The following is a 144179-nucleotide window of genomic DNA, read 5'->3' as shown; positions in this document are numbered from 1 at the left end:
ACCTGTCACGCTTATGTGCTTGAGAGGCAGTTTCAGGGCTCTGGTGATGGTAATTATTCACCAAACCAGGGTTTGGCGCTATGTTTTATTGCTTTCTGTCTTCCTCCCTCTGCAGACTGGAAGACTGACGGCTGCTCCACCGCTAAAGTCACTTCCGTTGTCTGCCCTCCTGGACCTGCGCCTTCCTGCCTGGAATCCATATGACAGAAACCTGTCTGAAAAGATGTCATTTTCACCTTTGCCAAAAAAGATCATTTTACTTTCAATTATTTCCATTATACGGGGTCACAGAAGTGCACCAAATCTTTTTCCTGTGCTTGCTTCTTTTCTTACACACCATTTCTCCTTAAGTGGATAAACAGGTTAGAAAACAGAAGTGATAGACTGCAGCTTTGGTCACTTCAGCAAGAAGTAGAATTCCCAAAAGAACGTACCTCAAGTGGAGTTTCCAGACATTTGTGATTTACTTTGAAGTCCCATTTACCACTGTTCATTTTACTGTAATGCTTAAAATAATTCTTCATAGTTAGAAATATTGGTATAAATATTTCTAAGTTCAGGATACTAGAAGTATTTAGTTATTACTACAATTCTAGTGAACAGTATATGCTTGTTTTGAGGTACAAATTATTGAAGTAAATTATTTTCTACTGCCTCATCTGAGGAATTCCAGTTTATTTCTGTTAAGCCATGGAAGTAGCAAAAGTGGTTGAGATTTTGGTGAAGTTTGCAGTTACAGAAATCACTAGTGAAACTGTAATCATTGATAAATGAAGTTTTTGTGCATTAATGCAATACACTTTTGAACTATCGATTCAATTTCTGAACTAAGTTTCAATTTACTGGATTGTGGATGGCTGGAGATGCCAAATAGTACTCAACCCTGTTTACTGTTCCATCATTCTGATGACCAATTCACACTGGACTTGTTTAGTGAATTAACCTAACATACAGTATGCATCTGTAGGATGCTGGAGGAAACAATTGTATAGAGAAAGGCAAAGAACATACAAACTCCCAGCAGAAATCAAGCCCTGGTTCCTAGAGCTTTAGGGCAGCAGAGCTGTCCATCGTGCCAGCCTCACTAAGGTAGTGTGATCTGGTGGTAATGACACCAGCACATCCTCACAAATCTACTGGTTCAGACCCTTCCTCAGATTCACCGTGTTGTTCTGCTGCAACTGTAAAAAGTCAGAGTGATGATTTAGCTACATGGACTAGAAGATGAGAGAATACACAAAGCCAAATAACAAGCCAAGGGTCTGAAGCCAGAAATCAATAGTAAATCATCAAAAAAACATCGCCAAAGTTACACAGTTTTTCTGTAAATGTTTTAATTTAGAGCAAACCCAATTCATCTCAGGGCTTGTCATTTTCTTTCAGTTCAATTTTATATTCTACCACAATTGGAAAAAGGCAGAGTGAAGATTTTGCCACCAAGAGCAGGAGTTAAGAAAGTACATAATGTTAGATAAACAAGCAAAGGGTAACCAAAATTGTAAAAATATATTCTGTTTACCAAAAGCAGTTTAGGTAAATGCTGTTTGTTGTTGCCTGTGATATTCTAGAGGATATCCCTCATCTTTTTTTTTTCATTGACCGTTTTGATATGAAGTGGTCTATATTATTGCTGCTACAGTAGATGTTGAAATGTAAGCTTTCAGCTGTTATTTAAACACTGGTTTTACCACTGCATCATTTTCATAAGTGTATAGACTGCCTGGGGTATTATTTAAGTATATTTTATCAATTAACATTTATGGAACAATAGTGTTTATTTTTAACTACCATTTGTTCAGCAATCATCATGTCAATTTAATAATTCATGGTATAACGTATGCAGCTTTTAACTACTGTTCAGGATACCAGACACACTCAAGCTATCTCCGCACCCAAGAATAATGCCAAGGACCCCATAGTGTATAAAAGGATGTTTTTATTACAAAATAATGCACACAAAAGGACACAAAATAAGAACAATATCAAAATAAACAAAAACAGCAAACACTTGAGTGTTTTTAAGAGTCGTTGACCGATCTTTACACCATGCATTCCTGTCTTGCCTTTCCTCTCTAGTGAGAAGTCAAGCAAAGTGACACCTTTTATTGGCTAACTAAAAAGATTACAATGTGCAAGCTTTCGAGGCAAATTGGGACCCTTTTTCAGGCAAGAGTTGCCTTGAAAGCTTGCATATTGTAATCTTTTTAGTTAGCCAATAAAAGGTGTCACTTTGCTTGACTTCTCACCACATTCATAATGGCTAACACGGTACACCCTAGTACTTTCCTGTCTAAATAATACTTTGTCCATGGCTTCCACTGACCAGTTAAGCCTTTGCCATTACTCATATTCCACCTCCAGGCTCACTGGAGGTCTGGTTTAAAAGGAATTTAGAGGCCCAGCTGGGGGGTCAGAAATGCCCACTGGATATCCTGGGTTTACCATCATATAACCGAACCACTAGTGCTGGGCGGTATACCGGTTCATACCGAAAACCGTTTTTTATTTTTTTTATGATATGGATTTTTCTTATACCGCAACACCGGTTTAAATTGCCTAAATGACGTTCGGAACGTGGCGCAGCGGGAAACTGTTCAAGTGGGGACCTTTTTCACTGCTACACCGCTAAACATAGATTTGTTGCACTAGGGCTCTTTTTCACTGCTACACCACCAAATAGGTAGGGTAGCATAGGTATTGCGTGGTGAAAATGGACAGAGAACATTCCGAAACTGAAGCCGACGATAAAGTTGAACATGATGAACAGAAGAACTTTTGCCGAAAAAAAGGAGTCACGTCCGTCGCCTGGAGATACTTTAGTTTTAAAAGATCAGATGTGTAAATACTGTTTCTATACTACTGGATAATACTGCAAGCCAAGTTGTACTTGTTTTATTTGTTTTCAATACACTGTAATGTACCTGGGTACTGTGTAATAGGGTGACGACATGTTGACTTTATTCTCGACATTTCCACTTTAATCTTGACGCTTATGACGAGAATAAAATCGACATGTTGACTTTATTCTCGGAATTTGTCATTAAAGTAGAACATCGTAAACTAAACTTCATCGTAAAATGAATATTTAATTTACTAGATTTTCTCAAACCCCGTCATAAGTTATATAGCACATTAAATGCTTTGTGTTAAGTGATTCTTAAACTGACTTCTTCTTGCACTATGAGGAGGCGCCGGCAGCGATCGCTGCACAGAATACATTCACTTCATGATCTTCCTGCTCTCTGAACATTTAGAATGCTAAGATAAATATAAATACTTAATATAATTTTCATGGTGAAATGCATTAAAGCATGCATTAATCATATGGGGGCACGGCGGCGTGCCTGCCTTGCATTTGCATGTTTTTCTGGTGGGTTTACTCGGCGTGCTTCAGTTTCCTTTCAAAGTCATGTAGGATGTGGGGTTTTGTTGTGCTATATTGACCCTACTAGTGTATGTTTTGCTTGTATTCATCCTGCGATGTGCTGGCGACTCGTTCAGAGATGGGCGCAACTCTGAATGGATGGCATAATTAAACATGTATAACGAAGATATTTTTAAAGTTCTGAACACTCCGTGGGCTAAGTTTATAACTAGTTTTAATTTCACAAAGACGTTTATCGTGTGGTGATTGGTTATGTGGTGAAAGAAAAAGGACGGATAGGAACTGGGGTTTTGGTACGTCAGATAGAGACAGCATGCATGCAATAAAGATAGCCCGCTCAGAAGAACATGCATTGAATTCTGTGTTCGTGCCTCCAACCAGCAAATCACAAACCCAACATTTACACAATATTTAAGTTAAACCTGTGCGATAGCTATTCATACATCCAGTTTTTTGGAGCCTTGTCACACCTGCCATAAAGTTCTCTACACTGAACATACACCTGGGGACCCCTTACTGCTAGGAAGCAGCACTACCGCCTCACTACCGTGCATGTGTAATACCTGCTTTAATGCATTTCATCATGAAAATGATATCATATTTATCTTAGCATTCTAAATTTTCAGAAAGCAGGAATATCATGAAGTGAATGGATTCTGTATGGTGATCGCTGTCTTCTCTTAGTGAGGAGGAAGTCAGTTTAAGAAGCGTAGTGATTAACCACTGGGTTGGGGAACGTAACACAAAGCATTTAATGTGCTGCATTAAATTTATGACGGGGTAAATTAAGTAATTGATTAAACATTAATTTTAGGAAGAAGTTTAGTTTACGACATTCTACTTTAATTATGAAGTAAACTTTGAGAATAAAGTGGAAATGTCAACTTTAATCTTGACATAAACGGCGAGAATAAAGTGGAAATGTTGACTTTGTTCTCGACATATAGTTTGCTTTTTTCTTCCCAGTATAGCTTAGCTTGAAGCAAGGTCCAGATTAATGCAGTTTGCCTAAATGATGGTTCAGTTGGTAAAGATGTCATCACCAAGTTTCACTTGTTTTATTTTATTTTAATTTGGTGAATACTGTGTAATGCCCCTGGGCTTGAAGTCTTGAAGTAATAGTGCAACTGTCAGTAATAATACTATTATTTATTTTATTGTTATTATTTATTAGTTTAAATATTATGCAGTTTAATGATGATAAAGTTGTTTAAAAAGTCACTTTAACGTGTCAGTGGACAGAGATTGTTAACATTTACAGAAAGTGTAGTTGGTTTACAAAAAATATTTACTATTCCTTTTCTAAGACATATTCGGCGCAATACAATTTTTGACAAGCACTTCTGGATATTTTACTAAGTCTAAATGCCTCTTTGTATGGTTGAAAATATGTTGTCAAAATTATAGTTTGTTTTTGCAAAATTTGTTCAATAAAAAGGTTCTATATTTTGACTGCATCTGTCATGCAATGTGATACCTTCTCCATTAGAGCCACCCCCTTGAAAACTATCACTTTATGGGGCAATGCAAAATTGTATTAATAATTGTGTGCACATCAAAATGTTTTTTTTGTACAGTGTACAATACTCTTGACAGTGGAATAGGTTATTCTTAGCCAGTAATTGCAGTGGGAAATGTGGTTAAGATCCACTCATGCATGGGGAAAAAATACCGTCAAATACCGTGAAACCGGGATAATTTAGAAAAATACCGTGATATAGAATTTTGGTCATACTGCCCACCCTGCGAACCACATTAAAATATTCTTGCACTTGTATTCATTGTTGGGTCTGCCATGTGAAAACCACTGCACTCTTTACGTGTGCCTTAATCACACCATCTACTATATGCCACTTTGCATGTTTTCCCTTCACCATGTCAAATTCATGCTGGCTGTAAACTTTGTATGCCATAGTGTGTAAAAAACATTGTGATGCTATTCCAAGTGAATTTACAGCTGTTTTTTTAATTACCTAATGGAAATGGCTGGAGTGGTGACATTTTTCAAGTTTGTTTCAATAAGAAAGAGGGAGAAAAAACAGTGTGAGTGATTATAAGTGTGATATTTTTTCATTGATTACGTTATAGTTGTCTGATGAAGACAGAAGTTCACATCTTGGAAACAATACTTGGTAATGTAACAGCAGAATGAGAGATAAAATGTGAAAGAAGTGCAGCATTTTAGGAAGAGTCAAGGTAGAACAGCAGCCAGAAATAGACACTGATGAAATAAGATGTTAAAAATACAAAGTCAGTTGCTGTGACACTTGTAGTGTTAAATTGTTTTACAGTCTACTTCTTACGGTGACCTGTTGAGGAGTTCCCATACCGTTTGCTATAGAGGGGTGGGCTGCACAATGCCAATCAAGAGGGAAACATCTTAGATGGGTTAAGCTGATTGCATCATGTAGTCAGTCTCTAATACAGACTTTTATTACCATGAGATATGAGATAGTGCATGACCATAGTTGATCCATCAATCCCCAGAATTATGTTTTTGTGAAAGTGTGTTTTCCTTGTAACCGGGTCGGCTATAGAAAGAAACAACACAGCCTAATAAATGACATTTTTATCTCAGGGATGCGTGGCAGTGCAGTTTTTAGCACCGATTATACCTCGGGTCACATTTTTCACTTTTGATGGTATTTGATTGAATCCCTGTATATTTCCAAGTTTTCACCAAATGGTGTTCTCTTATTACTATTGGTTTGCATACACAGAAACTGTTTATCATTGCCATTTTAAATTTACAGTTGATTCAGAGAATTAACAGTTAACAAAGTGCAGAGACAGAGCCAAGTAATACCGCGCACTTACGAGGAGCTGATACTTTAGTGTTACTTCCATCTCTGTGTTCGTTCATCAGCTATCACCGACTTAAATGGCTGAGCCATCTCGCAATAAATCCGAAAGTAAAACCACTAAAAACCAAATCAGGAAAAGTGAGCAATACTACTTATATACCAGAATAAAGTGAGTAAACTGTATTAAGGATTTCTGGGTGTGTGAAATAAAAGTATGGCATACTGGCAATAGCAGCATGTTTAATTAAAATAGAAGTCCAGTTGAGGGCAGGAGTGGGTGGGAATGAAAACTTTTAGGCTCCCGTTTTATTTCTGCTTGCATGACACGCGTCTGAGCCTCTTTATGGCCTATTTGTCTGATTACTAGGCTCACTGCACCTGCTTCCTGGCTGTCAGCCATCTCAGCAAAGTTTCTTATTTTTGGATTGAAATCCCTTCCTCAGATCACTTGTGTATTTCAAAAATAGCAGGAAGGATGGAGCAACACTGCCCCCTGGGGAACACAGCTGTAGCTGTCACTCCAGCTAGTAGGCACTCCTTGTTCTCTATTTTACAGCTACTACTAATCCACCGCAGTATATTATCCATAATCCTCAGAGTTCATACTGATATTGGCATATCCTCTTGAAGAGTTATTCCTGCTAATTAAAGTTTGTCACTTTGTGCAGTTAATGGAGTACTAAGGGGCAGAGGCACATGTCCTACTTGAATGTTAATTCTAAGTGAACAGCAAAATAAGTAAGCATCATTTTCATTACTGGCCCTGATCACACATTACAGTCCTCGCCATGGCCTGTCGTGTGATTATCCGCCAACTTCAACATGGCAGTCCAGTGAGATGACACTCCAGTCCGAACCATTGCTGTGTGCAAACTCAAAGTAATCACAGGTCAATCTTCATCATCATCAGTAATGCACATCACTGAGAATCTTGGTTTCATTTCCCTATTTGACAACACTTTCCTCCAGGTTGTTGCAGTGTAAGAGTGAATAATCCTAAAATATCCCCATGATTAAGTGTCTATCCTTAGGAGATGTTCATTTCAGTGAGTGTCCATCACAGTGCCGTTCTTCACTCTACTGACTCTCCAGGCTGGCTCCTTCAGGAACCTCCACAAGTGAGTCGGTCTTCTCAGAGGACTCTGGGCTGATCTCCATTTTTTGGACAGCATGCCCTCTAAACCTGCCTCTTGTGTGTGTGTAATACTATGGTTGGTTGGTTATAGTTGAATTCATAAGTCATTAAAGGAATACTTCACCCAAAAATTATTATTTTTAATTTACTTGTCCTATGAATTTTATAATGGTGGTAGAGAAAACATTTAATGTAATGTTTTCATGAAGAAAGTACATAAAAAGATTCTAATTGAATAGGAGGAAAAACATCTATGGATAAAAAAAAAAGCCTCACGTAACTTCTGTTGCATAATCCACACGTCTGATATCCATTCATATGCTCAAATTGTGCAAACTGCATGCATTTCTTTGCTAAAATATTAAGTTACTTCCGGAAAACTCTGCATACAATATAAACAGGAAAGGTACATTCACATAATACTGTGGTCCAGAGTCCTGTCTTCAATTCAATCAGGAATCAGTGGGCCCAACGAGACCCTTCGATTTAGTCAAAATGCCTGTAGACATCTTGTGGTGAATGTCTCACACACACGTCCATGTCCTTGCAGAGAACAAGATGAAGGATGGCTCTTTTGATCAGGTAAGCTTTTTTCTTCTGCTCAATAGACAAGTGTTTGTTCTTTTCACAGAAGTGCAGTTTTAGGTGTAATAAGAAATATGTGCATTGCAGCCCATTTGTGGCACCCTCAGACTGACATCTGCAGTCACATAATTGGTGCTTTTGCTTTTTTTTTCCCTTAAATTTAAAATCAATGCTTTGATGTCACAATCAATCAAACTGTCTTCCCTTTCGGTTTCCACTGGTGAGGACATCTTCCTGTCCAACACAACCTAAGGCAGCGCTAATTAAATATCAGAAACTTTTGCAGTCTGTAGAACACTCTAGACGAGAACAGGCCATTCAGCCCAACAAAGCTCGCCAGTACTATCCACTTATTTCTTCCAAGAAAACATCAAGTCGAGTTTTGAAAGACCCTAACGTCTTACTGTCTACCACACTACTTGGTAGCTTATTCCAAGTGTCTATCGTTCTTTGTGTAAAGAAAAACTTCCTAATGTTTGTGTGAAATTTACCCATAACAAGTTTCCAACTGTGTCCCCGTGTTCTTGATGAACTCATTTTAAAAGAACAGTCTCGATCCACTGCACTAATTCCCTTCATAATTTTAAACACTTCAATCATGTCACCTCTTAATCTTCTTTTGCTTAAACTGTAAAGGCTCAGCTCTTTTAATCTTTCCTCATAATTCAACCCCTATAGCCCTGGAATCAGCCTAGTCGCTCTTCTCTGGACCTTTTCTAGCGCTGCTATGTCCTTTTTGTAGCCTGGAGACCAAAACTGCACACAGTACTCCAGACGAGGCCTCACCAGTGTGTTATAAAGGTTGAGCAGAACCTCCTTGGACTTGTACTCCACACATCATGCTATATACCCTAACATTCTTTTAGCCTTTTTAATGGCTTCTGAACACTGTCTGGAAGTCGATAGCTTAGAGTCCACTACGACTCCTAAATCCTTCTCGTAAGGTGTACTCTCGATTTTCCGACCGCCCATTTGTATTCAAACCTAACATTTTTACTTCCAATGTGCAATACTTTACATTTACTGACATTAAATTTCATCTGCCACAAATCTGCCCAAGCCTGTATGCTATCCAAGTCCTTCTGTAATGATATAACGGATTCCAAATTATCTGCTAATCCACCTATCTTGGTATCATCTGCAAACTTAACAAGCTTGTTACTTATATTACTATCTAAATCATTTATATATATTAAAAATAGCAGCGGCCCTAGCACTGACCCCTGTGGAACACCACTCTTAACATCAGCCAGTTCTGATGAGGTTCCTCACACCATCACCCTCTGCTTCCTGTGTCTGAGCCAATTCTGCACCCATCTACAAACATCACCCTGAACTCCCACCTCTTTTAATTTGATGCCCAACCTCTCATGTGGCTCCTTATCAAATGCTTTCTGAAAGTCCAGATAAATAATATCATAAGCTCCACTTTGATCGTATCCTTTTGTTGCCTCCTCATAGAATTCCAGCATGTTAGTAAAACATGACCTCCCTTTTCTGAACCCATGCTGACTGCTTAGAATAACTCCTGTCCTTGCCAGGTGTTGCTCGATCTTATCCTTAATAATTCCTTCCATTAATTTTCCTGCGATGCATGTTAAGCTTACTGGCCTATAGTTGCTTGGATCTGCCCTGTCACCCATTTTATATAATGTGATGATATTTGCCATTTTCCAGTCCTTTGAAATCTCTCCAGTGCGCAGTGACTTCCTAAAAATATGCGTCAAGGGTTTATATCTGTACTCACTAGCCTCCTTAAGAACATGAGGATAAATATTATCTGGTCCTGGTGATTTGTTCGATTTCAGTTTATTTAATCTGAGCAGTACTTCTCCCTCTACAATTTCCAAATCCCTCCTTAGTAGTCCCTGTTACCTCTTGGAGGTTATCCACTTGCTCACTTGTAAATCATCTTCATTGCTAAAATTCCTGCTACTTGTGTCTGAACATTTAAGTTATGATAGAGTGCTTTATTTGTCCTCTGTCTTAAGAGATCAGTCCAGCCTATCACAGATGTGGACCACCTCTGCATTCTCTGCCAGGATAGTGACTGGACGTAGAGGCTCTTTGGTAGAGTGAGAGTCCATAACCAGTTCCTTGGTTTTACTGATGTTCAGCTGCAGACAACAGAAACAAAGTTCTCCACCTGACTCCTCGACTCTGTCTCATCTCCTGGTTGTAACATAACCTGGTGTTACATTTGTAGTCAGAGGTGTACGTAGTAAAGGGAAAAAGGAGACAGGACTGTTCCTGGTTGTGCTCCAGTGTTGCTCACATTCACATCAGAGACACCGTCCTTGTGGCTCACAAACTACAGACTACCTGACAGAAAGTTAATTATCCAGGACACCATTGACTCATCCACTGACATATCCTTGAATTTACCCCTTAACAGCGATGGCTGGATGGCATTGAAGGCAAAAAATATAATTCTTAACTGTGTTGCCAATTTATGTAGATGGCCATAAGCCATGGTAAGCTATGGTAGCCACCATAATAAGCACATGGGTCTACCATGCATTTTTTTCCCTTAATCATGGTGAGATAATAACTTCTGACTCATCTTAAAAGATCAGACCTGCGCAGAAGCACCTGGTCGCTTCCTTAATGTCATCGATTACCCAAACTTAAAGAGACATAAGGAGAGTTTATCGGTCTCATTAGATGGACTGACGTGTATTGCGTCAAGAGTTTGACTGCAGAGCTTCCAATCCAACTTGTCAAACCATTTTCACCATTACAGCACAAGGTCTAGTCTCTTAATAGAGTCACAGAGCACTTAAAGAAAAGCCCCCAGGCTGATAATCAAACTTGGGTACCATAAAGCTGTGAGGACAGTCTGGAGGCAACTCATCCATGCATTTAACTGGGTGGACATCTAACAGCTGATGAAGGCTCACCAAGTTTATTCCATCAAATGGAAGCACTTGTTTGCTTTGTGTTCCACCAGAGGGCAGTGTGAACCAACACTTTGAAGTTCCCGTCTTGATGTACTACAGAGAGAGACGCTGGACTCTATACAGACATTTTCTATCCCAGCAGGGTTGGACACAAGACAGGATCTGACCCTGTGACGATGCGGGTCGTCTTGCTTCTGGGAACTCTGAACCTGAAAACTGTCAGTAATGTCACCGATGAGCTAGGCAGTGAGGAACAACAATGAAGCAAGGGGGTGGTGCAAAAAGTACTTTTATTAAAATCAACAAACAAAACCAAACGGGGCCCAAAGTGCAATGTTTAAATAAATAATCCAATAAAACGAGTGAACTGGTGGAGGTTAAAATCCAATAGAAAAAATCCTGTTAAAACAACGGCTGGAAGCAGTCTTTTAAAACAAAGCCCGGTGCCTTCTTTTACTGGTGACTCCCCTGCTTCTCCCATCCAGGCTATGGGCCAGGGGAGTCACCTTACATGCAGCTGACCTTCTTCTCTGTACTGGTCTGGTGGCCTTTCCGATCCCTGGCTTCAGTTCTGTTCACCCAGACCGAGACTTGGGCTCCCCAGCGACAAGAACTGGGGCTTCCACTTCCCAAATCCCCAACTCTTGCTGCCTTCGCTGCGGTGAGCCAACCTTCTCCCGGTCACTCCTGCTCCAAACAAGCGCTCAGCAGGAGCGACCACTACCGTCGGGTGCCGGCCAAACACCCCACTCGGGCTCACCTCTTCCAGCTGCCTACAATCAGCGCGAGTCTGCGCTCTCTCTCACCGGCTTTCTCCGTCCTACTTCCTTCTTCCCCATTAACCTCCTGTTCTTTTTTTTTTCTTTCTTTTTCTCCTCCTAGCCGCCTTGCGCTTCTATTATTTATCATGGGGATGAGGATCAGGTGTGGCGATTAGCAGCTCCCGGCATCAATTACAGATGTGGAGACTCCTCACCTGTGCACTTAAGCGAGGACCGCCCGCATCACGGATTCGGCAAGGAACCGCTCCAGCTACACATACCATGCCTCCTCTCAAAGCTGCGAGTGTGGTGACTATTTATTTAAAAAGTGGACCCGCTACACCACAGACCCCCACTGGACACCAGTATTAAACATCAGTGCAGCTAATGCTCATTTCTGTAATGTTTCATATTTCCAGGTGTATTGAAGTGCATCATAAATCTGACAACACCCCTCTACAGGTCTTTGAATTTTGTTAAAGGCTTTGTAGGGGAGGTGACACTTACTGTAAAAGTTTACTCACTAAAATAATTAATTTTTTTGAACTCGGTAAATCCAAATTTCAGGTTGTAAGTGGCTGGTGTCTCTCTGTTAGGACTGGGAATGAGGCCCAGGACCACCAGTCACATTTAGAGATGTAGTCAAGCTAGCATCTTGTAGCCGAGTTTAGGCGATGTTGCTTCTATTTAACAACTTCGTAAGTAGTTAGTGTCTACCCAACACTGGGAATGTCACAAAGACGTGGGTGTTAATAAGCTCATCTGAGACAGAAAGGGCCTGTCACATTACAGGACTTTTTTTCAGGGATTTTCTCTCCTAACCTTCGTTTACATGATCTTAGCGAGGTGATGGCATAATGTGCCATGTGCAGCGACTCACCCCCAACACAAATCAAACAGGTTTGATTTTGTCTTTACTCTTAGATGTACTCCTGTGTCCATGGGATCTGACAGCCAAGGAATGCTCAACCGGAAGTACAATGCACAGCATGAAAGGAGGAGTGTAGCCGCTGAAGTATAAGGCGAGATCGAGCACGGGTAAAACACGGGCTGAAAGAAATCTCTCAGTCCAAAAGTTCATTTTTAAAATATTTAATGAAATTTAAAAGCAAATAATCCACACAAGAATAACGGAAAAAATAGTTGCACACGTAGAATAAAAGGCAAAAAAAGGGAAAAAATGTATCTTCTCTAAACTTAGCTTTTCTTGAGAAACTTTAGTTATTTCTGTACTTATAAGTTCTTTACTTCTTCTTTACTTCTTCTTTACTTAAAGGTTCTTAACTTTTTATATACTTAAAAGATTCTTATCTTCTTCTTCTGTACACTATAAATGTACGGTTCTGCACTTAAATAAGTGTTGTTTTACGAGTTACTTTGCACACTCAGTAGGCCCGTTGGCACGAGCACAGGCCTGGTTTAAAACCATATGCCCTCTACACCTTACACATGGCAAGGTTGGTCACTAACTGAGAATAAGGTTTAGACAGAGCAGATAGAAATGGCTAGAATATAACAATTCTACTCAACTTATGGGGGTTATAGGAACCTCCCATAGATTAGGCATTATCATCTTAATATAATATTTATGAATCTTACCTAACTATGAAAATGGCTCTTACAAGGAGGAATAAGGAGCAGAGGGGTTTTGGACCTTAGACAAGCTTCACTTCTGTTCTGTCTGGTGTTGTGTTTTACATGCCACAACAGAATGGAAAAGGGATAAGCGAGAGCAGAGACTGTGGCTGAACTTGTCGAACCGTTAACCTTTCATACAGCACTGGCTCAGTCAGGCAGCACGTTACTGGTGGTCAGAGAAAGCACACAGTCACTAAATGGGATATGCTCAGAGATTTTTCAGTCACGTAAACCAACGATGAGATCAGCAAGTCTGACACGTTACAAACTGTGTAATGTGACGTCGGCTTTAATCATTTTTCGCCCACAAGGTGTCCTGAAGCAGTGACGTGCAGCGAGGTTCATGACTGGTGAGGCACCGACTCCTTCAGAGTCAGATTTACAAATATGTGAACCCAAAAGAGCAGCTTCTTCAGTGTTCAATTGGCTACTGGTTAGGTTTCATATCTCATCAGCATTATTTTACACACAGATCGGTAAGGTGCATACTTGGCTAAGAAAGAACGTTACATTTATAGCGGCGCGAGAGAGCGCCTTTGCTCTGCACCCTCCATGTGTTCTATATTTGCTGTTGCAATTCCACAATTCATATCATTCAATACAAATGAAAATAGTGAGCGGTGAACAAAAAAAAAGGACTGCAATTTTGGGCTTCATTGAAACACTTGTTTTTAAAATCAATACAATTATAAAAAGAAATATTTAGTTGTTTTGAAAAGCTTTTAATTCTGACGCTGTAATCAATGTGTAGAATGTGCCTCGATGAGGCAACGGCAGCCCTTCTCATGCCAGTATGCTTACCACGCATAGCTGGTGAAAGGGCGACACAGACAGCCAGTCAGAGACAGGGAATGTTCAGGGGACCAGAATGGGTAAGGCCGTAAGCGGCAATTTTGCCAGGACATCAAGAAACCCCCTACTCTTTTTGAAGGATGCCCAGGAATCTTTTATGACCACTGAGATTCAGGTCATCGGTTTTACATCTCCGCTGAAGGTCAGCTCTTGTCTTTACAGCACAATGTCCCCGTCACTGCACTGGCGCTTTTCATTAAACCGGCTAACGGCGATAGTGATTCGGTGTGAGGCTGGACTTTCATGTCACAGTGCTGTGTCCCTCTATTGTGGTTGGTGGGCTCTGGTGGGTTTCTCTTTAGCACTGCAGGTTGTTCGTGTTACTTTTCATGTTACTTTTGCTCCTCTGCCCTATCAAGTCATTTCACAGGGTTTGGAGGTGATGCCCATGCAGTTCAGCCACTGACGAGGTGTCATCTTTTTGTCACCCTCTTACTTGTTTTGTGTCATTTTGAGAGCTCACAGTGTTAACTGTTGGACCTCCTTTATAGCCGACATATTCTACCAATTGGCTTATAGCAGGGGTCCTCAGTCACGGTCCTGGCGGGCCGCAGTGGCTGCAGGTTTTTGCTCCAACCCAGTTGCTTAATAAGAAGCCCTCATTGCTCAAGTAACACTTCTGCTTCACTTTAGTTGTCTCGCTCCTTAAGATTTTGAACCCTTATTGCTTATTTTAGTCTTAAACAGCCATATTCTTGGTTTTTAATTGCTCCTAATTAGCAATAAGATGCAAATGACAAAGAGAGCAGCATTTCTCCATTTAGCTTGTCACCATTGACACCTGTGTGTATTCATCATGCACTATTGGCTTTAATTAAATACTTGGAAGGAAAGTGAAGAGAAAAAAGTGAAGGGCTGAGAATCACTCGTCCATTTTAGTCTTCAAATCATTTGGATGACATCCTTAGAAAATCGAGGATATGAGAAGGACCTGACATAGCAGAGTTAAAGCAACTAACAAGCCATGAAATTAAATTATTGGCAAAAACGGCTTTCTAATTAAGGAACAAAAACCTTCAGCCACTGCAGCCCTCCAGGACCCCTGGCTTATAAGAACCTCGTGTGGCTGCTTTAAGTTTCTTCCTTTTTTTCAGGTGGTGTTTGTTATCTTTTTCCACATCACTGGGAACAAAAATCACTTGAGGGTACACACTGTAGCCAGGCGCTATATAACAAAAGGCTTGCTGGTTTGCTGTTCAGCTTATATGTAATTTGCCAGTCTCCTCACTCACTCACTCACTCACTCACATCCGTCCGAAGCCGAATGCACAATCACCTTCTGCACAGCTGCCCAAAAAACCTTACAAGACCGACATCGCGGCAGGCGGCGGATTTACGGCCGCAAAAATTCAAAGAGAAAGGCGACTTCGACCAACATCGCGGCAGGGTCCGTCCGAAGCTGAATGCACAATCACCTTCTGCACAGCTGCCCGAAAAACCTTACAAGATCGACATCGCGGCAGGTTTACGTCCGCGAAAATTCAAAGAGAAAGGCGACTTCGATTAAAACTCTAGCGGCCTGAAAGGCGGTTTCGACTACAGCTCCAGGCCTAATTACGCATTCATTCAATACACCTATATCAGGTTTGTGGTGCTCATACTTATTACTTACTATTCCACTCGTGCCCGTTCTTCATCTTCTGTCTAGTTTTCTTATATTTCAAACTCCCACAGCCGAGTTCTCAGCATTCCAAAACTTTCATTTGACCTTTGCTGCTTCTGTTGTTGTGTCAGCCTATTTCAGGACCCCCAAACCCCGATGCTGGCTCCTCAGTTCACATAATAATAATAATAATAATAATAATTCTTTACATTTATATAGCGCTTTTCTCACTACTCAAAGCTCTCAGCAATTGCAGGTTAAGGGCCTTGCTCAAGGGCCCAACAGAGCAGAGTCCCTATTGGCATTTACAGGATTCGAACCGGCAACCTTCCGATTGCCAGTGCAGATCCCTAGCCTCAGAGCCAACACTCCGCCACATCTCCCCCAACCCCCCAGTTTTAAAATACGGCGCGTTGTCCCACACTGACACTGCCACAAAGATGAGGGGCACCTTGTCTCAATAAGCTCCGGTGATTCCATTACATAACGGCAGCTCCAGGCCACTCTGCCCTGCTATGGCGACAGGAATACTTGTGTGAGATTCCCAAATGGCGTAGACATGCAGGTGGTGGGTTTGGGATCGGAAGATGAAGAAGACAACAATCACGGTGGGATTCCTCCCCTTTGACTTGATGCTGTGCCAAATGTTTAGACGCAAGGCAGTAGCCCCTCAGCAGGCGTTCACGGTGAACCGGGACCACCCTGAGCCCACACACCCTGCCGGCACATCATTTGATGTCAATTCCCCACAGACCCTCAACAGATTTTTCTCTTCCCCCTTATTCTGGACAAGTAATGCAGATAAACGTCTCACTTGCAGTGGCGTTGCTCGAGTTTGTGCCACTCGGGGCTTCAATGTGCCGCCCTCCAACATATCTGAATACGTTAACCTATTTAAATAGCAAAATTAAAATGACGTATAGAGAAAAATTAAGATCAATTCTGCATTGATTTATTCATATATAGAGAAACAGCAATAATTTTTCACATATAATTATTTATAAGCATCAACTAGACAAGAGTATAGTAGAGACGCACTGATAAGCCGTGTTCTGATTATTAGTTTAATATAATTATGCTGTGAAAACCAGAACCGGTGTAGTGTACAAGAGAGAGGTGGGGATGTTTTCTGCGCAGAGCAAGAATGCTTTTGGATTGATAATGAAACGAAATTATAAATTAGTTGTTTATCTTCCTAGAAATTATTATCGGTGTAATGTTTCTGTTTATTTTTGTGATTGCCTCATAAATTTCAACTGCCATGTCTGATGTCGTCACAGAAGGACAGTCTGAGAATTATTTTTGAAGCCTTTGTGGATAATAATCATAGAATTTGACTTTTTTCATTCATGAGTCATATTTTTTCTGAACCCTGCTGCTTACACGTGAAGTATTCTGAGCCTTTTGGCCAATAATGCCGCCCCGGGCGGATCGCCCCCTCGTAGCTACGCCACTGCTCACTTTTGCTTTGTCGCATCTGCTTTTTATTAAGAAGGGAAGGGCCGAGTGCCAACCTTCAGCATAGTCCTGCTCACCCATCACCCCCCTAAGGAGCAGGTGCAGTATGAAGAGTTAACAAGTACGGCGAGTTCAGCCACAGCCTCTCACCTTTTCTTCCATTCTGTCGTGGTACGTGAAACATGAGACATCAGACAGCAGAGCTCCTCTCCCGTTTGTGAGGTCCAGCACACCCGCGTTTCTCATTCCGCTGGAGTGGTTCTTGGCTCTCATCCACACAGAGCTGCTCCCTGCTACCAAAGACAAAACCAAAGAGGGTGCGTCAGACTAGACGACTGCAAATCGCTTTAAAGCCACGTAATGCGACACGGCCTTTAGGCTGCTTAGCTCAAGAGGCGATATTAAAGCTAAGCATGTTAGCCTTGCATGTTCTTGATAATTATCTTATGAATGCTTTATTTGATCACATTTACTTTTATTTGCTTGGCAGACGCCTTTGTCCAAAATGACTTACAAAAGAATAAGTACAATCGAGTAAACACTAGGCCTGGGCCTGTTTGTTCAGCAAGTGTTGTAGGACGGGTCACACAAGCTGATTGCCACAAGTGAAAAAATGTAAAAACTAATAATTTACAATCATAGATTAACAACCAATAAAGTGATTAAACTTAATGTAATGTAACAAGTGGTAGTGCTGCTGCTTTGCAGTAAAGAGACTGTGGAAGATTGTGGGTTCGCTTCGCGGTTCCTCCCTGTGTGGGTAGCGCTTTGAGTACTGAGAAAAGCGCTATATAAATGTAATGAATTATTAATATATAAATGTAATGAATGAATTATTAACAAATCAAATCAACAATATGAAAGATCCATCCATTATCCAACCCGCTATATCACAGGGGTCTGCTGGAGCCAATCCCAGCCAACACAGGGCGCAAGGCAGGAAACAAACCCTGGGCAGGGCACCAGCCCACCGTAAGGGCACACACACCCCCACTAAGGACAATTTAGGATGGCCAATCCACCCAACCTGCATGTCTTTGGACTGTGGGGGGAAACCCAGGCAGACACGGGGAGAACATGCAAACTCCACGCAGGGAGGACCCGGGAAGTGAACCCTAACTGCGAGGCAGCAGCGCTTCCCACTGCGCCACCATGCCGCCCCCAATATGAAAGATGACAGAGTGATTTGTTTTTTATTATTAGAATTGTGGCTTATAATTTGACATTCATTTTCTTTGATGCCTTGTGTATTTGATATTGGTTTTATTAGTTTAAAAAGTGATGTATTTAGAGGGAATTTTCTTTCTTTTTCTGTACTGTACATACAATAAGCCTTCAGAATTTAATCGATAAAATATGAGCACGTGATGCCAGTGGCCTGCAGTGTAATTGTAATGGTAGCCACACCAAGGTTAACGCTTTAACAGAACAAGAAGGCCTTTACGCGTCTGGCTATGCAAGAGTTTAGTGAAAGCCGTTTTTTAAAAGGATAAAGAAAACAAACATCAAACTGGTTGGTTCTAATAACACAAAATCACTGATGGGTATCACCCGACCCGAGGGTCCCTCGTGGCTATGTTGCCAACACTTACTGTGTACAGGCGGCCGTCCCCACCTCTGCCATTTCTTTCCAACTTTGTATTCACTGGCCTTGCAGTAAAGCCCATACATGAGAGAGGGAGGAAGAAGAGGAGGAGTAGGTTGGGAGCGTACACTGATACCCACCACACGACGAACCACCGGGACTGGCACCGGGGGACACCTCAGCACCACACTGGAACAGTCCGAGGATTTTCATGATGGTAGGAGCGCCAATCATGTCACCAACTCCCAAGTGTTTCCTGCAGGTTGGAGGGCCTACTGCAGATTAACGTCATACCTGGGGACGAAGCAACTGCAGGTTAGGGGTCTTACTCAGGGGTCACTCCTGGCGGTTACGGGATTCGAACAGGAGCGGCAGATGAGAAAAGCACAGGCTGTTGGGTTTCTTTTGTTTTTTTACCATTTCAATGCACCACAACTAAGGGAGATTCACTCGAAAGAGGCCCCGAATATTCTGTTAAAACTCTCACAAGGACGAAGTAATCAGAATGAAACCACGTGCAGTGTGTCCTCCTCAGTATGTGGAGCTTCAAACAATCCGGGATGGATGCCCCTGCATCGGAGCGATGAGGTAGGCGCTAGACAGCCGTTAACCTCCGTTTGCAACTTCTGGGTGCCTACCGCCCGTACCCCTTCACTCAGTCACTCGACTTCATATTGGGATGGTGGTCTACAGTATTGAGCAGCACATCTTCACGGTGCAGAGCTATTGGGTCACCAGTTCATTTAAGCAATGTCAGAATCAACTGGACGGTCACAGGTTAAGGGAAGGTTACTTCCAGCAAGATGGAGCAACGTGTCACCCATTGGTAAGGAGCATGGCAGAAATGGAGTCCTTCTTCGGCAATGGGGTAATTTCAAAGGGGCTTTGGCCACCACGGACACCGGATCTGACACCACCAGACTTCTTCCTTTGGGGTCTATCAGAATAAGCCTCGCACTGTGGAAGATTTAAAAGAAAACATCCAACGTGAAATTGCTGCAATTCCCCCTGAGATGCTTGGCGATACGTTCAGGAACATGGAGCGCCACGTCGAAATGTGTCTGCCAGAAAACAGAAACCACTTCCAGCATCGCATGTAACGCAGTCGATTACACAGACAGTACGTCAAGGTACGGAGCGTCCTTTTTTGGTTCAGATTGCTTCATCCTAACAGGAGTTACAACAGGAAATTCGGGGCGTCTTTTGCGTGAATCCCCCTGTATAAGGCACATATGAAGTCCTCAATAAATGCCTGCTCATCACCCCATTCATTTTTTTATTTGGAAATATCACCGTTATTTTGGTGACATTATTCCACCCCAGTTTTACTAAGAAATTTGACAAATGAGAGACCATTCAGTCCATCAAGCCCATTTGTTTAGATAGCGGTCACCAAATGAAGGTCACACCGCCACGATCAGTCACCGAGTGTCTACAAGTGACGAGCTTAGCCCTAAACGACACACCTCTGCACGGCTTCTAGTGCTGCTTTGAATGACACACACAACTCCAGCTGACATCGTCCTACGCAGACAGACCGAGATGTATCCTCACTGCCTTTGACATTACTACATCACACAGCCCCTCCATCGGTCTCAGAGGTTGCTTTCTATAGCACAGCATCGCCCATCTTCAGTTTACATTGAACACACTCCTGCTGATCTGACACTGTCCGAGTCCAACCTGACCGAGCCACGTTGACCCCAAAACCAAACAGCAAGTAGATTTTTTAAGAAGAAACCAACTCACACACATCAGTCAGGTGGCTTTACCAGCATGTAGGAGCTCTGCTCACCAATCATGGTGCCATGTGGCACGGAATTAAAACTTCACACACTAATGACCCTACAAGCCAGCGGTGTCCCAACTCCAATCCTGGAGGACAACCAAGGCCCCATTTTCTTAATTAGTGCCCACGGCTCTAAGAGAAAGGTGGATGCTTGTGAAAAGGAAATTGGAGATTAGGATGTTTTACTTGTTTGAACGCGAGTCCAGTTCAAGGTGGAACTCCTGGCTTAATGAGCCTTGACATGAGCTCTGGTCCTCCAGTAGTTTCCCATGAAGCCCTACATCAGGTAAACAAGCGATGCTACCCCCTCCTCGTCTTCATTCCCAACTCTGGGCTCCCTGTGACCAGAACAATGAATTTCGTAGAAATCTATGCTCTAAATATACCAATATTTTCAGAATAATTAAAAGTCTCCATGTTCTTTATTGATGACCTGTTATATGAACCGTTGGAGTGAGGAGCTCACCACTTGTCACTCATCTGGCAGGGCCCAGTGGAACCTCTCACTCTCTCGATACCACACTCAGGCCTCATCTGTGTATCGCCAAACTGACCAATAGAAAACTAAACACATCCATCCTAGTTTTGATTTCTCTTTACATTACAGTGAGAAGTCAAGCAAAACGACATTTTAATGGCTAACTCAAAAGATTACAATATGCATCGTGCCTGAAGAAAGGCCCCGAGTTGCCACTAAAAGGTCTCGCTACGTCCATAATGGCTAACACGGTTCAACACCCTAGTACTCTTTACATTACAGATCACTAACTAGGTTGGATCTCATCACACTTTTATATGTACTAAGTGTTGTGATGTGAGATTTTATATATAACTTGAATATTTTGTATGTCTTTATTTGTAATTTAGGCAAAGCATTGTAATTCAGTGTTTACACCCCCTTAGGAATGGGTCTGTTTGAATTTTACAACAGGATTTGGGGGATGTGTCTTAAACCAGTTTGTCGAGTGTTGCTTTGCTAAAGTCATTTCTAGCCCCCCGCAAGTAGGCTAAGGTGTACTTTAACATATGGTTTGGTGGCAGGTGTGAAGATGTTGTATTCCCCCATTGGTCCGAGGTATGGCTGTTTGGAATTGGCTTGTGTCAGACGCTTTTAAGTATCATGATGTCCTATTGGCTGTAGGGGTTGGACAGAGAATTTATAAATTTGATTGTTCAACCACATTCTCTCTCTCTCTTGCTAACCTGGGATGATGAAGACAACACAATGAAGAGCACAGCTCAGCAGCCATATTGAACAGACATCTGGCTGAAAGCTGAGCACCAATGATGCCTTAACTAGAGACATTTAAGTAACTACAAGTCTGTGTGCCGCCTGAAACTACATATCACCATTTAATCAGGTTGCATGGTTGCCAATATTCAAATGTACTTTGATTTTTCTTATTATTTATGAATATTATCAATAATACATTGTTTAAACTGTAACTTAACTTCTGCTTGTCTTTTTACTACACCTAATTGCCTGAGGTTATAGATATAGAAGGGAAGGTGGGGAGAAGTTATATACTATAATACCTTATAAACAGTGGTAGGTCTGGGAGATTAGGCATTCTAAGGCTACATATTAATAATACAATAGGGGAAAGTAGAGCAATATATATTATTCTACCAAGACAAAACACTAAGATTTGTTGTCAACTCTTTGCAATTACAGCCCTCATTACTTTTATTCTGAATTATTTCTGAATTCTGGAACATTGGCCTTAACATGCTCTTAAAGTGATCTTGGATTTTCAACACCATCCAGGTCACTGTTACGTTTAGCTACAGCCCCTCAAATGGCTACCACTAGTCGTCTGACCACTTATGCATTTTTTGGGTAAATCCCCCTCTAATTTTAAAATATCTGGTGCTCATTTGTTGAACGTGGACTCGGGGTACAGTGAACCCTCGTTTATCACTGTTAATCTGTTCCACACTCTACCGTAATAAATGAATTTTCGCGAAGTAGGATTCTTTATTTATAAATCGAATATTTTCGCAGTTAGAGTATAGAAAACCTGTTTACGACCTTCTAAATATGTTTTTTAACATTATTAGAGTCCTCTAGACATGAAATAACACCCTTTAGTCACCATTACACTCGTATTACCCAATATATTAGACAAAATAAGAGAAAATAAGACATATTAGACGTTACAAATATTATTACTAGGCTCACCCGCCTTTTAAGGCGACTGACTTTTATCCTCAATTTGTGTGCGCTCCATGTGTACATCAGTCATGTAAGTGTAGGGAATGAGAACATCAAAGTGCCCATTCATAACGTCTCCCGAAAACCTTAAGTTTTTTTATCCCCTCGAGTGCCTGTCCAAAGTCGTACAATCTCAGCCCGAATCTGTACCACTAAAGACAGAGTTTCATGCACTAAATAAGCTATAGATGAGAATAAGCAAGCACCATCTCCCCTGATATTTACTACGCAGTGAGGCATTTGTACTCCATCAACATTATTTCCAGAGACATAATTTTGTCTATTTTTCCAGCGCATTGCACACAAAAGTAAGGGAACGATGGGAGCACCAGAACTCTGCTCACATCACGTTGCTTCGTACCCCAAGTAGTAAGTCTGTGATAAGCGGAATACCACTACGCTTTGCACTCACAGGACGGAAGGACAATCCGACCGCTTTTATATAGTAGGTTATTGTACTGTACATTTAATTACACACACACACACAGTTCTTACACACAACCACTAACCTATGAAGGCACGACCTCAGTAGGAGAGTCTTCAGGTGGTGCAGTATCTTCAGCAGGTGCGTCGTTGTCTTCTTCCGCTGAAGGAGTACTAGGAGTAGGCAGTGGGTGTCTGGGTGCGCGGCTGAAGAACATCTTGATAGGCAGTTGCTGGCGCTGTCTTTTCATATGCGTGAGGAGGCTTTTGTAGGGTATTGCCATCTTTGATCATATCCAAGAGTTTCACCTTCTCCTGGATGGTAAGCATCTTCCTCCGGCACTTAGTTTTATTGTCAGAAGGCTAAGAAAAAGCAACACATTTAGGAGCCATCGTGGGTCTTAGATAAAAATTCTCACAAAGCGCATGCGTAGTGACGTAAGCGTGTATGAGAAAAAAATCGCGATAGAGTGAAGCCGCGAAAGTCGAAGCGTGATATAGCGAGGGATCACTGTACTTTTGAATGCCCGCCACATAACCTTGGCTACAAATACGCACGTGCGGCAGAAGAGGGGCTTACTGCTGAGAGATGATACTGCTGCTGCCAACGTTTAACGCAGGAGCAGACTGAAAACTACAACATCCCAAGGGTCACCATAACTGGCCTCTCAAACATTTTAAAAAAAAAAAATTAAAATAAGGTGATTAAAAAGGGTTTTATTTACTTATCTGGAACAGCCTAGTGGAAGTGCACTTCTCATCCGTCTTGGAAACCTGCTTGGAATTCCTAATGTAGCTCCATCTTGTTAATGTAGGGAGGGATTTGGAGGAACAGGCCCACTCGTGTCAGTGCCTGGGTGTATGCAGCACGCCAGGAGTTGTGTTCTTGCAGTCGAATGTTGAAGTGCCCTGACGTGAGCAGGTGTGGATGTGCGTTTGTGTCCTGCAATGGTTTGGTGTGCAATAAAGTTTTGTATCCTTCTATGACTGAAATGTTTTAGAGGAATGACAACCCAATGACTCCAAACCTGTGGAAAGAACAGAGAAAGGAAGATCAGACATCTTGGAATTCATAGCAGCGAATACTGAAATTGCCATCCTGTTTTCCTTCCTATTTGCATTTCTTTAGGATCTCCCACAGATGGCCAACGTGGTCACACTGGAAAACTTACAGAAATGGAAATAACTTGTGTCTGATTACAAATAAATTGAGCTACTTTAGGGATAAAGTGAAAAAGTCCCCATCAAGTAGAAGAGTCTAAAACATCACAAGCAGTAGAAATCACACTCCGTACCACTTGGACAACAAAATGGGTGCCACCTTTATATCTCTATTAAAAAAAATAATCTTGCAACAATACGTGATCTTTGGAAGAGAGACACTTTCAATTCCCACGAGACGGACAAGTCATGTCATACTTACAACCTTTGGAAGCAAGTCCCGTGATACACATGCAGAGCAGGTTAGAGATCATGGAAGTAGGAAAGTTTGAAAGTCTCAAAAAAAAAAATGACAGTAAAGATCGTATTAGTGCAAACAAACGGAAACTATTATTCGTTTAAATAATTTAACAACAAAAAGAGAGTGTTTGAGGATGTCTGGCAGACAAGAGAGACAAGGCAGTGACACAAAAGGACAGCTGCTGTACAGGCTTTTAAACGTTCAAAGTGCAGATCACGCTGCACAGCAGCAGCAGCAGCTGATCGAGCAAAGAGGAGGTTAAAAAAAAAAAAAAAACAAAACCAACTGTTGTTTCCCATTGTATCACCGTTTAAGAGGGGGTGTCGGAGGAGTGACCGTGTCTCCTTGGGGTGTGTTCAGCCCCCCTCTTCACAACAGCGCATAGCACTAGCGGGGGGTTGAGGGGTTGGCGAGCGAAGCCCCCTAGTATGTGTGTTTTTTTCTTTATATATATTAGTCACACGCGTGTGCTTAGGAGTCCGTCTAAAAGCCTAAAATGAGTGAAACATCGCGAGGCAAGGGGTTGTCACGTGGCACTTACCCAAATCTCTTACTCTCCCAACAGGAGAACCAAAGAAAAGTTGATACTTCAATTCTGGGTTCCAAAATGGCCACCAAGACGTCACTTCCGGCACCCATTTATGACATCACATCGGTTCCTTTAAAAATGGTGTTGCTTCCATCTCCTGTTTTCGACATCAGCTCCTGCCAACCACTTCCTGTCTTCCATTTTAATACTGTATATAAACGCCATTTTGTTTCATGTAAACTGTCAATTGTTATGAAATTACATGTACTTTTAATCACTGCAACCATTTTCTTTGCTTTATTTTTGTCTGTTGGACAATATACATGAACGGTCCCCAAAACCTTGTTTTTGTGGAGCTTCTTGTTTTCTTCTTACAAAGTATTTTACACTATATATAATATATAAATAAAACTGTATATAATACAATAAAAGCTTTTATTTCTCATTGAATTCAATTATCTTAGCATTCAAGGCAAACTCAAATCTTATCCATTCTTTTGTGTGGAATACAATATTTTTGTAAAAGTCACAACAACCAAACATATCATCTCATCCATCTTCCTAGCCAGCTTATCCACTGCAGTTTCACAGTAAGACTGGAGCTCAGGGCATAGGACACCAGGCCATTGTAGCGATAAAACCAAACACACACACACACACACACACACACAGGCCAATTTAAGAATGTTAATCCACCCAACTCTGTACGTCTTTGGACCCATGCAGGGAGCAGACAGAACAGGACTCCTAATGGCCTTGTTGCAAGGCAGTGGCACCAAAAACATCAGTAAAACTAAATAAAAAAATGTTTTTGTTAATAGCATTTTAATAAGTAAGTCAGATATTCTTGTTGCATGCATACACACGGTTCATGTCTAGATAGAATGATGGAAAATATTTAAGATTTCAAAATAAGTGAAGGAAGGCTCAGTGATTTTACATCCTATGAATACTAAAAGCCAAAAGACAGGTGATGTTTTATTTCCAAACCTACCCAGCCATCACCTTCATACAGCTTTAGGACAGTCACAGCGCCTCCCTTCAGTCTTTGTGATGAACTCCTTCACTACTGAACTCAAGTACACACTTACTTACCATCTCTGGTCTCCAAAAGGTGCCTTGGCCACGTCCATCATCAAGCTGCACAGGGTTGGACTGAGTAAACTGGTTGGTTCAGCCCCCAGGGAATTTTGGATTTTATTTTATTTATTTAAACTTCGGGATTATAACAACCAAGCAAAGAAGGCAACTGTTTTATTTAAATTTTAATCTGAGATGCATCAATAGGGCAATAAAACCACAATTAGGAAGGCATTCAGAACTGCATAACAATACACGTAGAAGAACTGCAGAATATTGCTGCTGGATTAGCAGGGTGCAAGAGGAATGCAAAACAGGTAGCTTGAGCGAAGTCAGATGTACAAACAAAAACGACAGACATTTAGTGTTATGGACGTGAGATGCCGGGGGTTTTGCATTTAGAAATACGTGCTAGTATATTTTACATGTAAACAAAATTCAGAAATTTGCATTTGTTGCCACATCTTTAAATGCTCACTTTCTTTTATCCCATTCTTTTTAATGCACCGTTTCCTAAGGAGTTTACTACCTCAATCGTATCCAAATACTGAAATTAGTGAGGAGCAGTGCAGACGACACGGACTGCTAAAGGCAGACAGCTACTTCAGCATCAAATTCACTTGTGAGCTCATGAATAAGAAAAGGCTTAAAGACCCAGAACGTATTAAAATAAATAAATTAAAAAAGAAGCAAAATCTTAAATAAAAATCAAGAACAGTACATAATGTCATACACAAAAATGTTGGATACATTCAGTTAAACATTTAGCACACCCATTTTTTAATTTCTGATGCCAAACAAAAAGGCAGAAACTGGGAAACAGCAGGGGTCCAGGTAAAAGCAGAAGGTGGGTGGGATGAACACCTGCAGTTAACCGTCACTACTTAACACAACAATGAATGTAAAATTGAAGTAGTGACTCTGCTTTAACATTAAGTGTCATTTGCACCCATGTCTGCAAGTGTCTGTATTTGGATACAATTTAAGTGGCAAACTCCACAGAGATAAAAATGAAATACAAATGGGAAAAGAAAGTTACGTGTTTAAAACTGTAACAAAGATAACACATTTCTGAATTTCTTCTAAATGCAACTTTTCTGAATCAAGAATAAGAAAAAGAAAAAGAAAAACGGCCAGCTAAACCATTAGATTGAGGAGACAGAAGAGTGAGCCCCGGTTTGTGAACTGCACTTGCACACCCATCTGTACTCCATGGGCAGAGCACAAGTAAACAGCTCCACCACGACAGGCTCACGATTATGTAACATGTGCCTCGAGCCTCTGTTTACTGTAAGACATGCATGAAGAAAAAAGCCAAGAGAACACGTGGCTGTGTGGGGTCATGAGGTGTTAAAAATCAAAAGGAAAAACAAACTGGCTGCTCCCACAGGAAAAGGCCCACACAAAGAGGCCGAATTGAAGGCACTGGCATCAGTACAACTGCCGAATGAATGGAATACAAATTAAAAGTAGAATCGAAAATGAGCGCTGTGCAAGTCAACAGGTTTATAGATGTGAATTTCTAGGTTTTGCTGTAACACTGCTTTGACTAGAAGCCTGTGGCTGAATCTAAAAATGGCCTCAAACAACCAGTCATTACACACAGCTAGTCTCAGAGTTGAATATTAAGACGTGATCTTTACATACTTAACCCGATTACCTGAGGATGTACCTCAGCTCTTTTTGGTTTGCCCGAGATACTTTGTAAGCTGCTTTGGTAACTTATTTCCTAAATATAAAATGTTCCTATGTAACATTCAAATAATTTTTCCCCAAGTAAATAACCGGCAGCTAATACGCATTAATGGTCTCTCCTAGGAATCAAGGTTAGGATGTAGAGCTCTGACAATTTTAGTCACACACACACACACACACACACGCTGTCTGCTGCGGTGATCTCTTCCTAAAATGTTTTTTTCAGTACACTTATCATTGACAGACCACTTCCTTGCTTTTAGCATATCTTGCACTTTTACCAGCACTTTCTAGAACAACAATAAATAAGTTATCTTTTTATATATGAAGTAGAACATTTGTACGGCCAGTTGACTGCAAAAAGAACAAACACAAAATAAATGGTTCCCAAAACGTCTAGCATCCTTCAAAATGTATTTTTCCCCTTCAAGAATTAAAAGTCGGGATAACAACTTGTAAAGAGAAATAAGTTACCAAAAAGACAAAGCATTTTCAATTGAAACAATATTTAAGAAAAAAAAAATATGCAAGACAGTCATACAACAAATGAAACAAACTTAAGTTATGCAGCACAGTAATAAAAAAAAAAAATCTTAAATATTACAGAAAACGTGTGGCCCAGCTGTGTAGTATGCGTCTGGATCTATCCTTTACTTCAAACAGAACAAGCAGGGCTGGGGAATGGGGGGGTAGAATTAAAAGAATTAAACATACTCATTTATAGGTTAAAATAGAGATCTGGTTGCAACAATATTAAACTATTATGCCACATTTGTCCATATTAGATTTTTCTTCTTTAAACTTTTTTACTTTTACGGAGCAAACTTGCAAGAGCGCAGTTAAACTGTATGAAAGCTACAAGGATTTTTCCATTTTGGACAGCATTATAAAGTAAAACCTTTTAACCTGAATATAAACTTTTCAAGGAGTTTCAGCACTAAATAATAAAATCCACACCCAAGTTGGTAACACCCATAAGTCATTGTCACAGTGCATATTATTTAAGTACAAAAGATGTTGCATTTTATTTGGGTTTATCTCACTGGACTTCCTCAGTTGAACCAATTTGGATGTATTCTTTGCTTGAGGTCCACACATGCATCAATCCTTGTTATTGCACAATACATGAGGACCTGGTCTTCTCCTTTCCCTTAGGAAAAGGAAAACAAGACTTGAAAACAGGAATAACGCCACTACAACGTCTTCACTTTCTGCATTAATACCTCTCGGCAAATATGTGCAGGTTGGGTGCAGTACATCGTCGTATTCAATCAATTGTCTGCATACATCCATCTGCACCACAATAGAAATGCAGTGAAAGATAGTAGTCTTCAGCGTGTGGTGTCCATTTTCCAGTCAAAGGTTCAAGTTCAAAGACTGAATTAATCAAAGTGCTTAGGTACTCAGTAGATCTTCTCTGAACTAATATAAATCTGTATATTAACATGTGTCATCTGAAAAAAAAAAAAGAGGGAAAAAAGTGATAATCATAAGCAATAAAAATTGATATTCATGAGCAATAGTCCAAAGCCAAATAATGCGAGACAAAGAGCCACATAATGACTCATTTAAAGCAAGTGTCAAGACTTCCCCCCTATCATTCAAAAAGTGTTTTTTAAACAAATAGGACCAAATATCTGAACACTTGAACTATACTGAAGAGGGCCATCAGGGCTTGACACTATCCCAGCAACAACATGGGGTTCAAAGCCAAATCTAAATCACAGATGGCTCACCCCCAGAGTCGTAATAGGCTGTCTTAGGCAAGGTCTACAATGATACATCTTGCTTTAAATATGCAGACATTAGTCTCAATTTTTGTCTTTAGTCCACATTACTCCGGCATATTTGCACCCAAAAGCAGACTTTTGAAAACGCTCTCTAGAACCGTACACTTCTAAAATGGCTGATTCAGCACTGACTTTTGAAATTTGCACTGTTTTGTTCATACTTATTATGTAGCCCTTCCCCAATTGGATCCTGCTTGTTACAATGTCTAATTGCCTGACTAGTCACACCTCACACAAGTGAACCACCATATTCCAAAATAGCAGACAGAGGAGTTGCTTTCCATCAAGCCTGTTGTTGTGTTGCTTACCCGTTTACATCTGAATTGATTTTTTGTACAGTTTGAATCTGCTCAAAAGTCATTAAAGAGCTACAATTTGCCATGCCCCTCAATCCTAGTTGTGTAACTGGACATCCTCGGGTGAAGAGATTAGTGACTGCAATCATCAAGGTTGAAATCCCCTCCAACTACAAGTCAATTAATTTGACACCAACTTTAATAGTTCACTGATTAACAATAAAGCCCCACCACTAACACACTACATGACTAAGAGCAAGTGACTATGTCCGACATCTCTTTAGTGTTAGAAAATGTAAACAATGACAACATTTGTTAAGTTACAGTTCAAATCAGTTGTACTGATAAAGACATCTTAGTGTTCATCAGCATCTGAATGGAAAAAAAAAGGAAAGTGAAAAGGAATTGCAAGAATTAATATTAAACATTAAGGGATCACAATCTGAGGCTTACAAATGTAAATGAGTTGACAGGCCGGAATTACACACATGCAATTTTTCATCTTAACCCACGCACACAGCCTCAACAGTTGAGAGCTCAATGATCTGAACAGTGTGTTGTTTCTGACTTAAGAGTTCATTTTCACCCATTGTCCTCTTTTTCCAGATGCTTCCCAACACAACTTTGCATAAAATTAACATTTACCCTAAATAATGTGTCAACTTGCCACATTATCTACTGAGAAATTTATGCCACACAATTACATCACTTGTATTTAATGAAAGGCACTCCTGCGGGATCATTCTGATTTTAAACAAGAAAGCAAAAAATACACACTTGTACCAAACCACCGTACGTGAACGTGTAAGCCACAAGGTGACAGGAAACACGCTTATAGGGCGTATCCCCTTCTCTACTAATTCTACCACAGCAAAAAACATATAAATAAATATCACTCCGACATTGTCATCTGCATTACAATTTGCTTAAAATCATGCAAATAAAACACCAGCACATACAAGGGAAACGGTAACCATCGTTCCCAAACAGCCCCCAAACAACCAAATTACCACAACAAAGATGACTCCAAGGGTCAAGATATTAAGCTTGTGTACCTCACAGCTTATAAGGAAAGTGTTGTTATGCAGCCTGGTAACTCTCACCTTCAATGACAGAGCCATTTATTAAACAGACGAATGAAGGGAAGTTGGGTAGGTTGATGGCAGAAAAGATGAATTATTAATTCATATTAATAAGCAACTGGCTTTCTGGACTACAACTTTTATGTTACTACCGTAAGTGAAAAAAACTGAATACTTACTAATCCAATACCAAAATCTGTCCTTGTATCAACTAATGACACCAAAATCATTGCACCAAAAAACTGTCAAGACTGGGGTCCAACTTCATTACATATACTTTAGACATTATGAAGAATTCTATTCTTCTTCTGGCAAGCAACTTAATGAGCTGAGCACTAGACAATGTCCATGGCAGAGTATCCAGGCATGCCAGAAAAGGCTCTGCCCCTCACACCACAGTAAACAAGATTAAACTGGTTTTAGGAGGTTATGTAATGACTGAAAAATGATAAACGGATAAAATAGAATCATTAAAAAAAAAAAATATATAGATTAACATTTGCTAAAAAGCGGCATTACTTTAAGGGTACCCTAAATCAACTCTGAAATTAATTAAATCAATCTATGCAATACTCACCATGATACCACCATTTTGTTTTCTTTGGATTCTTATTACAAGTTCTTACATAAAATGAATTATCAGGTGGTCGTCTCTGTTGAAAGAAGAAAAAAAACAAAAGATTAATCTCTTAATGGTCATTTTACTGATAAGAACACAACCTACCCACAATGGTCAGCTGATACTCTCTACCAAGGGTATGGCTGGTGTGTCTGGCTACTGTTGTGACCTTAAAAAACATGTCCTTAAAGCATGCAGCATGGCAAAGTAAAAAGGCAGATAGGGTAATAGAAACTGTGACTCTACATTCAAAAAATTATTTAGAATTGCCCAGTAAAATGCACAATAGTTTTCAGTTGCAAATTTTGCACAACAGTGATTTATAGGTATCCGTTTATCAGATATCGATTTACCAGTCAATCTGCACCCCCTACACTCCCTTGTGGTCGTGAGCTTTAGGTGATGACCAAAAGAATGAGATTGCAGGTACAAGTAGCCACAATGAACTTTTTCTTCAGGGTGAAAGGGTGAGAAGCACCGACATCTGGGAGAGGCTCAGAATAGAGCCACTGATCTCCAAATCGAGAAGAGCCAGTTGAGGTGGTTTGGTTATGTGATACGGATGCCTCATGGACATCTCCCTGTGGTGGTTTTATGGGCACGGACAGCTAGGCGGCGGCCACTGGGAGGATTTTATCTCCCAGATGACCTGGAAACGCCTTGGGATCCCACAGTATGAGTTGGCAAGTGTGGCTGTGAAAAAGGATGTATGGGCCTCACTGCTAAGACTGCTGCCCTTGTGACCTGGTTTCACAATAAGCAGTGCCAAATGAATGAGTCCGTGTAGATGAGGAAGATGACAAATTTTTATTTTATGTTTGTTACACTGCCTTCTCTGAAACTATACATTGGCAATTCAGAAAATCCTATGCACCTTAAATATACAGAAATCAAAAATCAAAGCAACCCAAACCCACTGGACAAAAAAAGCCAGCAACAAATCATGTTTATTCCATAATTGGAAAGCACTGCATAATAAAAACAAAAGAACTGGTCAAATGATACTACATTTTCATGGAGAAATTCCTGTATAAATTACAAAGCTAGCATTGCTAACCACGAACTTTTTTTTTTTTTTTTAAAACATTAGCTGACATCTTTTTAAAAAAAAAAAAAAAAAAGATCCCAGTATCCTGTGAGACAAAACAAAATGGGGTAAATTACTTGCAATTTTATAAAATATTGGTATTTGATATATGATGCCTGCTAAACATTTATCTTTGTATTATTTTCGAAAGTTTTTTCAATTTTGTTGTATGCAAGTTATGTTTCTTAGATGAAACTCGTAAACATACAGCATTTAAACATAATGGTTCACATGGTTAGAAAATTACTGCCACTACAGTTACATTAAGTTGTATATACTGGTCAGGAGCAGGTGCCATTGCATAGTAGTGTTACATTAAGAAGGGACCTGCTATGCTATTTTTCATCAGCCAAGACTCTCACAGGTTAACTCCAAGATGAGCACTTGCCCTTTACTGCAACACCAGTTATTCCATTTAAAAAGGCACATCTTACAGAAGTGTGTAAACTTTAAATACTTATTGAATTTAAAATATCCACTACAAACATAAAGGCTGTAATGGCACATACAAATATTTGGTCTTTTATTTCTAGCAGTTGTTCAAATCAATTGTTCTTCTGAAGAAAACAAAGCTGTTGAAATTCAGATGCAAACAGGTCTCTAAAGAAAAAAAAACACACACACACAGAAAAATAAAAAGCACCAAAATTCCTAAATAAACCAAATAAATGGCACAAGGATACAAAGCATAACCTCCCTTCTCTCTCTAGTTGGTTTCAGGAAGACAGAGCTCCAAAACTACTTGGTATGAAACTTTGAACTGACATCAAGAATAAACTGAATTCAACGATGCAAGATCAACCAACTTTTAAATATAGAAAGGCTAGGATATTTCACATCTGAGGTGTGGTTCCCTTAAGAACACAAGTTAATACATTCCCTTGGTACTTCTGTATCCTCGTTGTTTAGGAATTTTTTTTGCCTAACAGAACCCATACTCATTTTTGTGCTGCTTCAGATCTGAAGGATGCTATATGGGATGACAGCAAATGTAGGAAATGCGTTTTTAACTAAAATTTCATAGATCATCATAAAGTTCTAATAAATAAAAAATAATAGTAATAAAAATGTTAATCAGGACAAACACATGTAAATGCTAGATGCCTGAAATACACATATTGCAGACCTTGCAAGGACACTGAAATCTTCCAACAGGGATTTATAAAGAAAATTTCTTGCCAGTAAGGCTGTTTTCTGATCTTCTCTTGATATATATGTATACTGTTAATGTTACAGTGCAAAACTTGCACCTACTGAGCATCATCTAGTCCAAGCCACCGGCGGCTCTTTGCCATGTGGCTGCGCCTCTTCTCAGAACGACACCCTGACATTTTCATATCTTAACATATTATTTACTTTTGTAAAGATAAATTTATGCATTAGTATTTTTCATTTAGATATTTCTTTAGCTATATGTGAATCAGACAGTCTGTTGGTCAAATGATATGCTCTCCAGAGTTTTCTTCAGTAACTGAGATTGGATGTACACTTCAATGATTATTGGGATTCCTAATTCTTTCATATACTTTTTGTGGCAAATCGCCACCATGCCTTCCCTTTTCCCCTATTATAGCCAGCTGAGTTTGGAGTGGCGAGTACATTTTGCACTGCTCGGTCAGCATAGTTACAGTAGGGGAGTGAAGGGTAGACGACTACAAAGCCGAACAAACAGTACTTAAGAAAGGAGGGATGAGAGCGAAGACCATCACTACAGAACTCAACAGTGTTGTAATATTTAGTCGCCTTTGTGCTGTTACATGTCCGAGTGATTTAAAACAAAGATGCCCCAACCGCAAGATGGCAACTAAGAAAAAAACAGCACAAAATATGAAAAACAGGAACTTAAAGCTGAACGGGAAGAAAATTATGCTTTTATGCAAAACTCTATGGGTCTTCCAACATGTCTAATTTGCAATGAAAAGTTATCCAATAACAAAAAAATCATATTTCGAAACACTTAAAGTGTGACACATTTGCAAATAAATTTTCTTTAGGAGAAAGAAAAAATACGGGGACAGAATTATTTATTTTATTTATGTATCAACAGACAAATAAATATCAACAGATTAATCATATAAAAATCTGCATCCGTATTTTCTTTGGCACATATGACAAGTCATGTGACGTGTAGGAGATCACACAAATTAGCCTTTTAGGATGGTATGTTTCTGATAAAGGTCTCCATGAAGAATTACTGGCTTTGATACCGCTTAAAAGGACCAACATGAGGTGAAGGTATCTCTGCAGAAATTTTGGAATTTTTGACCGTTAGGGAAATAATACCAATTTATTGATGTCAATCACTACAGATAGACAAAAATAAAGGCTTTGTTACCCTCTTCAAACAAAATGTGGAGCACAATGTTTTTATGTTTCATTGTATTTATTATTCATAAAGAAGGGCTATGCACACAGACATTTCCATTCAAAGTTGTAAAGGCGACAGGGTTTGGCAGTAAAAATAACCAAGCAAATAATGGCAAAAGGACTTAATCACCGACAGTTTTGTGCCCTTCTCAAAGAACAGTTAATATTCCGATGAGTTGATGAAGAATGGTTACAGAAACTTTTACTTTGCTGTTGAAATAATGACACATTTAAACCAGCTGAATCAGAAGCTACTGTATAAAGTAGAGGTAACACTGGAAATACACCTCTGGAAACCATCCTTTCCTTCGAACAACAACTATTTTTGTTTGCAGAAGACTTGAAAGGGAAATCTGTTACTTTAAAAGATCACCTGGAAACTACTGTGTCATTGATAGCAAGTTCTTTCTGGCAGCTTTTGCAAAAATGTAGGATTCATTTACTGGTCACTTTGAAGATTTCAGAGATGAAAGTCCAATCTTTCGTTCTTGACAAAACCACTTATCCATGTTATGTTAATTGAATAATTTTTTTACCATTTACAACAGTTGACAGAGCTCAGTTTGTACTACAACTAACAGATTTCAAAAAGCCACAGAACCAGATAAAGTCAGTTTAAGCTATATATGACCTCTGCAGTGCCCACTGTTACCTGTTCAATCTCTCACTAAGGCTCCAGAAAAGTGCTGCTGCTGGGGAAAAACATCCTTCATTGTCCCAGTTCTAAAGTTTAGAAGACTGACATCTCTTCACCTAATTACTATAGAACAGTCGCTTCCATCCCACATCATTTAGACTTTCAACTCTTGTGAAAGACCACTTGGACCCACTGCAGACTAGAGTGGGAGATGCAAATATGTCTGCTCCATTAGGCCCATTCCCCTCTCAACAAAGCTGGCAGCAGTGCAAAGATTATGTTTTTGTGATCTATCGTGTACCTTCAATGCCAACTTACCACAGCTAAGGTGTAAGCTCAGTGATATGCAGGTTGATGAGGCTGTGGTGTCCTGGATTATGGACTCTGAGTCAGACAGACAACAGTTTGGGAGGCTCAAGGACTATGGATGCGAGTAACCACTTCAGCAACACAAAGGAACAGTCCTCTCCCAGCAGTTTCTCTTCACCTCAGACTACAAACATAACACCAGGTTATGCCACTTGTAAAACTTTTCAGATGATTCTGCACTAATGTATTGATAAGGGAGACAAGAGGATAGGAGTAAGGCAGAGAACACTGTTTCTTGGTGCAAAGTGGCAGGCTGAGTTATGGGACTCACTCTTGACCCACTGGAGGTCGAACCAGAAGAGAAAATAAAGAAAAACTGATGGCTATTATAAAGAATGCAGCACTCCTTTCTATGACACACTAACATGGAGACCTTTCAGCCAATAAGCTATACAGAAGTAGTAGTGTGTCAAGAAACATTATTGGGGTTCTTTTATACCAAGAGCACTACCCATTTGCAATGTCTCAAAGTGACTGCTCTTTTATCTTTAGCCAAGTCAGACATTTTCTTCTTTTGTTGAACTACCCCAATTCCGAAAAAGTTGGTATGGCATGGAAAATGCAAATAAAAACAGAATGCAACCCTTAGTAATGATCTTTACCCTGAAAATGATATAACAATCCATTATTTAATGCAACAACTAATGAATTTTATTTTATTTATTTTTTTTAAATAAAAACTTACTGTATTTTGATACGGTATGCAATATTATGGGGTCTTCATTGTAACATTTTACATTCAAAACGTGCTACACGGGGAAAGGTTAGGACTGTGTGTAGGTTGGTCAAGCACCCGCACACACTTCCTATGCTTCCATGCCTTTGTATTGCACAGAGAATATGGTTTCGGATTGTTTGCTGAAATATGCATGAGTGCCCATGGAAGAGATGTCATCATGAAGGCAGTATGTGTTGCTCCAAAATCTGTTTGGACTTTTCGGCATTAATGGTGACTTCACAAGTTCAAGTTACCTGTGCTCAGGGCACTGACAACTCTGTACCATTACAGACGCTGCCTTCTGGACTTGGAACTGGTAATAGTTTAGCTAGTCCTTTACTTTTGTCTGGAGAACACAACACACTTTTTTTTTTTTATGGAAGAAAAGATTTGAAATACTGAAAGACCAACAACAATACATGCTTCAACTGATTGATGGTCCACCCCAGATGCCTCTGATCCTAGCAAAGTTAACAAAAACTGCAGCAGTTTTGGACACTTGACATACGAATTCCTTTTAACACAGTACAGTGCTAAATGTATTGCATTACTTGATAAAAAGTTTTTCCAAAGTACTCCTGAACCAATGTGGTTATACCAGTTATTGAAAAATAATGCTTCCTAATGTGGCACCAGGGCAGGGTTCTATGAACTCACTTTCTACCTTAAGCAGGAGCAGGACTTGCTGGAGGTGGTGTGAGCTCCACTGTGAAGCATGGTGTTGCCAGCATGCTATGAGGATGCTTCTCTGCAGCAGACCCTACAAAGTGTTGGAGAGTAGAGGGCAAACTGAATGCAGTAAAATATGAGAAATCCTGGAGAAAAAGCCTGATGCCATCTGCAAGACACTTGCACCTTGAGAAAAGATTTGTTTTTCAGCAAGACGATGACGCCAAAGCTACAAAGGAATGGCTTCAAAACAATGTTATTAATGACCTGAAGAGGCTGAGCAAGAGAGTCCAGATGTTAATTCAACTGAGAATTTGTGGCTAGACTTGGGGGGAAAAAGCTGTTCACTCACGATGGCAAAGACGAATGGAGAAAAAAGGCAAAGCCAATACAGAAAGACCTGTACACACAGATTTAAGGTTGTAATGACTGCCTAAGGCTCATCTATTGTCCTAAAGGGGGTGACTAATTATGATAATTTATTTTGTGTTGTACATTTGCGATTAAAATTAGACCACTTTGCATAGATCCTCTTTCAATTTGACATTAAAGATTTTTTGTTGATTAGTGTCAAAAAAGGCAAATTAAAACCACCGTGATTAAATGTTGCATAACAAAAACGTTTTATAGGTGCTGCATACTATAAGTTAAGGAATGGTGATTTGAAAGAAAATCTATATTTTTTAAAGTTTTAATTTGTAAGCACAATACATATTTACTACATCACTGTTCACAACAGTGAACGCAGCACACACCATAAAGAACAATAGCACGTACAGCATTTATGACTTAGGATGAGTTAGTATATTACATTTGGTAAAATGTTGTTCAGTTTAGGTATACGCATATACCATTTTAAGACCAGGCATGCTTTTTGCTTGCTGGAAAAGCAACTGAAGACTTCAAAGTACTCAGAGAAAGGTGCGGTTTATTTTCTCTGGTATTAATAAAGCATGATGGTGATTTGGAACAATTTGCAGTCTTCATTCTGTACACTTTGCGATGAGTCAGGCCCAGACAGACAAGTACCTATTCAGGCATGACCATGCAAAACCCAAAGACTAAGCAAAGCTGCTTAGTGTTTCACTGTGTAGTGTTAATTCATATTAGCACGTCTTCTTTCAGGGAAACTCTTAATTCAAATTTTACTCTTTTTACCCATTTTGGAAATCAAAACAACAAATGGTTACTGTACTTTTAGAGGTTCTGTAAAAACAAAAGCTGGTAACCAAGTGCTCAATAAAGGCTGCCCTGAGCTGCAGTCAGCCGTTACTAGAGAGTGTAGTCTGTGGGAATTGACAACATTAAGAGAAGCCTGTGAGAGTAATCTCCTATTTCTAGGAAGTAGACCATAGCAACAAAAGTATGACGGAGCTAAATGAACTGTAAACAAACACCAATAAAGGAACAGCAGATCCACTCTTTTACTCAGACTCTACTGTAAGTTAAACTATATAGTGGGTAATGTCTTATGGTTATTTTGTTCTAGCGAACAAGATACGACTTAAAAGACAGCAGGAATATTTAGGCATGCCTGCATCCTTCCCAATGGACTACTCGGATGTATTGTAATTTTCACTACCAGAACCCCCTTCCAATCTAATTCACTACAAATATATCCATCAATTTTCTGAAACTTAATTTATAAATTTGGCAGGGAAAGCAACACGATTTTAACAAAAGTGGGTTCAAGACGAAATCAACATCAACCCTAGACAGGATGCTTAGCCCTCAAAAGGACACACTCATGTACACATTCACCTCAGGTCAAGAGCGTGGCCAAATAACATACTTGGATTCAGTAAAGTTACGAAAGACCGAAATTCTAATCAATGCCTTACCAATTCTCTTCTTCGTCTAAGCAGTCTGTGGTTTAAAGCACTGAAATACACATCTCTTGTGTTTTGAGATTACTGAAACAAATATACTTATTTGTTAGGATACGGAGGGCTTTTACACAAAAACGTGACTGGGGCATTAAATCTGTATTCATTTAAAGGATATTACAGATCTAGATCAAACATTTGTGTAAATTCAAGTAAATTGTATTTAACTAAATGGGCTTGTGTGTCTAAATCCTTATTGAATCAACATACAACTTTCAATTATGTGGGAACTTTAGCCATTCCAATTTAGCCTTGGAGGAGTTTCTACTGTAAGTAATTATAGTATAATCCCATAGACCCTTCTACACTACTGCTTAACCCACTTTTAAACTAACTTGGCTAATGGTTCCTACCGTGGACTGCTAGAAATGGTAAATGAATTTTCTTTACTGCTTATGCCATTTAAAGATGAGGAATAAATTCTGTTAAATAACTGCACTGCCAGGCTCTGTGTCCCATGTGATTGTGGTAAATAAAGTGAGGTCCGCAGCTGATTGCCATCTTTAAAATATATATTTCCAGGAGTTGAGACTGTGCATGTGGGGGGCATGGTAGTGTGGTGAGAGGGGATCCCGTGCGCGATGCAAAAGTGGTTGGCCATAAGCTTAGTGCACAGGTGCAGGATCACCCGCAACCCGAATAATGCCGCAGCCCTGCCACGTCCCCACTTTTAAAAAGGGAAGCATGATTGCAAGGTAAAGTCAAAAACAAACAAAAGAAAAGGAAAAGGGCACAGAGGTTAAAGAATGGAAGAATAGAGGCAGGAGTGTGAAGGAGAGTGAGCGGGTGTAATGAGAGGAAGCAGGCGGAAGGGCGTGGAGCCCCAGGAAGGAGCATGTGAGCAGCGCTCAGGAGACGCTACTGTTGAACATCCAAGTAGCAGGTGCGACCACTAGGCTCAGGAGTGTTCTCGTGCCGCGAAGAACCAACAGATAGGCGGCAGTGAGAGGACATAGCGCGCGTTTGCTGGGTGCAGCCTGGAAAAGCAGAGGTGGATGCGGGAGCAAGGCTCATGGCTCCCCACAGACGCCATAGGATTGGCAGTGGGGACACGGGCCAGTAGAAGAAGGGTGTCTGAGCCTGCTGGAGGACTTCTCCACAGGCTGCAAGGTCCAGGCAGGGCAAGCCGAAGAGGAGTCAGATTTTTAAAGGGATATCAAGGCTCACTAGATAAAGATAAAAAAAAAAAAAAAAGTTTCCTGCCAGTGAATTTTAACTTTGTTTTTAATGGATTGATCTATTTATTAAAAATTTTAACCTCCACTAACATAAGCACTTTGTTTTTATGGATTATTTATTAACATTTCAAAGGAGCACTGCACTTTTTAAACATTGTTTATTTTAATAAAAGCATTTGATCGCTTTTCATCATCTTTTAGCTTCATGTGTGTTTTGACCTCATCTTCCATGCTTATCCGGTTGCGTTATCGACAGTGTTGGGTTCAAGAGGCTCCCAAAAGTGAAGAAGGAGCATGGAGTTGACCCGCATCATCAGTGATCTTCTTCCAACTAGAGGTGGTGCTTTTAAGCTGCAAGAAGTTACAACTTGCGCTGGAGTGGATATTCTGCTAAAGAGGCCTAGTTAGTATTACTTAATAGTCAATAAAAAAAGTATTCTTTAACATTACACACTGCAAAATGGTATGCAAAAAAATCATGAATTCATTCAAGCAGAAATGGCAGGGTAACTAAAAATTACAGCAAAGGACTACAAAAATCAGTCGTACAACAAAGGGTACCAACCTACTACACCACTTCCAGAACTGTAGTTTGCCATTTTTTTTTTATTATTATGCTGTATATAAGAGAGACTAGAGTTTCAATAAAAGAATGTGTTAACTCGGTGAGGTTTAGCATATATTCAGCATGTTTAAAAGTGTTAAAAATTAATTTATCTTCAAAATAAACAAATTAATCAGAAAATAACAGTAAAACTTTTATGACTGAGGTATGGAAATGTAGTGATTCTGGTTCAATATCAAAAAAAAGCTTACAGAAAAAAGCGGAGATCAGTCTTTTTTTTTTACAGAAATTGGCAAATTTGTTTTCAATTTTGTCCTACATTTTAGACTTGTACAGTACAATGTACATCTAACTGGTTTAATGCTTCTGAGCAGAAACGCAACAAGAAAATGTATAGTATGTAATGCACCAAGCACTTCATTCAGTGTTTTTATATTTAAGAAATTGGATTTATTGATATTAATTTACAGGTGAAGCTTTTACAGACAAGGTTTTGCACTATTAAATTTAATCTAATAAAACCAATTAGTTTGGATGGACATTCACATATGGATCATTTGTAAAGTTCGCAGACAAAAAAGATGAGCAGCTGAACAGATTTGACTTGGTGTTAAACTTTGCTCGTATGCAAAACTACATATGTCTACTGCACTATCATTTTATTTTATTACACACAAGACATATGCGGGCAGCTGCTGCATTATTCTCGTTTGGTTTTCCTTAACATTCATAAAAAATGAATTATAGGCAATTGAACTGCTATGAATCAGTTGTTCAAGAATTTTTCATAAAGCCAACTCGTACTGCATCAAATTTAGACTATTTAAAACTGATATGTTTACCAGAACTAGTGTTGTGAGAATACTGAAATGAACTTTAAAATCAAACTACATACCATAAATATCAGAGTGTCAAATTTCATACATCTACTAATTGTTGCCAGAGGGTAAAGTGTTATGCAAGCACCCACTTTGCCTTAATTTTAGTCCCTTATAATGAATTGAAAATGCTTTCTGAAAAGTGTATACTGTATACATTAAATCTTTAAACACCACTGTACTTCACAGATATGGTGACTGGCTGGTCTTACCTTTTCTTTGCAGCTGGAAAGCATGCTGATAATGCTAAGACAAACTGATTGCACTGAGAGAGCAGGAGACCAGTCTTCTGTTAAAATGGATAAACAGATGTGGCCGTTGCTATAAACATGAGGATGTACAGGTATATTGTCACCAGTGAACATTACCTGCAATAAAAGGGGAAGAAGAAGAAAAAAGTTAAAACAGATGATTCAAGTAGAGTGCCCTCCATAAGGTTTGGGACAAAGACATATTCTTCCTTGATTTATCCCTCTGCACCAGTTTAAAATTACAAATCAAACCATTCAGATGTGATTTAAGGGTATCTGCACACATTTTAGTCACACTATTTACTAGGGCTGCAATGATTAGTCGACGTAATCGACGATGTCGACTACAAAAAAATCGTTGACACGTCATAAACAGAACCTTCAATACAGGCTTCAGTCAAAGAACCACATTGGTTTTTGTAACTGCAATGCACTACATGAACGTCTTGGGGCAGTATCGTTTGTTATTGTTTGTCAAGACTGCACACAGTCCTACCAACGAAGAAAGAACGTCTGAGGAGAAGAAGAATGCAGAGGAAAATAAACACGGTTGCAATGGTGAGAAGGATAGAGGAGGGGGAAGGAGATGGAAAAAAATTACGACAGAAACTTTCTAAAGTGTGGGAGCACTTCCCCGAAAAAGAAAAAAAGCTGAATGCAGATTATGCAAAGCGGAGCTTTCTTTTCACGGCAGCACCACCACAATGCATGAGCATCTGAAACACAAGCATCCTGGAGCTGTGATGCCACTGTCTCTTGAGAATTTATGCTGGTGCTGTTAGTTCGTTTGTTAAGGTCAGATCAGGAAGGGAGGGGGAGCGTGAACGAGACTGAGAAAATAAAAGTGAAAAAAGCTAACTTTTACAAGTAACAAATTTACACCCGATCTGTTCGTTTTCAAATATTACATTAGTGCAATGATGTTTTCTGATTTGTACTATTCAGGTCATACAATGATTTCTTCAAAATATCACATATATTTGTCTTTTTTTTTTTGTGTCTCTCCGGTGCTGCACGCTGACACCAGAAGGCGTGAACTTATTCAGTGCTAGCAGAAGCACGCAGGTGGCCGTTTGCTTGTGCTATAACAAGCTTGACCTGGTGGCGATCAAAGCACATGTACTGTGCAAGGCATGTACCGAGTCCACTGAGAAGAAAAGAGTGTTCATGGCTCACCTTGCAGAGGAACATTCTTTCCTCTGCATGTCCTGGAGTCCTGTACAGACTGGGCAAGGTCGGGTTGGGGGGGAAACGCGGTCACTGCTTACAACCGCAAGAAGGTACGTGAATGAATATGAATAATGTTGCATCCGTGCCACAATGTTTTCCGAAACGTACTATAAGGTCATAAAATGAATAATTCCAAATATCATATACTGTATACCTATGTCTCTGTTTTTTTGTCAGTGTGGCTTTGACATCACATGCCATAAGGTGCATACTAATTCAGCGTAAGCAGGAACAATCAATAAAACTGATTAAAAAAAATCAAGTGACAATGAGATACAAATAAGGCAGATTCGCCACCGTTTGTGCGTCAGCTTTTATCCATCCAGATCAGAGAATGTCCAGTTCCATTGCCTCAAAACACCACTCACATCTACAGTTATTCCCAGTTTCAGATAAAAAATAACAGCGTCCGATCCCTGGGGGGGTGGCGGTAGTATGTATCGTGACTGAGAGAATAAAAGTGAAAAAAAAAAAAAGTAACTATTACAAGTACTATACATTTACAGTGGCTGTTACAGATGCAAATCAAATGTATGTGTTTACTTTATAATATTAACAATAAGAACAACTCACTACTCAAAACAGTAAATATACGAGGCAGTCAGGATTGAACCGGGGGACTCTTGATAATAAGTCAGCAATTCCTACCGCTGCGCCACGGAAGCTATTGTATCATCCTTGAACCTTTTGTGAAAGTGTTTATTTGATCTTTGCACTTCAGGCTTTACACATTATATAGTTTATGTCTACATTTTGTCGTTTATTATTAAAATATGAAAAACATTTCCGTTTTAACAATGTATTTTTTGGTTAAGTTAAATGCACTTTTTTTGTTTAAAGACTACATGCATTTTAGTTTGTATTGTTTAATGTATTTTTTTTTTTTTATTGTGAAGATCGCACTAATATAAAAACATCTGATTATTTTCAAATTCATAATGTTTCAATGGTTGTTATTTTAATTTGATTATTATTAATCTTAATCGTGTTAATGCAGAGCCATCAGGGAGACATTCACAGGTGGACAGACGTGAGCAGATGAGGTAAGACATGCACTGGGGCCCAGAACAGGATGTGCAACCACAGGTCACAGGCTTCAAAATAGTCAGGCATGAAATAATCGTGACTAATCGGGGAAAAAAATTGAACAATTAGTCGACTACCAAAATAATCGTTAGTTGCAGCCCTACTATTTACAAATCACAACAGTTTTTATATGTAGTAATTTCAGGGCATGATGTTTGGGACATATTGGTGTGAATAATAAAGCAATCATATTTAGCACTTCATTGCAAATTCCTTGCACACAATGACTGCTTCAATTCTGTGATTCATAGACATCACTGGGTGCTGAGGATCTTCTCTGCTGATGCTCTGCCAAATCTCCTATGCAGCCATCTTCAGCTCCTGCTTGTTTTGGTGGCTAATTCCCTTCAGAGCTTGAACGCTTAAGTTTTTTCTTCAGCATATGAAAGGCATTCTCATTTGGATTTCAAATTGGGTGACTGGATTGTCTATTCAAGAATTTTCCATTTTTTTAGCTTTGAAAAACTCCAGTGTTGCCTTTAGAGGTTTACTAATCTCGGCAGCAATATTCATGTCTCTGGTGACTCTTCTGATGAGGTCATTAGGCAGACTGGGAGAGCATGGGGAGTCAGGAGGTCACAGACAAGGGGTGTGTGGTGCTCCAGATATCTCTGCAAAAGGACCAAGGTCCAAGTCTTTAGAGTTCCAGTGCTTCCTGCTTTGCTATATGGTTGTGAGACATGGACTCTATTCAGGGACCTCAGTTGAAGACTGGGATCCTTCTGTACTGCATCTCTTTGGAGAATCCTTTGGTACTGCTGGTTTGACTTTGTGTCAAACAAGCAATTGCTCACTGAATCCCAAATGATCACATTATGTGCTTTTTGAGGAAGAATAATTTACGGCACTACGGTCATGTTGTGCGATTCCCTAAGGGTGATCCAGCTCACAGGATCCTCATTGCTGAGGACCTGAATGGCTGGACCAGGCCAAGGGAATGACCACGTGATACCTGGCTGTGGCAGACAGATGGTCATTTCCAGGGGTTGGGACTAGACTGTGTGTCTGCCTGGGGGGGGGGTTGCCAACCAGGATTCTGAGCTGTGTTGTTGTGCTTTGCATGCTCCCCAACCTGACCTGACCTTGCCTTAGCAGTATGATTGGGTCTTTATCTTGTCGTAGGATGAATCACCATCCAATGAATTTGGAGGCATTTACTGGAACTTGAGCAGACAAGATGTTTCTCCATCTCAGAATTCATTGTGCCACTGCCTTCAGCAGTTATGTTATCAATGAAGATATGTGTTCCAGTACATGTGGCAACCATAGATGCCCAAGCCATAACACCCCCCACAACCATATTTAGCAGATGATGGGGTATGCTTTGGATCTGGGGCATATCCCTTTAATCTCCACACTTTGCTCTTGCCATCATTCTGATGCAGGTTCATCTTTGTTTCATCAGTCCACTGGACCTTGTCCTGGAATTCTGCAGGGCCTTTTGAGTACTTTTCACAATATTGTGATGTGGCCTCTGTCTTTCTGTTCATGAAGTCTTCTTCGAATAGTAGGCTTGGACACATCCACATCTGCCTCCTGAAGACGGTTTCTAATCTGTCTCACAGGTATTGGGGCTTTCTCTGTACCATAGTGAGGATTCTTCTGTCATCCTCAGTGGAGGTCTTCCTTGGCCTACCATACCATTTGCAATTACTGAGCTCACCAGTTCATTCTTTTTTGTTAATTATATTCCAGACATTTGATGGCTTCTTTGGCTTCACTGGCACAGCTCTTGCTCCCATGTTATGTTGAGTAATGGCAGCTACATACTCCAAAGGGTAGAAGTAAGCCGAGGTATCTTATGCCTGTACTCATGAAGCAATGAAACACATCTGAGTCATCACAAACACCTGTGACACCAATTGTTCCAAACATTATGGTGCCCTGAAATGGGGCAGAGGAAACCATGTATAAAAAGTGTTGTCATATCTATAGTATCAGTAGATCAGCCATCAACAATTACTCACAAACTTAAAACAATGACAATTATATCACATTCATTTTAAAAAAAAAAAAAATCAGTTGACTGACATTACAAGTTAAAATTTTTAATTTGTGGTATTGTATAACATACCGCAACTTTTCTGAGAATTTTAAAATAACAGCTGAGGCTTACAGATGTTTGCAATTAATGCAGATATTAAATATTCACTTTAAAATTTGGATATACCCAAAACATTCAAAAATAAAAACTGATACACAACTTAGTTTTCACCAATACCCACTTTGCTAGAATTTTAGATGTTTTAACAATACCACTTGAAAATGTGTCCCATTTATATGATGTAAAAAAGAGAACTTTAAAAACTTGCTCAAAACGCCTTAGACCCCAAAGTATATAATGCCAAGTCACATTTACTTCACCAAAACAGCTTTCGCACAAAAGAATGAGGAATGCAGGCAAAAAGTCCACTCTGATATCAAATCAATTGGACATTTTGCAAGCAAAATTAATCTGTGGTTAATCACCACATCTGAACTAAATACTGTATAAGCACTAAATTAATAAGAACTGTCAACTAATAAACAAGTGCTTACAAAACTCATCTTGGAAAGTAAATGCTTGGTAAGGGGAAAGCAATTAGATATTTCTTATCAAAAACACATGGCCTCTGCACAATGTCACTTTAAAAGTTCTACATGGTGAAGTGTCTGTATTCTCACATGCGTATTCTGAATCCTTCATGAAAAAAAACGTTTTATCCTAGCTCTGTTTTCAAACTATTTCTTTGTATTAATGTTTATTACACTTGTGTTTCTATCTTGTTATTATGTAGGTATTTTTGAGTTTAGATAGGTAAGAGATACAAATGTAAATGCTGGGATGCTTATCAGGACCACGAGAGCCCTTCAAAGAGCCCATGTCATTGATTGCATGTGAGGAGTCAGAAAGATGCAGAAGCAGGCAGTGGGAAGACAAATGAACATCATAGAGGGTGGTAGTGAGGAGGAATGGTGTGTGGAGCAATTACCTGCAGCACCTGCTCAGATTGAGACAGCACAAGTCTAACCACCTGACAAAGCCTCTTAAAGAAGGAAAAGTAAATAAAAGAAACACAGAAGATGCCACACATGTCCAGTATCACTGGACTGCAGAAAAACTGACTGCTGCTCTATGTGCCAGCAGCCATGTTGTTGCAGTGACCTCAAAAATGTAACTTGTCTGTAATTATTGCGTGCAGTTGCACAATCCGACTGTAATTTGTTACTATCCTATGCTTTGTATGAAGTATTAAAAATAGTTTAAAAATGTATAGTGTTCATGGAAGAGGTATTCAAAATGTTTGCATACCTGTGGTTATTTTGTGGCTTGACTTATAAATTCAGTATGTTATACACATACACAGACTACTGGTCACAAGTTTTAGAACACCCCAGTTTTTATTCAAATTTGTTGAAAAGGTAAACTGCCTGTGGTATAAGTTTGTTAGCTAAACTCGTCTGACTAAGGTCGTGCATTTTACATGCAATAACAGAATAAAGAGAAGAAGAAAAAGGGGGGGGCAAAATTGCAGCTAAACCTGCCATACCTGTTCATTTTTTGTACAGCCCCCCTCAGTCAGGTGGTATGCTGTCAGAAAAACTGAGCAAAACTGAGCACAGAGTCCTTAAATTTGAGAGAATGTGGTCAAAAAAGTATAATAAAATCTACCATGAGTTAGATGCTTAAAACCACATTTCTTGTGTGGGTTAATAAAGTTTCTTGTTAAAAATTTAAAATGCACCGAAAGGTGAAATGTTTGTGCACTGCAGTGAAGCAGGTTGTTGTTATGAAGGGCAGAAAAAAAAAAAAAAAAATGATGACTCATCAGTGTATTTCAGGATGCAAAGGAAGAGGAGGGACATTTACATATGGAGTTATGGCTCTCAAAATACCCTCTAGTCCAGATTTTCAATCATACTGGAGGGTTCAATCTCTGCCAAATCAATGCAATTTTTTTCTTCCGACCCCCACTCCTCGATTCTGTGCTTCTTTATGAACATTAGAAAAATTGTGTGGGTTTCCACCAGTTGTATACAAGACAATTCAAATTTTTGAATACAGAACATGTAGAAAGAATTGTTGAGTCATAAAGAATTCACAGAACTACATAAACATTAAAGTAAGTCTTCTAAAAAGTCAAGCACATCAGGAACCTAGAAGCCCCACAAAAAAACAAAAAAAACAAACACAAACAAACAGGATTGTAGTAACAGGTTTGCAACACTGGCAAGGCGCCTGTCTTGGTATGCTGTTAATATGTAGTACAAGAGCTAGAAACTACTCAATCATTTTACTGGTCTAAAGTGAACGATACAAGATCAGTCAGTCGTTCACTCTGACTCAAGACTGGAGCAAACAGATAAATCCTGCATCTGTCAGTTTAAAAAAAAAGGTACTTTTCTATCTGTGTGTATTAATAATTGCTGTAAAATACAATTTGTGGGGGAAAAGCTTTTATCAGAGTTGATAATTACTACTTTTAATAATATAACACATAAAGTATGAAATAATAAATTATTGCACTGGTCAAAACGTACTGAGAACAGCTCAACGACAATTAATTTAAAAGCGCATTTGACTACAATAAAATCATTCACCACAAAACCTCAGATGCACCCAACCCAAAAAAAAATGGTATTTTTTCCATTCATGTTGGAAAATTATAGTACAACTTCTCAGTCTGAGACATTGTAAAATTATTTTGCATAAACTGAATACATGTCAAAGAACAACACATGAAAGCTAAGCATGCCCTGGAATACCTTCAAGCTGTGTATCGAAAGAAGAGATGCCAACATTAAAAGTGGCAGAGTGGCTTACATCACTTTCTAATTCTTTTTAAAAATAAAAATAAAAAACAAACATCCCAGCATTCATAAGGTTAGAAAAAATGGCAGGACACAATCTCTTTACAGAGGAGTTTCTAAAATGGTTCCGCAATAAAAAGATGAAGTGAAATAGTTATTGACAAAAGGCAAAAATTAGATAAAGTATCTATTGCATGAAGAAAAAACAAAAAAACTCATGTGCATTCTTCAAAGCCTAATACAAGGTGGAGTTATGATGCACAAACTTAGTATTAACATTTTAAAATACAACATATCAAATAAGGAACTTTCTTTAAAAGCTGCATCCTCTTTTCATGTTTTGTGGAGATAAGCAGTAATGTTTTAAACCAATGTGAGAATAATAATACTACATGAATAATGTATATGATTTGTAGCACTACTGAAACAAAAAGTTTTGCATCAAATATGCTACACTGTATATGCGAAGCCATCAGGATTGCTCAGAGTTAATGTAGAGCAGATAAAGAATATAACATCTTATTTGGTATAATTACATTCTGATTCAACAATGTGAAATGTGCCGATGTCAAAGTTGCATAAACTGGGTCGCAAATGACCACAAAATAAGCAATCACTGTCCTCTTAATCTGAAAATATTTCTTATTAACAAACTTGTGAAAACACGTTAAGTTCAGTACAGTCTGTTTTGTAAAATGTTACAGGCCTGCAATAAAAGAAATCAAATCTGTTGAGAACATTCATTTAAGAGATGAATAGTGAACAACTGCATCATTAATCACTTTTAGATCGCTCTTTACCTTAAGACAATGATATTAATGGCAAGACACTCGGTAAACTATTACCAAGCAGAATGTATCATAAATGTAAAAACATTACGCCTTATACACCATTGTTAAGGCATTACAATAGCTTGAATTTATAAATCTGTACAAACTGTTTTCAGTGAAAAACTACATAAACTGTAGTTGACTAACACTACTATATTATCCCAATATGGTACAGTTGCAAACACTTAATATTACGTTAAAAGAAACAGAAAAATATTGAAACAGTACAAAGACAATGAGATGCAATGAAATAATAGGAGTGCTTATTGTTGCAGTATACTAATATTAGCACACTTTAATCCTGAATCACACACCTGAGGTGAATCAAATGGATATCGACTGCTGAATTTGAAAAGAAGCTGAAATTTCTCCCCTTCATATAGTGTACCAGGTGCTCCTTCCATGTCTACTATCCACCTAGGCAGACAAAAAAAAAATTCAAAAGGTCAATATATTAAAACAGCATTATTTTTAAACAAACACAAGTATTTACTAGACATAAAAAAATTACAATAAGTATATAGCGTATTAACATTCTTATGTAAAACTAAACTGTCTTGTAATTATCTTGCTAACAAAAAAATACAGACACCCAAAAAATGTATTAATATGTAGGTGTTCACAAGATGATATCTTATGATGGGTGGTGACTCAGGTTGTGTTTTGTGTCCAATTGCTCCTCCTTTTGATTAAGCAACAGCTGGATCTCAAAACCTATTTCTTCTGTCTATGATTTTCTTCCTTCCTTCCTTGATTTTAATTTGTTTACAATTGCTTCTGATCTACAACTTAAAAAAGGTTGCCTACATACTTAAGTCACTAGCACATTCATATACTGTAAAAAGGTTATTTGATATATATGGAGCTTGATAGAGTTATCTTTAACTGCATGACACCCACAAAAAATGCCATCACAATTTCTGAAAACAAACATTTTAAAATACATTCAAACTACACAATTATTGTAGTAACTCTTTATTCCTAAACATAAATGCCAACATCCCCTATGACTAATTACATAACTCCATTAGAACATTTCACTAGTACATTTTTACACTATGATAAATTTAAAACTAGATCAAGCCTCATTTTTTAGTCACTTGTTAATCACACCAAAATACCAAAGGGTTGTTCAACTATGTTCTAAAATTACTACTTAAGCCCCCACCCCTTACACTCATACAATATATTACAGCAGTATTCCAAGATGTACTAATCTTCTGTCAGTCACGTTTCCATTATTTTATACCAGGATCAAATTTTAATTCTTCAGCAAGTTGTCCATAACAGATACGCACAAAATACAAAAAAATTTTAACACGATGGCTCAGGAAATGAGTCTGAAGACATCTGCATTTTATGCCTAGGAAGGAACCCATTTCTATAGCTGGGTTTATGGCTATGGGATATTACATTTATCCCTCTTTGCACCATTTAAAATCAAAACTGTTTAAGCAAAGCTGATAAATACTAGCCAGTAAAAAAAACAAATTATCATATATATGAACACAACTTAGTGATAAAGATCATCCTTTAAAAAAAAAACAAAAAACAAAAAAGAACATTTTTAGAGGAATACCCTGTACATATCTTGTCATTTTTATGCATGTCATGTTCTACTAACTTCTTCTCTCATTACGTCATTAATCTGTTTTCATAGAAAAACTGGATTAAACTTTCCAATAACTATTTTTCACATTATATGGCACATTATTTTGGATCATTCTGGATATCTGTGTGTATTGAGTGCACTCTGAAGAAAATTGTGGAGGGATCTTTCAAAAACTTAAGTAGACCTCCCTATGCACTCATTATATGGTCAAAATCACACTTGGAGGGTGGGATGGGGATGGTGTGTAGGACTCAAAAATAAATGTATCTGAATTCTTTATTCTGAGCCTTACACCTGTCTTCCTTTTCAAGGTCAATGTTTTTTGATTGTCACGTGTACAATGTGCTGTGAAATTCCTGTTTGTGAAAAGTCCCTTGCAGACATAATAATCAACATACTGTACTTAAAAACATCAGGCATTAAAAAAAATCTAATTACAACATTACATACATGAGAATCACAGAAGATGCAACACTTAATTCAGCTGAGCTGCCTTATTATTATTACTCTCTGGGTAGAAATAGTTCTTAAATCTCATAGTTTGGGTGTTAATAATTAATAGTTCTATAATGCCAGCCTGATAGAAGGAGGGACCCCAAGGTGACTGGGGTCCTTTACGATTCGTTTTGCCTTTGCTACAGAGCTTGGCAAATATGATCTGCAGAGAGGTCATCCACATCCCAATGATAATATGCACCATTTTCACCAGCCTCTCCAATGTCTTGTGGTCCCTAGCTGAACTGTTGCCATACCAGATCATCATACAGCCTGTCAGCATGGACTCTAGCAGTCCAAAGCAACTTTTATAAATGTTAAGTAGAGACAAAGTCACTGATGGGCCTTTTGATGACCACTGTGGTGTATTCTGTCCACCTAAGATCATTTGTGAAAGTAACCCCCCAGGAATTTAAAACTTGACTATTTCCACAGCCTCATCCTCAATATAAATGGGGATGTGATTTATCTGCTACTTCCTGAAATCAACCACAATCTCCCTAGTCTTGCAGACCTGTGATACGCAAAACCCCCAGAGATCATTTCATTCTGAAATCAGACAAAATTACGGAAATTTTCAGGAACTCCGTACCACTCAGCAAAATGCATTAAAGTCGATGAGGACAGAGGAAATTAACAAGTTTTGAGTAGATTATAATGGTAAAATAGTCTAAGTGTCCCCGTTGGATAGGGAAGCATCTGGAAACTATTCTGGACCAACTGTTATGGCCAGAGATGTGATCTGAGGAATGAGGCAGAAGTGTTAACGACAAACACAAACAAAATACAGTCGACCCTTGATATACGACCAGCCTGACATGCGAACAACTTGGTTTACGACCAAAATTTTTGTTTTGAATTACGACCAACATCTTGCGTTACGACCCAAATGCGGTCACGTGTATCCGCTTGTGCGATTGTAAACAAACAGCCGAGAACCTTTGTAAGCGTCAGTCGGAGCCCAGATCCATGTGCTTGTGGACGTAATTTCGGTCAGTGCAGTGATTTATATAATTTATTTCGATAATTGCTAAGGAAGGAAAAAAAGGTAACGAAGGTAAAGAAAGCGATCACAATCGAAACGAAGAAGGAAATTGTGTGGAAATATGAGAGTGGGGCTCGTGTGTACAACATGTCAAAATCCACCATCTCAACAATTTTACAAAGGAAAGATTTGTATAAGGAAGCTCCTTCCAAACAATAACCACCTTCCATTTCATTCTCCTCCTCCTTCCTTCCTGCAAGCCAAAGATGTCAACTTAAATGGCGAGTACAGTATGAAATTGTTGTTTCTGGTAGGCTAGGCACTTTTTATAACTTTTTGGTTAGTACATTAGAAAAATTATTGGTGTTTTTGGTAAATTATGAACATTATCCAACCCTTTTTTATTAAAAAAAGTTAAGTAAGTGTTGCTGTGGGAGGTTCGGAACACATTAAGGGCATTTCCATTATTTCTTATGGGAAAAATAGTCTTGACTTACAACCAACTTGAGTTACAACCAGCCCTCGCGAACGAATTGAGTTCATAAGTCAAGGGTCCACTGTACAACAAATGGACTCAAATTAACAGTAAGTAAATAAAATATAGATCATTGTGCCCAAAGAGTTCCAATTCTGGAGGCATACACTGGCTATGCCATGAAGCAGTAGTGTGGGACTGGCTCATTCTACTGTTTGAAGTCACAGCTCCAGGCGCAGCTTTCTTTTACTCACCCAATGTATCTGTGCAAATGCTTCACTTTTTTTTCCTAACATCATGAAGAAATGTCTTGAAAATAGTAATAAATCTTTTCATTATTTAATGGAGTCTCCTTTAAGGCTCCAGTTAAGATGTAGCTGAGAACATAGCTAATCTATATCTATCTATATATCTATATATATATACAGTAATCCCTCCTCCTTCGCGGGGGTTGCGTTCCAGAGCCACCCGCGAAATAGGAAAATCCGCGAAGTAGAAACCATATGTTTATATGGTTATTTTTAGAATGTCATGCTTGGGTCACAGATTTGCGCAGAAACACAGGAGGTTGTAGAGAGACAGGAACGTTATTCAAACACTGCAAACAAACATTTGTCTCTTTTTCAAAAGTTTAAACAGTGCTCCATGACAAGACAGAGATGACAGTTCTGTCTCACAATTAAAAGAATGCAAACATATCTTCCTTTTCAAAGGAGTGCAAAGCAAGCAGTCAAAAAAAAAATCAATAGGGCTTTTTGGCTTTTAAGTATGCGAAGCACCGCCGGTACAAAGCTGTTGAAGGCGGCAGCTCACACCCCCTCTGTCAGGAGCAGGAAGAGACAGAGAGAGAGCCACAGAAAAACAAAGTCAAAAATCAATACGTGCCCTTTGAGCTTTTAAGTATGCGAAGCACTGTGCAGCATGTCCTTCAGGAAGCAGCTGCACACAGCCCCCCTGCTCACACCCCCCTACGTCAGCGCAAGAGAGAGAGAGAGAGAAAGTAAGTTGGGTAGCTTCTCAGCCATCTGCCAATAGCGTCCCTTGTATGAAATCAACTGGGCAAACCAACTGAGGAAGCATGTGCCAGAAATTAAAAGACCCATTGTCCGCAGAAACCCGCGAAGCAGCGAAAAATCCGCGATATATATTTAAATATGCTTACATATAAAATCCGCGATGGAGTGAAGCCGCGAAAGGCGAAGCGCGATATAGCGAGGGATCACTGTATATATATATATACAGTGGTGTGAAAAACTATTTGCCCCCTTCCTGATTTCTTATTCTTTTGCATGTTTGTCACACAAAATGTTTCTGATCATCAAACACATTTAACTATTAGTCAAATATAACACAAGTAAACACAAAATTCAGTTTTTAAATGATGGTTTTTATTATTTAGGAAGAAAAAAAATCCAAACCTACATGGCCCTGTGTGAAAAAGTAATTGCCCCCTTGTTAAAAAATAACCTAACTGTGGTGTATCACACCTGAGTTCAATTTCCGTAGCCACCCCCAGGCCTGATTACTGCCACACCTGTTTCAATCAAGAAATCACTTAAATAGGAGCTGCCTGACACAGAGAAGTAGACCAAAAGCACCTCAAAAGCTAGACATCATGCCAAGATCCAAAGAAATTCAGGAACAAATGAGAACAGAAGTAATTGAGATCTATCAGTCTGGTAAAGGTTATAAAGCCATTTCTAAAGCTTTGGGACTCCAGCGAACCACAGTGAGAGCCATTATCCACAAATGGCAAAAACATGGAACAGTGGTGAACCTTCCCAGGAGTGGCCGGCCGACCAAAATTACCCCAAGAGCGCAGAGACGACTCATCCGAGAGGTCACAAAAGACCCCAGGACAACGTCTAAAGAACTGCAGGCCTCACTTGCCTCAATTTAGGTCAGTGTTCACGACTCCACCATAAGAAAGAGACTGGGCAAAAACGGCCTGCATGGCAGATTTCCAAGACGCAAACCACTGTTAAGCAAAAAGAACATTTCGGCTCATCTCAATTTTGCTAAGAAACATCTCAATGATTGCCAAGACTTTTGGGAAAATACCTTGTGGACTGATGAGTCAAAAGTTGAACTTTTTGGAAGGCAAATGTCCCGTTACATCTGGCGTAAAAGGAACACAGCATTTCAGAAAAAGAACATCATACCAACAGTAAAATATGGTGGTGGTAGTGTGATGGTCTGGGGTTGTTTTGCTGCTTCAGGACCTGAAAGGCTTGCTGTGATAGATGGAACCATGAATTCTACTGTCTACCAAAAAATCCTGAAGGAGAATGTCCGGCCATCTGTTTGTCAACTCAAGCTGAAGCGATCTTGGGTGCTGCAACAGGACAATGACCCAAAACACACCAGCAAATCCACCTCTGAATGGCTGAAGAAAAACAAAATGAAGACTTTGGAGTGGCCTAGTCAAAGTCCTGACCTGAATCCAATTGAGATGCTATGGCATGACCTTAAAAGGGCGGTTCATGCTAGAAAACCCTCAAATAAAGCTGAATTACAACAATTTTACAAAGATGAGTGGGCCAAAATTCCTCCAGAGCGCTGTAAAAGACTCATTGCAAGTTATCGCAAACGCTTGATTGCAGTTATTGCTGCTAAGGGTGGCCCAACCAGTTATTAGGTTCAGGGGGCAATTACTTTTTCACACAGGGCCATGTAGGTTTGGATTTTTTTTTCTCCCTAAATAATAAAAACCACCATTTACAAACTGCATTTTGTGTTTACTTGTGTTATATTTGACTAATGGTTAAATGTGTTTGATGATCAGAAACATTTTGTGTGACAAACATGCAAAAGAATAAGAAATCAGGAAGGGGGCAAATAGTTTTTCACACCACTGTATATCTATATCTATATATATATATATATATATATATCTATATATATATATATATATCTATATATATATATATATATATATATATATATATATCTATCTATATATCTATCTATATCTATATATATATCTATATATATGTAAATAAAATTCTTTTCGCGTTTGAAACGGAAATTACGTATGACCACGCGATATGGAAATTACGTATGACCACAGAACATATTATAATAAAGGAACTAATCACTTCGTTTGTGGGCGCCATTTTTATATCATCTTTACGAATTATTTTTTGTGTGAGAGTTATTTTACTGATATTGAAAAGAAGTAAACACAAACACACCAATCTATCCCATAGAAATACACCCCGCGTCGTCCTCTCCTAGCCCTCCATTCTGGACTACAGCGCTGACCCATCCGCTGCCAGGCGCGTTCTGACAGAGAAGTTTTATTTATTCGCCCACGTGACTGTCATGGAAACTGCCACATTGAACTTTTTTTTAGTTGGTAGTACTTGATAGTAGAAGAGAGCAGGAAAACAGCTTTGTGTCTTTTTACTTTTTAACTGTGGCGAGCTGTAAACAATGTGCACGAGAACAAAGTGGACGCTGGGAAGCGCGGAATGTCGGGCTGCTCTGCGGGGTCGACAGCTTCGCAGTTTCAAGCAGCGTCCTCTCTTCTCGCACTGTTTGTGACACTTCCAAGTGCCCTGTCGGCTCGTGGGAGAGTGGAAATCTTTGCGACTGAGTGTAATCGGCACCATTGAAGCAGGACTCTGTTTGTAAATTACCCTGCACTACTACTTACTGTTCCTTAAGGTGAGTTCAGGTCACTAAAACCCCGCAACATTCAAAGTTCCTTTTGTGATTAATTATTTTAAGAAGTAAATCACAGGCACGTAGTGCAAGGTTGTCAGGCAGAAATTTAGACGATCACATAGAAAATGTAATTTCTATACCACAGCAGTTGTGTAGCTACCTTTCACAAGGGATCTACTACCGTGAGATAATCCAAATACATTTTAGCTACTGTTAGTACTACCTGTTGTGTTATAGCACCTTTAAAATGTAGTTTACCCCAAACCACTCCAGTAGTGCTCAATATATCTTTACTTCTTAAATGTTAATATTTTACTGTTTAATAACTTACAGAATACATTTTATTTTTTTCCCTTGCACTCAGTGAGCGAAGCCACTGGGTAATCAACTAGTTATGCATAAAAATTAGCCACAGGGTGTTGCACTGCCAGTACCCAGGTATCAGTGTTGCAGTACAGTACTCATTATGGTCAGCAAATGTATCCCATCAAATGAAAATACTGCAATGACTAGAATACTGATGGGTTGTGACATCATGCACATGTGAAGCAAATCAGTAATGATCTTACAGTAGGCATGGTTGCTACAGCTCTGCTATGTCACACTGGACTTGACACACTGTGAATTTATAGGAAAATATGTGATAAACAATGATAAACAAGGTTACCAAGTAAAATGCATATTCACTGCAAAACAGGCTTTGGCAAATTTTACTGATGAACTCTATTGCTGACATTCAGAGAGACATTAATGTCCTGACACCACTCAAGAGCCTAAACTCATCTCAGTAAGCTGTCTTATCATTGTCTGTGTTCAAGCCTATAATGGTGGAATTGCCTGCAAACTTTACGATGATGCTGGAGCCATACTTAACCATACAGTCAGAATCATTCTAATCGAGTCTGCCGATATGAAAGCCTACAAGAGCTGCATGTATTAACTCCACAAAGCCATCACAGTGACAAAATGACAGTACAGTAGGCATTTAGAGTTACAGTACAGCAGAACTATTCAGGGTGGTACAGGGTGGCCAGCCAACTTGGATCCATCAGACTTAGACTGTGTACATTCTGCAAGAACCTCAGAGCAACCACATCACCACCCAAACCCATAGGTGAAATTTGTCCAAACTGATCACTCTAGGTTTTTACGTCTTCATCTTCTATAATACTAGGGGGCTTTGCCCCCTGCTCGCTTCGCTCGCCAACCACCGTGTCTGGTTTTCCGGATATACACTTTTAAGATTTTTTTTTTCTTTGAATTGTTGCTATTTCATTAGCTTCACTTTTATTTTAGAACTTCTGTAAAAACAATATTTGTAATCTTGCGAGTCCCAATATGCTGAATCTTTTTAATGAGGTCAGGACAGGTTTCTCTGTTTGGAATTTCAGCACAGACACAATGATCTATATCATTAGCAGTTAATATATATTTTTTTTTTTAACAAAGTAAAAAAGTAAGTAGAGATCTGCATTGGACTCCTGTCTGTAAAGTCGTGCTATTCTCCTCTCACAGTTCCAAAAGTACTTGGGGTTACCAAGGTGATACCCCAGCTTTTGTCTAGGTTTTTGTACAAGTGCTAGACAGAACGTTTTTGACTCCTGGGGTAAATTTAGCTTTTTAAATAAGCAGACAGATAAACATACATACATGAACAAAGTAACCAATAAATGCGTGTGCGGTAAACTCCGTTTTTGAAATTCTCAAGATTCTTTATTTGTCACTTGCATAGTTATACAGGACAACACGCAGTGAAATGCATCCTGATCTGCTTATCAAAAACTGTGCAAAGTTAGAAGAATATCAGTTAGATTAACAAAAAGTCATAGATTGAAAGATAACAGTATAGTAGAACATAATAAATAAGTAAAATTATGTGAATAAAGTAGAAGTAAGTGTTAAGGTGCAATAGTGTAGTAATTATTGTGCAAAACAAAAGTTAGACTGGTACATAGATAAATGAGGCAGTTTGTTTGTTTGCGCTACTGCGATCTTTAATTTCTTTATTTATATTTTCTAATTTTCCTACTTTTATATCCTTTAACTTTCTCCACATGTGTATAGCGCTGTTTTTGTTTGTTTGTTTTTTTGGAGCCTTTCTAATTTCACTGGTTTCATAGTCTCTAACCTGCTCTGCATGTGTTTAGTGTCAACGTTTGTAAACGTCTTTATGAAGTTCTACTTTGTCATTTTACTCATTGTCTTTTAATTCTGAGCCATACAGTACAATACATAGAACAGAATAAATCCTCAATACAGTATAAAAATAAAAATTCTAGAAGTACGGAGTAGAATTTCACATTAGATGATATTATATAATATGATTTGGATTTGTTTTAAGTCCTGGAGACCTCAGTCATCAAGCTGCCTCCCCCATTTTGCCATTCCACATCTGAAATAGCGCTAATCCGATGAAAGGACCCCTCATTCCCACGTCCCCATTCATCAGGGATGACTTTACCTTAGGCAGGCAATCTACAATTTAAAGAGATTGTTATTTTCTTGTGAATTGTTACATATGCATTATTTTCACTTTTACTTTAAAAACTTTTGTAAAAACAATACTTGTTTCTTTATTTCCTGCCCAGCGCATGTTTACATCTCTTTCTTCCCAGACGTATAATACTGCTCGTGTTGTGAAGGGTGTTGCGGCTGAACGTACGCTAAGGATATGCCTTTGAATCATTTGCTGTCTTTTTGCTGCTTGCTAGCTGCCTCTTCTGCCTATCGCATGTCGTTGTTTTAAGAGCTCAGAGCACATGATGCTTGCCTGCCAAAAGCAATCCAACAACTGCTAGCTTAGAGGTCTGTTGACTTGTTTTAAATGATGGCTCACTGCCTGGTCTCACGTGACGTTGTAAAAGCAATGCCTGTCTTTTATTTCTGGCCGTGGGCGTGGCTGAATTCTCTCTTACAGGATGTATAACGCTGTTCGCGTTTGATTGGGGTAGCTGCTGTCGCGCTTTTTAAAGCCTGTACAGCCGCTGTCCTTTTTGCTACAGCCCTGGGACAATCTCTTGGCACCAAGTCTTATGTTTACGGTCCCCGCGAGACGCACCATGGCAAGTCTCCTTGGTCTCGCGGATCTTTAAAATGTCTTTCGAGATTATCACGCATCGTAGACTTGCATTTTGCTTTCCAGGACAGGAGATTTCTTTTTATAATAGACAGACTATGCTTTAAATACAACTAGCATAAAATGCCTGATTTTGCACTGCCTTTGAGTTTTATTACTTCTGTGCTTACCTATCTCGGTAATTATTTGGTTTGAACAATCTGGCTGAAAAACACTTTACAGATTACAGAGACAGGCACTAGTGCATGTACTAAGCTTAAAGCGATCACTAATTCTAATTTCACTCTAGGCTGATCATATACGCCATGAGCGATGGCACCTGTCGGTATACCTCTGTCATTGAATGCACAGAGAGGTGTGCTCAACTTCCATCATCTTTAGTGTTAACAAGCATGACCATAAACGATCATCTGGATTCTATGTCCCTGCCTACACTCAATGTGAGCTAATTCTACATTAATAATACTTATGGGAGTAGGCAGGAGAAGCAGACATCATATGACAGGACTCCCCTTATTTTGAACGAAACCTCATGTGCTCCCCCTCCACAGTACTAGGTAAGTGACAAAGTTTCTCTCTCTTTGTATCCTTTTAAATTCCACACTTTCACAGCAAATACTCATTCTGGCAGAGGTGCATAATAATGATGCTGAAATACTAAATTTATGTATTAGAATATGATTTGAGAATTGTTTCCCCCCTGTATTTCATTATATCATTTTCTGTCTACATTTCCTTTGACTTCACTACATTGTCTATGCAATTACACACAATGTTTTTTTTTTTTTGCTCAATTAGCTAAAATACAGGCCATCTCCAGTTTAGGAAAATTCTTCAATACAAGATATCTTACTTAGCACCTGCAATGCTCATTGAGAATTGTCTAACACTCTATAGTCTGCACAGTCATTTAACATACAGTGAATCCGTAAAGTATTCAGAGCACATCACTTTTTCCACATTTTGTTATGTTACATACAGCCTTATTCCAAAATGGATTACATTCATTTTTTTCCCTCCGAATTCTACACACAACACCCCATAATGACAACATGAAAAAAGTTTACTTGAGGTTTTTGCAAATTTATTAAAATAAAAAAAACTGAGAAATCCCATGTACATAAGTATTCACAGCCTTTGCTCAATACTTTGTCGATGCACCGTTGGCAGCAATTACAGCCTCAAGTCTTTTTGAATATGATGCCACAAGCTTGGCACACCTATCCTTGGCCAGTTTCGCCCATTCCTCTTTGCAGCACCTCTCAAGCTCCATCAGGTTGGATGGGAAGTGTCGGTGCACAGCCATTTTAAGATCTCTCCAGAGATGTTCAATCGGATTCAAGTCTGGGCTCTGGCTGGGCCACTCAAGGACATTCACAGAGTTGTCCTGAAGCCACTCCTTTGATATCTTGGCTGTGTGCTTAGGGTCGTTGTCCTGCTGAATGATGAACCGTCGCCCCAGTCTGAGGTCAAGAGCGCTCTGGAGCAGGTTTTCATCCAGGATGTCTCTGTACATTGTTGCAGTCATCTTTCCCTTCATCCTGACTAGTATCCTAGTCCCTGCCGCTGAAAAACATCCCCACAGCAAGATGCTGCCACCACCATGCTTCACTGTAGGGATGGTAGTGGCCTGGTGGTGAGCGGTGCCTGGTTTCCTCCAAACGTGACGCCTGGCATTCACACCAAAGAGTTTAATCTTTGTCTCAGCAGACCAGAGAATTTTGTTTCTCATGGTCTGAGAGTCCTTCAGATGCCTTTTGGCAAACTCCAGGCGGGCTGCCATGTGCCTTTTAATAAGGAGTGGCTTCCGTCTGGCCACTCTACCATACAGGCCTGATTGGTGGATTGCTGCAGAGATGGTTATCCTTCTGGAAGGTTCTCCTCTCTCCACAGAGGACCTCAGGAGCTCTGACAGAGTGACCATCGGGTTCTTGGTCACCTCCCTGACTAAGGCCCTTCTCCTCTGATCGCTCAGTTTAGATGGCCGGCCAGCTCTAGGAAGAGTCCTGGTGGTTTCGAACTTCTTCCACTTACGGATGATGGAGGCCACTGTGCTCATTGGGTCCTTCAAAGCAGCAAAAATGTTTCTGTAACCTTCCCCAGATTTGTGCCTCGAGACAATCCTGTCTCGGAGGTCTACAGACAATTCCTTTGACTTCATGCTTGGTTTGTGCTCTGACATGAACTGTCAACTGTGGGACCTTATATAGACAGGTGTGTGCCTTTCCAAATCATGTCCAATCAACTGAATTTACCACAGGTGGACTCCAGTTAAGCTGCAGAAACATCTCAAGGATGATCAGGGGAAACAGGATGCACCTGAGCTCAATTTTGAGTTTCATGGCAAAGGCTGTGAATACTTATGTACATGTGCTTTCTCAATTTTTTTTATTTTTAATAAATTTGCAAAAACCTCAAGTAAACTTTTTTCACATTGTCATTATGGGGTGTTGTGTGTAGAATTCTGAGGGAAAAAATGAATTTAATCCATTTTGGAATAAGGCTGTGACATAACAAAATGTGGAAAAAGTGATGCGCTGTGAACACTTTCCGGATGCACTGTACACCTCACAGCAGGGCACTTCGCTTGACATTTGGGGAAGGACAGGACTGGTGACACCCAATCTCAGTCTAGATTAGATTGATCTGCAGGCTTCAATGAAGTGTACTTGTGCATTCACGTTCTCAAATGTCTTCCTACACTATCCAGGGGCATCACAGCATCAAAACAAATTGTGAACTAGTTGAAAAGACCCAAAAAAAAACTGAAATTTGAATGTGAAACTTGAAGTCTAGGTAAAGAGCCTGGTGAAACATTTCATGAATGGCAATTACTTATTAGGGTTTGTTTTAATGTCTAATACCATTATTATTAAACTAATTTTGCCAATTTTCAAGTAGTTCAGTGTTAAGTGAACGAAAAGGAGACATTTTTGGGCCAGGAAATAGCTTAAAAATGCTTTCCATTTAAATTAATAGTGATTATGTGTTCACAATATGAAAATTCACTTTACAAAGTGGTTTTCAAATATGGATTAGCTCATTCTTAAAGTTGGGGAAGCATGCATACTTCTCCTGTTAGCTCCTACCTCACTGAATTAATATACAATTATTAAGATTGTAATAATAAATGCCACTGCTTCAAGCTGTAGTTACTTGGCACATACTTTAGTGACTGAAATAAGATTCACAAGCAAAAAGAAATTTAGCCTGAAATAAGTTTGTAAGAACTTTCGACTATAAATAAGAGAAAGAGTAATAAAAACAGGCTTTTCTCATCTGGCATGCTTGATTAATGTTTAAAAATGAAGGGCAAATTCCAAACTTAAAATAATGAATTCTCCTAAGACTTTAGAATATATGTGGCTAGAAGAAACATTTAATAGGAGACTTTGTATGAGATGGAGAGCATTACCGAGTGGTGGTACAAGCTCTATGATACCTACAAACCCCTTTACCAGAACAGGTTTCACTGTCTATTAGATACAACAGAAATACTGCTAAGCAGTAACCGTATACATTTAACACAAACTAATATAAAATAGCATCATAAATAGCAACTAAAAGGGAGGCACAGGTTAACTATCATTTCACAAAGATGTCTTTGACCTATTTACTCACTGTGTTATTGAATTCTGCACACTCTTCTCATTTAAAGTCATTCCAGGGGGTGGATCATTTTGCAATGCTAATAGCTCCTTCTGTAGTCTTTTCTAAAAATAAAAATAAAAATAAAGTAAGGAACAGAACACATGCATTCTTTCCGGAATACACATAAAAACATGCTCTTTACAACTGCATGTGCAACAGTTAAGGTCTTAAGAAAGATATTTAGTTTTAATCATTTAGGTCTGAAACAAAACTATTTCAGACAGCTTTAAAACACTAACAGCTTTTGTAAAAGGTCTCATCAAGCCTGTCTGCTAAATGAAAAAGCCAAGCTGTCCCAACATCTCATCATGACGCCCTCCCAGGCTTAAACTTCATGAGATTTGCAGGAATCACACCAATTAAAAAGTCTTGCATGGTTTAAAAAAGCAAGAAAATGAAGCTGTTCTTTCAAGGAACAAACACAAAGTGCTTCATTACTGTCACTTTTTTATACCATTAAGGAGGTAATTCAGAACTTAAAAGTACGACTTGTGCTTGTTTTGACAGCACATTATTATTATCACCAATCAGCTGAAAGTTTCAATAGTTTTTAATCTGTAATGTCATGCATTGGCACGAGGGATTTAGAAACCTATAATCCTATAAATACCAGCAAGACTAAATGTTTTAGTACCACATCATACATAGACATGATAAAGGAGCAGAGGCTTCACATTCACCCTCTGAATATAATTTACATGGCTACAGCTGTCCATTCTGCTATCCAGCTCTCTTTAAACCAGCTAACTGAATGCACTGGGCACAAAGCAGGAACCAATCTTGGGTGTGGCACATCACTTGCATACCTTAACATTTTATGATGCCAATTTAGTGCCTTCAGATATAATCTAATCTGCACATCCTTGGGATGTGGGAGGTAAAGTACAGCATTTGAGCGAAAATCTACACTGGCAGTGTTAAATATAGTTGTAGCATTTAACAAGCATTTCATGTTGAAATAATTCACAAATATGATAAAAAATAAATACATAAAAATAAAGTATTCAGTTCACAATTCCTAATAGGATTAAGCAGGCTAGAGAACATTAATATTAGGTTTATACAACTAAATACTATAAAGGAATGGCATCACACTTTATAAATACACTCCTCAGTTGCACATAAAATCCCATCATCTTGAACTTCTGGTGAGCAGTACCAATAGTTGTAGCAATAAAAAACAGCACACTGACAACAAAGTAAAACTCAAAACCTTGTCCCTGATACCCAGTCTAGATACAGAGTATCTTCTTCTGGATCTATAAAAGAGCATCATCTTGTGGTATAGCATGAGAAGACATTTGCATAGACATTAATATAATCTGTATTTTAAATGGATATAGTTAAATAACTTAAGATTTTTTCATTTTACCATTTCTGTGATTTCAGTTCATTCTATAAGCAAATAAATCAGAAACAAAGAAAAAAGGTGCAAGGGAACAGAAATACTTCAAATGACTAGAACTTTGTAATTTCCAGACAACCCACGGTTTATCAAAATGGCACATCTTCATGGGTATAAAGATAAGCATTTTGTGTTTTTTCTTCTCACTTTCTGTTCTCTTTCAAATGTTAAAAGGTTTACATCCAATCAAACTGAACTAAAAAGAGTAATTTAACCAAGAGAAAATCCCCCAATTCCCTGCAGCCAGCAGAAGCTCCATTATAATTTGGCATTACAACAACATAAAGCATTTACAAGCATCAAAATCACCTGTTCTAACCATTCAGATGCCAAAAAGTAATAAGCAGTGTAAAAGAGGTTAGAGTACAGCAGTCTCTGGGCGAAAATGCCTTGTTGATGCCAGAGGTCAGAGGAGATTGATCAGACTGGTTTGAGCGGATAGAAAGGCAACAATAATTCAAATAACCACTCACAGGTATGCAGAAGAGCATCTCTGAAACCACAACACATCAAACCTTGAAGCAAATAGGCTACAGCGGCAGGAAACCACAGCGGCAGGAAACCACACCGGATGCAACTCCAATCAGCTAAGAACAGGCAACCTAGGCTGCAATTCACAAGGGCTCACCAAAACTGGACAACCGAAAATTGGAACAATGTTGCCTGGTCTGACAAGTCTCAATCTCTGTTGTGATCATTCATAGCATTTGGATGATAGGGTCAGAATTTGACATGAACAACATGAAAGCATGGATCCATCCTTCCTTGAATCAACGGTTCAGGCTGGTGGTGGTGGTGTAATGTTGTGGGGGATAATTTCCTGGCACACTTTGGGCCATGTAGTACCAACTAAGCACCATTTAAATGCCACAGCCCAAGTACTGTTGCTGTCCATCCAGCAGGATAATGCACCAAAGCTCAAATGATCTCAAACTGGTTTCATGAACAAGACAATAACTTAACTTTCCGCAAATGGCCTCCACAGTAACCAGATTTCAGTCCAATAGAGCACCTTCGGGATGTGGTAGAATGGGAGATTCACATCATGGGAATGCAGCCAACAAATCTGCAGCAACTGCATGATACAACTATCATTGCAATACAGACCAAAATATCTGACTGTTTCCAGCACCTTGTTGAATCTATGCCACAAAGAATTACAGCAGTTCTGATGGCAAAAGTGGCTCCAAATCAGTACTAGCAAGGTGTACCTAATAAAGTGACCGTTGAGTGCACAAGAGCTAATATGGACAAACCGCCTTTTTCAGAATATATTTTGTGCCTACAGGGGATTCTACAATGGGATGACCTTTATGCTACAAGGGCATTGAGGCATAAATCAAAAAAGACAACCCAAAACCAAGTATAATAGCAGTCACACATCTGGCAAACACACCATAGATGGGGTTACAGTGGAGATGCATGTGGGCTAATTAAGCAAGGTGCCAAGTATAGAATGAACATGTCAATGGTACCCATAATAGATGGCAGCGAGATGTATTCTATTCTCAAATAATATTAAGACCAAAAAAAAAAAAACCCACTGGATGAAGACCTATAAGACAGGCATCAAAGTTGCGAAGCAGCAGGCATCCAGGAAGACGAAAGGTAATTAAAGAAGCTATAACACAAACAAGGGCGGCACGGTGGCGCAGTGGTAGCGCTGCTGCCTCGCAGTTAGGAGACCTGGGTTCGCTTCCCGGGTCCTCCCTGCGTGGAGTTTGCATGTTCTCCCCGTGTTTGCGTGGGTTTCCTCCGGGCGCTCCGGTTTCCTGCCACAGTCCAAAGACGTGCAGGTTAGGTGGATTGGCGATTCTAAATTGGCCCTAGTGTGTGCTTGGTGTGTGGGTGTGTTTGTGCGTGTCCTGCGGTGGGTTGGCACCCTGTCCAGGATTGGTTCCCTGCCTTGTGCCCTGTGTTGGCTGGGATTGGCTCCAGCAGACCCCCGTGACCCTGTGTTTGGATTCAACGGGTTGGAAAATGGATGGATGGATAACACAAACAAGGGAACCAAGTAAGAGAAACCAGTACTTGAGAACATGTACAGAGTGTTTCTGGGCAGAAGAGAAAAATTAAAATCATAACACAGGATGACTCAATACAGGTAAAAACAAACAATTACATAACAAAAATAGGGGATCAGTAAAATATGGAATGTAGCGAGAGGGTGAAAAGAATTACATTCTGACAGTTCAACGACAGATTGAGAAAGTTATTTTTTTTCTGACCAGAAATAGGATGCAGTGTTAAGACACCACCTTTCAAGCAAGGCAAGTAGCTGTTTTTCTTTCAACAGGTACATTCCACTGCACAGAGTTGCCTACAGGCAGAAGGGGAGGTAGGAGAAGATGCACAACCCCGATGCAAAACTAAAGAGAGCACTAATTGTAGAATCCACAGAGCATTTGACTACATGCAATTTAATGTCAAAAAGATGAGCTTGGATAAAGAAAAAAAATAATTTGGTGGTAAAAGATCAAAGCCATAAACAAAGATATGAATTCAGCTTTACTCAAAGCAGATCAACAGGTTCCCAATCTACTTAATTTTGGGGGGCAATTGAGACAAGGAAGCCAGGTCCAATTGCAAGGGAGTTGGAAGGATTATAAAAAAAAAATAAAAAAAAAAGTTATTACATTATATTATGAGCACTGAGCCAAGTATATGCTGCCCAGGTGGCTATGGAGGTGGAGGAAGATGGGTGTTCTTTCTGCAGGTAAAAGGACAGTGATGTGGTTGTATGCAGCAAGGGCAGTTTAGGAACAACACTTGGATGACACCTAAAGCAACTCTTAGAGAGGATCCTACAAGGCTGGTAAATGGGAATGAAGGAGGTCTGGAATTTCATAATTTCAAAGCCTTGTGTGTGTGTGTATAATCTGTTTATTATATTAAAAAAATCCTGCAATAAGACTTTTTTGAAGAGATTTTTTCAAGTCCCGCGAGATGAGACTTTGGCCATAAGACAGACGGACAATCCATCAAAGTCAAATGAATTAGCGGCAAAAATTTCACAGCAAATTGGTTAAATGCATATCAATAGACTATGCTGAAACAGTTGGTGGTGATCGTGCAGAAGATGAAAACATCAACTTATAATATCCCGGAGAATGTCTACAACCATTAACAGCATCCGGTCTTCCACCGCACAAATTACCGTAGAAAGAAGGAAGTTTCCTGTTAGAATAGCTTTTGCAAGGAATAATTAATAAATCCCAGAGCCAAACATTTGAAAAAGTTTTTATTTAATACAGAGAAAGAAACAAAATTCAATCACGGGCAGTTATACGCTGCATTGTCACGATGAAAGTCCAAACACAGAATTAAAACTCAATGTGATACTGACGAAAATTTCATTCAAAAAATTGTTTTTATTGAAGTTTTACAGTAAAAGTGTAAGTTTAAAAAAAGTATTTGTGTGTTAATTGCAAAGACAAACAGAACAAAATTGTATTACGCATTGAATAACGCAACAATTTACTTTCAAATTATTACGTTTTACACTTTTTTAATATTTTATTTTTTAATAATCTTTGGTTTTACATTTGTCTCATAGTGTAAGCTTTTCGTTCATATTGTGTGAAGTTCAATGTTAACCAATGAATAAGCTGTTACTGAGCTGGACTCCTGACTAATGAATGAGGAGAAGAATCACATCTGAGTGCATTCCATCTTTATTTACATGAGTGTTTTCTGGAAGTGGCATTTTTTACTAAAATATTGTTAACTGCACATGTGTTTGGTACATAGAACTGGACGGCTTGACACAAGGATCATTCAAAACGAGTAATGGAAGACTTTTCTTTCAATTGACTTTTTCGAATGGTTTCCTGTTGCTAGTGTTGGTCACCACAGAGGCCTATCAGAAACTTTGTCATTTCTATTCTACATGAAAACATTACATTTTCTTGGCCATCACTACAAACTAAAGGGGGTAAGAGAGAGGTTAGGAGCATGCACTGATACAGTGTTCATTTAAGCCAGACCAAATCTGTACATTTAAGTCACTTCTAATCCCCAAAAATAAACAATTAGATTTTACTCAATGAAACAGCAGAATTGGGTAAGGGACAACCACTTGGTTATAAACCAAGAAATAATAAAACTTGTCAGATATAGTAGTTATTTTTACCTATTTGCTTCCCCTGGGGCCACACCTGCCAATGTTAAACTATGAAGAGCTTCAAAAACAGCACCTAATAATAGTTATTGCAATGTATATTTAAACTATTACTTGTTCCTCCATGGCAATCAAATCAAAAATGCCATTAAAATAAGCTTTCATTGTGCTTGTTACAAATGAGGCCAAATTTTCCATTACTGCTGGCAGAAACAAACATCCACAGTTTGCTTTTTATATCCCTGAATAAAAAGTGTTTCATACAAACACAACAAAACATCTCGTATGAAATAGATTGCTCATCCTGTTTTTCAGTGTATTAGCATGTACTGTACATGCCAGACTATTCCAAAGAAACAGTCCTTGTTCATCTTATATCTGCAAAACAATGTAATACTCAAGAGTTGAGCCCACTATTCTAACACAAAAAAGGTTGTTCTACATGAAAAAACTGGTCAACTGTCCTCAAAGCTGAATTGTAATAAAAATTTTTCAGCCTAGTTACATCTAAGAAGCACAACATCCTTCCACTTTAAGTACAGATCTGAGGCTCCCAACAGGAGCTTTCATTTGTTCTATTTTAAAGCAGGCAGCAACTCCATAGAGATTAACCCAGTCTCTCACACAAAACATCTCTAATCCACTTTAAGAGTCATTTGCGACCACACCTTCAAAGAGGCAAAATAATCAACTTTCCTAAGTTGTTTTATAAAAAAGTAAATCATCATGCAAAACCAAAAATGCACATTTTCTGAAGCAATGAGGTAGGTATTTTCTGTAAAAAAGGAAATGAAAATAAAAAATTATGAAATGAAAATGCACTCTCTTATCCAATTTAATTTTTAAAGTCTGCATGCTAAAATGCTGCAAAAGTCAGAATTAAAATGAAATAACCCCCATTTGCAATTTCATTTTCAAAGTCTGTGCACAAGACTGCTGCAAAATTAAAATGAATACCCCCATTTGCAATTTCAGTTTTAGCTTGAACGGCAACAAAGCTGCAAAAATGAAAAGTAAAACGCAAATAAGCGTTGGCGCCACCTGCTGCTCATTGAATTTTCATTTTCCACTTTGCATTTTCATGCTCAAGTTTTCAACATGTAAATAGTGCAGGTCAATGAACAGGGATAAGATTAACATGTGACAAAATTGTTTTTGGAAGGTACCAGCAGCTTCTAATAAGATGGCAAGTGGTGTGCATGAAACGGCAAGAGAGATAATGGAGTTGGCAGATTGTGAGGATGAAAATTTTGTATTACTTAGATGCAAAGCGATTTTAGATGCTGACGCTTTCACCAACACGGACGGAAATGATTTTGTATGGCAGAATTTACAGGAGGTTGTACACCACCTGAGTACAGCATCAGTGGACATGGTAACCCGTGCAGCACCAGGTTGGCTTCCGCTGAACATTACCATAGAAGTGATAGACATACTTGTTCTTTATGGGAGGTATTTGGTCTATATTCCATGATGAAGAAAATAGCAGAAACAAAATTAAAGCTAAATATCTGAATATCAAGTTAATGTCCTCAAACAACAGAAGTTCTATAAGACAGGTGCTTCATTTTCTATTTAGGTGGTTTCTTTCTCTGCTAATATGTAGCTCAATTCATCTCCAACAGACCTATGGATAATAACTGGGAAATGATATTGTTCACTCTTGTTTAAAGCAGTGGGAAGGGTAAAGATGACTTGAAATGCATAATAAGAAAAACCATGTCCACCATAAGTTCAAATCAAAGTTGAATGCTGCTAGCTATGGAAACAAACCTCTGCAGCATTTTCATTCTTCAGCAAGTGCAATTGTTACTCTGGGATCAAAGATAAGACTTCTTATCAAACCAGAAACATACTAATAAGTTGTGAAGGTGGAGCTGAATGGTAGATCAGAATAGATATTTAAAATGGTACTAATGTGCATAGGCTCTACACAGGCAAAATGAGCATTTCAATTCAATTTGTGGCTTTTGAATGCTGACACATCAGTTTATCATCAGGATGTTCTATTCACCTCAGAAGAGACTGCTCACAGCTACCTCTGATAATATGCAGAATATATATTTTATCATAACTGACAAGGCTGAAAAAGCCTGGTGGACATAAACATTCAACAGTGTTCCTTATATGATAGTTTGGATGTGATAAATGGAAAAGTGTTGCTGGTCTATGTTCAAATAAGGAGAGGGAAAACCATCTTCCAGTTGTAGTGATGCTTTACTCCTCCAAGGCTAGGACTGGTAACACAGCCCACTGAGTCCAGACTGCTCAGCACTTGTATATTTGATCCTAGGGCTGGGAGAGCACTCGCATTCTCTTCAATTTTGACAGCTAACTTCAATAATGGAACATGTATGAACATAAATCTGATCAGATCTAAGAATCTCTGTTCCATTCCCAGTATCCACACTGGTAGTTAAATGTTGTATTATTCAGCCCGATACATACCTTCCCGGCCCACAACAGCTCTAGTTGAGGTGGCATCCAACCCCTGGATGTCACTTAAGTGGCTATTCAGCTTGCCAAAATAAAGTATAATCTATAAGAAACCACTGGGTACCTAACCAATAGAGGAAATATTGTGCCACACTTCAAATTAAGCAAGAGCCATCTCTGGTTAACCCAAAAAACACATACACAATTAGTGTTTGCAATCTGGGTCCCGATTTTCTCTTTTCTCCCATATCTTTCCTCTCCTGATCTTCCTAACCAGTGAGAGAGGTGTGATCAGGACAGCATATTACAAGTACAGCTTTAAAACAGAATCCAAACACATACACAATTAGTGTTTGCTATCTGGGTCCTGATTTTCTCTTTTCTCCCAGATCTTTCCTCTCCTGATCTTCCTAACCAGTGAGAGAGGTGTGATCAGGACAGCATATCAAGTACAGGTTTAAAACAGAATCCAAAATCATACACAATTAGTGTTTGCTATCTGGGTCCCGATTTTCTTTTTACTCCCATATCTTTCCTCTCCTGATCTTCCTAATCAGTGGGAGAGGTGTGATCAGGACAGCATATCATGAGTACAGCTTTAGGACAGAATCCCTTAGTCCAAAGAGGCTAACTTGAAAAGGAGGATGGGAGGAGATATTAGCTTAATCAGTTCCTTGCCAGAAAAAAATTATGTAAGATACTTGATGATCAAAACAAATCCACAATGGCTGTTTTAACATGATTTAATCTATATAAAATAAACAGTACACTGAAACCATTTTATAATAAAAAAAAAATACTGTCCATGCTGCTGTATACAAAGGCTTTAAATTATAATCAGGTTGACACTTGAATGTTACAGTCCCAAGGGAGTGTGAAGCTGTGAATCATAAAGCTCATTTAATATATTAAAAAAAAAAAAAATACCTAGTAAAACATTTATAGATGTTCTTTCTAAATTTTGTAAATAGGTATTCTTGACCATATCATTGTTATAATTCAGTTTGTATCAGCAAACAAACAATTTTAAGGAAGATATAATCTAGTCAAGATTTACACAAATTCATGCATATATTTGTACAATAATGAAAGTATTTGACTCCACCAATACTAGTCATTAAGATTCTCAAAGAATGACTGTGGTAATTTAAAAGCTAGCGAAAAGTTGTAACCCGATCACTATGAAAACCTGATGTCAAATTGAAGCCTTGTTGTAAAACAAACAGAGAAGTAGCTTCCATGACAGATTGGGGGTGGGAGGAAAGGGTTGGGAGTTTAAGCCACAGTTTGCAGCAAATCTGACATATGCCAAGGCCCAGTTCAGAGAAACAAAGTATTCCATTAACCATCTGAGAGAGCCAAAAAACTGTGCTGAAATGAACACATGAACTACAGAGTGCTGGAGAGAGATTTGAACTCCATGAAGCAGCTCAAGTTGTGAACTTTAGGGAGAGAGAAAAAAAAAAAAAAAAAAAAAACACCACACCCAAAAAAAAGTCACAGTTAAAATATTTATTTTACATTAGGAAGAAAACAAGAGACAGTGCAATAAGTGAATCACACACTGCACCTTGAGAATAAAATAATGAAAAGGAACACAAGTTGATATATTTCAGGTAATGACAGAATAAAAAACAAAATGAGGTAAAGAGTTAAAGAAGAAATCAGAATGCTTGAAATTTTGCAGGTCACTCTGAAGATGCAGGACTAACATTTTTTGTGACTGGAATATTCTGATGATTAAATTCTGGGAACTCCAAAATTATGTAATGAAATCATATGACATAACACTGAGTAATTTTGATTTCTTAACTAATGGTGGTGAAAATTCTAGAGAAAAGCTTTTCACAAGCTCAAGATAATGTATGATCTTTATACAAATTAAGACAGGGGCATGCCATATTACGTGTAACAGAGTACCTATAGTTAGGTGCTGATATACTACTGTGTGCGTTTTTGCTTCCTTATTTTTTTGCCTATTTTTTAAATCCTACTCTAACAACTTTAATCTGTTTTTCCACCAACACTGACTTATACAGTACAGAGGTACAGTGATTATCAGAAACTTGAACTAGGCTATCTTGTGTAGTTACAATTGGAAGTATTCCGTGACATATGTTAAACAGCTGGCAGTGGGAAGACCCCATGTAGCTTGTGAACAAGAAATTTATAGTTGAGTCATTTTAGAAGCAAATTAAATTTGTTTTCAACACATATTGTCATTGAGAAAAGTTAGTTGTCCAAAGTCAGAGAAGCAGGATTATGGCATCTCCATTAATTATTTAACTCTCTGGTCATATCTCATGGAAATGCAAGTTTGCAGAGGCTGTTCATGTTTCTGAAAACTCACTATTCTACAAATATTATCATACTGTAGTCTGTGAGGACCATTAACTCAGTTTAAGTCTTTATTTTTGAGAAATCAAACAATTATGGGCCTGACCAAAGCAACCACTTTCTAAGAGCACTATTTCAATGCAGACATAACTAAGAACACCTTAAATGTTGAGTTTGGTAATCTACACAACAAACATAATAAAGGCATCCTCTTTCACTGCTACAAAATGTTTTTGATGCATTTTTTTTTTTTTTTTAACTATATATTATGTACATCCTCCATTTTTAATTTCTTTTACTGCCTATAATGGTTTGTTAGGCTTATATTTCCAGAGTTTCTATAAAGTTAAAAAAATGTTTAAATTTAGTTTTATAATCTTACATCTGCACCTTAATGGCATTTATGTTGCATGAAAATTTATGAAATCCTATTTTAACTTTTAGTATGTTAAATAGGAACTGTTAAATCCTTCACAAGGTAAAAATAGTTTTTACTTTCCTAAACTAAAGCCTGTGTAACAACACATTATATGGATTGTTAAGTGGAACTAATACAATATACTTACAATATCTTTAAATTAAAAATCTTTGAAATGGATGAAAACAAAGCTGAAATTTCAAAGAAAAATATAAATAAGAAAAATACAGTCATGCACCGGCTTGCAGGGAAACGGCTGGTCTGAAATGTAGCAGTATCCATATTACTAACTGAGAATAAACCGGATATGGACGCAGGGACACGGCGATGGGACCATGAGACGTACTGCGCAGGCACGCGTCTCATAAACACGCAAGCGAAGTCGTATCCACCGCGAACGAAGGAGTCATGGACCAACAGCGAAAGAGCTCAACTAACGTGAATGAGAAATGAAGCAACAACGCGCCCATAGCTAACGACTAACGACACAGCCACACACAAAAGAGGATTCTGCGCTGCACCCCAGAGTCAACTGTGAGAGGCTACGGAGGCCCCACAGGTCCACAAAGATAGAACGGAAGTCGCAGGCGTCACCGCCATAATGTGAGTGGCACTACTGCGGAGTGAAGTCGCAGGCGTCACCACCATATTGTGAGTGGCACTACTGCGGAGTGAAGTTAGGAATAATGTGCTGCTTGGGATTGTACAAACCGCTGAACGCTTTACACCAAATTCAAACACAATACAGCTCAACGATACAAACACGAGCCCGCCTGGATAAGATCAATGAACGCAGGCGCCTACAACGTGCATCTGACACTGCGGAAGCAAAGCAGGCACGGGTTCAAAACGAACGACCTCGACTGACGGATATACAAACACGAGCCCGCCTGGATAAAATCAATGCACACAGGCGCCTACAACGCACGTCTGAAATGCGGCGGGCAAAGCGGGCACGGCTCCAAAATGAATGAGCTCGACTAATGTATTTCAGGATACCCAACGCCGGGGTAGGCGAGCAAAGCGAGCTGGGGGCGGAGTCCCCTTGTGTCAGTCATAAAGCGTACAGGTCGCTGCAATTGGGGGTCTATGGGTCTTGTGCATACTTTGACTGCCAGTAAGGTATAGCAAAAACGATTCTTCACATCTCAGCCACCACACTTTGGGTCTGTGTAAGGAACTGTTTATCAATCACTGGTTGCGCAGCTGGTGGGTTGCAGGTTGCCATTCCTAAAACAGTGTCTCTCAACCACTGGATCACAAGTTGCTGTCTTTGGTGTGCGAATGGGTAGGGTAAGCGATCAGCAGTACTGTGTGCTATGCTTCCCAGTTACTAAGTGAAACTTTCAGTAAGGGTGACTTTCAATTATACTCATTTCACCACGGGGCAGTTACCATGTGCTGCTAGAGGGATGTCAATGAATGTAAAATGGCAAAACTGGGGTGAGGTACCATAATGGTACCTCATTAAGGTAAACGCCGATGTAACAAAGGCACTGTGGATGGAATACAAAAGAATTTGAAACATGTAGCAGCACCAATCAAAACAAAGGATTCCAAGAGTCAGAAAACATGAGATCCTGTGAAATAATAATAGAATTTATTACTGTGGCTAGTTTTGGCAAATTCTAGAACATTACCCTATTGTTTTCCTTTTGCTATTGGCCATAACCATAAATTGCCTTTACTCGGTTGGTTGTAAATCGGGGCATGACTGGTAGCTTTGTGTATGATAGATAGATAGATAGATAGATAGATAGATAGATAGATAGATAGATAGATAGATAGATAGATAGATAGATAGATAGATAGAGAGATAGAGAGATAGAGAGATAGAGAGATATGTGTTTTTTTATGTTTAATGATATACAACTTCAATGATATATAGTCATCATGTGCAGCAAATCTATTAACCCACTATCTTTAGGTGCACATCCAGTCACCCAACAAGAGTTTTTCTTTTGGTATACCTTGTTAATAGCCCAAGGGGAAATTGTCTTTTCGCATGACCTCTGGAGTCATAGTGCAGGGTCATTCATTGTAGAGCACCCATTTGCAAGACTATTTATAACATGTGCTTTGAATAATTCATCAAAAATGTTTTAAAATAATTTTTTAGCTTATTACTTATTTTTCATTTCTAAAATCCAAAAGTATGTTTGGGCAAGAGAAGGCCTCTTAGACACATACTCATCCATCAACTTTCCAAGCTGAATCTTTGCATTAGAGGGTCAGAGGGAACTGAAGCGACACTGAACATTAGAAAAGTGACAACTCCAAACTGGTTGTATTCAAACATATACAAAGCCAATAAGTGACACTGATTAGCATGAAGTCTTTCTCTGGATTGTGGGAGGAAACAAGAGAAAGGCCACTCAGGCACAGAGAAAAACCAAACTGTAGTTAATGACCTGACCTAGAATCAAATCCAGGTTCAAGCAGCTGTAAGACAAGAGCAGCACTAATCAATATATCAACCCAACATAACAGATCAAATTTTGTGCTACTTTTCATCATGCAGACAGACTGGTTTAATCTAAACACAGGATCAAAGTTGTTTTCTAACTTCATAGCTAAAAACACTTTGTATATTAAAATTGCAATTAGCATTAATGTAAAAATTATGGTGGGAATAAAATACTTCTACATCATCTCCTCTTAATTTGTTTTCTTAGAATGACAAGGTTCACCTTCGAACCAGTTTGTTGCCCCATATGATTTAATCCTATAAGAATAAGAACAATACTTGTACTCATTAGGAAAACAGAGATTACCCATAGGGAGTTACATGACCAATGAACATAAAGTGTATGGACAATAATACATTTTCACAAGAGGCAAGTTTTATAAAAAAAAAAAAAAAAAAAAATCACACCACAACAACATAGCACAAGGCATTTTTAGCAAAAATTCTTAAAAATGTTTATCTTTTTGAGAAAATATATAAAAACAGACGACATCTCAATCTCAAAAGCATAAAAAGTAGAAATCCAAAACAAACAAGTAACAATTCACTTGCTGATGAATACAAAAAATGAATATTGGTCATGGTAATCCTGGACTGCTAGAAAGTCCACATTCTTTACCAAAGTGAATATGTACCTATGGTTAGTAGGTATACCATTCATTTGTAAATAAACCAATTATAGAGTTCTCTTCATTAAATAAAGATAAAATTTGTCTCCTATCTGCTGTTGATTTATGGACTCTTGTGCACTACATATCTGTTTAATGCTTAATATTATACAATTGCACTGCCGTGTATTTGTTATGACTAGGGCATTAGTCTTTAAGCCCAAGTCTGGGATAAAGGAGTCAGACAAATAACAATAATATATTTTTTCCTTTAAATTAACTACTAATACTACATTATTGATTAGATTAAAATGGAGGGCTGTGGCCCTAAACTGTAGCATTACACTTAACACAAGGGGATATATCATCTTTGCAATTACCTTTCTTGCCAGCAGATAGTAACATTGAACTCTGTGTTGTTCAATAGGTTTAAAAAATATATATAATAATAAATTCTAACAGAATAAAATGAGACTTTTGGGTTACAGAAGGGAAATTGAAGCCAACTATTTTTGTAACAGAAATTATGAAACAAAGCTGAAAATCTATTACTTTAAAATAGTGTGACTTATTTATGGTACCACTGCTATTAAATAATTCACCTTTTGTATTATTTGACATGGCTATCACACCCTTCATCTTAACTTTGTCTTTCTTCCACTTTCTCCCAAGGGCATGTCTACTTGCTATGGTGCTGGCACTGCAAAAAAAAAAAAAAAAAAAACCCCACAGGAAAGCAGCTCTTAACTGGGCCTTCTCCATCACTTCACATATTACAAATGTAACCTTGAACAGCTGTCATTTATTAGACTCTCCAGGGAAAGATAGCAGCTATCAGACTGAACACTGCTAAGATATTTTGCAGATTCATTAACTAAACCGTACAGGGGTTTGGTCATCACCAGAGACTGCATCATGTTGCTGTTACTGTTCTCTGTTGCGATGTGGTCTCTGAAATGTGCTGTGTGTACACTGACTTTTTATACGGACTTACAGTTTTAAATGTGTTTTGTTTGGGGCACTGACCCAAGCAGTAATGTAAAAGGTATTGTATAAAAATATAATTTTTGGGATTGTAATTAACCAAACTCAAAGCAATTAACCACTAGATTGTTTCTTTAAAATGAAATGCAATACAAAAATTTTAATAATTTTTAAAATAGACATTTAACACTACACAAACAGATAAAAAATACATCAAAACAAGTACCACCCAAGTATAGTTTTTTTGTTAAAATATGCAGTGTTTACTGGACTAGGTGTGCAATGACAGTCCGTGGCTACCTCGTGAAAACAATCCCTCCCTGCAAAAGTCTCAATCAAATCTATCCTACCTATGTCAAGTGAAAGAAATACAGGAGAAGGTTATAGTTTGTCATTAGAATGACTTGCAGCAGTGAGTTTTGTTGGACTCTGCCTAACATGCATCTAAAAATAAACTTTGCCAAAGGGCAGACACACAAAACTACTGCAAAATTCTGTACAAAAGAAAAAGTAGTAGGCAGGGCTGTCATGCCACAAATTACAGTGTAGTATATCACCCATCTTTTTAAAAAAAGGTAATACTAATGTTTTTGTAATTGTGGGCACTCTGAATGCAATATATATATAATAAAACAAAAGGCATATTTTATTAATTTGGATAATAACCAGAATTTGACAATCACAAGTTCATTGTGGCACAGTGGCCAGTGTGGGGCCTCATAGATCCAGAACTCCAGGCATGGCCACCGATGCACCTGCATATTGTTCTCAGGTCTACAAGATTTTTATCTCAAAGTAACTTATGGCTATCCTTCCAAAAATTGCATGGTACAGTTTAACTGGCAACTGTAAACTAGCGCAATTTTTTATATACAAGTTCAAGTGCAAGGCTGTTCTAAAACAGACTAGTTCTAGGTCCAGGGCGGATTCCAGCCTTATGCACGGTATTGCTGGGATATGCACTGGCTTTGAGACCCTAAATTGGTTAATCAGGATAAATACATGGATATTCAGGATATTCTTGTTTGAAAGCTTACCTAGTCTTTGCACTGATGTAATGTTTATACAGTCTACCCCCAATAACCATGTTCAGGTTGCTACCTGTAACATGGAAATTGTATCCTAATATAAAAAAAAGTTTTGGTGAATGAATTTTTTTTTTTTTAAACTTTGCTGTAGAAAAGACCGCAGCTTCATAAGAAGGAGACCTTGGTGTTCCCTGTGTGGAATTCACATGTTCTCATAATGTCTGCATGGATTTCTCCAGAGTACTCCAGTTTCCTCACTTGGCCCAAAGACATAAAGGTTAAGTGAACTGGCATTGCTAAATTGGTGTTAGTGAGTTTAAGAGTGTGTGTTCATGCGATAGACTGGCAACGTGTCCAAGTGCTGTTCCTGACTTACACCAGATGACTGCTGGTACAGGCTCCAGCTGACCCACAAACCTAAACAGATTAAGAAGATGGATAGATGGAAGGATGAAGAAAAATTAGCAATAAATGTACAACCAAAATACTCATAGTAAGCATTTCTAATTCTGTTATCACTCACTTATTTGCATTCCATACATGTCTGATGTGAACAATTATAGATACAAGAGTATATCCTACAATGGACCATCTGAATAAGACCTAGTCATGACACAATTAGCTCTGGCCACATTTAACCCAGAACTGAATTTTGTGAGTTCATAAATGGATGAATAAATTCAATGACTATGTATTTATCATTTTTTAAATTTAGCAATATGGAAAAGAGCTTTAAAGAAATGATACCTACATGAATCAAAGTCCTACATAGGCCACACACATCAACTCAGAGTGTCAAATGAAAGCCTTACCCTTGCAGCCCAACAACTTAACGTATAATAAACATCTATACTCTGTACTGGGTAAACCAGTGCCAACAGGTTCAAGATCTAACTTTCACAATCACAAACTAAATTATGATTTAAATTGTTTATTGCTTTGTGTGCAATTTTTGCTTTTTGTGTGGTCACTTTATTGTCAGAACAAGTGAAAGATTTCTATTGTGACATTTATTAAAGCAAAGCAGCACACTTTGATTTTTCATAATTCAGTGTTCTCTGTAGAATCCCCTTCTTCAACTATGTCAAAGGATTAAGAAAATCTGGAAGATATGTGTCAACATACAAAGCCCTAAAGAAATACATACGAAAAAAAAAAAACCTAACAAAAGAAAAAAAGAACTGAAGATTTATTTTAATAAAAACATGCAGCAGAATGGGGTCTTCCAGGATCAAGTCTCAATACTGAGGACCATTGTACCACTAGAAAATTTTTTTCTAGCAATTACTTATATGTGAATCTTCTCCTGTGTACCTGGAGCTAACAAAAAATAAGCACTGCCTTTCTTGAATAGTTTAGAATCTTTAGCTCAAAGTAAATATTAGGACTTGCACTTTCTGACTTAGGTGGCACAGACCTCTTTCCGGGTCCTCCCTGCGTGGAGTTTGCATGTTCTCCCCGTGTCTGTGTGGGTTTCCTTCGGGTGCTCCGGTATCCTCCCACTGTCCAAAGACATGCAGGTTAGGTGCATTGGCGATCCTAAATTGTCCCATGTGTGTGCTTGGTGTGTGGGTGCCCTGCGGTGGGCTGACGCCCTGCCTGGGGATTTTTTCCTGCCCTGCACACTGTGGTTGGCTGGGATTGGCTCCAGCAGACCCCTGTCACCCTGTGTTATGATATAGCGGGTTGGCCACTGACTGACTGACCTTCTCACTTAATGATGAAATTTATAGGCTTACTGACTCCTGCAGACATTTTGCAATTGCGGTTTCATCATTCAGAAGTTTCAACAACTCTTACAGTTCAATGAAATCACAATTACTACCAAATTCCAAGATGCTAACCTGTTCTGCTGGCACTGAAGGTGTTTACTTCACTCAAAGGATGAAAGGTGAGCCGATGACTGATGAAAAGGTCTTAGACAGTATATATGTATTTCCACACACTCTCCCCCATCTAATTAGATGTTATTAGTAGAGGACATGCACTATTACAAACAGTTTTGAATGTGACACAACCCATAAATATCCTGATTAATTTTGCAGAAATTATTTGTTATAAGAAAAAGATATTACACAGGTCTACAACACATACTGCTGTTGGCACTGTACGAAAGACTCAAGTCTGCAGTGGTGCAAGATAACATCATTTAGGACATAAGACAGCACAAAGCGGCATATTTCATGGAGGTAAGCTGTTTTGTTTCACATGGTGGAATCTACCTGTCCACTAATGATAAACGTGATGCTTTTAATTGATGTCAGGTTGTTATAACTGCTGCTTTTATAGATTTTATACAATTACCTAACAGCTACTGGAAAGTCATCATGTAACCATGCTAGTCTCAAAGACAGCAATGTCTAAATCCCAAAACATTATGGCATTTACAGCACCTAGTGTTTAATAATCACAAAGCCACCTTGCCACTTAACTATACTTTTACAAAGCGGCAAAAACTACTACCTTTACAAAGATGGATAGAAATTTGGCTTTTCACAATAGATGGAGATATATATACATAAACACACACCGCACACATACATACACACACACACACCCCGCGCACATACACACATAGCGAGTCAAAATTATGTTAACACTAATGGTACTGCTATGTATATACTTTCTCACAAATTTTGTGGACAATTTAAAACATGATGGCAAACAGGATGAGGAATTCCTGTAAATCACCTTGCACATATGAAGTATGTTTTGTGAATAAATTGCTTCCGCCATTCAAATGTTAACATAATTTTGACTCAACCTGTATGTGTATGTATATTATATACACTAGGGGGCTTTGCCCCGTTTTCTTCGCTCACCAACCCCCGTGCCTGCGCTACATGCTAGCCTCTTTGCAGTTCTGTTGCTCGCATATGGGGATGCAGTTGTACAATTTAAACATTTTTATTTTAATGGGAATTGTTACATATGCATAATAGAACTATTTTACATTATCGTAATTAACCATATTAAAAAAAAAAAAAAAAAAAAAGAGTAAAACGTAATAATTTGAAAGTAAATTATGTTTCATGTTGCATTAAGAGTTATTCGTTGCGTTATACGATTTTACTCTGTTTGGCTTTGAAATTAACACGCAAATACTTTTTTAAACTTACTTTTACCGTAAATCTTCAGTAAAAACATTTTTTAATTACATTTTCATCAATATTGCATTGAATTTTGATTCTGTTTGGACTTTAATCGTTACAACATAATGTATAACTGACTGTGATTGAATTTCATTTCTTTCCCTCAATTAAATAAAACTACTTTTTTGAATGATTCGCTCTGAGATTTGTTAATTGTCATAGCAAAAGCTATTCTAACGGAAAACTGTTAACGTTTTAATACGAATGGCATATCAAGATCTTTGTTGTGTAATGTTATCCACGGAAGATGTACTACATTACCTGTCTTGGATACATCCATCTTTCTACAGTAATCCGTGCAGTGGAAGACCGGATGGTGTTAATGGTTGTAGTTATTCTTCGGGATATTTTAAGTTGATGTTTTCATCTTTCATCACCAACTGTTTTTAGCATAGTCAATTGATACACATTTAACCAATTTGCCATATAACAGATCGTCACTTTTGGCATTAATTCGTTTGACTTCATCGTTTCTCTGTGCCAGGATTGCCCTTGTACTCATTTCTTATGTTGATAACACTTAGTGATGAAATTCTTCAACAAGATTTGGACATGATACATCTTCTTTAATTTGGAACTTAGTGAGGAAAACATTAAAATTTATAACAGCTGAGAGAGCAGAAACTGTGTCTGACAAAAGCATTCACACGAATGAGAGGTGAGATCCTGTGTGCGTAGTTGAAAATGGTTAAGAGGAGGGCGTGACTTGAAAAAAAAAAAATCTCATGGCCAAAGTCTCATATCATGGGACTTGAAGAAAATCTTCCAAAATGTCTCGTTGCAGGATTTTTTTATATTATATATATCACCCCCACAATGACCTACTACACCTAATACGCTGCTGTGGCTGTTCGTTTGCCTGTCCAGGATTTTAAATCACTTGTAGCTCACAAACCGTTTGACCTGAAATTTGGTATACATAAACTATGTGATGTCTACTATCCGCTTTCGGTGTGATGTTTGACCGCCAAGGTTATTCCTCTTTTTATTTTACTGTGGAATCAACTCTTGGCAGCGGGCAGCAGGGAAGACGTGTGGTGTAAGTGTACGGGGGCTGTTCTTTATCCCTACCACCTTCACGGTCACTTCCCCTACCTCTTCATATCTTAAATCATTCTTGAGGCAGATTGAACACTTAAGTGCCAGCTTAAGTGAAAAATTAAGAAAAACATACTAAGTAATTGCAACACAAACACTGACTTAAATCAGTTTTAACGCGAAAAGATGCCGACAAAAGAAGAGAAGAAGCGGGCTGCTAGGGTGGAGAAAAGAAGAGCAGCTCAGGAAGCAGCAAACACATCAACCTCTGAGCAAACGAATGCTAAAACGTACAGAGAAAGAGTGTGAAAACTACGAATGCTCAAGTCAAGTGAATTCAGTGCACGTTATTGTGCCGTGCACAGTTACTGGTATACCATAACTGTACAATCATCTGAGAATTTCTGCAAGTGATATGACCTCATGTTTTAGTTATAGTCCAAGGTGTACAGAGTGAAGAGAAAAGGAAACAGGATTTTTGCTGCCAAGTATGTAGGACATCACATGTTCACCTACCACCATATATCTGAGCTCATGCCTTAACAGGGATGGCTGTATGGTACTGAACGCACTGGAGAAATCAATCAAAACAATCCTCACAATACTGCCAGATATGTTCATTTGAGAAAAAACCTTGTGGAGCAGGCAGAGAATTGCATCCTCTACTTCAGTTTTTGTCTTACAGATAAAAAAACTGCAGTGGGTCGAGGCATTATCGAATGAGGACTCATATAATCCAGAACCAGCCTCTCAAAGGTCTTCATGCTGGGAGACCCACGTGTCATTAGTATGTACTGTAGTCATAAGGCAAAGAGAAGCCAGTCTTCTCTGGAAGAGGAATGATGCAGGATGTTTTCCACCCTGTACTTATAATATGATACTTGTTTTCAAACCCCAAACTCATCCATCTGTCTAGAATTAGACTTTGTTCTTTAAACATAACTGAAATTTTGCAAGATCTTTTTCTATCATTTTTTCACCAGGACCAAACCAGATATCTATAATTTTCCTGTTCATTATTTTATTCAGAACTTGTATACTTAATTAGTATACAACTTTCATCATATTGTTTTGGAGAGCCTTACGGGACACCTACAGTACAGCAAATCATGCGTTAGGAAGTTTGTAAAAAAAACAAACAAAAAAAAAAAACCCCAAAACAGTGTTTGTCTTGAATATTTTGTGATCTTAATGCCGTCATGATAACGAGGTATTTATGCTTCTGTAGTGTTCAATAGCCCAAGGACAAACTTGCGTGCAACTTTATGGTAATAAAATTTGATGCCCTCTCAAGCTGCATAGAACTCAGCTTTAAAATGATGTTGGCTCTATATACATTTTTGTTTGGGCATGTAATGAAGGGGGGAAAAAAAAAAGTAAAACGGCTAAGTGAAACAATTTACAGTGACAGATTCCAGAGAAGAGGAAAAGGTCAATACTGAAGGCTTAAAGGATGTGGATAAACATTTTAAGCCTATTTAGACACCATGGTTATCACTCAAAAAACTGTCTAATCTCTAGCCATTTATTTTTATAATTATAGGAAACACACACATCGGTCAGAAACTTGCAGCTTGCACATTAAGTGATTCTTCCCCAAGCCCCCCAACCCTCACCCAAATCCATGTTGCTTAATGTGTTTGGAAGAACATGTCAAAAGACTGAGAAAGTTAAAAGTTAAATCAGAATCACATTTATTGGCCAAATATGCACGCGCACAAGAATTTGACTCTGGTTTTGATGACTCTCCAAGTGTAAGTTACATAATCGGCATATACACACACAACAGTTGATCACACCCCTGAGACTGAGAGAGGGGGGAAATCCCAACACAACAGAGAATATGTTTATGCATATAAAGTGCAGCCCAGTGCAAGAAATGCTGAAATAAACACTGAAAAACAAGTATTAACAATATGCAAACAGTACTGCAAGACCCTGGGAGGCCTGAGGGGTGGGGTGCCCAGACTGATTAGGATGAATTAACTATTTGTGAGCTTGATGGCCTACTGGGTATAGGAGAACACTCTTAGATCTGCTTGTTTTGGCATATATTAATCTATAATGCCAGGCCGATGGAAGAAGTACAAAAAGATTGTAGTTGGGATGTGAGGGGGTCGGTGATGGTTTTTCCCTGTCCATTTCAGGACTCTGGAATATTACAGTTCCTGTAAAGCGAGCAGACTGGCACCAATTATATTATCAGCAGACCCGACATTTCGTTATAGCCTGTTTTTGTCATGTTTAGTCACCGATCCAAACAACATTGTTATGGATGAGTGGAGAACAGACGCAAAGACTGCTGTGTAGAACTGAATCAGCATCTCCTATGGAAGGTCAAACTTCCTCAGCAATCACAGTAAGTACATTCGCTGTTGTGCCTTTTTATGATGGACCCAACATTGGTCTCCCATTTTAAGATCTGGGCAATTATGGAACCCAGATTCTACATACAGGTTACAGAATATATTCATGCCTGTGAGGCCAGAGACAAATGCTTCTTAACTGCAGAATTATTTTTTTGTTTTGGCTACATGGTGTCTATCTATGGGGTAACTGGCCAACACAGGTAAACCCTGATAAAGGTGGCTACATAAGATGCTGGAAAAAAATTAAAAAAAATACAACCTCCCACTGCAATACAAACTTCATTCAAGTCAAACAATCTACTTTTGATATCAATTAAATGTTTGTTTACTTAAAGCTAAAGATGCATATTTTATATACAACATCTGGCCCCATAGCACACATCAAAACAAATTAAGAAATTTTTCGATGTGAATCAAATTAACATACTGGAGTGGCCTGGAAACTCTCCTGATCAGAACCCAATTGAAAGTCTATTTGTAAGCAACTACTTTGTGGAATGGACTGCACAGCCATGAAGAAGATGATTCAGACCCTAATTCAAAATTCTACAAGACTGTTCAAAATTAGTGGATTCCATGCCAGATCACATCCACATGCTTCAAGAGTCAAGGAGGTCATATCATGTAATGATGTGAGTAAATGAATATTATTTATAATAAAAAAAATTAGTAAAACTGATGTGTGATGTGTTAAGTTTGTTTCACTTAATCTGCACAAGGGTGTACAGTAATCCCTCCTCCATGGCGGGGGTTGCGTTCCAGAGCCACCCGCGAAATAAGAAAATCCGCAAAGTAGAAACCATATGTTTATATGGTAATTTTTACATATTTTAAGCCCTTATAAACTCTCCCACACTATTATAAACATTTCACGCACAATTATACAGCATAAACCCTTTGTATTCTCTTAGATATTAGGTAAGATTCGTTGAAATTATGTATGTAAACACAGTTTACATACAGTAAAACCTAAAAATTATTTTAAAGATATCGAGCGTCTCCGATATCACATATGTTACAGCCATTACAACTGACAGGCCTCCAGCAATAAATACGTACAATGCAAGAAAAATTGTATACAGTAAAATGTGTGTACAGTGACACTAAACTATGTACATGTAATAAGTACTGTACGTAAATAATTAATTATGGTTACTCACCAACAATGACACGACGACTTGTCCGATAACGATAAGTTTAATTTTACTGCATAACAAAGGATAGTGTTACAGCTCTTCTAAAGGAGCCTCTTCAGGCGACTGTTTAGCACCGCCGTTGTTCTTCTTCCATCACTCTTCAATCCAAATCCCTAAAGCAGATTCCATCCATACTACTGCCTTATCACGTCCACTTGCAACTCGTTTTGCGCCCTGGTTAAAGGAAACTGCAGCCGTAGATCTTATATGCTTTTCCTCCTTTTTAAATAAAAAGAATCGTGGACTCATTTATGCTGTAATGGTGTCCTGCAGCGGTGTAGCTGTTTCCTTCCTTCAACATATCCAAAACTTTTACCTTTTCTGCAATCATTTGCATCTTCTGTTGGCGCTTGGGCACGTTAATGCTGTATGAGTGAGATTACACTTCCTGGTTAATGCAGCACTCCGTCAATGAGCCAATCAGCAGCACACAGGAACTTAACCGCGTGCTCTGATTGGTAGCTTCTCAGCCATTCGCCAATAGCATCCCTTGTATGAATTCAAATGCGTCCCTTGTTTGAATTCAAATGGGCAAATCAACTGAGGAAGCACACGTACTGTAGACCGCAGACATCCGCGAAGCAGTGAAAAATCCGCGATATATATTCACATAAGCTTACATTTAAAATCCGCGATGGAGTGAAGCCGTGAAAGACGAAGCGCGATATAGCGAGGGATCACTGTATACAAACACATACACACACACACAGTCAAAGTAAAAAGTATGTGAACCCCTAGGAATTATCTATATTTATGTCTAACTCCCATATAAAACATGGTTGTACCTTCATGTCAGTCACAATAATGAACAAACACAGTCTCCTATAACTAAAGATATACAGATTTCAGAGAATTTTTGACCATATTGAATAAATCAATCAAACTGTGAAACTGAAGGTTGGAAAAAGTGAACCCTAAGCTAATGACTTTTTAAAAAGTTCATTGCAGTCAGAATTTAGCACACATGGAGTCCATTTAATGAAACGAGGTCAGAGGTGTGGCCTAGAATTACTTTGACTGATAAAAAAAACACTATAAAGTTTGAGTTTGAGCTTTTGACAAGAAGCATATCCAGATGGGAGTCTTGGCTCGCACAAAAGAGCTGTCTGAAGAGCTATGATCGAGAATTGTTAATCTACATAAGGCTGGAAAGTGTTACAAAGTCACCTCAAAGATTTTAGATATTCATCAGTCTACTGTTAGGCAAGTTGTCTATAAATAGAGACAATTTGGTATTGTGGCTACTCTGCCTAGAAGTGGGTGCCCTGCCAAGATGACCACAAGAGCACAAAGCAAAGTCAGCAATGAGGTAAAGAAGAACCCTAGAGTGACAGCAAAGGACTTGAAGTCATTAGAACTGGCTAACATCTCTGTTCATGAGTCAACTATACGCAAAACATTGAACAAGAAAGGAGTCCATGGCAGGACACCAAGAAGGAAGCCACTGCTATCAAGAAAGAACTTTGCTGAACGCCTGAAGTTTGCAAAAAGAGCACTTGGACACTCCACAACGGTACTGGGAAATTGTTTTGTGGAGTGATGAAACCAAAATTGAACTACTTGGGAGGAACAAGCAGAACTTCATTTGGCATACAAAGGACACTGCATATCAACATCAAAACATCATCCCTACAGTAAAGTACGGTGGAGGGAACATCATGATTTGGGCCTGCTTTGCTGCATCAGGGCCTGGACAGCTTGCCATCATTGAGGAGAAAATGAATTCACAAGTTTATCAACAAATTCTCCAGGATAATGCGAGGGTGTCTGTCCATCAACTTAAGCTCTGAAGAGGCTGGGTGATGCAACAGGACAATGACCCCAAACATTGCAGCAAATCCACAGAACAATGGCTTCAGAAGAACAAACTCCGCCTTTTGAAGTGGCCCAGTCAGAGACCAGATCTCAATCCTATTGAGATGCCGTGGCATAACTTGGAGAGACATACACAGAAGACGACCAAAGAATATGGAAGAGTTAAGGCAGTTCTGCAGGGAAGAATGGGTTAAAATTCCCCCCGCACAATGAGCAGGTCTGATCTACAGTTGCAGGAAGCGCCTGGTTGAGGTCACTGCTGCCAAAGGAGGGTCAACCAGTTATTAAATCCCCACTGTGAATGTTGAATGTGTTTGTAAAATAAAGACATGAAAGAGTAGAATTTTTTGTGCGTCATTGGCTTAAGCTCATTGTGTATATCAGTACAGGTAGTCCCCAGGTTACGGACATCCGACCTACGACTTACGAACGAGGACGCAGCTATAACGCATGCGCCTCAGTAACTGCCGTTCTGTCATCTTTGGCCTGGGGATGCTGCAAGCGGTGGCTGGAGGGGGGCGATTTCGCTGCTTGCGCAGTGTAGTGTCCCTTGGGCGGCTCCCAGCAGCAAGCAGTGACCCGTGGTCCACAGTCACCGGGGCCACAGCTATCGCTCGTGTGCAGGACGATGGTTCGCTGCCCGCCCAGCACAGACGGCTGGTAATGCTGCAAGTGGTGACCCGGTTGCGGCTGAACGGGGGTAGCACTGTAGTGTGCCTCAGGTGGCTGCCTGTTGAATTGGGGTTGGGCGATTCACTACCTGCCTTTGGCTGCACTGTGTTCGACTGTGAGGTGGGCTGGTGATGAACCGCCCCTCGCCGCTCCCATTCATTCTCAATAGCAAGCCTGCTTGTACTGTTATGCACATAGCAGGAAGTTGTCTCGTCAGTACATCAGACGTGTTGACGGGTGCCATCCTGCTGCGATAGCGTGTACAGTGCTGTGCAGAAGAGCTCATCTTAACTTTTTGTCTTCTCCCTTCAACAATGTCTCTGAAACACAAATCTGATGCAAGTGCTGGTGATATCTCTATATATAATCTTCATTTGGATCTTGATCTTTATTTGTCCGCGAATGAATTAGAGGAAGAAGCACTAGATGGCAGTAGAGAGACAGCTAAAACATAGGCATTGCATTAAGAATCTCCTCCAGGCTTATACTACTGAAGAGTGTAGTACTCCAGTCACACCTCAAAACACAGACATTAAAAACTAAACAAATTGTTGTGCTTTAAATTAACTAATCTTTGTATGTAATCTTCATTTGGATCTTGATCTTTGTTTGTCCGCGAATTCCACGCATGCGTAGACCACCTTCCAGTTTAGTACGTTCTTGTTACTCATGGATGTCAACAATATGCCGGAATAACGAAAGGGGTGGTGGACAGTGTTACGCTGGTTAGCTCCTGAGGCCTGGTTAGAGATTGAGATTGCCGAAGATAAAAGGTACGTGCCTATGTAACATATGAATGAAAGAAAGACAGTGGGTAAAATGAATGACAACGTAACAGCACGTTCCGAAAATTATTATTCTTACGTTGTAGCTGGCGAGTGCTGCGCGTCTCACAGTTGTACCCTGGCTTGCTCACATGTCAGTGAAGTGATCCCTATTTATGCTTTAAAGAGCCTGGATACCTATGTGTCCCCCTTTTACAACCATTGCTCCGTGTATATTGCCTTACTCTTTGGGTTGCCACAAAGCAACCTGCGAGATTGGAGAAAGGTTGAGAAGAGATCGTGAGAGGAAACAACAGCGTCGTGAAAATGAGACGGACTGTGAATGGAGAGAAGCAGAAATGCTCCTACACCACCACATAATTACTATTCGGACAGTGATTCCGAGTAGGCCGTTCCTATTAAATCAATGTCCAAGGGTTTTGTTTTGTAATTTTGTTTCCCTTATAAAAAATCATAATGCTGTGCGACGAAGGGCCCAGTTCACGACTGGCAGCCGCGTTTAAACAGGGAGCCCTCCACAGACAACTTTAACACGCGCAACGTAGTTGGGCGCACATGGCTAGTAGTAAAGAAGAGAAAAACCATCACCATTGAAAATAAAGTAGAAATAATAAAAAGGTCAGAAAGAGGTGAAACTCCATCATTCATTGGCAGAGCACTTGGTTACAGTCGGTCAGCAAAAGCATTTATTAAAATAACGTACCTGTTCAGACTTACATACAAATTCAACTTAAGTACAAACCTACAGTCCCCATCTCGTATGTAACCCACGGACTGCCTGTACCTGTGACTTAGATGAAGATCAGATCACTTTTTATGACGAATTCATGCAGTAAATCAGATAATTCCAAAGGGTTCACATACTTTTCACTTTGACTATACTTACATATACAGGGTGAGTCAAAATGAAGTACCACATTCCTCAAGGTTATTGCGTGACGTATTGGCAGCCAGGTGGGTTGGGGTCCTTTGATAGGCGATCCCTTTTAGTTTTCAGTCAGTAACTTGCCAAGGTCCAGTGTGCACCATGCTCTCACTGTCGAAGCGTTCTTCAAAAACAACGAATCCATCTTCACTACGCAACACGCCTTCTGAACGTACTTCACCATACTTCCCAACGGTGACGTCCCAATTTGAAAAACAATTCTCCAGTGGGTGGCTAAATTTAGACAGACAGGTAACAATATTGAACAGAAAATCTCCACGCTGTCCTCAGAGTGCACAAATGCTTTAAAACATCCAAGCTATAAGGGCACCAATTTTGCAGTCTCCTAGATGTTCAGTGCGCCAACATGCTTCTTCCTTAGGCATTTCCAACACGTCTTTAAGGAGGATTTTGCAGGAGGACCTTAATTTCCATCTATACAAAATGATGGTAGTTCAGGAACTCACAGAGACTGGGAGAGCCATAGAGAATTGTACGCGAACATTCTGCAAAACTATTCATCGAGATGCCATCGTCATGTGCAGGGACAAGGCACATTTCCACTTGAATGGTTACGTACAGTAAATAAGCAAAGCTTTTGCTATTGGACTGAAACCAACCCTCATGAACTTCAGAGACCCCTGCACAGTGAGTGTACTACAGTTTGGTATGCTGTTGCAGAATTTGGCATTGTAGGACCTTAATTTTCTGAGGAGGGGGGAGCAACGGTCAACGTCACTTCAGAACTTTACATTGAAATGCTAGAGAACTTTTTGTGGCCCACACTGGAAGAAATGGATGTGGTAGATGCCTGGTTTCAACAGGATGGAGCAACAGTTCATACGGCGCAGAGATCCATGCAAGTTTTGTGGGAGATGTTTACGGGGAAGCGGATCTCCCTGTATGGCGATGTCAGGTGCGCTTCACGTTCGCCTGATCTCGTTCTGTGAGATTTCTTCTTGTGAGGCTCTCTCAAGTCAAAGCTATAAACACACTGACCTCAAAACCCTGAAGCCCTCAAAGATGCTATTCATCATGAAATTACTATTGAAATGAAATTACAGCCGAACGAGTCATACGAACATTCAAAAATCGTTTCGAAGAGTGTATCACTAATGATGGCCACCACCCTGAAGACATCATTTTTAAAACACAGTGGGGAAAAAAAAAAATCTATTTTGTATACCCCTTCTTGTGACGTAATGAAATTTATTTAATCTTGAAGCGTTTTTGCAGAATAAGCGTTTGAAATATGGTACTTCTTTGTGGCTCACCCTATACATTTATTTATTTGCAGCTTAGTCAAGAAAAAAAGCATTCTAAGGTTCTATAAAAAAAACAAAAAAAAAACAAACTCCTTCAGACATCACAACATCAAGAGTTTACCATAAACATGACATTTAAACACAACTTGGTACATGCTAAGATGAAAAGAAAATCGCATTATTAACTATCACTGTGCACTGCTCTGAATTGCAGAACATTTTGAATAAATCTGATAATTAACCAACTCTGTAATCCAGTAATACTAAAAACTGATAAACAACTTATATTTGGAATGGCACAACAGAAAAGTGGTTTACACTCCTGCATCATGTGTCCAGCCTAATGGCTATAATAAAGCACTGGATCATCTGTGTAGAGTACATAAGCTCCAAGTTTGTGAATCTCCTCATACATCTATAAAGGCCATGTGGTTTATGTTATTTGGCAAATCCAAACTGACCACAGTGAGTGTGTGCGCGCATGCGTGTGCACACATAAATGGGTCATGTGATGAACTGGCACTCTCTCCAGAAATGGTTCCTTCCTTGCATCCAATGCTGCTGAACAGGTTCTAGCTCCCAACAAAGGTGAATTGGATTAAATAGGTTTTAGAATTTTATAAATCACACACAAAAAGTAGTAACCCAAGTAATTCCACTATTGGGGTGTTTAAGAATATGCCAACGTGCAATAATCATTACTTCATGTTTATTTGAAACATTTTATCTTCACGGTTTGAAAAAGTGAATAAACATTTTGTACATAACATCGGTCTGTTATTGCAACAATGAAGAAAAAATATTTATCAAACTTTAAAAGGAAGCAAACTAAGCCAACTGGGCCTCCTAAAATCCACCACCAGCTCCTTGGTTTTGCTGGTGTTCAGGTGTAGGTGGTTTGAGTCGCACCATTTAACAAAGTCCTTGATTAGCTCCCTATACTCCTCCTCCTGCCCACTCCTGATGCAGCCCACGATAGCAGTGTTGTCAGCGAACTTTTGCACGTGGCAGGACTCCGAATTGTGTTGGAAGTCCGATGTATATAGGCTGAACAGGACCGGAGAAAGTACAGTCCCCTGTGGCGCTCCTGTGTTGCTGACCACAATGTCAGATGTGCAGTTCCCGAGATGCACATACCGAGGTCTGTCTTTAAGATAGTCCACGATCCATGCCACCAGGTATGAATCTACTCCCATCTCTGCCAGCTTGTCCCTAAGGAGCAGAGGTTGGATTGTGTTGAAGGCGCTAGAGAAGTCTAGAAACATAATTCTTACAGCACCACTGCCTCTGTCCAAGTGGGAGAGGGATTGGTGTAGCATATAGATGATGGCATCCTCCGCTCCCACCTTCTCCTGATATGCAAACTGCAGAGGGTCGAGGGCATGTTGAACCCGTGGCCTCCATGGTCTTCATCACATGTGATGTCAGAGCAACAGGCCGGAAGTCATTCAGCTCACTATGACGTGATACCTTTGGGACTGGGGTGATGCAAGATGTTTTTCAAAGCCTCGGGACTCTCCCCTGTTCCAGGCTCAGGTTAAAGATGCGCTGTAGAGGACCCCCCCCAGCTCCGATGCACAGACCTTCAGCAGTCGTGGCGATACTCCATCTGGACCCGCTGCTTTGCTGGCACGAAGTCTCCTCAGCTCTCTGCTCACCTGCGCTGTTGTAATTGTGGGTGGGGAGGTCTCTCCTATGCTGGTATCAGCAGAAGGATGTGTGGAGGGTGCAGTACTCCGAGGTGAGAGTGAGAGTGGGTTAGCATGGTCAAACCTGTTAAAGAAGTTGTTCATTTGGTTTGCTCTCTTCACGACTCTCTCTCAAAGGTGGCACCCCGCTTCGAGCTGCAGCCAGTAATGATCTTCATCCCATCCCACACTTCCTTCATGCTGTTATTCTGCAACTTCTGCTCCAGCTTTCTCCTGTACTGCTCCTTCACCGCCCTGAGCTGGACTCGGAGTTCCTTCTGCATGCGCTTGAGCTCATGCTGATCACCGCCTTTAAAAGCCCTTTTCTTCTGGTTCAAAAGACCCTTGATGTCACTTGTAATCCATGGCTTGTTGTTAGCATAGCAGCGTACAGTTCTTACTGGAACTACAATGTCCATACAGAAGTTGATGTAGTCAGTAGTGCAGTCAACAACCTCCTCAATGTTCTCACTGTGATCCCTGCAGGATATCCCAGTCTGTAGTTCCAAAGCATTCTCTCAGAGCCTTCTCTGCCTCTGGGGACCACTTCCTGAATGAGTGTGTGGTTGTACGTAGGACCCTCACTCTTGGTTTGTAGTGAGGCTGAAACAGAACCAGGTTATGATCTGCTTTCCCAAGCGCAGGCAGCGGGGTGGCGCTGTATGCGTCTTTAAAGTTTGCATACAGTAAATCAATAGTCTTATTTCCCCAGGTGTTACAGTCCACATACTGGGAGAAGGCAGGTAATGTTTTGTCCAGCGTCACATGGTTAAAGTTTCCAGCGATTAGCACAAGCGCCTCAGGGTGCTGCGCTTGTAACTTAGCAACAGCAGAATGGATGATGTCACTCGCTGTCTCCTCGTCCGCCCGAGGAGGGATGTAAACGATAACAACAATGATGTGTCCAAACTCTCTGGGCAAGTAATAGGGACGCAAACTTACGGCCAACAGTTCGATGTCCCTGCAGCAAGTGGAGACTTTGACGTTGACATGTCCAGAGTTACACCACCGTGTATTAACATAGAGAGTGAGTCCTCCTCCTTTGTGCTTCCCACAGGTACTTGCATCTCTGTCTGCTATAACTGTGCCAAACCTGGGTAGCTCCACGTTAGCATCTGGGATGGTGGTAGTTAGCCACATTTCGCAAAAGCACAACAAACTGCATTCTCTGTAGGTTCTGACATTTTTCACCAGCGCAGCCAGTTCGTCGATCTTATTTGAGATTGACTTCACATTTCCCAGAATCACAGAAGGCACCAAAGGCTTAAAACGCCACTTTCTCGCAAGCCGCTTCATTTTTAGCTTAGTGCTGGCTCTGCTGCCACGATACTGCCTTCTTACCTCGTCTGGTAAATTGGGAACCACACCGGCACTGGCATTTGTTCTCAGCGCTCGAAGTTGAGTACTTGAATAGACGAGTCTCGGCGTGTAAAAATCCAGGCCCACGTTGTAAAAGTAAGTGTGTCCAGGGAACAAATCCACATAAAGTGATAGGAGTGATCAATAAAAAAGAGAAAAATAAAAGTAGAAAAATAAAGTCGTACACGAAGCTGCTGAAAAGGCTGCCACTCTCGGCGGCATCCGAATCATTTTAAGTCACCTTTAAGTGGAGTAATAAACCAAGGAAAGGTATTCGTGCAGTTAATACGCCAGAAAAGCTACTTGAATGAATTCAGACCTTTTTATTTTGTCCTTTAGTTAAAACGGATACCGTTTGAGTTTGGACTGCGAGCTTGTTTCAAGTGCCTCAGCTTTTCAGTTGGAAAAAGATAGAGAATTTTAAATTACTACTTAGTTAACAAGAGGCTTGTTAGCTTAACAGCAAAATGTCTTACTTATAAACATGTTAAGCATGTTAGTTTTGTATCTTCTTGATAAACAACTTATAAACGTTTCATACATTTGCTTCTATTGAAAAGATTGTTACTGTAGTTTTTATTTGCAGCTGTGTGTCACACAAGGTACGTTTTGGTAAGAAACAAGTACTGCATTATTAAAATGGCAATCCATATTTATAATTACACCAAGAATTATGAATGTCTAGCTGATACAATGAAAAAAAAAACAAAAACACCTGTATGAATACAGTATGTAAATGTATATTTTAACAGTAAACAGTATGTAAATGTATATTTTAACAGTAAAAAATGCTGCAGTGCAATTATTAAAAATGATTAAAACCTGTAAGTGCAGGTATATTTACATGTAAGCAGTGCTTTAATTGCCAACACCAACTAATTGATTGTGCGAGTGTGTGTATACAGATTTTTTTTTTTTTTTGTTCTTAGAGAAATGGTGAAATATAGGTACATTACAGAAAAAATTAAAACTGACAGCTTTTAATTATGAGAAGCATTTTCTTTTATGCCATATGCATGATGGATAAATATTGTGTACAACAACAATAACATTTATATAGCACATTTTCATACAAATAATGTAGCTCAAAGTACTTTACATGATGAAGAGAAAAAAAAAAAAGACAACGTAAGAATTAAAATAAGACAACACTAATTGACATAGAATAAGTGTAAGGTCCGATGGCCAGGGAGGACAGAAAAAACAAAAAAAAAACTCCAGATGGCTGGAGAAAAAAAAAAAATCTGCAGGGGTTCCAGACAATGAGACCGTCCAGCCCCCTCTGGGCATACGTATTTATTAGTATGTATTGGGTGTACATATTTATTAGTATGTATTAAGTACATTGTATTTAGTTTTTTATGGTCACTGAGCCATAGAATTTCATTTTATTAATAAAAAATGAAAAATTAACATCTGTGATCTATAGATTAATTATAAAAATACACTTTAGGATATAAGGCATCTATGACTCGGGTTATGCAGGAGCTTAGTGTAAAATGCTTTTTAACGGGATAAAGGGGAAAAAAATATGTATCGGCTGATCGAATAACATGAAATCGGTGATCAGTATCAGCCTTAAAAAAACCTGATCGGAGCATCCCTAATTAATATTCAACCTCACACCCCAGCTATTCACAAGAGTATTTTCTGGAAGTGGTATATTTAACAATATTTTAGCAAAAATACATGCGTTTGAGATGCTGTGAGCAAACAACTTGATATCTTGCATATAGGTTATACAACACCAGTAAATGGAGATATTTTTTCCACTGAAGACATTTTGATATTGTTTAATATTGGTCCCCAATGGAAGCCTATTGTGTCAAGAATTTTATTTCATTTTTTTTCCAGTGATTACTACAAACACAGTAAATAATAGATTATAATACATACACACACACACACACACACACACACACACACTATCCGTCCCCTACAGCTCCACCCACATTGTAGTGAAAACAGAACAAACTTTAAAAACCAATAAACAAACGGGCCTCCTCCTTTAACCGTCACCTTATCGTGGTGGAGGGGTTTGCGTGTCCCAATGATCCTAGGAGCTCTGTTGTCCGGGGCTTTATGCCCCTGGTAGGGCCACCCAAGGCAAACTGGTCCTAGGTGAGGGATGAGACAAAGAGCGGTTAAACAAACCTCCTATGAAGAAAAACAATTTTGGACGGCGTTTTCCCTTGCCCGGACGCGGGTCACCGGGGCCCCACTCTGGAGCCAGGCCTGGAGGTGGGGCTCGATGGCGAGCGCCTGGTGGCCGGGCCTGCACCCATGGGGCTCGGCCGGGCACAGCCCGAAGAGGCAACGTGGGTCCCCCTTCCCATGGGCTCACCACCTATGGGAGGGGCCAAGGAGGTCGGGTGCAGTGTGAGTTGGGTGGTGGCCGAAGGCGGGGACCTTGGCGGTCCGATCCTCGGCTACAGAAACTGGCTCTTGGGACGTGGAATGTCACCTCTCTGAAGGGGAAGGAGCCTGAGCTAGTGCGCGAAGTTGAGAGGTTCCGGCTAGATATAGTCGGGCTCACCTCGACGCACAGCTTGGACTCTGGAACCAATCTCCTTGAGAGGGGCTGGACTCTCTACCACTCTGGAGTTGCCCCCGGTGAGAGGCGCCGAGCAGGTGTGGGTATACTTATTGCCCCCCAACTTGGAGCCTGTACATTGGGGTTTACCCCGGTGGACGAGAGGGTAGCCTCCCTTCGCCTTCGGGTGGGGGGACGGGTCCTAACTGTTGTTTGTGCGTATGCACTGAACAGCAGTTCGGAGTACCCACCCTTTTTGGAGTCCCTGGAGGGGGTGCTAGAGGATATACCTTCTGGGGACTCCCTCGTTCTGCTGGGAGACTTCAATGCTCACGTGGGCAATGACAGTGAGACCTGGAAGGGCGTGATTGGGAGGAATGGCCCCCCTGATCTGAACCCGAGCGGTGTTTTGTTATTGGACTTCTGTGCTCGTCACGGATTGTCCATAACGAACACCATGTTCAAGCATAGGGGTGTTCATATGTGCACTTGGCACCAGGACACCCTAGGCCTCAGTTCGATGATCGACTTTGTGGTCGTGTCGTCGGACTTGCGGCCACATGTCTTGGACACTCGGGTGAAGAGAGGGGCGGAGCTGTCAACTGATCACCACCTGGTGGTGAGTTGGCTTCGATGGTGGGGGAGGATGCCGGTCAGGCGTGGTAGGCCCAAACGTGTTGTGAGGGTCTGCTGGGAACGTCTGGCAGAGCCCCCTTTCAGAAGTAGCTTCAACTCCCACCTCCGGCAGAACTTCGACCACATCCCGAGGGAGGTGGGGGACATTGAGTCCGAATGGGCCATGTTCCGTGCCTCTATTGTTGAGGCAGCTGACCGGAGCTGTGGCCGTAAGGTGGTCGGTGCCTGTCGTGGCGGCAATCCCCAAACCCGCTGGTGGACACCGGCGGTGAAGGATGCCGTCAAGCTGAAGAAGGAGTCCTACAGGACCCTTTTGTCCTGTGGGACCCCGGAGGCAGCTGATAGGTACCGGCAGGCCAAGCGGAATGCGGCTTTGGTGGTTGCTGAGGCAAAAACTCGGGCGTGGGAGGAGTTTGGGGAGGCCATGGAGAATGACTTTCGGACGGCTTCGAGGAGATTCTGGTCCACCATCCGGCGTCTCAGGAAGGGGAAGCAGTGCAGTGTCAACACTGTATATGGTGGGGATGGTGCGCTGCTGACCTCGACTCGGGATGTTGTGGGTCGGTGGGGGGAATACTTCGAAGACCTCCTCAATCCCATTAACATGCCTTCCAATGAGGAAGCAGAGCCTGGGGACTCAGAGGTGGGCTCCCCCATCTCTGGGACTGAGGTCACCGAGGTGGTCAAAAAACTCCTTGGTGGTAGGGCCCCGGGGGTGGATGAGATACGCCCGGAGTTCCTCAAGGCTCTGGATGTTGTAGGACTGTCTTGGCTGACACGCCTCTGCAACATCGCATGGACATCAGGGACAGTGCCTCTGGATTGGCAGACCGGGGTGGTGGTCCCCCTCTTTAAGAAGGGGGATCGGAGGGTGTGTTCCAACTACAGAGGGATCACACTCCTCAGCCTCCCTGGAAAAGTCTATTCAGGGGTCCTGGAGAGGAGGGTCCATCGGATAGTCGAGCCTCGGATTCAGGAGGAACAGTGTGGTTTTCGTCCTGGTCGCGGAACAGTGGACCAGCTCTATACCCTTAGCAGGGTCCTGGAGGGTGCATGGGAGTTTGCCCAACCAGTCTACATGTGTTTTGTGGACTTAGAAAAGGCATTCGACCGTGTCCCTCGGGGAATCCTGTGGGGGGTACTCCGAGAGTATGGGGTACCGGCCCCCCTGATAAGGGCTGTTCAGTCCCTGTACGATCGGTGCCAGAGCTTGGTCCGCATTGCCGGCAGTAAGTCGAACCCGTTTCCAGTGAGAGTTGGACTCCGCCAGGGCTGCCCTTTGTCACCGATTCTGTTCATATCTTTTATGGACAGAATTTCTAGGCGCAGCCAGGGTGTTGACAGGGTCCAGTTTGGTGGGCTCAGGATTGGGTCACTGCTTTTTGCAGATGATGTTGTCCTGTTTGCTTCATCAGGCCGTGATCTTCAGCTCTCTCTGGATCGGTTCGCAGCCGAGTGTGAAGCGGCTGGGATGAGAATCAGCACCTCCAAATCCGAGACCATGGTCCTCAGCCGGAAAAGGGTGGAGTGCCCTCTCAGGGTTGGTAGCGAGATCCTGCCCCAAGTGGAGGAGTTCAAGTATCTCGGGGTCTTGTTCACGAGTGAGGGAAGAATGGAGCGTGAGATCGACAGGCGGATCGGTGCGGCATCCGCAGTAATGCGGGCATTGCATCGGTCTGTCGTGGTGAAAAAGGAGCTGAGCCGCAAGGCGAAGCTCTCAATTTACCAGTCGATCTATGTTCCTACTCTCACCTATGGTCATGAGCTATGGGTAGTGACCGAAAGAACGAGATCGCGAATACAAGCGGCTGAAATGAGTTTCCTCCGCAGGGTGTCTGGGCTTTCCCTTAAAGATAGGGTGAGAAGCTCAGTCATCCGGGAGGGGCTCAGAGTAGAGCCGCTGCTCCTCCGCATCGAGAGGAGTCAGATGAGGTGGCTCGGGCATCTGATCAGGATGCCTCCTGGACGCCTCCCTGGTGAGGTGTTCCGGGCACGTCCAACCGGGAGGAGGCCCCGGGGAAGACCCAGGACACGCTGGAGGGACTATGTCTCTCGACTGGCCTGGGAACGCCTTGGGATTCTCCCGGAAGAGCTAGAAGAAGTGGCCGGGGAGAGGGAAGTCTGGGCATCTCTGCTCAAGCTGCTGCCCCCGCGACCCGACCTCGGATAAGCGGAAGACAATGGATGGATGGATGGAACAAACGGGCATCATTGGCTAAGTGGAGGCAAGGTATGCTCCAAAACATAGCGAGAGGTACACTGACTCGAATGGAGGCTGGTACATGAGTAAGGAGGGCGCCGCCCAGCTCCCCACTCCTGACATCACGCTTCCCCTCCCCTCAGCCTATGTCTCGGATTAGCATGAATGAATCACTCCTGTAAGTGAACTATGATACTTGGCACGAGGACAGAAGTTGCAAAATCAACTGGAATGTTCAAGCAATTTATAGAAAAACAGCCCACCTAAATCCATTAAGTAGCTCTCTTGTGAAAGGCGAACAGTCATATAGATAGACACTGGATTTTTATTGGGGGGGGGGGGGGGTCTTAGACACGTGAACAAAGCTTGGAAGCTCCACCCTATGGGGGCCTGTGGACACCACCAGGGGGCGCCTGGACACCACACCAGTAAGTGCTGCCAGAAGAGAAGCCAAGCACACCCGGAGTGCTTCCGGGTGCCATGCAGCATTTCCATCACACCAAGAAGTACTACAGGATGACCATCAACAAGCACCTGGAGCACATCTGAGTACAATATAAAAGGGGTCAACAAGCACCTGGAGCACATCTGTGTACAATATAAAAGGGGTCGCCTCACTCCATTTAGAGGCGCTAGAGTCAGGAGGTAGAAGACAGAGCTTGCAGGAGAGGAGTGGAGGCAGCAGAACAGAAGGAGAAAGAAAAGTTAAAGGACTGAGTTTATTGTGGTGATTGGTGCACTGTGTTGTGTGCAGAAGAACACAAAAATAAACGTGTTTGGGACTTGTGTGTCCTGGTGTCTGTCTGGAACTTCCACTATACTGTATATCATATATAAATTTGCAGCTGGAGATCCACAAAGGGAGAAAAATGAATCACATATCATAAAGTAGTTTTTATTCCTGATCTTTCAAACCCTGCCAGGGGTCTTCATCAGAGGATAATGCTTAGACTTACAAGAACCAAAGGCAATATATAGCAAAAAATTAAGTTTTTTACGGGAGGTGGCTAAGTCAGTGTGATCGGGGGGTTTGGGGGGTATTGGGTGTAAAGTCTTGTTTATTATGAATATGTTGTTCTTAAGTTTGCATATGCTGGATTTATGTCCAAGTGTCTGTTGATGGCGTTCTCATTTGATAACCAAGATAACCCCTAAATATAAGTTTGTTTAATTTTGGGTGGAGTATTCCTTAAACTTTAGTTGACCTGCTTTAAAAATTCAGAACCCCTTTTCTTTCTCCCTATTCTCTTTAACCAGCAGTCAGGCAATAATGAGATTTAAAGCAGAGTTTCAGAGTCAGTTCCTAGAGAGCCTTTCGTAACTAGAACCAAATCTCTGTCATTAGTGAAACATGCCATTCAACTCTGTATCCTGTAGGTATTCTCATTCTGCCACATCAATCATTTTTAAAATTGTTTCTTTTTTTCCTGAAAACATCATTAGATATTATGTGGCCGTGATCAGATCAATCTCTCAGCCTTTCAATTTTTTCAGATATTTCATTGAAACAGATAATGTGTGATTCACAAATACTGCCGATGATGGAGCTCCTCAAAGCTGCAGTCACAATGTCAGCTACACCACAAGGCTTCACTCATTTTTCGCCCATGACTCTACCATTAAATATACTGTAATTACAAAATCATATTTGCAAGTACATACTTCTCAATTTTCGTAACTGGAGCATGGAAACTATGCTGGGCCAGTGGTGTCAGCATATGATGCATAATAACAGAACAAAAAAAACCTTTCAGAAGGGACGATGGAAACACTGGCACAAAAAAAAATTATATAAATATGTATATGCATTATCATGCATTCTTTGTAAATGCTGAATAAAGCTTGTCAATTTCTGTTTTACATATTTTATACTAAATTTAATTACTGTTTAGCAAACAGGGCTATTATGCAACAGTGTGCTGAAAAATAATAAAAGTAAACAAAACTCAAAACCTCCAGCTCTATTCCAATTGCTTCTGCAAAAACTCCTGGGGCAATAAACATCAACAGCCTAGGCACAATACTTAATCTCAAAAGATCCAAAATGCAAGATCACAGCTCCAAAGCTTAAAACAAATGTCTGCCACAATTTATACATAGCATAACTGTCAAACATCACTTTGAGCAATACATACTATATCAATAGTTCCCTCCTGGAGGTTCAGTCAATATATGATGATGCTACTTGCGGTTAAATCTAAACAGAATATTTCACATGTTTAGAAAGCCAATTCTGTTTGTTACTCCTATCCATCCCCAAACTATGAATTGTTCAGTAAGCAAAGAATACTTTGAAAACTACTTTATTGTTGCTGGGATGATGGCATGAATATTGCAGATCACTTGATGAAATAATTTATTTCTTCCATAGCATAACAAATCCACAAATGACAGCAAACAAGAATAGTTGATTTGCCACACAAGGCCAAGTCACTGAACATACTCTATATATTAAGAAGATAACAGGGAAAACTGCTGAAGATGTCTTTTTACAGAACTGAAACATCGGTCTAGAATAATAAAAAAATAATAATTCATTACATTTATATAGCGCTTTTCTCAATACTCAAAGCGCTATTCACACAGGGAGGAACCGGGAAGCGAACCCACAATCTTCCACAGTCTCCTTACTGCAAAGCAGCAGCGCTACAACTGAGCCACCTGTGAGGACTGGTGAACAGCAATCTACATTAAAATCCTGTACTTTTTGGGGGGGGGGGGTTGGGTCGGGTGAATGAATCAACTGCCTGTATTCAAGGGGGTAAAATCCTAGATGTTGAATAGATGTACAGTGAAATTCTTAGGCAAGAAAAGTCTAATAACAGAATGACTCTGGAGTTGCACAAGGTTTTCAAAGTAGCAGGTAAAGTCATATTTTTTAAAGCTAACCAGATAAGATCTCTGCACCATCAAGGGTTTTAAAATGTGTATATTAACAGAAAGCATGAGAATCAGCAGCTCTTGTTGCACAACAAATATACATACACGCAATCACACAAGAATGCACAACAGTCTTAAGCTTCCCAATGAAGCAAGCATTTTTCTGTCAGTGCACTTTTATCCAAAGTAAGCATTTTTTTCTGTAGGAGCACTCTCACTCTCTAACAGCAGTACTTAAACATGCAGAATAAGACAACTGTCTTGACTGCATTAATCCATCTTTAAAAAGGTATAAAAACACTTATTAGTTAAACATGACAATTTTCTGGGGCTATATGAAGAATATAAAATTTATGTGAGATATAAAGTAAACTGGGATATAACAGTGACCTAATAAAACATTTGTTTCCTGGCTCCCTGCCCAAAGCACAATCCTAGTGATTTATAAAGTGTTTCAGCTATGACATTACCAAGAATGCAGTTACCTAAACCCAAGAGCAAGTTCCACTCATGCTTTCCTGATATTGAAATAAAGACAAATCTGGCATAATTTATTCATGGTTAACAGTGCCTGTCTTCAGGAATAGAACGTTGGTTTGTCTTCACACAATGGTTTTATAATGAATTACCAACAAAACTCTTTCACACTTCTGTTATAACAAGGAAAAGGAATTTCCCCATTTTGGAAAGAACATGCCATGAAAGATCGTGTACCTTTAGCTTCCTCTTAAATGTATAAACTGACGTTTCAGCCTTGACTGGAGTTAAGCCAAAGTAAGGCAGCAAACTCAGTCTGGAGAAAACGTCATCACTGCTACTACTACTCTCACTCAATGTACTTCAGTGAATCATGGTGTAGTGGCTTAGGCACTGGTCTTTTAAACTAAGGGGTTTCCAAAGCAAATTCTGTCTGTACCTCACTGTGTAACCCTTAATATTGCACCTGCAACATATCCTGAACTTGTAAGTGGCCTTAGATAAAGTACTCAGCTGAGAAATAGACTGGATATTCACTGATCAGGGTGCCCAAGAGTGGCAATGTGTTACATATCAATTAGATAGACAGAAAGATAGACCGCACTTAATTTGTCCCCAGAAAATGTGGCTTTTTTACTGAAGCTCAATGAATGAATCAATCAATAAATACATAAACATTAGGACAACAACCACCATTCAAACAAAAGTCCCCTCTCAACCTAAAAAGAGAAAAACTCCAGACTTGTCTAAAGGTGAAAACAGCATCACAGTAAGGCATAATAAAGTTGTACTGCCACAATTATGAAGTAGCCCCTAGTTTTTTTTTTTTTTTTTTTAAAGCAATGATATTTTCTTCCACATCTTCCAAATACTGATGTTAACTCTTCACTACTAATCAAGTATTTCTTCCTAAATGTCATTCCATGTTTATGCATATATGTTATGAAGTCACTATGTAGTCACCTTTCAAATAAAGTGCTACTGAAATTTGTCACATTATTTTAATATCCTCTATGCATGGTTAAGTCATGTCTGAAAAAAGCCACCACTTCAAATGTATCAGTGCACACTACCTCAGTCAAGATAAAATCAATATTGAATCGGGACATCAGTGCTAATACCCAGCCCTACTACCTACATTAAAGAAGCATAGTCGGCTAAGAAAGTAAAAGTATGCTCTGCCCTTTCTTAAATAGTTTCTCTGTGTTACTAGGCCAATCTAGCTTGTCACTGATGCCAACTCCCAAGTACCTCTGTAGCAGCACACTACCTTCACATCCACTTTTTGAATACTAAGCAAGAATTAAGGTTCTTTAAAAGTCAACCAGTTTCTTGGTTTTGCGGATACATTACAGACAATTCAGCAACAAGAAACAAAGTTTTCCACCTTAATCCTATACTGTCTCAAACCCTTGTGAAACACACCCCATTAGTGCAGAATCCTCTGAAGATTTCTGCAACTGACATGACCTTAAGGTGTACAGAAAGGAAACAGGACTGTTCCTTCTGGCGCCCCTGTCAGAAACACAGTTCTTGAGTCTCGCAAACTGATGTCTGCTTGACCGATAGATTAACTTCTGCAAATAAGTAAGAATTTTACTGTACTCTGCACACATGAAAAGGGCACTATGGATAAATAATAATGTGAAGTACTCTCTATAAAGTTGGAAACCACTGCTGTACAACATTAGTACACTTGATGGCACATCTCAAAAAGCTTTTCATATGGCTTTTTGTATTATAGATGGCAGCATAAAATGGTAAACATTCCCGCTTCCTAGCTTAGTCACTACATGGGTGGAGTCCGTCTGTGAATTTATCCCCATGTATCCATGGAGTTTCCTCCTTCAAAATGATGTGTTCTAAGATGCACTGGAGCCTCATTCTTTGCAGTTCACTACTTTACGGTGCAATGTATCGGCACCAAAACCAGAAATCATTAATCAAAAGGGTTGGAAAATGAATAGATGGCTGAATATTTAACATTCAAGTGTCCACACTGGTCACCGAGCAAAGCAGCTTTAAATAAGTAACATAACAAACTTTTAAATTACTTTTTAACTGAAGTCAGCCAAGTATTCCCCCATTACTCTGCGGGGATTTAAGGGGGTTTCCGCAAATGGATGGAAATGACAGGAATAAATTATAAATGAGTACGCTCATTTTATCATCTTCACATAAAGTCAAGGTGACAGACAGTAAGAGTTTCCTTCTTCATCCATCCCCTCTCGTGTATGCTATGCTTAATTGCTCTTCTCCGACCCATAAACGGCAGAAAAGCAGGTCTACTCGCATAACAATGTTTCGGAAACTGTTGTTATCCGATATCAGCAAAGCAACTGTCAAAAGAAGAGGAACCGAGTTAAAGTGTCTTATGGCCGACAAGGGTGAAACACGAATCCGGGCACACACATGCTAAGGAGGTGTCGGCCACAGGCCTGTCGCAGAATTTTCTTTAAAGTTTGTGGATTTCGCTAGTCCCTTTTAACAGGCGATCCTCTGACTGGGAGCTGAGGAAGACCGTGGGACGATCATCACAAAAGGTACCTCTGACAAAGCTGCATTAAGTTTGTTGAAGAGACAGACAGCACCTGTATGTCTCCCCGCACCACTTTGCCGAGTACTTTTCACCAGAGCCGGCTGAACGGGCACATCATCACTTTACCCCGATGTCAGTTCGCACCGCAGATCCCAGCGTATTCAGACTACCGGTGTAGACGCCAAATGTTAACCAAGGACCCGCATCTCACACTTTCTTTCTTTCTTTCCATTCGTTCCACGAACAAAGCGTAAAAGCCAAGTCCCCTCCACAGCTGTTAGGGCCGTTCATCTCTTCTCTGGGCGCGGCTGCGGGAAGTCTGCACCTGTACCGCCGTCCTCTTATCCAACTTACCGGAGTAAGCCCCCCCGGAAGGTGAGAGGCAGTTTGTCGGCTCACAGCCCGTCTCTCTCCGTCCATCTGTCCATTGGACAGTCCACCAATCTACTCGTTCGCTCTTCCGCCTAGCCCCCTCACAGTGCACTCACCCTGCCCACTACTCCTCCGACAAACAGAACACATAACTACAACAAGCGACAGCTGACTATACCCAGACTCGAGCGGCTTCACCTCGGCTACTTACCTGCATCGACGCCATGATGGAACCCCCCTCCCCCCTGCAGTACAGGGCGACAGACGCCGCGGAGTTTTACGTCACGCGGTCACGTGGCTCTAGCGTCGTGTTCATAACACAAGGACATCAGAGGGACTCAGGAAGGCGACTTTAGAAGTAGTGGCGGGGGATGACAGCCACCTGCGAGGCTGCTCGAACCTGACCTCAAGTTCAAAAGTGCGTAAATTATGACGCATCACGGCTACCGGCAACACGAACTCAATGGAGCCGGGGTCCGCCGTGCAGTATGTGACGCGTGAGCTTCATTTTATGCTTGATTGCGCAAGCTGGCCCATGTTACAGGAACCAACTGTCGACACATTACCGTCTTAAGGTGGGAGTGGTGCAGTTAAAGTTAGGGAGGATTTGGGATCCTTACAAGACACGCGAGGGGAGATTTTAACCTTGAATGGGAGGTGTTATGCAAATATAACGTACAAAGGCGGTGTTAGGCATATTATAGACATCGTTGTGAACCGTGTTGGGGAGGAGTTATGCAAATTCATCAGGCTTTCCTTTAAAGGCCAAATTTAACTCTTCTAACATGCAGGGTCATTCTAACGCCAGGGCTTCTGCCTGAATCACCAGTTATATTACTAACTTATATAAAGGGTAATACAGTACTGATAAACTTAAACCACCGCCCCATTTAATAGAAAGATTATTTGTCCCAATCAGGCAATTTAGCTTTTCTCTTTCTTTCTTTCTGTCCTTCTTTCTTATGTCTACAGGTGCTGGTCATAAAATTAGAATATCATGACAAAGTTGATTTATTTCAGTAATTCCATTCAAAAAGTGAAACTTGTATATTAGATTCATTCATTACACACAGACTGATGTATTTCAAATGTTTATTTCTTTTAATGTTGATGACTATAACTGACAACTAATGAAAGTCCCAAATTCAGTATCTCGGAAAATTAGAATATCAATTAAGACCAATGCAAAAAAGGATTTTTAGAAATGTTGGCCAACTGAAAGGTATGAACATGAAAAGTATGAGCATGTACAGCACTCAATATTTAGTTGGGGCTCCTTTGGCCTGGATTACTGCAGCAATGCGGCGTGGCATGGAGTCGATCAGTCTGTGGCACTGCTCAGGTGTTATGAGAGTCCATGTTGCTCTGATAGTGGCCTTCAGCTCTTCTGAATTGTTGGGTCTGGCGTATTGCATCTTCCTCTTCACAATACCCCATAGATTTTCTATGGGGTTAATGTCAGGCGAGTTTGCTGGCCAATCAAGAACAGGGATACCATGGTCCTTAAACCAGGTATTGGTAGCTTTGGCACTGTGTGCAGGTGCCAGATCCTGTTGGAAAATGAAATGTGCATCTCCATAAAGTTCGTCAGCAGCAGGAAGCATGAAGTGCTCTAAAACATCCTGGTAGACGGCTGCGTTGACCTTGGACCTCAGAAAACACAATGGACCAACACCAGCAGATGACATGGCACCCCAAACCATCACTGACTATGGAAACTTTACACTGGACCTCAAGCAACGTCGATTCTGTGCCTCTCCTCTCTTCTTCCAGACTCTGGGACCTTGATTTCCAAAGGAAATGCAAAATTTACTTTCATCAGAGAACATAACTTTGCACCACTCGGCAGCAGTCCAAAGGCGAGACGCTTCTGACGCTGTCTCTTGTTCAAGAGTGGCTTGACACAAGGAATGCGACAGCTGAAACCCATGTCTTGCATACGTCTGTGCGTGGTGGTTCTTGAAGCACTGACTCCAGCTGCAGTCCACTCTTTGTGAATCTCCCCCACATTTTTGAATGGGTTTTGTTTCACAATCCTCTCCAGGGTGCGGTTATCCCTATTGCTTGTACACTTTTTTCTACCACATCTTGTCCTTCCCTTGGACACAGAGCTCTGTGAACAGCCAGCCTCTTTAGCAATGACCTTTTGTGTCTTGCCCTCCTTGTGCAAGGTGTCAATGGTCGTCTTTTGGACAACTGTCAAGTCAGCAGTCTTCCCCATGATTGTGTAGCCTACAGAACTAGACTGAGAGACCATTTAAAGGCTTTTGCAGGTGTTTTGAGTTAATTAACTGATTAAAGTGTGGCACCAGGTGTCTTCAATATTGAACCTTTTCACAATATTCTAATTTTCCGAGATACTGAATTTGGGACTTTCATTAGTTGTCAGTTATAATCATCAACATTAAAAGAAATAAACATTTGATTAAACATCAGTCTGTGTGTAATGAATGAATCTAATATACAAGTTTCACTTTTTGAATGGAATTACTGAAATAAATCAACTTTGTCATGATATTCTAATTTTATGATCAGCACCTGTAAACTCCACTACTTAAGACGTGGTACTTACACAGTTGGCCTCTTTTCACTTTGTTAAGTGTTGATCTTTGACTTCCACACTAACTGTTGGAGTCAACACCGTGCCTCCGTCATCTTCTCCTTCGCATATAATTTACATTTACATCTCAAACTTTTCCCTCATGTAGAAGTTTGGCTTTGTTATACCCACTCATGTGTTTTATTTTCTTATCTTCTTTTATAATTGCCCTTGTTTCTTTTCCTTTTTCTCCTTCCACCAGTGACGTCCGGTGAGGTTCATGGCTGATGAGGTACGAGTCAGATTTACAAATACAGTATATGAACCCAAAAGAGTAGCTTATTCACTATTCAATTGGCAGCATGCACATTGACTACTGTTTATGTTTCACTTCTCATCAGCATTTTTTACACACACATTTGTTTTGCCCTTCTCGGCCACCGTACATAGGTAATGTACATATTTGGCTTAGAAAGAACGATACATTTATAGCGGAGAGAGCACATTTGCTCTGCACCCTCCATGTGTTCTAAATTTGCTGTTGCGATTCCACAATTCATACTTATTCAATTCAAGTGAAAGTATTGGGTGATATACAAAAAAAACAAATTTCAATTTGACCTTAATTGAAATGCTTATTGTTTTTTTAAAGTTTTTTATTCTGATGCTTTAAGCAATTTTAATAGAGACTGTTCAACAAAAGGATAACAAGAAAAACAAAAGAATATATTATTTAAGGACAAAATTTAGTTTTTAAATATTGGATAGTTTTTTTTTCTTAGTGTGGTCCCATTTTTTTATAAAATTGAAAACCGTTTATGGTCTTACCTTTATTTGTAAATAAAGTCCATGCACCTATCCTTCTCCACGAAAATCTCCATCACTTTCTTCTAAAAGTCCCTCCTTATTTTCCTTTAGTTTTAAAAATCTTAATCTTCTATTTTGGCAGTCTGAACAAAAAATAAAAATTAACAGACTGCTGCAGTGTACTTGACTTTCTGATATCGCTAACTTATTGGCTTCAACAAGCACCTGTTGGGCACACATGCGCCCCCTTCGGTGCGGCACGGTACCATCTGCCTCAGCTTGTGCCTTTTCACTGCATTTTTCTGTCCAATCAGCAAGACTAAATATGTCAAACACATTTCATTAAAGATATTTGCCAGACTGTGGAAAGTCAGGGTGTATAATAAACGTGTCTGAAAGCATTATATTGGCGACATACAGAGAGACAACAGCAGGCACGCACCAATTGCAGGCATCAACCCAATGTGTGAGGGAGAGCACAGTCCGAGGTGAGGTGAGGTGAGTCTCATCGCTGCCGCACCCAGTGGCGTAGCTGGTGTTCGTGCCACTCGGGCGGGGCTTCAGTTTACCGCCCTCCAACATATCTGAATATGTTAACCTATTTAAATAGAAAATGAAAATGACGTATGGAGAAAAATGAAGATACGTTTTGCATATATTTATTTATATATAGAGAAACAGCAATATTTTTTCACATATAATTATTTATAAGCATCAACTAGACAAGAATATAGTACAGACGCACTGATAAGCCATGTTCTGATTATTAGTTTAATATAATTACACTGCGAAAACCAGAACCGGTGTAGTGTACAAGCGATAGGTGGGGATGAGCAAGAATGCATTCGGATTGTTAACGAAACGAAATTATACATTGTGAATTAGTTGTTTATCTTCCTAGAAATTATTATCGGTGTAATGTTTCTGTTTATTTTTGTTATTGCCTCATAAATATCAACTGCCGTGTCTGATGCCGTCACAGAAGGACCGTCTGAAAATGATTTTTGAAGCATTCGTGGATGAAAATCAGAGAATTTGACTTTTTTCATTCATGAGTGATATTTTTCCGAACCCTGCTGCTTACATGTGAAGTGTTCTGAGCCTTTTGGCCAATAATGCCGCCCCCAAAAATGTGCCGTCCGGAGTGGACCGCCCCCTCCGCCCACCCTTAGCTACGCCACTGGCCGCACCTCGTGTTTCTCTTCTCTATTTGAACAGGAAATGCGCAAATTCAGCAATTTAGTCTATAAAAATTATCAAAATTATTGGAATCGTACATTAAATAAATATTTAGCACAGACCATTTTTTAATTTTGTTTATTGACCATCTCTTTCACAATGTTTAATATCACTAATTGCTTTATAGATGGGTGACTCCTTTTTATTTTACCAAGCCGTACAACACCACATCTCTCCTTATTTGTTTTCCTTTGTTTTCACCCTTTTTGGAGTCCCTGGAGGTGGTGCTAGAGGGCATACCTTCTGGGGACTCCCTCGTACTGCTGGGAGACTTCAATGCTCACGTGGGCAATGACAGTGAAACCTGGAAGGGCGTGATTAGGAGGAATGGCCCCCCCCCCCCGATCTGAACCTGAGTGGTGTTTTGTTATTGGACTTCTGTGCTCGTCACGGATTGTCCATAACAAACACCATGTTCAAGCACAGGGGTGTTCATATGTGCACCAGGACACCCTAGGCCTCAGTTCGATGATCGACTTTGTGGTTACGTCGTCGGACTTGCGGCCACATGTCTTGGACACTCGGGTGAAGAGAGGGGCACAGCTGTCAACTGATCACCACCTGGTGGTGAGTTGGCTTCGATGGTAGGGGAGGATGCCAGTCAGGCCTGGTAGGCCCAAATGTATTGTGAGGGTCTGCTGGGAACGTCTGGCAGAGTCCCCTGTCAGAAGTAGCTTCAACTCCCACCTCCGGCAGAACTTCGACCACGTCCCGAGGGAGGTGGGGGACATTGAGTCCGAATGGGCCATGTTCCGTGCCTCTATTGTTGAGGCAGCTGACCGGAGCTGTGGCCGTAAGGTGGTCGGTGCCTGTTGTGGCGGCAATCCCCAAACCCGTTGGTGGATACCAGCGGTGAGGGATGCCGTCAAGTTGAAGAAGGAGTCCTACCGGACCCTTTTGTCCTGTGGGACTCTGGAGGCAGCTAATAGGTACCGGCAGGCCAAGTGGAATGCGGCTTCTGTGGTTGCTGAGGCAAAAACTCAGGCATGGGAGGAGTTTGGGGAGGCCATGGAGAACGACTTTCGGACGGCTTTGAGGAGATTCTGGTCCACCGTCCAGTGTCTCAGGAGGGGGAAGCAGTGCAGTGTCAACACTGTATATAGTGGGGATGGTGCACTGCTGACCTCGACTTGGGACGTTGTGGGTCGGTGGGGGAAGTACTTCGAAGACCTCCTCAATCCCACTAATTTGCCTTCCAATGAGGAAGCAGAGCCTGGGGACTCGGAGGTGGGCTCCCCCATCTCTGGGACTGAGGTTACCGAGGTGGTCAAAAAATTTCTTGGTGGCAGGGCCTCGGGGGTGGATGAGATACGCCCGGAGTTCCTCAAGGCTCTGGATGTTGTAGGACCGTCTTGGTTGACACGTCTCTGCAACATCGCATGGACATCGGGGACAGTGCCTCTGGATTGGCAGACCGGGGTGGTGGTCCCCCTCTTTAAGAAGGGGGACCGGAGGGTGTGTTCCAACTACAGAGGGATCACACTCCTCAGCCTCCCTGGAAAAGTCTATTCGGGGGTTCTGGAGAGAAGGGTCCGTCGCATAGTCGAACCTCGGATTCAGGAGGAACAGTGTGGTTTTCGTCCTGGTCGCGCAACAGTGGACCAGCTCTACACCCTTAGCAGAGTCCTGGAGGGTGCATGAGAGTTTGCCCAACCAGTCTACATGTGTTTTGTGGACTTGGAAAAGGCATTTGACCGTGTCCCTCGGGGAATCCTGTGGGGGGTGCTCCGGGAGTATGGGGTACCGGACCCCCGATAAAGGCTGTTTGGTCCCTGTACAACCGGTGTCAGAGCTTGGTCCACATTGCCGGCAATAAGTCGAACCCGTTTCCAGTGAGAGTTGGACTCCGCTAGGGCTGCCCTTTGTCACCGATTCTGTTCATAACTTTTATGGACAGAATTTCTAGGCGCAGCCAGGGTGTTGAGGGGGTCCGGTTTGGTGGACTCAGGATTGGGTCACTGCTTTTTGCAGATGATGTTGTCCTGTTTGCTTCATCAGGCCGTGATCTTCAGCTCTCTCTAGATTGGTTTGCAGCTGAGTGTGAAGCAGCTGGGATGGGAATCAGCACCTCCAAATCCAAGACCATGGTCCTCAGCCAGAAAAGGGTGGAGTGCCCTCTGAGGGTGGGAGGCGAGATCCTGCCCCAAGTGGAGGAGTTCAAGTATCTTGGGGTCTTGTTCATGAGTGAGGGAAGAATGAAGCGTGAAATTGACAGGCAGATCGGTGCGGTGTCCGAAGTGATGCGGGCTCTGCATCGGTCTGTCGTGGTGAAAAAGGAGCTGAGCCGTAAGGCGAAGCTCTCAATTTACCAGTCGATCTACGTTACTACCCTCACCTATGGTCATGAGCTATGGGTAGTGACCAAAAGAACGAGATCGCGAATAGAAATGGCTGAAATGAGTTTCCTCTGCAAGGTGTCTGGGCTCTCCCTTAAAGATAGGGTGAGAAGCTCAGTCATCCGGGAAGGGCTCAAAGTAGAGCCGCTGCTCCTCCGCATTGAGAGGAGTGAGATGAGGTGGCTCGGGCATCTGATCAGGATGCCTCCTGGACACCTCCCTGGTGAGGTGTTCCGGGCACGTCCAACCGGGAGGTGGCCCCAGGGAAGACCTAGGACACGCTAGAGGAACTACGTCTCCCGGCTGGCCTGGGAACGCCTCAGGATTCTCCCGGAAGAGCTAGAAGAAGTGGCCGGGGAGAGGGAAGTCTGGGCATCTCTGTTCAAGCTGCTGCCCCCACGACCCGACCTCAGATAAGCGGAAGAGGATAGATGGATGTTTTCATAGCTCTTTTGCTGTTTCACACATCCAAAATACACATTTTCCTCTTCTGCGCAACCTTCTCTTGGGCATATTTTTTTCTAAATTCTTCTTGTACCATGCCACCCCCATTGGTAGCACCTACCTTAACACCTTGCCACCCTTATCTTTTTCTTTGTTTGTTAGGTCTTTGTGTGTTCTTTGTTTCCATCAGATTCATCACATTTACTACTGGTAGCTCCTTCTCTGTAAATGTGACCAAGTCTCTCCAATTTCCCCCTATCTCTGGACATTCTCTTTCCCATTTGTACATTTTTAATATCTTGCATACTTTCAGTAATATTCTGGTTTCTTTTGCGTGATTGGTTTAATTAACCCTGGTATGTATAATTAGAGTTTTCGCAATACAGTTTCAACAAAATAGGGAAAATCTAGCTATTTTTACAGCAGCTAAACATGGGTGCAGTTTAAGGCATGGCCAGGGGGGCTGCCCCCCCCCCCAACAGATGCAATACGTTACTAAAATAAATCTAAAATAAAGGGTATTTTTACTTACTTTTTAAAAATATAAATATGTTAATAATCAATGAAGCAGACTCAGCATGACGTAGTGGCAGTGCTAGTTCCTCAGAGTAGGTTGCTCCAGTTTCCTACCACAGTCCAAACACATGTAAACATGTGAACTGATGATGCTAAATTGTCCCTTAACTTGTGTGTGTGTGTGTGTGTTCACCCTGTTATGGTCTTTCACCCTGTCCAGGAGTTTTTGCTTGCTGGGATGGCTCCTGAATAAGCAGGTTTAGAGAATGGATGGATCAACAAACAATATAACCCATCTTGCCCAAAGCAGCTCTCTCGCCTTGCACATTGTCTGTCCTTAAAACAGAGAAATAATAATCGTACAATTTCAATTACATATTAGTTTATGGTATCCTTTTTTCAGATTTAGCTTCCGAGAGGTTATTTCAGCTTTTATATTTTGTCTATAGGATTTCCACATCTGATAGTCACTCGTGTAGTGGTGGTGCACGTGTCAGACACTTATACTTGCTTGTACAAACAGAGCTGTAATGGTCTGAGCAAATCTCACATCACACATACACCACTGTGATGAAACATCTAAAAAACAAAAATGTGTTGTTTATCTCCTTGATAAGCCATTAAATAACAGGAAATGCTCCAACTTCCAAATCAACTATGTCACACCCAAATGTTATGCTATTGCATACATTTGGTAACTTGTTAAAATATGAAGGTGCTTATTTTGCCACAGTTAAAATAACATAGACAAAAAAAAGTTTTCTGTCATTTTAATATCATTGTCAGTATTTGTGTCCTTTTTCATAATTCTGAATTTTTAAATATGTTTTTGGAAGTGAGACTTACTTTGTACAGTAAATTTCTATTACAAAAAATTCCATATTTGACATGGGATGTAATGCAAATATGTGGCAGTACAGTTGAGACTGTAAAAAATGCTAATCTCTATATATAATCTTCATTTGGATCTTGATCTTTGTTTGTCCGCGAATGAATTAGAATTAGAAGCACTAGATGGCAGTAGCGAGGCTGCTAAAACATAGGCATTGCATTAAGAATCTCCTCCAGGCTTATACTACTGAAGACTGTAGTACTCCAGTCACACCTCAAAACACAGACATTCAAACTAAACAAATTGTTGTGCTTTAAATTAACTAATCTTTATACAGTAATCCCTCATCTATCGCGGGGGTTACGTTCCAGAGCCCCCCGCGATAGGTGAAAATCCGCGAAGTAGCGACCTATATTTATTTTATTATTTATACATATTTTAAGGCTTTATAAACCCTTCCCACACTCTTATAAACCTTTCTCATTCTCTTGTTAACCTTTCCCACGCTCTTATAAACACTTCCTATGCTCTTAAACACTTTCTACATTCTTAAACACGGCAGACCAACACGCAGCGATCAGACGTCAATGTGTCTGCACTCGCTTTGTGAAGGGGGGCAGCTGAACTCTCAGCAGAGCAGAAATGGACTTTGTGCTGCTTCTGCCAAAATGCCTGCTTGTCGCTCGCGTGTTCGGAAGGAGGAGGAGGAAATTGGTGTGAGGGCTGAACGCACGTTCGCTCAAACCCCCCTCCCCGGAGGCGCAATACGCTCCTGCCACTTCGCATTGTCAAGGGGGTGGGGAGCTGAATGAACGCTAAGGAGAAGTGGACTTTGTGCTGGCTTTGTGCTGCTTGTCGCTCTGCGTGTCAACAATTTAAAAGCCTGTACAATCAGGCTTTTAGGTGTACATCACCCATTTTCCTGTCTCACTGTCTTGTCTTGCGTGAAGTTAAAATGTTTTATAATAGTGAGATGTTACTCATATCCTTAGCCCGACATCCACATATCATATCTGTTAACAAAGTGTGTTTTATAAGTTTACATGTGTTTGAAGCATGTGGGATGGGTATTTTAAGGCTTAAACTATAAAAATGTTTATTTATATGGTCTTTCTATATCGCGGATTTTCTCCTGTTGCTGATGGGTCTGGAACATAACTTCTGCGATAGACGGGCAATCACTTGTATTTAAAAACCCGCGAAGTCGCGAATCCGCGAAAAGTGAACCGCGAAGTAGCGAGGGAATACTGTATATAATCTTCATTTGGATCTTGATCTTTGTTTGTCCGCGAATTCACTGCCTTGTGTGGTGTTCCTGCTGTGTTCAGTAGAGGGCAGTAGTGATGGAGGAGGAGAGGAAGTGAGGGGAGGATCGTTGGATGAGGTTGGAGTGTGGTGATTAAAGAGGATTGAACTAAAGGAGACTCTGTGCTGTTTGTACTGGCTGAATACACAACACCTTGGTTGTTACTTTTTTTTACAAACACTGTCGATAGCACTCTTTGTGTTTAGATCTGGCGTCGACACCGTGCTTTGTGTTTAGATCTGGCGTCGACACCTGCTTCGTTGTCGAGACTGTGGTTTTTTGTGTTTCTATCAACCGTCGTTGACAGCAATTCGTCCAAATCGAATGTCCACCCACTTCTTGGAGTCGGCAGTCAGAGTATATAAGTCGGACACACTTCTGTGATTTTCCATCAGTCGGCGTTTGGAGTTCAAGAAAGAAGCATTGGTTCTTCCTTACTCTTTGGATTGCCACAAAGCAACCTGCGAGATTGGAGAAAGGTTGAGAAGAGATCGTGAGAGGAAACAACAGCGTCATGAAAACAAGACGGACTGTGAACGGAGAGAAGCAGAAATGCTCCTCCACCACCACATAATTACTGTTCGGAGAGTGATTCCGAGTAGGCCATTCCTATCGAATCAATGTCCAAGGATTTTGTTTTGTAATTCTGTTTCCCTTATAAAAAATCATAATGCTGTGCGACGAAGGGCCCAGTTCACGACTGGCAGCTGCGTTTAAACAGGGAGCCCTTCACAGACAACTTTAACACGCGCAACGTATTTGGGTGCACATGGCTAGTATTTTTATGATTCATCTGTCCCCCACCCCACCATGTCAATCTCCAACCATGAAGCTAAATAAATATCTCTCTTTATTATAAAAAAAAATCTTGGCATGAGACGGGACTTTTTTCCTGTCACGAGACATGATCTTTTGAAGAGAGACAGAAAGACACTTTCACATCCCGCGAGACAGTCAAGTCACATCATACTTACAACCTTTGGAAGCAAGTCCCGTGATACACATGCAGAGCAGGTTAGAGATAATGGAAGTAGGAAGATTCGAAAGTCTCAAAAAAATGAGAGTAAAGGTCGCATTAGCGCAAACAGAATGGAAAATATTATTCGGTGAAATAACGGAAGAGAGAAAAGAGATCACAGAATGTTTGAGGATGTCTGGGGGAGAAGAAAGACGAGGCAGTGAGACAAAAGGACAGCTGCTGTACAGGCTTTTAAAAATTTGAAGCGCTGCACGAAATGCAGATCACACAGCACGGCAGCAGCAGCAAGCCAGCAGCTGATCGAGCAAAGAGGAGGTAAAAAAACCAACTGTTATTTGTTTCCCATTGTATCACCATTTAAGAGGGGTTTCGGAGGAGTGAACGTGTCTCCTTGGGGTGCGTTCAGCCCCCCTCTTCACAACGGCGCGTAGCACTGGTGGGGGGAGGGAAGGGGTTGGCGAGCGAAGCGAGCAGGGGGCAAACCCCCTAGTTGTAACAAAAAAAACCCCTCCTCAGATACATGGAATTACTAAAAGGAAATCAAACTTCTAACTTGGCTAAAGGTAAAAAGAGCTGTCACAGTGAGGCATTATGAAGGCGTATTGCCACTGGCATAAAGGAGCCCCAGTAGCGTGTTCTTGACACACATCTGTTGAATCGTACATTACCTGAAGGAACTCAATGCTAGTGAGCCTTAGAGAGGATGTGCAAAGTTGTTCAAAATGGCATTCAGTTTTGTTTTCATTCTCTGCTCCACTACGACTGCCAGAGGGTCAAGAGTGCATCCCATACTGAGCCTGCCTTTTAATTAGCTTGTTAATTTGGTGGGTCTCTCTTGAAGTGATGCCACCAATGCAGCACACAATAGTGTAGAAAATTATACTGGCCATCAGAGTTATAGAACATGTAAAGGATGTCCTAAGAAAAATGAGTCTGTTCTGCCCTTTCCTCTGTAGTTCCTCTGTGTTACAAGAGTCATTAATGTAGACACCTATACATTTGTAGCAGTGCATCACCTGTAAATCCACTCTCTGAATAGTGACCACATGTAGAAGGTCTTTGGTGTTGTCCCCCTGACCCCTATGCTCTGTCTCATCATCCTTATCAATACACTCCATTAGTGCAGAATCATCATAAAATTTATGCAAGTGACATGACATGGTGTTATGTACTGTATAAGGTAAAGAGAAAAGAAGACTGAACTCTTCCTGGTGTTGCTCACATCCATATTGGAGACACAGTCCTTGAGCCTTACAAACTGCACTTTTCCCGACAGATCGTCCAATATCCAGGACAGGATCATCCAACTCCATACCTCTAAGCTTACTAAGTGGGTACTGGATGGAATTGAAGGCACTGGAGTAGTCAAAAAACATTATCCTCCCAGTGCTACCAGCTTTGTCTGGATGGGAATGGAGCAGATGGGTAATTTCATTTTCCATTCCAGTCTTTGTCTGATAAGAAAACCACATTTGGTCCAGTTGTTCTTTTACAATGAGGCTATTAGAAATAAACTCGATGCATTAGGATTAAAAGTCAAGACGGAGGTAAAAAGCTTAGGGGTAACTGTTGACTGTAATCTGAATTTTAAATCACATATTAATCAGATCACTAGGACAGCATTTTTTCACTTAAGAAACATAGCAAAAGTTAGACCTCTTATATCATTGAAAGATGCTGAGAAATTAGTTCACGCGTTTGTTTTCAGTCGGCTAGATTACTGTAACGCACTCCTCTCAGGACTACCCAAAAAAGACATAAATTGTTTGCAACTAGTGCAGAATGCAGCTGCTAGAATCCTAACCAGGAAAAGAAAATCCGAACACATCTCTCCAGTTTTGATGTCACTACACTGGTTACCTGTGTCATTCAGGATTGACTTTAAAATTCTGCTTATGGTTTATAAAGCCTTAAATAATCTCGCCCCATCTTATATATCGGAATGTCTGACATCTTATATTCCAAATCGTAACCTCAGATCCTCAAATGAGTGTCTCCTTAGAATTCCAAGAGTAAAATTTAAAAGAAGTGGTGAGGCGGCCTTCTGCTGTTATGCACCTAAAATCTGGAATAGCCTGCCAGTAGGAATTCGCCAGGCTAATACAGTGGAGCACTTCAAAAAACTGCTGAAAACACTGTGATATATGCCCAGACACCATCAGACCGACACCACATCTTTATCAAGAATACCTTTATTTTTCTTCTCCACACAACACAATTCACAATCCCGCACACCAACACAGTGCCTCTAGCCCCAGTCTCCCTTCTCCTGGGCCTTCTCTCTCCTTGCCCCTGGGCCACCTGCACTCTCTCTCCAGGAGCTTCGTCCTGCTCCTGCCCCTCTTATCCTCACCCGGATGAGCTCCAGCTACCCTACCTGACGTCACGTCCTGGTGTGGCGGAAGCGTCAGGAGAGCACCCGGAAGCACTCCGGGTGACCCTGGAAGGATCGTCCTCCATGGGTATGGCGGAAGTAAATAAGTCCTGGGCTCCATGAGGCTCGGGGTGCCCCCTGTCGGTGACCAGAGGCCCCAACGGTCTTGAGCCTCCCTGCTCTCCTTCCGTGGGCCTTTTCTACTCCAGGGCGGTTGCCCCCTCATGGCCCGGAGGACAAATATGCCACAGTCTCGTCCTTCCAGGCGTCCCGGCCGGGTCTGACCCCCAGCCATATATGACAACACATTATTTTAACATGACCTTCTCATAACTTCACTGTAATTTAATCCTGATACTCTGTATATCCAATTCATTATAATAACTATTCATGGTGGCTCTAAAATCTGTACTAACCCTACTCTCTTCTGTTTCCTTTTCTGTGATGCACCGTGATGTTCCAACAGTGATGAATTAAAAACCAGAAGTCTGCATGACCACCATCATCAAGTCCTGCCGTGAGAACCCTAAATACAAAGAGGACTATTTCATTTATGTTAGGTAGAATGCCCAGAGGGGACTGGGTGGTCTCGTGGCCTGGAACTCCTGCAGATTTTATTTTTTTCTCCAGTCGTCTGGATTTTTTTTTTGTTTTTTCTGTCCCCCCTGGCCATCGGACCTTACTCTTTTTCTATGTTAACTAATGTTGTCTTATTTTAATTTCTCATTTTGTCTTTTATTTTTATTTTCTTTTCTTCATTATGTAAAGCACTTTAAGCTACTTTTTTGTATGAAAATGTGCTATATAAATAAATGTTGTTTTTGTTATGGGGTCCAGGACCTGCAGCTCAGAGATCCTCAAGATGTGGGGCACAAGGGTCACTAGTTTGTAGTCATTAGATGAAGACGTTCCTGTCTTCTTTATAACTGGAACAATACAGGATGTTTTCCATAGCAGCAGCACTTCCCTCAGAAAACCTTCCAGCTTTAAAACCTGCATTACTAACTTTATAGTCAACAAATAAGCTCCTGTTATACGAGGAAGCGAAAACAACCTGGAGTATCGCCTGTTTCACTCCAACCACTGCGTATAGCACCTTTCAAAGAGCTTTGCAAATATTTAAAAGAGGAATGGGAGCACAGAAAACAGTAATTGAATAACACTAGATGTAAAGTAGTAGCAATGCATTAAATTCAAAAGAAAAAGGTAAATTTGTGAAAGAAAATATCAGATTTAGCAGAAGAAAAGCATAAACAGGAATACAATAAAAGGTGCTAGAAGGCAAACAAAAAACAGTATCACAGTTTGGTCGTGCATGAGAGAAAAGGTAGAAATGTCAATGCCAACTAAATGCCTTCCTGAACAGATGTCGTCAACAAGCTAAATGCCTTCCATAACAGATGTCTTAAAACAAAGAAACCCTCCTTTGCAATAGCCGTTGAATATCAAGTGTGAGCTTTAATCTCATACTTAAGAATATTCCACTAGTTCAAAATGAAGTCATACTTTTTTGTTATATTGCAGTGTGATCACCTGCCAAAAGACTCTTAAAGTTTTGATGCCTGAGAAAGACTGGCATAATTGTCACTTTTTGCCACTCTGACCTGGTATTCAGGAAAAGTGAGGGTAATAAAATATTATTTAAGATAGTGAACCACCTCATCAGAGAAGGTCATTGTCTGGTAATAAATCCAGCCGAAGCAGAAAGATAAGAAAATAAGAAGCAATGTTTAACTCGACTGGAGGAATAAACCTGTTATTTTTTTACAAGGTGCCAAGGCAACAATCATGTTATCAGCATTTCATCAATAAAAAAGGACAAAAATACATTTACGCTGTTATTCATTTGTCAAAAAAATTGTCCATGTTACTTCTCCAGTCCATCCATCTATTATCAAACCCACTTAAGTTCAGGATTGAGTCCAAGTTTATTGTCGTGTGTATGTAGCACATAGTGTATTTATATACTTACATGTCTCTTCAGGGCAGTGACAATTAATACAGTACCCACAAAGACACACACATACACAGATAAACGGCATGGACAAAACACATTCCAACAGGACCCTTACAGCTCATTGAAAAAGTGCGGTCTGCCCCTGAAAAGTAATAAAATGAAAAGTAATTGTCCCCTGTACACCCGCATGTCTTTGACATGTCATCAAGTCAAGCAAAGCAAGTGTGAAAGAGATCAAGTATTGCTTATTCTACAAAGATATTCTAAAATGGCCTGGACATGTTTGTTGGTGACCCTAGAGAAGATTATAAATAATTGGATTAAAGTGATTTTTTGAACTAGCTGTTTTTTTTTTTTTAATTAGTATCACACGTCTCCAATTGTGTAGTCAGTCATTCAACCTATTTAAATGTTTGATATCATCGTGTGTCCCAAACTGAACACGGACTAGAGAAAGCACAGAAGTTCAAGTTCAAGTTCATGAAATTCTTTCTTTGCTGTCCACACCAAATGACAAAACCAACGTAAAAAGATAAAGATAATAGATAATAAGTAGCAGATAGATAATAAGAAACAGAGGCAGCATAAAGTATAAAAACAGAATAGAAATATAAAGTGTACTGTGCAGGTAGGTGTGTGACGGACAAGTCAAATAGAGTTACAGTTGTGTGAGGTAGATAGAATGAGGTGAACCACGATTGTAAACTCCAGTCAGTTATTTAGGAGTCTAATGGCCTTGGGAAAGAAAGAGTTCTTTAGCCTGGAAGTCCTGCATTTCATATGTCTATACCTCCTGCCTGAGGGTAGAAGTGTGAACAGTTCGTGTTGGGGGTGGGTGGGGTCCCTGAGGATCGAGGCAGTTCTCCTGTGGACTCTGCAGTTGTAGATGCTCTGCAGAGAGGGCAGTGGGGTCCTGGTGATCTTCTGAGTAGTCTTTACCACTCTCTGCAGGCATTTGTGGTCCATAGCAGTAGAGTTGCCGTACCACACGGTGATGCAGCTGGTCAAGATGCTCTCAACAATGCAGCTGTAAAAGTTGCACAGGATCTTAGTTGACATACCAAACTTCCTCAGCCTCCTCAGAAAGTACAGCCACTGTTGAGCCCTCTTGACCAGCTGTGTGGTGTTAAGTGTCCAAATGAGGTCCTCACTGATGTAGACGCCCAGGTATTTAATGCTGTTCACCCTCTCCACTTCAAGCCCTTGGATGAACAGTGGCCGGTGAGGTCTCCTCTCCTTCCTCATGTCCACTATCATCTCCTTTATCTTGTCTGTGTTGAGGGTGATGTTGTTGTCCTTATACCATGACACCAGACTGTCCACCTCCCTCCTGTAGGCCATCTCATCCCCACCAGTAATGCATCCTATCAATGCGGTGTCGTCTGCAAACTTTAGGATGATGTTATCTTTGTGGGAGGCGACACAGTCGTGGGTGAACAAGGTGTAGAGGATGGGGCTGAGGACGCATCCCTGTGGGGTGCCTGTGTTTGTGATAATGGTGGCTGAAATCCTATTACCAATCCTAACAGACTGGGGCCTGGCAGTCAGAAAGTCTAGGAACCAGTCACAGAGGGTGGGGTGCAGGCCAAGTGCAGATAGTTTACGGGTGAGTTTATGGGGGATAACCGTGTCAAAGGCGGAGCTGTAGTCAACAAAGAGCATCCTGATGTAGGAGTCTTTGTTCTCCAGTGTTGTCTAAGAAGATCAGAAAGAAAATTATGGACAATCATGTTAAAAGCAAAGGCTATAAGACCTTCTCCAAGTAGCTTAATGTTCCTGTGACAACAGCTGCAAATATTATTAAGACGTTTAAGGTCCATGGGACTGTAGCCAACATCCCTGGACGTGGCCTGAAATAGAAAATTAACCCCAGAATGGGCAGAAAGATTGTGAGAATGGCAGACGAAAAAGCCAAGGGCAACTTCCATAGAGATACAAGCTGAACTCCAAAGTCAAGGCCCATCAGAGTCTATAATAAAAGGAAACCCAGGAGAACTCCACTATTAAAACAAAAACATAAAAAAGCCAGACTAGAATTTGCTAAGATGCAAATTGGGAAGCCACAATGCTTCTGGGAGAATGTCCTTTGGACAGATGACACAAAACTGGAGCTTTATGGCAAGTCACATCAGCTCTATGTCCACAGTTGAAAACAATGAAACCTTTGAAGAAAACAACACCATACCTATTGCGACACATGGAGGAGGCCTGGTTATGTTTTGGGGCTGCTTTGCTGCATCAGACATGGGGTGCCTTGAGTCTGTGCAGGCAACAATGAAATCTCAAGACTATCAAAAGACGTTCTGCAGTGAAACGTACTGCCCAGTGTCAAAAAGCTCTGTCTCAGTCACGGGTCATGGATTCTCCAACAGGATAATGAGACAAAACACACAGTTAAAAGCATCCAAGAATGGCTGAGAACAAAACATTGGTCTGTTCTGAAGCGGCCCTCTATGAGCCCTGATCTGAATCCTATCAAACATCTACGGAAGAACTGAAACATGAAAATCAAAGCTGACACAGCTAGAGCAGGAAGAGTGGGCCAAACTACCTGTGGACAAGAGCTGAAGTCTCATTGAGAACTCCAGGAATCGCTTATGTGCAGTGATGGTTGTGCAACAAGAAATTAGTTTACGGGTCCCGTCCTTTTTATTCATGCCATTTTCATTTCTGTTATTATTCAGTATTTTGTTATTATATAAGTATTTTGTTGAATCACAACTATATGGTAAAGTGTGATTTTTCTTAAATGCGGAATAAACAATGCTAATTACTTTTGCCAGTTTCAGTTTTTTTCAGAGACAATTGAGGATTTTTCTTACGTAATTCATGGAGGGGTACCAACACATTTGTGCACTTCTAGTGACCTATAATAATAAGACCTAAATCCCAGATACAGCTGCACCGACACAGTTCCAGGTTCAAATGACCTTTTATTTTTATGAAATATCTTATACAGGCTTCTTCTTTTTTCACAGTCCAAAATTGCAATACAGTTTGTCTCTTCTCGTCCACTCCTCCCGTGTGAACTTCACCCAACTCTGACTCCCTTGAAGAAGGTGGAGCAGCTACTTTTCAACTTTAATTGGGGATAATTTCACTACAACAAGATTGGCATTTAGACGCCCTTCTAGATCAGGTGGAACTTCTCTAGGACAGGAGAGGGTTCTCCTGGCAGCACCCAAGTAATTCAACAGAGCCCCCATCAGGACTATAGCTCCCGTGCTGCCCTGCAGGTATACAAATGGGAGCACCACCAGAGGGATGCTGCCACCCAGCATATTATTTATATCAATTACAGTGATCCCCTGCTATATCGCGGTTCAGCTATCGTGCCCCCGCTACATCACGGATTTATTAATACTATTATTATTACTAGGGGGCTCCGCCCCCTGCTCGCTTCGCTCACCCACCCCCGGGTTTGGTTTACCAGATAAACAATTTAAAGAGATTGTTATTTTCAAGGGAATTGTTACACATGCATTATTTTCATTTTTACTTTAAAACTTTTGTAAAAACAATATTTGTCCTTTATTTCCTGCCCCAGGCTTAGTTAAATCTCTTTCTCGCGGCACTTCTAACGCTGCTCGCGTTGTGAAGGGGGGGTCTGAACACACACTAAAGAGATGCCATCGGTTCAGCTGGTGTCTTGCTGCTGCTGCTGGCCAGCTGTGTGTTGTGCTTATTGCGCTTTGCGTCAATCACTTAAAAGCCTGTACAGCAGCTGTCCTTTTGCCACTTCGCGTCTCTGTCGCTCGTTTTGTGAAGGGGGGGAGCTGAACGCACGCTAAGCAGAAGTGGACAGATCAGCTACTGGCTTTGTGCTGCTTCTGCCAAGATGCCTGTTCTGCTTATCACTCTGCGCGTTCTGAAGAAGAAGGAGGAGGAGTGGGGAGGAGTGGGGTGGGTGTGAGGGCTGAACACATGCTAAGGAGAAGTGCTCGGATCATCTGCTGAGTTTCTGCAGCTGCTGCTGGCAAGCTGCATGTTCTGCTTGTCGTTGTTTTAGGAGCTGGGAGCACCTGAAGTTTGTCTACCAAAAGCATTCCAACAACTGTTAGGTTAGATGTCAGTGAACTTGTTTTAAATTGTTTGTAAGTAGGGTGTGTCGTCAAAGTGTCTGTCCGAGATGATCTGGTCTTGATCGCATTGCTCAAACAAACACCACACACCCCCCCCCCCCCAAGCTACTGCCACTTCGCGTTGTGAAGGGGGGAGCTGAATGCACGCTAAGAAGAGGTGGACTTTGTGCAGGCTTTGTGCTGCTTCTGCCAAGATGCTTGTTCTGCTTGTCGCTCTGCCCTTCAGTCATTTAAAAGCCTGTACAGCAGCTGTCCTTCTGTCTCACTGCCTTGTCTTGTGTGATGTTAAAATGTTTTATAATAGAGAGATGTTACTCATATCCTTAGCCCGACATCCACATATCATATGTGTTTACAAAGTGTGTTTTAATAAGTTTACATGTGTTTAAAGTGTGTGGGAGGGGTATTTTAAGGCTTAAACTATAAAAAAAAAAGTTTATTTATATGGTCTTTCTATATCGTGGATTTTCAACTATCGCTGATGTGTCTGGAACATAACTTCCGCGATAGGTGGGGGATGACTGTACCGGTAAAAAGTGTGAAAACACCCCCATTCTTCTAGTTTTCATTGAAATTTAAGCAGTTTCAAGTCCTTTGACAAACCTGAAATGGTACAAAGGTAAGCAGGAAAAGGGTTGCCCAGTGATAGCACTGCTGCCTCACAGTAAGTAGACGAGGATAAGAATAAGGATAAGAAGGTGGGCAACAAAGAGATACTTGCAGCCTCTCTCCTGGGGTGTTCAAGGCCAAGATCAAAGGTGTGAAGTTCAGTCTCTCAATGGTCTCCCACAAGTCTATGCAGGTGAGTCACATGTAGCAGACACATTTCAGTTCACCCTGTCAAATCAGTGTCTCTCGTTGAACATGTTCACCATTCACATTAAGAATGCTGGTATGTAAAGGAACTTCAAAGAAAGCCATGGTGTCAATGAAGGCAGTTTCCTACACCATCACAAGGAACTTGAAAACTGGGGGAAACTCTGAGAAGATTAGGACTGGTAGAGCCAATGCCACAACAGAATCAGAAGACAAGTTCCTGAGAGTCAACAGCTTGCGAGACGGGAGCCTCTCAGGACAACAGCTTCAAAAACAGCTTAATACTGGTGAAAGTAAGGAAATCAGGCTTCTGTGCTTCAATTTTGGAGTACATTGAGCTGTGAAGCTGTGCAAAGGCCAATAAAAAGTGAAAAAGTCAGGGTGTTCTAAAACTTTGAATCATTTTAGCAATGGCTTTCTTACTGCAACTCAGATTGTCAAACCTGCAGATTGCAATCTTCTTCTCACAGTTGAAAGGGAGACTTACTTATTTTGACCACTGTCCTGTGACACTCCATGTAAACACATCTTTTTTTAAAGAAGGTAACAAACATGTAAAGTTCAAATTTAACTTCGGCCTTAGGGTACTGTCATAAAAGTAAATGATCATTACAACAATAGCCAGCATTCAAGAAACATTAGAACAATACAAGGAATACCATGCAATATAATTAAAGGAAAGAATTACATTTCCTTTGCTAAGTTAAACATGGCTTGTCCCCTGATGGGCAAAAATGGAGTCAGATAAGTAATGCATGGCTTATTATGGGAAAACGGTCATTACAATAGCAGGCTTATTCTATGACTGTGTTTGCAAAGGAAATGCCCTTCCTCTATGCTTATTCTAAGACTAGTAATTAAACCTGTCTTCATTAGATGCCAGTTTTCACCATTGCATTTATACAAAAAAAATAAGGCTAACTTAAGGCTGAATAAACGTCCTTATGTCCTCGGTAATCACCATGAAAACTGGCACTACATGCTTTCAGTTGATCTTACAGTTTATGGATCTGATATTATTTTTATTTCCTGTTTCTAGCAGAAGTGGTTTTGGGACCTCCATTTTACTGAATCTGGTGACAGCCATTATCAATTTCACAAACTTTTTATTATAATATTAATAATTCCTTTCACTTATATAGCACCTTTCCCATGTTCAAAGTGCTTAGAAAACATAATATTCTGAAACCTTTTCCAGTTCTATGATTTCTTATTGTACTGAATGGTTTAAGTTTAAGACCACTTAACTCTCTTCCCTCTCAGTTCTCATTATCACTAGTAGGCAACATGAATAGGAAATTAGAGAATTTGAGGCACCTCATTATGGAAATTTTTGTAACATTTGTAACCACATCAAGTGTTACGCATATAGACACATATAATAAAAATCATATTTGTGGCTTTTGCTGTTCCATAGATATTTAAGATTAGCACTATTGTCCTGGGTGAAGGACACATTGCTGTTCAGTTTTGCATTCACAGTACTATCTATTGTGACAAGGACGAGACTTCAGACATTATAAAAGTTTGAGGCAGCCACCCGCATATTATATCCCAGCTGCAAAAGTTTGAACAGAGACGTTCACATGACTGGGTCCAAAATAGAACTGATGAGGTGGAGGTAAGATGGCGACTTTAAAGGCCCAGAGAGGAAGTGACAACATCAGGGTTGGAACCGGAAGTGATGTCATCAAGAGGCCCGGAAACTGGAAGTGATGTCATCAATGGCACCGGAACCTGGTGGGATTTCCTGGGAACGTTCTGCAAGGAACTGAGAAAGACAGTCAGTACACCCTGCCACCACCTGGTCTGACCAATCCGTAAGCCCTTTAGCTGCCTCCTACTCACACGTGTCTGACACTATCTTATCTGGTCTCTAAATGATGAACTATACAGAATGTGTGTCTCCATAGGTTTTTCAGCAGGTTCTCCAGGTTTCCTCCCACAATCCCTACAGGCATGTATGTTAGGCTATTTGTCCACTTTAAATGTGCACTTGAGTGGGCCCTACAGTGGACTGGCACCCTGTCCAGGTTTTGAGACTATCATGTGTGTCAGATAGGGGGTTCTTTCCTTCATGCCTGACAACATCAATTACGAAACAATCAATTAATGGGGTGGATGCTGGAAATCAGAATGAAGTATGATATTAGAAGAGGGCTCTAACATTGCATCTTATAAGCCACTTAGTGTTGTTTTGTGTACAGTATTAACTATCTACTATGTATAGTAAAGCTGATTTCTTTCTTTACGATAAAAAGAAGCTTATTTTCATTGCCCAGGTAATTAATTTCAAAGTGTCTAACTGCAGTCCATTCACTGATATCACTCACAATATGGCCATCAATATCCCTAGTAACACACCCATCATCTTCATTATCAGAAGAGGAATCAATGGCAGTCAGTTTCTTTAGCAAAGAAGAAAGAGCAACATGATAGAGATAAAGCAAGAATTACAAATTAAGATGTGAGTTTATCGTAATTGGTTAATACTACCAAATCCAGACAAGATGGAGTGTATTCAGCGTTAACATTTGTGTTAACATCTGAGATGCACCATCTGTTGGAATGTGCTTTGTGAAGCATGTAGTTGTTATGTTTAGACAGACTGGAGGCTTGAACTGAGTACATGATCGGGAGATAAAAGAGATGACACAAGAGTCTTGGATAACAACAAGTAAATGGTCAAAAAGACAGACATTCTAAACAAGGCAGCAAACTAATCCAAAGGACAGAGAGAAAGAGAGCACTCATGAGTATATGCCACAAATGAACTAACCAAAAGAATTCCCTAACCAAGAGAAACACAAGCACATGTACAAATTCATTTGATGTCATTCCAAAGCTAGGATATCCTTCATACCGTGCCACCATCCTAAATACCTATCACGTGATGACGTCACAAAATCCCATGCAATTTTAACACCTTGAAAGGATACAAGGTCTCAAAATAATTACATGACGACATCATTATGATAACTCGAAACATAAACAAATACAACAAAAACTTGATATAACTCTCAAATAAAGACAGAGCCCCAAAACTAAGATTCATAAATTATTGTTACTTAAATTTAAAATAAATTTAAATAGAAAAAGCCACCATCTTTTTTAAAGAACATTAGAAGTATCTAGATAAGAGCAGACCATTCAGTCCAACATAGCTCATCAGTCCTGTCCACCTAATTCTTCCAAAATAACATCAAGTCGAGTTCTAAAAGTCCCTAAAGTCCTGCCGTCTACCACACTACTTGGTAGCTTATTCTGTGTGTCTGTGGTTGCTGTCTGTGTGAAGAAAAACTTCCTAATGTTTGTGTGACATTTACCTTTAATGTGTTTCCATCTGTGTCCCCATGTTCTTGATGAACTCATTTTAAAGTCACAGTCTCGGTCCACTGTACTAATTCCCTTCATAATTTTAAACACTTCAATCATGTCACCTCTTCATCTTCTTTTGCTTAAACTGTAAAGGCTCAGCTCTTTTAAACTTTCCTCCTAACTTAGCCCCTGTAGTCCTGAATCAGCCTAGTCGCTCTTCTCTGGACTTTTTCTAGTGCTGCTTTTTGTAGCCTGGAGACCAAAACTGCCCACAGTACTCCAGATGAGGCTTCACCAGTGTGTTATAAAGCTGGAGCAGAACCTCCTTGGACTTGTACTCCAAACATTAGGGCGCTATATAACCTCACATTCTGTCAGCCTTCTTAACTTCTTAACAGCCTTCTATCTTCTTAATGGCATCTGAACACTGTCTGGCAGTTAATGGTGTCAAATCCACTATGACTTCTAAATCCTTCTCATAAGATGTACTTTCAATTTCTAGACATCTCATTGTATATTTAAACCTAACATTTTTACTTCCTACGTGTAATACTTCACCTGCCCAGTCCTTTATGCTGTATAAATCCCTCTGTAATGATTCAATGGATTCCAAATTATATGCCAATCCACTTATCTTGGTATCATCTGCAAACTTAACCAGGCTGTTACTTATATTCGTAGCTAAATCATTTCTATATATTAAAAATAGCTTTAACACTGACCACTGTGGGACACCACTCTTAACATCAGCCAATTCTGATGAGGTTCCTCACACCATCACCCTCTGCTTCCTGTGTCTGTGCCAATTTGGCACCAACCTACACACCACACTTCTTTTAGTATGATGCCCAACCTCTTATGTGGGGCCGTTTTCAAATGCTTCCTGAAAGTCAAGAGAAATAATTTTGTATGCACCACTCTGATTGAATCCTTTTGTTGGGTCCTCATAGAATTCCAGCATGTTAGTAAAACACGACCTCCCTCTTCTGAATTCAGGCTGACTGTTCAGTGAAACTCCTGTTCTTGTCGTGTGTTCCTCAATCTGTTCCTTAATAATTCCCTCTATTAATTTACCTGTGATACATGTTAATCTTACTGGCCTATAGCTACTTGGATCTGCCTGGTCACCCTTTTTATATAATTTGCTATTTTCCAGTCCTTTGGAATTTCACCAGTATACAGTAATGTCTTAAAAATATGCACTAATGGTTTATATATATATATATATATATATATATATATATATCTATTCACTAACTTCCTAACCCTAATAAAAGGATAGGTGTTTGTGTGTCTGTCTGTGTGTCCATTTAATTGCTATATCTCTGTCATTTCAAAAGATGGCGCATCACAAACTTTTCTAGAAATAAAATGCATTGCAGTTGTCATCTCATTAGATGGCACATCACAAACATTTTTTTAATTTTATGACTATCTATCTATCTATCTATCTATCTATCTATCTATCTATCTATCTATCTATCTATCTATCTATCTATCTATCTATCTATCTATCTATCTATCTATCTATCTATCTATCTATCTATCTATCTATCTATCTATCTATCTGTCTATCTATTATATAGTGCCTTATCTATCTATCTATCTATCTATCTATCTATCTATCTATCTATCTATCTATCTATCTATCTATCTATCTATCTATCTATCTATCTATCTATCTATCTATCTATCTATCACAGTGACTCCATAATGTTTGGGACACAGACACATTTTTCCTTGATTTACTCCTCTGCTCCACAGTTTAAAATTACAAATCAGACAATTCAGACGTGATTACAGTGCACATCACTGGCTTTGCTTTAAGTGGATTTGCATACATTTCAGTCACACCATGTAGAAATGACAACACTTATTCTGCACGGATCCCACCATTTCAGGGCACCATAATGTTTGGCACACAGCAGTGGCAGGTCTATTAAAGCCTTCATATTTAGAACTTTAGTTGCGTATCCCTCGCATGCAGTGACTGCTTGAAGTCTGATTCATTGACATCTTCTCTGGTGATGCTCTGCCAAGCCTCTAATGCAGCCATCTTCAGCTCCTACTTGTTTCAGGGGCTTGTCCCCTTAAGTTTCCTCTTCAGCACACAGAGGGCCTGCTCAATTGGCTTTAAATCGAGAGACTGGCTTGGCCATTCGAGAATTTTCAATTTTTTAGCCTCCTGTATTGCAGTATGTTTGGGGTCATCATCTTGTTGTTGGATGAAACTGTATTCAGCGAGTTTGGAGACATTTACTGCAACTTGAGCACATCAGGTGTTCCTATACACCTCAGAATTCATTGTGCCACTACCATCAGTCCATCACTGATGAAGAGAAGTGTGCCAGTACCTGTGGTAGCCATACATCGCCAAGCCATAACGCCGACCCACCACCATGTTTAACAGATGACGGGGTCCGGTTTGGATCTTGGGCAGTTACATTTCATCTCCAGACTTTGCTCTTGCCATCACTCTGACGCAGGTTCATCTTTGTCTCGTCTGTCCACAAGACCTTTTTCCACAATTCTACAGGCCCTTTTAATGACCTTTCTGCAAGCTGTGATCTGACCACCCTGTTTTTTGTGGCTAACTATCTATAATGCAGACCTAATACTACAATACATGTATGGTTTAATAAGCTGTTTCTAAGGTATTCAAGCATGCTGCGCTGTTGGCTCCCTTTTATAAGGAGCATGAGCTAAAGCTGCTAATTTTGAAACCTTGGTTTTAGTTTTATGAAACTTGGAAAATGACAAAGAGCTTAATAAGATCACTAAAAGAGCTGATTAAGTATGAAAAGAAGAAGAAGAGACAGAGAGCCATATAAGAGACAGGGATACCAACATCTGTATGTCGGAGAGCACAACTCGTGTATCACCCCAAAAGCTGAATCTAAAAGCTGTCCAGGACAACATCCTCCTTGGATACTGCTGGTAATCTTCAGTAAGTTTCCTAAAACTATATCTATCCAGACTGCTATTTTTTCTTCTATGGCTATTATTGTATTATTGCATTAATACTACCTTGATTTTAGATTTTAGCCTAGAGTGACTGTAGTATTAAACTAAATATGGGGCACCTAGTGTGGGGAGACTGCCACTATGTGTCTCACAGGGTTTAGCAGGCTGAGGGGGATGTCCCAAAAGAAGTGAACCTCATGGTGACAGTAAAACGATTGTTGGTAAGTAGTTCTGATCAAGATGTGCCACCTTCCAAATGTCCCACGGGCATCCATATGTTGCTCATACTGTAGCTAGTAAGTCCCTATGCGGAGTATTGAAGAGCGACAGACTCATAAATAGTGCATACTTGGATTGTGTCTGTGTGTGTGCATCTTTCTGAATGTGAGACGTTTGGGGTGTGACAGCAGACCAATCCAAAAACAAACGATAATAAAGTTATAAAGTCCTGCTAAAGTCTTTCACTATGTTCACTTCAAAAGGAAATTAACTATATAGGGCAGGGGTGGCAAACTCCAGTGGCTGCAGGTTTTCATTCTCACTCTTTTCCTAATCAGTGACCAGTTTTCACTGCTAATTAACTTCTTTTTCCCTTCATTTTAATTGCCCTGTTTATAAGGATTCAGTGCTCTGAATTAATTATTTTCTTCATTAAATGACAGCCAAACAGAAATCAAATGTGAAACAAGTCAACAGTTGACCAGCTAAATTGGGGCTTCAAACTCCAACTAATTTCACTCCAATCACTTTCTTAATGAGAAGCCAATTCTTGCTGTTAATTAAACTTGTTACTTAATTCCATGGCTGGTTGCTGCTCTCATTCTGACACAGCAGACATTTCCATAACTGTTGATTTCCTGTGTTTTCTAAGAACATCGTCAAAATGACCTGAGAGATCCCCCTTACCGAGACCTCCACCTTTCTTTATTTTCAGATATTGTGAGCTGGGGGGTATTTTTCGTACGTGGATTACTCGTTTAGCTGGATGTAATTGTTGACGATTTGGCCTGATCCTGGATCTGTCGGTTTTTTGAAACTCTTGCTGGAAGTGTTGTCATAGCAACACATCCAAATCCGCAAACCTGCTCGGAGCAGGTTTGTTCTGCGTAAACAAGGATTAGTTTACACACGTGATCAGTGACAGTGCGTGGAAGTCATCCAGTCAGGGCTTCGCCGTTCATGAATGAGCGACCAATTGATATTGGTGCGCAAATTATACGAAGAGAATTTCATATAAAGAGGGTTTTGCGCGATCGACAAGATCCTTTATTGCCCCCGGAGGAAATTCTGTACGAAAGATACCGCTTTAGCTGTGGGGGAATATTGTACCTCAAAGATTTATTAGCTCCGTATATTCGAAGTCAAACTCGGCGAAGTCGGGCTCTCACAACCACACAGACAGGGTATCCGTCAATAAGGGCGCACACAAAAAGGCGACCTTCAAAAGGGCGACCTCAATTGGGCGCGGCGAATAAAAGCGCACATAAATAAAAGCGATCTTCAAAAGGGCGACCTGAATTGAGCGCCGAATAAAGGCGCGCGTAAATAAAGGCGAGCTTCATAAGGGCGACCTCAATTGAGCGCCGAATAACTGTGAGCATAAATAAAGGAGTGCTTCAAAAGGGTAACGTCTATTGGGTGCAGCAAATAAAGGCAAACGCAACAAAATTATTACAGAAAATTTATTAGATAAAGGCAATGATTGAACGTATAAAAAGGTGAAAGCAAGAATATTAAAACATCCAATTAATTAATGCATGAACTTCTAACGAACTACTTCTAACGAACTATTTCTAAAGCTCTCTATATTTCGTTGTTTTCAAAATTACAGAAAATTAGATTAAGGCAATGACTGAATGTATAAAAAGGTGAAAGCAAGTTACACTTGAAGCTGTAGATTATGTGCAATGCCACGTAGATATTCGAGATGCGGTCTATTAGCATAATCAAGGACAATTAATTTAATTCGCTCCGAAGTGTCTCTGTAGGTCTTCCTTGGCTTTGGAATAGGCTGACCTGCGCGCGCATTTATTCGGCGCTCAATTGAGGTCGCCCTTTTGAAGGTCGCCTTTATTTACGTGTGCCTTTATTCTCCGCGCCCAATTGAGGTCGCCCTTTTGAAGGTCGCCTTTTTGTGCGCACCCTTATTGATTAGAACCCACAGACAGTAGGCATTGCTTTGAGGTTTCTTGCAAGCGGCACTTTTTTATATACTGTAGGCGATGCGGAAAATCTAACTAAAAGTGCAGTTTGCCAGGCAATTCGTAAAGTCTGTTTGGCTCTGAAACATTTCCTTCAGGTTTTCATTGTGTTTCCTGGACACCTGCGTGTGCAGACAATAAAAGAGGCGTTTCATGCCATTGCAGGTAGGTAATACACAGGCTAAAACACCCACAGTTCCATAAAGAATCCCACAATCAGCCTAACATTCTCATTACCAGGATTTCCAAATGTGATTGGGGCACATGGGACTGATCACAGTGGAGTTTGATCAAACATTATTTGGAAAACGTACCTCTCCTCCTGATGAATAATCAGACACAGTGTCTTCATCAAATATTTGACCTTCGTTAATATCTCATTGGTCAGACACAGGTTCTAGGGATATGACATTCCCTGCAACTGACCCAACAAAAAAAGAGGGCTATATGGAACATACTGTACCTATGGCACACATTGAGGACAAATATATGCAATGACCATCCTTTACCTGAAATGAAGTGACCACTGCATCCTGCCACTGGTTCTGAGGAGGAGCTTCCCCGTGGAATGCCCTCAGAAACAGGGCGATGGGCATTTTGCTGGAGAGCCAACTCTTCTGCAGGGGTTAGTTCTGGACCGCATGGACCTCCACCTGTTTTTTGCTTGTCTGCCTCCTTATTAGCTTTAAAATTAATGTTTTTTATATTATATATGATTCTTTATGTCAACAATTCTTTAAATAGTTATATACCAATATTTACAGTTTGAAGTATATTCTTGTACTTCACTTTAACCTGTTCCCATGTTCTCCTTGTGCTCACATTTGATCTGGAATTATGACATATTAAATAATAATTAATCTGACACATAGGGAATGAAACGCTGCATTCTCTAAGTACAATGTACACTACTTAGCGTTTAATTTTTTCGGCCACTTTTTGCCAGCTGTCTTTTCTGGTCTGGGCTGCTTTTGCAGTGTTACCCCTTGTGCATATTAAATCTTGAAATTCTTTGTGTCCTTCGAATAAAAGGTCTTGCGCCGCGTGTGTGAAAAAAAAATGCACCCGTTCTTTCGTCATTTTGTTACAGCCTATCAAAGACTTGCTGATCATGTTTTCTAGACTCAATATATATGGGCTTTTCACTCAGCGCGGGCGCGCGCATTCATCTCGGATGATTAGATCCAGCTAAACTAATCTAATACACAGCTGCGTTTGAAAAACTGACCTATCCCGGATGAGTGTCACCGGCATTAACTTATCCAAGATGAGGCACCTGATCTCGGATGGTTTAAGCGACATACGAAAAATACCCTCCTGGTCATGTGGCACCTTATTTTGTGCCTCATAATTGTTTGTCAGCTAATTAAAGAAAAAGAGACAACTAAGGGGCCTGAGTCAAGTTAATTAAAATTAAGGAAAAGAAGTTAATTAGCAGCAAAAACTAATGAAGAAGATGGTTAGAATGAAAACTGCAGCCACTGCGGCACTCCAGGACTGGTCTTTGCCACCCCTGACATAGGGTAAAAAGTGTATAAGCATCGGCAATGTGCCAATATATTAAAATAATGAAGACATCAATAAAAGTGTCAATATTTCACATAAAAGCATTTTGCCTTATTTTTCTTACTTTTCTATATTTCATCAGATGTTGTTATATTTTACAACTGCACCAGAGGCACCAGATTGCTTGCAATTGAAAGCATGAGGAGGCCTTTGTATCCGCACTCAAAGGATAAGAAGGTGGGCAGCAGAGAGATACTTGCAGCTTCTCTCCTAGGATGTTCAAAGCCAACCTCAAAAGTACGAGGTTCAGTCTCTCGGTGGTCTCCCACGAGTCTACGCAGGTGAGTCACATGTAGCAGACACATGGACTCTTGCCCATTTCAGTTCATACTGCCAAATCGGTGTCTCTCACTGCACATGTTCACTGTTTCACATCTAAGAATGCTGGTATGTAAAGGAATTGATGCTAGAGGCCATAAAATGCTCTGCATGTTTGTACAGAACAGGTTAGACCAACTGCCAATCAAACTTTAAAGAGTCACCAATTTGTCATGTGAGGCCCTTAAACAGAATGAGAAAATATTTGTGTCGTAACGACATTTACAAGTGATGGTATGCAGCTGTGTGTAGGTTTGTATTGTATTTATGTAGCCATGGTGGTGGTAAACAAAAACTGTGGCCTAAAGGTTTGGCTTCGACTGTAATGTTCTTGAAAAGAATTTACTCTGCTATGCCAAACATTCTCCCTACTTTCCCCCAAGACAGAGAGACAAAAGTGTATTGGTTTCACTTAATGTATATACTGTAAATATTCTCTTTTGGGAAAAATGATCTTTGTTTTGGTGAATAGTGTATGGACTGTGCTGCCAGCTCCCAGAGCGCTTCATAAAATAAAAAGCCTGGCCCAAGTGGGTGTCCTAATCTCTTCCTTTAAAGAATGTGAAAAATCTTAAATTTATAAGGATTCCACAGGTCTCATCTGAAGTAATGTGTACAGTTTGGGTGCTCATCTTACAAAAAAGGCAGCAGTGCTAGAAATAGTGCAGAGGAGAGCGACTAGGCTGATTCTGGGACTAAGAAATATGAGCTATGGGGAAGGATTAAAGGAGTTGAACCGTGTCAGTTTAGGCAAATGGAGATTGAAGTATTAAAAATTATGAAAGGAATTGTGCAGTGTACTGAGACTGAGACAGTTACTGCAGATCTGCACTGGCAATCGGAAGGTTGCCGGTTCGAATCCCGTAAATGCCAATAGGGACTCTGCTCTGTTGGGCCCTTGAGCAAGACCCTTAACCTGCAATTGTTGAGCGCTTTGAATAGTGAGAAAAGCCCTATATAAATGCAAAGAATTATTATTATTTCTTTAAAATTAGCTCTTCAATGTTGGAACACAACTGGAAACTTGCTAAGGGGTAGACCTGGAATTGGGCTACGTCCAAACGACTACATTTTCATTTAAAAATGCTGACATTACTCTCTTTTTGGGCATTTCAACCACACTACCCTGGTGATTTTTTAACCTCCCAAAAACAGAGACTTTTGAAAATGCTCTCCAGGGCTCCGTTTTATAGTTCTGAAAATGCCAGCTCAGAGTTGTGGTGTGGATGGGTGGCAATGGAGATGTTTAAAAACACTGACTCTAATTGTGCTGTGATTGGTTTGTCCTTATTAGGTGGCCCTTCTCTGATAGGATCCTGCGCATTGCAACGTCTCAATCACCTTTCATGGAAGAAAACCGTATTCCAACATGGCGGACACAGAGGAGTTGCATTCTAATGCGCCTGTTGCGTTGCTTACCTGTATGCATTTCATTCTTGTGTTTTTTGTATCCGCCATGGCTGTTCTCCAACTGCAAATGAATGTCTAGTGTGGAGGACATTTGCTCTTTCTGTTCCTACTGATGTGTGCAGGCTCATTGTAGGTGAAGAGCTACGTCATATGTGTTTTTGGTTGTTTTAGTAAATGCTGTGAAAACGCTTGTGTGGATGAAGATAGTTTTTAAATGAAAACGTAGCAGTGTGGTGGAGAGTGATACTTCAGGGACTATCAAAACTCAACGTAATGTTATTTTGGAGAAATTAGGTGAATAGCATTGGCACACTTTGCAGTTGTGAATGTCTTGTTTGCATCAAACTTGTTCTAAAAAAATTGTGAATTTCCCATTGGGATTAATAAAGTATCTATCTATCTATCTATCTATCTATCTATCTATCTATCTATCTATCTATCTATCTATCTATCTATCTATCTATCTATCTATCTATCTATCTATCTATCTAATGCTCTAATTCCAAATATGTGCACTTAGGTGAACTGGCGTGAGTGAATGTGGGTTTGTGTGTTTTCCTGTGGCGGGGCGGCATGTCGTCCTGGGTAGGTTCCACACCTAGTGTTTCTAGTGAAACTGAACTGGATAAGTGGGTTCCTAAATGTGTGTTTAAATATAGCCTGCTGAGTATTAAAAAATGAGGAAATAAAACTGCAAGGGAGTAGCTTCAGTTACAGTATGCTACTTTCAGACTATTACATAGCAGCCAGATGGAACTATGCCAGAACTGGCACTTGTCTCGTTCTGTTTTTTCAGAAGTTTTCTCAGAACTAATCATAACATTTCTCAGCCCTGGTTGTTTCCTGCTCTGCCCCTGCCCCTTTGTGATGCCAAGGTGACACCGTATACGCTCATTGCTCACAGCTTGCGTCATTGTTATGGACGAGCAAAGTGCCTGATAATTAAGAGAACAAGGAAACCAGGAGGTGACAAAGAAGTAAAATGCTGAGGTCAAAACAAGTAAGGGTCAGCATATCGGATGAAACCATGAATTTGCTGAATTTTAGAGGCAAAGCCTTGGTTTTCAGTTTTATGTGAGCTGGGCAGATCATAACAAGTAAGATATTTCTAAGGAGGCCCCATTCTGAATAATTAGTTATTATTGGTAATTGGAAGGTTGGCTACTCTGGATGAACTTCAATTTGTGAACCAAGTTCATCATTTGGCAAAGGAACACATTTCACTTTCTCTGTTTTGTGGTTCACACATGCTTACAGTTTATTCCTAATATAAGGATTATAAAAGATGATTATGGCTAAAAACATAAATCTAAGCTAACTTGCTTTCCTTTTTCTCTCTTCTTCCTATAAAGAGGTCAAAACCTTTGAATTATATTTCTCTTTGTAATTCTTGTTCAAAGAATGCGTTGCCACCCCGACTTGTTTGGTTTTAAAGGAGACTCAAATGTGCCACCTTGTGGCCACTAAGTTCTTCATGTGATCCCATGAAGAGTGCTTCTGTGATGGGCACCCAAGATATCTTGAGAATTACTGTGAGAGGAAATTGATCAGGAGATGAACAGAAGGCAAGAAACTGTAGTAAAAGGACAAAGCGAAGGTCAAGAAGAGATTGAATAACTGGAAACCAAAGGAGCAAACAAAAAAACACGTAGTGTCAATCCACAAAGAAGATCAATGTGATGACTGCACAGGAGGAGACAGCCAGAGATGGTCTGAGATTAAGGTTCAGGAGGTGAAGTCAGAGAAGCAAGCTAAGATTGTTACCAGTGAGTAAGAAGATGAGCATCTTAGACAGAGCCCAAAACCTGAAGTGAGAGGATCAGCAGCCAGGAAGTCAAGTACTATTTATTAAACTTGGGGGCTCTGCCCCCTCCTCGCTTCGCTCGCCAACCCCCAGACGGGCGCTACACACTAGCCACTTCTCGGACCTGCCGCTCGCGTATGGGGATGCGGATCCACAATTTAAACAAATTGTTATTTTCATGGGAATTGTTACATATGCATAATAGAACTAACTATTTTATATTACAGCGAGTAATTAACCATACGTAATAAAACATAATAAATTGAAAGAAAATTATGTTTCATGTTGCGTTAGAGGTATTCGTTGCGTTATACGTTTTCGTTCTGTTTGGCTTTGAAATTAACATACAAATACTTTTTAAACTTATACAGTAATCCCTCGCTAGTTCACGGTTCACTTTTCGCGGATTCACGACTTCGCGGATTTTATATGTAAGCATATTTAAATATATAATGCGGATTTTTCGCTGCTTCGCGGGTTTCTGCGGACAATGGGTCTTTTTACTTGCTTCCTCAGTTGGTTTGCCCAGTTGATTTCATACAAGAGATGCTATTGGCGGATGGCTGAGAAGCTACCCAATCAGAGCACGCAGTTAAGTTCCTGTGTGCTGCTGATTGGCTCAGCGACGGAGTGCTGCATTAACCAGGAAGTCTCATCTCACTCATTCAGCATTAACGTGCTACTGCTTCAGGGGCCGTGTCCAAGCGCCAACAGAAGATGCAAATGATTGCAGAAAAGGTAAAAGTTTTGGATATGTTGAAGGAAGGGAACAGCTACACCGCTGCAGGACACCATCACAGCATCAATGAGTCCACGATTCTTTTTATTTAAAAAGGAGGAAAAGCATATAAGATCTATGGCCGCAGTGTCCTTTAACCAGGGCGCAAAACAAGTTGCAAGTGGACGTGATAAGGCAGTAGTCTGGGTGGGATCTGCTTTAGGAATCTTTGCAACAAGGTCGATGACGTCATGACCTCCTACAAGCTGCTACGTGTACTTCGCTATAAGTAAGTGTAAACTTATCTACTGATTTCATATTGCTTAGCAGTTGTCCCTGTTATTAACAGAGTAAAGGGTGGGTTGCAAACAATACAGGGAGGGTTTAAAAATGTCCAAATACACGTTAAATAATTAAATAAATATGGTGTCCCTACTTTGCGGAAATTCAGTTATCGCGGTCGGCCTTGGAACCTATCTCCCGCGATAAGTGAGGGTTTACTGTACTTGTACTGTAAAACTTCAATAAGTTGGAAGGCAGGCTCTATTGTTGGCATGGAGCTGGACAGTTTGACATCTGTGGCAGAGTGACGGGCGCTCAGCAGGCTCCTGTCAATCATGGAGAATCCACTGCATCCACTAAACAGTATCATCTCCAGACAGAAGAGCAGCTTCAGCGACAGACTGCTGTCACTGTCCTGCTCCACTGACAGACTGAGGAGATCGTTCCTCCCCCACACTATGCGACTCTTCAATTCCACCCGGGGGAGTAAACGTTAACATTATATAAAGTTATTGTCTGTTTTTTACCTGAATTATTATCAATCTTTAATTTAATATTGTTTTTTACATCAGTAAGGTGCTGTTGGAGTATGTGAATTTCCCCTTGGGATTAATAAAGTATCTATCTATCTATCTATCTATCTATCTATCTATCTATCTATCTATCTATCTATCTATCTATCTATCTATCTATCTATCTATCTATCTATCTATCTATCTATCTATCTATCTAAAAACAATATTTGCAATTAAGTTTTCGTCCATATCGTATTGAATTTTGATTCCGTGTTTGGACTAACATCGTGACAATGCAACGTATAACTGCCCGTGAGTGAATGTCGTTTCTTTCTCTCTAATAAAACGACTTTTTCGAATGTTTGTCCCTGTGATTTAATTGTCATAGCAAAAGCTATTCTAACGGGAAACTGTAAATGTTTTAATACGAATATCATAACAAGATCTCCTTTGTTGTCTAATGTTATCCCCTGAAGATGTACTACATTACCTTTCTTGTCACCAGTTACATGTCAGAATTGTTCAACCAATTTTCAATACAACTAATCTTGTCTTATTGCATAGCCCATCACTCAGACATAAATTACACAATAACATTACGATACATCCTTCTTTCAACACCAATTCAGCTGGTGGAGACCAGACGGTGTTAACAGTTGTAGATATTCTTCGGGATATTTTAAGTTGATGTTTTCATCTTACGCACCATCACCACCAACTGTTTCAGCAGAGTCTACTGATACGCATTTAACCAATTTGCCGTGCGACCGATCGACAATTTTCGTGTTAATTTGTTTGACTTCATCGTTTCTCTGTGCTAGGATTGCCCGTGTACTCATTTCTTCTGTTGATAACCCTTCAGGATGAAATTCTTCAATAAGATTTGGACATAAAAAGTCTTCTTTTATTGGGAACTCAAAGTGAGGAAAACGTAAAAATTTATAAGAGCTGAGAGCACAGA

The 144179-nt window shown here is 40.3% G+C and overlaps 1 protein-coding gene across 1 annotated transcript; it reads right to left on the bottom strand.

The window, feature by feature from the left end:
• Positions 1-26312: 26312 nt before the first annotated feature.
• On the bottom strand, positions 26313-108406 carry LOC114653254 (ubiquitin-conjugating enzyme E2 W). Its single transcript, XM_028803454.2, has 6 exons — positions 108107-108406; positions 64162-64253; positions 50543-50645; positions 42253-42408; positions 31645-31720; positions 26313-29353 (listed from the first exon to the last, which is right to left on the bottom strand). Exons 1-6 carry the CDS (start codon positions 108119-108121, stop codon positions 29340-29342), a joined length of 456 nt encoding a protein of 151 aa, XP_028659287.1. The 5' UTR covers positions 108122-108406; the 3' UTR covers positions 26313-29339.
• Positions 108407-144179: the final 35773 nt, after the last annotated feature.

The sequence above is a fragment of the Erpetoichthys calabaricus genome, chromosome 6 (assembly GCF_900747795.2).
Source record: "Erpetoichthys calabaricus chromosome 6, fErpCal1.3, whole genome shotgun sequence".
Taxonomy (NCBI): Eukaryota; Metazoa; Chordata; class Cladistia; order Polypteriformes; family Polypteridae; genus Erpetoichthys; species Erpetoichthys calabaricus.
Note: the sequence above shows the minus strand (reverse complement) of the source record. Positions and strands in the feature narration are given on the sequence as shown.

What these genes read in the sequence shown, in the direction of transcription:
- LOC114653254 (XM_028803454.2), bottom strand. An exon ending in GTGCAGAATTCAATAACACA is followed by an intron (nt 50,646 to 64,161) that starts GTGAGTAAATAG and finishes TTGTCTGCCTAG; the next exon opens with GTGGATAGTAGACATGGAAG. An exon ending in TTTCCAGCTGCAAAGAAAAG is followed by an intron (nt 31,721 to 42,252) that starts GTAAGACCAGCC and finishes TTCTTTCAACAG; the next exon opens with AGACGACCACCTGATAATTC.